The sequence below is a fragment of the Gigantopelta aegis genome, chromosome 3 (assembly GCF_016097555.1).
Source record: "Gigantopelta aegis isolate Gae_Host chromosome 3, Gae_host_genome, whole genome shotgun sequence".
Taxonomy (NCBI): domain Eukaryota; kingdom Metazoa; phylum Mollusca; class Gastropoda; order Neomphalida; family Peltospiridae; genus Gigantopelta; species Gigantopelta aegis.
Window position 1 is genome coordinate 53635465 of NC_054701.1, and position 144179 is coordinate 53779643.

Below are 144179 nucleotides of genomic sequence, written 5' to 3' on the forward strand. Positions count from 1 at the left end.
CAAGGCCAGCTTCCGGCATTGCATGCAGGGGGACACCACGGACCCCGGCAAGCTGATGGGGAAGTTCTTGAACCAGGCCTGGACTCCACTGCAGGATGGTACCCAGTTCGAGCTTCACCACCTCCGGACCAAGTATGGACATTCGGGACTCGTAGTGACCCACTGGCGCCGAGACTGCTATCGACAAGGGATCCTGTTACGCGAGATGGATAGCCAGACCATACGCAGGATCCTCAATGCTATCTTCGGCGCCGGCTACCACCAGGTCATCCCAGCTATCATGGACAGGAAGCACGAAATCCCGAACTTGACCGCCTCACCCCTCATCAGCTCGCCGTAGGCGCCAACCTCTCTTAGGACAGGTAACCTCCTTTTTGGGGCCTAGTTGGACTTTAAGCTTTTTGGCCGTGGTTCAAAATGTTTGTTTATTATTTTGTAAACAGTCCAACGCACTTTATTTTGGCGCTCATTCAATTGCTCAAATTACCTTAAAACCTTTTAGGCCGAGCAAACAAAACTATTTTTGGAGTTAATTTCTTAGTCCAGATATGAGTAGGATGCAGCAGGTTATTCTATTTAGGACTTTGGACCTACCGCTTAATTTACTATTCCAAATTCTGCCCACCTCAAACTTACGAAACAAACGAATTAAGGACCATGACAGAATAAAATTGGATTTTCTTCATTGCTTTATCCTATTAAACTCTGTATTTGATTATTCCTTTGTTAATCTGTTTAATATACTATTAAAAAAAAGTAGTGTTGGAAAAACAGAATAAAACAGATTTTCGTGGATTATTTCTTTCATAATAAACTGACAAGTAAATATTTTGTAAATATCTAATTTAGCATTTACTTGTTTGGGTTCTCATTGATGTACAAGGTGGTGTTTACTCTTGAAATTAAAAGAAATATGTCAGTAAACAGGTGATTTGTGACCTTTATTGGAACAGACTATAACAAATTTTGATCGATTTATATTGTGTGTTACTGTAATTTGTGGTAAAAATTTATGTTGATCGTCCCTTGCTTTAAATTGTATAGCCAATGTGTTGTACGTGCTAAGGTGTTGTTAGTTAAACATTAATTAATTAATTCATTTATTCAAATAATATTGGTCACTAATTACCTTCAATGTAACGGAAAGTGTGTCCAATATTTTGTTTTTAAAATAGACAACTGTAACAACAAATTAAAAAACGTTACACATGTTGAATAAAACCAGCATATTTAATGTTAAGTTTAGCACATATATACAAAGGCAGCCGCGAATATATAGCACTAGTAGTATGCAGTATATATACATAAACACATAACAATGTAGAGCAGGACACTTAGTTCGCATTAATCATATAAAAAGTTCATTTGCATACTTTTCGATATCATAGGAACGGTGTGGTAGACCTAAGTCTATTGTCTGTTTCTAGTATTAGCATCCGAAGTGTTGTGAGCTGGGATGTAGTGCACTCTGAGTATCTTGGTAGGTGAAACTACGCACACCAGCCACCGTGGTTTCCTGTCGGTAGTATGCTTCATTTATCACTAGGTCGTTCATTGGAGTGGCTGACGACATGTCGCTGGAAATGTTTAATATCACTTGTGGACTTCCAGGAGGTGATGTGTCTGAGCTTGTCACTGAAAGCGGCGAACTGCTGATGCTTGGATGGTGCGTTTTCAATGACTTTGGACCAGTACACGGGCAATCGGGCGACATAGAGTTACTTGGATAGTACTCGGGAACACACAAGGACTGCAACGTACAGTTTATCCCTGCAACTGTCGTGCTCTGTGAGCGAGGACACGAGCTTGCGGACAGTGGTTCACAAATCTGTCTGTTTACTGATGACGGGATTATCAGTGGAGTGGTCATTCCCTGGCCTGACAGTTCTACACCTCTCTGTGGCAATCCGCGTGATAGTGGCATCTCATCTGGCTGGTTGGTGGAAAGCAGGGGTGAAGAAAACATGGTGGACTGTGATAACTGGTATCTACAGCTAGCCAGTGGAAAGCTCGGTACGGCGTAAGGTCTATATGCTGGTGGCATGTAGTGCAAGCTTAAAAAACAAGAGTAAATTCTTAAGGTAATAATAATAATAATAATGTTTCGTCCATCCATAGCGTCGATCATCCAAAAAAAACAACCCACTGTTTACCAAAAGTATGTATTTTAAATGCACACCAACTCGACCAATGAATAGTTTCATTACCCTCCAGCAGACGGCATGGTTAAGTATTGCTTTTATATGTATATATTGACCAATATGATTACAAAAATAGAAAATTTGTTTTGTTTCGAAAACATTTTACCATTTGTTTTTTTACGTCAAGCCAAACTAGAATTACTGACCAAAACATCTGCATTTTTGTTGCTGATACGAGCTATGGTTTAATTTAATTTAATTTTCATAATTTTAAATCAGCAGTTACTCTTAAAATATTTGTTTTTAAAAACACCCACCTCAAGATTGCGAAATCAGATAATTAGTAAACAGAAATAGGATAACGAATATATTTTTAATCCATACAAAAAGTATGTAAAAATACGGACTCTTGTTTTTTACGTCTAGTTAGATGTAAGAAACCCTCACAAAGCAGTAACTCATACTAGTAATATTTACTTTGATGATGGTCGTCTGACGTTTGGTTCTGTCCAAGTGGTTTGAACTGAGGCGGAAAGCACGTGACCGTCCACTGGCTGCATGCCAGCTGGTTGGGTGTGCGGGCTTTGGTAGAGCTGATTCCTCATCCATGACACATAACCATCCTTGGACTGACGCTTGAACTTAGAGCGGCGGTTCTGGAACCAGATCTTTACAAACATAGGAAGGTCTGTGATAATGGCTTTTATAACAACAAATAATCCTAATAATAAGAGAGAGAGAGAGAGAGAGAGAGAGAGAGAGAGAGAGAGAGAGAGAGAGAGAGAGAGAGAGAGAGAGAGAGAGAGAGAGAGAGAGAGAGAGAGAGAGAGACAGACAGAGACAGACAGACAGACAGTGACAAAGAGAGAGGAAGACAAAGTGACCAAAATTGAGAATCAATGCCTGGGTGGGTCATTATCAGATAAAGTCCCAGATCTCTGTCGCCACAAGATTTTCATGGTTTGTAACTAAGTAGTAATTTACAATATAAATTCATTATGGAATGGAAAACCTGATAAAATTAAGCGTAATGAAATGTCACAAAATATGAAAGATGGTGGTATTAAAGTTACATTAATAGAAGAATTTATTAAAGACAAAAAATTGCTTGGGTTAGAAGATTAGTTAACACCGATTCATAATGGAAGGGATTGATTATTCATGGGTATACATTTTTAGGTAATATAATGGTTTTTGACTCTGAAGGAATAGAAAAACACTGTCAATATATTTATAATTATTTCTGGAAAGAAATATTAATGGCGTGGGGAACATATCTTTAAAAATGCAAGTCAGACTCAGTGTTTGAAGAGATATTGTCAGAATATATTTGGAATAATAATGACATAAAAATAAATGGAAATTCAATATTCTATAGAGATTGGTTCGAAGAAGGGATAAAATTTATTAATGATTTATTTCACGATAGAGGTAAATTTTTAATTTATCATGAATTTAAGTTGGTTTTTAATATCAATGCTAATGTTTTAACTTTTCAAGGTGTAATTAATGCGGTAAAACAATATTTCAAATTGTGTAAAGTTGAACTGAAAAATAAGCTCCCGTCTCCTATATTGCCATATGTTAAATACAACAGTTAGAGGAAGTAAACATTCGGAACTTAAAATGGGAAAACATTTTTAACTACCTTTTCAGATTCTGATTGGAAAAATATAAATATAATTCCTTTATGCTGTACTGATAGTAGTGAATTGTGCTGGTTTCAGTTTAAAATAATACCTATTTATATAAAATTGGTTATATTTCTTGTTCGAAGTGTAATTTTTGTAATTTAGAACTTGGTACAATTATCCATTTATTTTGGGAATGCACTTTAGTCAACTCAATTTGGACTGATATTCAGAAATGGATTCATGTAAAAACGGGCAGCAACATTAAATGTAACAAAGAAAATGTAATTTTTGGTTTTAAAACCAGAAATAATGATCCCATTAATGCCATTGTACTTGTTACAAAACACTTAATATTTAAAAGTCATTTTAATGCGCATGTACCCAGTTTGAAATGGATCCAAAAAGATTTGACTGAATACTATTATGTGACTAAAGCAACAACTTTTTCCGCGTGCAATTATAAATTCACCAATTTTTTGTCAATTTGTCACAATTTATTTAAAACTTAGATTGTATTTCTTCTCTTCCTTTTGATACTTAGTATGTTCACGGTCTCCTTTTGACTTCCCCTGCGCGTGCTGTAACCTCACCGTGGTGCAGGGGTGTAACATTCTCTTTGAGAATGGCCAATACAGCACAAATAAATTTAGAGTAAAAGTCAGTATCTATCTGTGATATTTGTGTTTTTGCACGGTTCTTTACACTGTGTTTTTGTTTACATCTTGAATTTTTATATTGATGTTGATCATCACTTTATTTGCATTGGGGTGTCGTTAAACATTCATTCATTCATTCATTCATTATTTGCATTACCATAGTTTGACACCCAATAGCCGATGTATTTTTCGTGCTGGGGTGTCGTTAAACATTCATTCATTCATTCATTCCTTTTGACTTTTTCATACATGTATGTTGGATTATTAGTCACATATATTTGATTTTCTAGCTAAATATCTCTTTAACTACTTTATTTTTCATGTAGTTAAATATCTCTTTGTCATATTCAGTGGATATCATGTCAGTAAAAAAGGGAATATTAAAAACATATATATAAATTAATTATTCTAACCAAGACATTGTTTCGCTGATCATGATTTGTTTTTTTACTAATGCTATCACGTGTTAGCAAATTCACCATGTTGCCATGATATATCGTCAAGGCTATTATCGATATAAATGGCTAATTGTCAAATGAATCAGTTACTGGTATTATCAAAAGTGTTGTTTTTTCATATTACAGCATGTAAACACCAATTTCATTTACTAAAAATATTTGGGAGACAAATGCTACTCTCTTGCCAAGTTTCATTGTTTAACCATGATGGCAAAGCAACTTCATATTCACGGAGATGCTTAACTCTCGGAATAAAATCGTTAACATTTCGACAAACAGAATAACAAATATTGAAACTTTACTGTTTTGTTTCTTCGAATACTATGTTTTGATGTTTTTAAAGCACTTCAATCAACTTTCTTATGACAAGCAAATTATCTTTGTGCATTCGAGATAAAGAGAAAGTGGGGCGGTAAAATACAGCAGTTACATGTGACATATTGCCATAAATACAGAAAAAGAGTGAATATTTGCCTTCACTTCTGGCCACTTTTACGGCGAATTTTACTAATTCACCAAACTCTGATAACACTCTGCCGACTCATACGTACTTTGTATATGGTCCTACTTGAACCCAAACCACGCATTTGAGGTTATGATTATCGTTCAGCATTTTACAGCTCTGTTCCCACCAACGTCTTAAAACGTTTCAGAATCGTTTTGGACACGTTTCAACAACTTGCAATGTTCGGTCGTTCCTATTACAGTGCTGTTACAACGTTGTTGAAATGTTTCAACCAAACAGCGTCCGAAAGGTATTGAATGTGAACGCCATATTATGTTGTAAATAAGGCGTTTGCACCTTGAAATCAACTATGACGTAATACTTAAAACGTATTGAGTGTCAATACTGAAACGCTTTCAAAGGGATATAAAAAGGCTAGTGGAAACAGCTAGTCGATATTGATTAAAACATTTTATGAAATAGTTTGGAGACGTTTCAGAAGTGTTTTTTCAGTGGGAGCACATCTTAACATATGATACATTCAAGCAGATTGTTATTGTTGACGAGAAGTCAATTCTGGTTAATGAAATGTATTGAATCGGTGATAATCGATTTTCTTCTCTCTTTGTTTTGTGGCCAACACGCAAGACTTCATTAATAATTTAAGTGCATATAATTACCGCTTTGGCATCGACTGAATGGATAAATAGGATCTCAGTAAGTGTGAGCTGCTCAAAGTGACCATTACATTGTGGTGTTAGACCTATAAAAAAAACTTTCCTTTGATATCTATGAAAAAAAATGAAAATGTTTGGAGTTTTTATCGACACCACTAGAGCACATTGATTTATTAATCATCGGCTATTGGATGTTAAACATTTGGTAATTTTGACTTAGAGAGGAAACCCGCTACATGTTTCCATTAATAACAAGGGATCTTTTATATGCACTATCCCACAGACAGGATAGCACATACCAGTCTTTGCACGTGGTGCACTGGCTGGAACGAATGATAGCCCGACGGGGATCGATCCCAAACCGACCGCTCATCAAGCGAGCGTTTTACCACTGAGCGTTTCGCCGCCCTTGATATCTATGAAGCATAAAAGTAAATCTACATTAACTTAGTCAGTTTTGAAGGAGGGAAGGAATGCTTTATTTAACGACGCACTCAGTACATTTTAAATACGGTTATATGGCATCGGGCATATATATATATATATATATATATATATATATATATATATATATATATATATATTTTAAAAAACAATTTAAAGAAATAATGATCCTTTTACATGTTTCAATGTTATCTTCAGAAAGGATCTGCTAAATAACTGCTAAATATGACGTCATACATATTATGACGTTACTGTAGTAGAGGGGGATTGATTTAATTACGTCATTGTTGCTTTTATCTAACGAAGAGCATTAAGAAGTGGACAAAACTTTCTAATAAAATACATTTCCTTTGTCTTTCTTTTCATTTCATCATTGGTATCTATGTGATAAAATGGGAAAATGGTGAATTTAATATCTTTTTGTGCCGCACATGTATTTAAATGTGAACTCAAGGGTATGCATCTTGTTTCAGGTTGTTTTATTTGCTGTTTGTGTACGCGTACTCTGGCTCTCAGCTGATTGGTATGACCAATGTATTGTTCTTTGCAACCTTGGCATGTAATTACATAAATAACATTGTATACCATATAACCTAGCACGGCGTATCTGTATGATTGTGTCAAATATACAAACACGTGACCAACGTCTCCGGGAACTCAACATGTATCTTAAAACGCGAGGTTATCCAAAACAGCTAATATCAGATAGTATCGAAAAGGCGGTAGTATTAGATAGAAAATATCTTTTAAAACCAAAACAAATCGTTTCAGCGAAAAGGCCGCTGGCATTTGTATCCACCCATAACCCGCAGAACCCCGATATATATAAAAAGATCTCGTCAGAATTGCACATTTTAAAACAAAATGAAAACATGTCATCCATACTAGACTCTATTTCAATTATAAATAGTAAGAGACAAAGCAAAAACTTGAAACAGATACTGACAAAAGCACGATTTGAATCTACAACAGTAGAACATAAATGCAGTGTCAAAAAGTGTAACCGAAGTAACTGTGGTACATGCCAACATATTTTAGAAGGCACACATATAGAATTCAACCACAAAGGTTTATTTTGGGTACACAGGGATATGGATTGTTCCGTTAACAATGTTATTTATGTAATTACATGCCAAGGTTGCAAAGAACAATACATTGGTCTCTCTCTCTCTCTCTCTCTCTCTCTCTCTCTCTCTCTCTCTCTCTCTCTCTCTCTCTCTCTCTCTCTCTCTCGCAACCACACAGAAAACAAGAGAGGAAGGGTTACATTTTCCGATTAGCAGCAAGAGATCTTTTATGAATGAATGAATGAATGAATGAATTAATTAATTAATGTTTAAGGACAACCGAGCATCAAGTCAACCAATACTTTAAACAAAAATAGTGACCGTTTATTTTTAAAAGTAAAAGCATGAATTTGGGACATCATCTGATAATAACCCGGGTTTGGGTTGAGCGTATATTTTGCTTATGAAATATTTGTAGGTGGGGGTATTTTGCTTATGAATATTTGTAGGTGGGGGTTTTCTATTCTTTTCGTGCTTGGTCTTTGATTTTTTACGTTTTGGTTAATTTCGTTATAAACACACGCTCTTACCGCAAGTCGTTCGCCGTTGATATCGAGTGTCTTGGTTAACTCCTCCATTGTGTACGTATCTGGGTACTGGGTGTGGCAAAACACCTTCTCCAAACAGGCCAGCTGAAGATATAGATGAATTAAAGCACATTTACAAAGTGAAAATATAAGTAGGCCCTACTAGATACTATACATGTCGCTCTCAAACGGGAGGTCTTTTCGTCTTCAGGGCCGTACCCTCCGGGGGGGCAGGGGGGGGGGAAGCTGCCCCCCCCCGAGAATCTTGTCCTTTTTTTTTTTTTTTTTATATATCTCCAGTAATAGCATAGAAATGTCAAGATTTAATCTTTATAGTATGTTAAAAATTATTTATAAAATTTAGTGCCCCCCCATGGATTTTGGTCAGGGTACGGCCCTGGTCTTTTAATCTACTTTTCTAAACCTTGCAGTTCGGCACCCACAATTCTTCTCTGTGATTTCTGCATCTGTGGAAGGTTCTGACTGGGGATTCGGAGAGTACAAACTTTACACTGGCTGGAACGATGAATAGCCCAATTGGCCCACCGACAAGACAAGACTTTATTTACACTCGGGCCGTTGCACAACGGCATAAAAGGAATATATACATAAACAGTTTGTTATATATACTAGACAAGATGGTTGACGGTAAATACAGTAATTACCATACATACACACATACGCATATAATCACCCATATCAATATATTATGTAATAATACAGATATTTAATACAGATATGCGGGCATCCAAGTACTTATAAACGAATAGATTGGTAATATTTTATTAAATATATTTGGTTTTGATGGTGTTTGTAGTCAAGGGCGCTTGAATTCATTAATTATTATATTTATGAAACATGCTCATTTCTTTAGGGTACTAATTCGTTTATTCTCCAATAGTTCTCTAAATGTGTAAGTACTTGGTCGCGTATAATAATATGGGTGTAGAAACTGACTCTTGAAAAATGGCAAATGAAAAGATAATGGAACATAATGTACGTATTCTATCTTCTAAACCAAACAACTTTCGGTTGGGTCAAAGTTCGAGGTGCACCCAACTTTTGATAGAGAAGTGAACATCACAAGTCCTGTGATTGGTGATAAATGTGAGTGTGTTGGATGTAAAAAGAAATAGTTTCATCTGGGCAAATAATGTATGCAATTTTATTTCATCTAGTACCACTGTGTCAAGTAGCCTTGTGCTTGAGACATGTATGGGGTACCTGTACAACAAAGTACTTGAATTTTGTGCGGAACTAGGGTGGTAATAGACGGTACCCGTTATCTCAGAAATGAGCAGCGTGACCCCATTTTTTCTGATCCACTTTAAGGGTGAGGAGTGGTTTGTTTATATTCGTGGCGTTTATGTCGGTTGATACACTGCAGAGTTTTAGCTACATGTCACTATTGTCGTCTGTGGGATTTGATTTGGTAGTATACACCCTATAGCACATAATAAAAAATATTATGATTTTGTCATTTTATTTAATTAAACTATACTGGTTGATTAATTAGCAGCCACTCGACCATGCAAGTTCACAATGACCGAGACAATAATCACTGTACATGGCTCTGAATGGAGTTTGAATCAAAGTTAGCACTGAGGAAAAGTTGGTTTTGGCCTATAATTCATACTGTAAAGATTTCAAGAATTTCTTTTTACATGGTATTTGAATTGACATATACAACTGCTCTTAAATATGGTATTATATATAGGCAACCTGAACTAAGATTTTAATGTGCCGATAGTGGGTTAATGTCTTTAGTTTCTATTAACATAAAAAAATAACTATTATTTTTTTATGTATGAAATTCAAAAAATTCAAATTTGTAAAAAGAACTTGATTTTTATTGTCATTTTGACATATTAATAGGGTGTTAAGTTATATTTCAGACAGATTTGAAGAAAAACTTTACCAAAAACATAATTAAATTTGTTGTCACTATTGTGCCTTCTGTTCTTATTTATACATAACAATAAGCTTGTTAAACATATATTTAGATCTTTAGATCAATTTTTTTTAAATAATCACTTAGTTTGCTCTCATGAAGATTATTTTAAGTTTATACTAGATTCAGAACCATTTTTTTCAGATTTGATTATCTCCCTTGGAGTAAGTTGATAATTTATTGTTAAAGCTGTATTACCCAATGTTACTAGCTAAATAAAATGCTGGATTACAGATTGTAGGAATACATCCAATACACATATTGTATTCATCTGGATTAGAAAATATTGCAAGAAAATAGATGTTCGAGTAATTATGTCATTTAAAAATAGTGTTTGTTTTCAATAATTAATCAAAAATAAATGTGTGAAAGCTGGATGATAATTCCAGATATCACAAATATTAAAACTTCCAACTACAGTAGGCCAAAAATAAAATATAGTCAGAAATATTGGTGGCTGCCAATGGTTTTGATGGTTCATTATGAAAATCAGCATGGCTGATGGATTTGAAATGCCCACACCTGGTAACTTCAAACACACCAAGCATACAGGATTGCCTTCCAACACTAATGTTCAAGATATTAAGTGATTACTTCATACAGGTACAGTCATGTTGGCGTTTCCTTCATCAGATAGTGTATTTGTTTTAATACTGATATTTCTTTGATGTGCCGTTAAGGTCTTCATAATCTTGGGGTCAGTCAAGTGCATGTGTTCTTTGTGCTAATTCAAGGTTCAGGTTTAGTACTAACCTGTACATCAGTGTACTTGATTCTGTTTCTCATCACCTTCTTTGTCCGTAGCTTGGGCGTCTTTTGTGACACAGAATTTGATTTCACTTTCATTGTGTATCCCTTGAAATAAACAAACAAATTAGATATAAATATGATTACAAGTGTGTGACAGTTTCAAACATAAATAGGATTGTCCCGATCGGCTTGGGATATTAATTGATTTTGGGGCGGCTATAGCTATGCAGACACACAAAGAGTTATTTGGTTTCAGTCTTAAATTTGTAGAGAGAGAGAGAGAGAGAGAGAGAGAGAGAGAGAGAGAGAGAGAGAGAGAGAGAGAGAGAGAGAGCACAATGTTGCCTACATACATGTATGATTTACCTGCATGAATCCCAGTTTATCACATGACATGACTAAAAACAAAATCCAAAGAAACAAATGCATATTATTAGGCCTATTACAGAATTATTTACAGTAATAAAGCAGGACGGTTATCCCACAGTACCCTGTGATCTTAATAAAACAGGGACGTATTTCCTTTGTGTCTAGACACCTTAACTGGTGAACATCCAAAATATACACCTGTCAATTAGGAATCACAGGTACAGGCCACAGAAAGAAAATACCAATTAACTAGGAAAACACTCCGATTATCATTTCAGTACGTGGGTTGACATATGGACAAAACAGACCGGCCTCGGTGTGGTCGTGGTTAAGCCATCTGACTACAGGCTGGTAGGTACATGGTTCACAGCCCGGTACCTACTCCAACCCAGAGCGAGTTCATGAGGGCTTAATGGGTAGGTGTATTACCATTACACCCTCTCTCTCAATAACCACTAACCAACTAATAACTAAACCACTGTCCTGGACAGACAGCCCAGATAGCTGATGCCTGTACCCAGGAGAGCGTGCTTGAACCGTAATTGATATAAGCACGAAAATAAAGTTAAAATAAAAGGATAAAACATAATACAGTTATTTCGACACTTTGACAATGGTGGTTTATTTTGTATTGACAAATAATATATACTTATTACTGGCTTATTGGGATGGATATTATGACAGACCATTGCAATGCATCCGCAAAAATCAGGTACGTTTTGTTTCTTCAGTTCTAAGACTAATTCCTGACGTGACGCGTTAAGCATACGTAACCACCGGCTCGCCAGAGGGCGTATTCACTGGGATGGTAGAAAATGGCTGCGCCAGTTATATATAATAGCCGTCACATTTAACCGTTTTATTAATTAACTATACGATTATACTTGTTGATATTAAACAATAATGTGCATTATATATCGTTGAATATGCATACCAGTCCAAAAGCCTTGCTTATGCATTCCTTTAAAGATATTTCAAATCTCATATACTCAATCTCATATGTTTCTACGAGGCAGACATCGGTTCTATGGCTACGGTGGTTTAAAACCTGAATATATAACCGTAGATTTTGCGATCGTACAAAAGAAAAGGATCCACAATTCTCTTCATATGCTTTTACATGTAACATTTATGTGACCCATTCATGACATTAATATACCTACCGATGTCGTTTTAATCAAGTATAAACAATGTAGACAAACTATTCTTAGTTTTCGCTGCGAATTGTTTCTTTACACTGGCACCCCAAAAGTGCTTCTCTAATAGTAATGTAAGTGTAATGCAGAACGGTAGCCGGTCTTAATGTGGGTATCAGCTAACGTCCGCGAACTATTTGATTTGTTCCCAACGTAGCCATTTGGTTTACCGTGAAGCGCTCGGTCTGGTTGAACGCAGTCCAGACGTTTCCTTCCCGATTCAGTTCATCACAAATCAGTTCGACCCAACCGACGAAATAGTGCAAATGTGGCAATGTACCTAAATAAAAATAACATTGGTCTCTAGTTTGTCACTTTATTACTAACCTGCACTATCTGCTAATAAAGTGGGGGTTTTAGGGGTTTTTTGTTGATGATTTTTGGTGTGTGTGTGTGTGTGTGTGTGTGTGTGGTGTGTGTGTGGTGTGTGTGTGTGTTGTGTGTGTGTGTGTGGTGTGTGTGTGTTGTGTGGTGTGTGTGTGTGTGTGTGTGTGTGTGTTGTGTGTGTGTGTGTGTGTGGTGTGTGTGTGTGTGTGGGGGTAATGCTGTTTACATATTTTGTGCATTTTTCCAAAAAGGTTTTACTTTTCTTCTTACGTCAAACAAAAATTATATGAAATTATTTACACAAAAAAACCCTACATTTTTATAGGATGGCAGGCCCGTAGCCAGCATTTCGAGTGGTGGGAGGGTTCGACTAGGTATTTGCCGGGGCCTTTTGGATATGAAGTTGCTTGGGAGCGTGAAGCGCCCGAACTTTGTATGGGGTTCCAGGGGACTGCCTTCCCGGAAAAGTTTAAATCTCCGAAAGCCTAAAACGCGTTTTTCTGGCATCTGGTACTTAAAAATTTATATTTTAAAACAACGATTTTTGACTATTTTGTAGATTGTATTTTTGTTATTAATGTTATTTAAAAAAAAAAAAAATCCAAGATAATGAAATTATAGCACACAACAGGAGGTACTGACCTGGGGTACTGACCCGAGGTATATGTTAAATATTTTATGCAATTGCTTATCATAACCTTAGTAACAGAAAATATACGTGTACCTCAGAAAAAGATAATTAGACCGCCCTACGATGGATTATTCACAGATGCCACCCTGATTAACACTGTTGTTCTTTTTGTCTTACTCTATGCAGACGACACAGTGCTTTTTGCAGATAATTTTGAAGATATGCAAACATTACTAAATACTATTAATTCATATTGTACAGAATGGAAACTAACTGTCAATTGTAAAAAGACAAAAGTTTTAATTTTTAGTGGCAACAAGAAGGACTACAACAAAGTGTTTTATTTGGGAAAGTCTAGACTTGACAAAGTAGATACTTATAAATACCTTGGTGTTGTATTCCATAAATTAAATAAATTTACTAATGCAAGAAAAATGTTGTACGAACAAGCAAATAAAGCTATGTACTTCGTTCTGAAACAAGTAAAACGCTGTAATACATCTATTCACTGTCAGCTAAAGTTATTTGATTGCATGGTTATACCAGTCCTTTTATATGGATGCGAAACATGGGGTTTCGAAAGTTTAGCTTCATAGATAAACTGTATAATACATTTTTAAACTACTGTTACCAGTGAGGAATTCTGCACCGCTGTACATGTTGTATGGAGAACTTGGACGTTTCCCGGTAACTATAACTGTAAAGCTAAGGATGATTACCTTTTGGTTCAGACTAATTACAGGGAAGCAGTCCAAGTTATCATTATTTGTTTATAGATTGTTGTTGAATGACTACAATAATAATATTTACAAACATAAATGGATAGATTTTGTATGAACCAATATTGGATAACATTGGTTGTACATATATATGGATGTCACAATGGAATAAAATTGCAAGTGCTACACTTTTTAAAGAATTTATTTCTTTAAGATTTACAGATCAATTCCTACAAACATGGTACAGTCATATCGATAATTCTGGAAAAGCTTCAAATTATAAACTGTATTACATTACTGTAATATGAGACATATTTAACATCCCCTGAGAAAAAAACATTGGTGTCCATTATTACGTTTTAGACTCTCAAACCATAATCTCCTCCATTGAAACAGGTAGATGGACACGAATACCACTACATGATAGAATATGTCCCCTCTGCAACAGTGACGACATCGGAGGCGAGTTCCACTATATACTGAAATGCCCCCTTTTTTTTAAAAGAATCCAGAACTATTTACTTACCACAATACTTTCAATCAAAACCTAATACATTTAAAGTTTATAATATTTTCAACAGCAAGAAAACCTGTGTCTTTCGTAAATTGTCAATTTTCTGTAAATTTATAATGAATACTAAAGTCCCCCGGCTAAAATACCTATATGAATATGTATGTATGTATGTATGTATGTATGTATATTTTTATTATTAATATTATTATTATTAATTATTATTATTTATGTGAAATACTTATATATTTGCCACCATGTCAAAATATATGTATAATTGTATTATGTACCTCATATGCCGTGGTTTACGGCCTGAGAGTAACTAAAGTTCAGTTCAGTTCTGTCAATCTATTTCTATGGACGTCCGAATGAGTCCCCTGTCCTTATTTTACATGCACAGCATATATGATTATATTCGGTCAGGATTAAACGACGTTCAAGTGCATATTACATCTCTAAAATAATATCTATTGAATATGAAATGTGTAGTGGACATTGTTTTGAATAATAGTAATAATAATCAACAAAGAAAACACCTCGAAATGTTATCAAATTTACCCCACCCTATCAATGTACAAACAATGACTATGTTTGCTATAATATGGTCTACATGTGACAAAAGGGTTAAAATGTATTTTAATGGTGTTATGTTTTTTACGTGTATTATTAATATGGAATTTGTGGACGACCACACAACGTTTCCAGTTATTTTTCTTCAATATTGATCATGCAGAAGTTATCTGGATGTTCCGCTTCAAAATATATACACATCAAAAAGGTTTGAGTATTACAGTATACTCAAGTAAACTAAAATTAAAACTAAAAATCTCACTATATATTGAATTTAATGTTTATATTTTAATGATATATAATATATACATACACACATATACATTAGGTCAATAATAACAAGAAAAACATCGTTATTTTTACACTACGCGAGATGGTTGCTTATCCACGCCAAAACCCATACTGCGAGGATATGTGATCTGAAAATTATCACGCTACTTCGATTGCATTGGAGATCTACAGAAACCATAAAAGTGATATTCGGTGAAAAGTTATATTTTCACTGTATTTTAGCTACTGTGAAACTATAGAAATCGTATATACCTTTTGTGGGGTAAAAGTTAATGAGTAAATTATCTGTCGTATTTACGTTTCATGATTACCAATGCATCTGATCATATTTGAAAAATAAAAATGAGTGCACGACTGTGTATTAACAATTAAATATTAACTAACGGCGTCTAGTGGGTCTGGAGTATATTAATGCGACTCTTAGTCTAGTGAATGTCAAAAGAGACCCGCAGCCACCACATAGGCTATTCGTATGGATTACCAATTAGTAAGGGATTATTAACAGATGTGTTATCGACGGGCGTGCGTGTCCTGGTTGAAGTTCATGGGTGTTTATTTATTTTTAAAATTATTATTAAAAAAAAATTCTAAATATTTATTCCAGTGCCTCATTTACATGACAGAAAACTCATGCTAAGGACAAAACATGAGTCGTGGACAGCACCAGTACATGAAAGTAAAGTTTGTTTTATTTAACGACGCCACTAGAGCACATTGATTTTTTTATCTTATCATCGGCTATTGGACGTCAAACATATGGTCATTCTGACACTGGTTTTTTTAGAGGAAACTCGCTGTCGCCACATAAGCTACTCGTTTACGACAGGCAGCAATGGATCTTTTATTTGCGCTTCCCACAGGCAGGATAGCACAAACCATGGCCTTTGTTGAACCAGTTATGGATCACTGGTCGGTGCAGTGGTTTACCACTGAGCCTCACTCGGGGTTTGGAGTCGGTATCTGGATTAAAAATTCCATGCCTCAACTGGGATCCGAACCCAGTACCTACCAGCCTAACCACGACGCCACCGAGGCCGGTGCACCAGTACATGACATAATTATTATATTTTAAGTAAACATATGTAAACTATATATATAGATAGATAGATAGATAGATAGATAGATAGATATAGCCTCGGCCAGCTCTTCTGTCCAGGACAGGATTCACAGAAGAGGGTGGGAAGCTAAAATACTGAGGGCCAGTTTTCCGTCTGCAGCAGAATGGGATACAGTAATTAATTTATTATCACACATTTACATACTCGTACATACAGTAAACACAGATTTTAACTTACCGATATATGATCCAAAAACTCTTGTAAACTGCACTAATCGTAACTGATGTTGTTTTCCTCGCAACTTACCATTAACAATAAAACCCCAAAACAACGTCGTGGCTTATTTAAAAGGTAACCATAAAAAACCCGGTACTTACATGAAGGTAATCAGTGCTGTGATTGATGTCCGAAAACATGTTTGGCTACCAATTAAAATAGTTGTTAAACAAGCTATCTACAGGCATGGTTGTGAGAGGGCCTCTGGTCGTCCACCCGGTCTTAATCTACATATCAATTAGTTATAACTACACTCGCGACTTCAAAGTCGTTATTTCTTAAATGGACATTCCCGAGTTTGCTGCATTGTAAGATGTTTCTGACTAATAAAATATTTCTACGATTTTACTTACATATTAAATATATATTCTTGTTTAGAATATCGGTGTCTGCATATTCAATGTGTTTCTGGTCGTCTTAATATTTGCAAGAACCCCAAACTGGATTTTGCCTTCAAATAATTTCGTACGTACGAAAAAAAAAATTATTTTAGGAAATAAAATGAAATTTAACCTAGTACAAATATTAGAACGATCAGAAATACGTTTAATAATACAGCCAGTAATATTTTATACAGAAAAATTTGTTTTGTAATTACAATCGTTAAAAAGTCTCTGTTAGTCGATAACATCTTAAAATTTACAGCAAAATCAGGAATGTCCGTTTAAACAATGATTTTTGTTTTCTTTTGTATGAAAATTGTAGAGCCAACCCCCCCCCCCCCCAAAAGCAACAAAAACAACAACATACACATAAAAATGGTTTTGTTTAACGACACCACATTTTAATAGAACACATTGCATGTCAAACATTTGGTAATTTTTACATATAGTCTTACAGAGGAAGCCCGCTACATTTGGTAATTTTTACATATAGTCTTACAGAGGAATCCCGCTACATTTTTCCATTAGTTGCAAGGGATCTTTTATATGCAGCATCCCACAGAGAGGATAGCACATACCATGGCTTTGATATACCAGTCGTGGTGCACTGGCTGGAACGATATATAGCCCAATAGGCCCACCAATAGGGATCGATCCGAGACCGACCGCACATCAAGCGAACACTTTACCACTGGGCTACGTCCTGCCCCACATTTAATTTCATTTCAACTTATTTTTTAGGGGGTGGAACGTAGCTCAGTGGTACAGCGCGATCGATCTAGGATCGATTTCAGTCGGTGGACCCACTGGCCAATTTCTCGTTCCAGCCAGTGCTCCACAAATGGTGTAAGAAATGCCATGTAATGTACCATCCTGTCTGTGGGATGGTGCATATAAAAGAAACTTTGTTGCTAATCGAAAAGTGTAGCCCATGAAGTGGCGACAGCGGGTTTCCGTTCTCAATGTCCGACGCCGTATAACCGTAAATAAAATGTGTTGAGTGTGTTGTTAAATAAAACGTTTCCTTCTTTCCTTCCTTCAACTGATTTTCGTGCTTATATCCACTTAAGGTTCAAGCACACTGTCCTGGACACACATCTCAGCTGTCTGAAGGTTTTGTGGTATTACACATATCCATTGAGTCGTTAAAACTCTCGCAGGGTGGGAGCCGGTACCGGTCTGCGAACCAGTACTTACCAGCCGATGGCTTAACCATGACACCACTGAGGCCGGTACCTGCCCCACATACACATACTAATTTCCCGTAAAAACAAGAACGTGAGTCATTTGTGGTCATTTGTTCATACTTTTAAAACTAAAATGTGTTGCATATTTGTCAGATAACCGTTACCAAATCTCTTTGCCGATTCACAGTTTGCATATGATTTTTTTATTATTATTATTATTTTTTTTTTGTTCATACCCAGAGGAACGTAAAAGAAATAACAGACAATCCTATATATATATATATATATATATATATATATATATATATAATAATAATAATAAAATAAATAAAATAAAATAAAATAAAATAAATAGTTTTCTTTAATATCCAATAAGGAACTCGATAAAAGGAAAATATTTAGTGCGCGCGAATAAAATTAGAGATCAGTTACTGCAGGGATTGCCAGGGAAATAGTTATCTTAGAAACAACTTGCATGTCTTTAAATGTAAATGGTTATATTTTTGTACATATTTTATATTTATATATATATGTTGTATTAAGTTATGTATTAAGATGATGAGTTGTAAAACTTACGCAAAAAACAACAACAAAATAACAACAACAAAAAACAGAACAAAACATACACACCCTAAAAAAAACCCAACCCAAAACCAAACGTAAATTAAAAAAACAAAAAACATTTTATAAAAATAATAAAATGGTCAATGTCGCCCTCTATAGACTCGTCAACTGCTTGGTCTCAATGTTAGATCAGTGCTTTGATGTGGATAACTGTCAGTAGATTAAGTTGTGTATGTACCTGGCTAGTAACCAATATAAATAGAAGAATGGGAGAACGGGGTAAAATATAAAAAGTATTTACAAGTATCATGGAAAGGCCTATTAATACAAGTATTTTATTCCATCAGCACAGCGCTAGCCTTTATCCGTTATCGGTCTAGGATCGATTCCCATTGGTTGGCCGATTGGACTATTTTCTGTTCCAGGCAGGGAGGTCCTTAACCATATGTCAAACGCCTTCTAACAGTAAATAAAAAGTGTGCCATTTATTCTGGGGGTTTTAAAACAATAAAATGTGTTGTAATCAGGTATGTTTGTACCCTCGGAATATAAGCACGTCAATATATACCAAACAAAGAAGGAAACGTTAGTTTAATGATGTGAAGGTAAGGCCAATCTGAATGAAATCAGCTCTACTGGTTTAGTGGAGCTGATTTTAATCAAATTGGTTTAAACAATATTTATTTGACAAAAACATATTGGGATTGATCAACAGGTTTAGGCTATATTAAAACCTCTCCCTGCATTTTACCAACCAACGAACCAAAACTTTGCTAACGTGCCTATATCCACTGAAGGTTCAGGCACGTGCATCCCGATCGCTACCTCCAACAAATGTCGGTTGTATCGATCGGGGCAGAAAGGGGGTTGTTTGAATATTGGGGGCAATTTAGATTGCTGTACATTTTAAATGGGGGAAGGTAGATTATTTAATATGTTTGCGTCTGTCCAAAAAAACCCAAACCAACAACATTAGTTAATTATTGATGCGTTTTAGAGCGGGCATTTGGTCCAAAAGGAAAACTATTTTTTTAACTTAATTTGATTATTTACAATTAAACTTCACTATTAACTATACCCTTTAGGTTTTTAAGGTCAGCAAACGATTGAAAATAACCGCAATCCAAGGTCCAGAGGTTAAAAGTAACAAAGGTATGTTGTTAAGACATCCGCCGCTGACCCCGCAAGTTTGTAAACGCTTTAGTGTTTAAGAATCCAGAAACGACTGGAGTAGAAGAAACGTCCAGCCAGCCGCCATGAGCATTGCTAGTCAGAAGACTAGGTAGCTTGATTAAAACCTAATAGTAAAAATATGCATATAATACATTAGTTAAAATATAAACATGCCTGTATTTATGTTAAAATAGCTTAGTAAAATAAATTAAACAAGCAACTAAGACACAAATACAGGACCCCTGCCAGAGAGTATAATTTTGTATCGTCGGGCATGCTATTATACATAATTAGTCTAAGTAGTATTAGGGCCTGCCGGGTGCCATGACCTACTTTCCCGTGACCACGTGACCTTGATAGGAGATAATGGCCTTGGTGCAGGTGTGCGACCTTGGTAGGAGACAGTGGCCTTGGTGCAGGTGTGCGACCTTGGTAGGAGACAGTGGCCTTGGTGCAGGTGTGCGACTTGGTAGGTGACAATGGCCTTGGTGCAGGTGTGTGACCTTGGTAGGAGACAATGGCCATGGAAAGGCCTTAGTCTACTTGGACTGGTCCCAATGTCCTTGAACTGACATTGGGATGCCTCCCTCGTGTATGAAAAGGGTGCTTTTTGGCTTCATTGTATAACACCTATTGTGTTGTTGTTTTTGTGTTTACAGTGGACACACACGTGGGTGTTTTTTCACAGTGCCTTTTTTTTTTTTTTTTTATTCTAGTTGACCTCAACACCAAAACTATTTCTCGTAAAAAAAATTGTAAGTAGCCGAAAACGCTACAGATGTTTGCAGATGGTACGGCCACCTTGTGTGTGTGCGTGTGTGCGTGTGTTATTGTTGTATCTTAAAAAATGTCCTTCACTGGTGAATTTGAAAGGATAGTCTGGCAACCTCGAGCCGTATCACTACTTTTTATACTGTGCCGAGCCTGGTGATCATATACAAATCATGAAAAGAACATACTCTGGAGAAAGTCACAGGACGTTGTAGGTGGAAGAATTAAATTAAATAGTTTTTAAAACTCGTCGTTTGAGGTGGGAAAAGTCAGCTCAGTGTGGATCGATGTCTAGAACTCTACGATGCCACGTGGTAAAAAGAAAAAGACGAACAGAACAAGCCCCCGGCACTCAATGTGGTCATGGTCTCCCCCACACAACAGGTGGTAGAGCAAGCCAAGGTCGATCTAAAACGAAAACATCAAGAACAACCAATTTGTACGGGTTGGAAAGGCCCGAAACGGCAGAAGCATTTCTAAAAAGACTATAAAAGGGGGCGTGACAGTTTCAACATCGTCCGCCTGTTACCGGCTACGGCCGGACTGGTGGTGCTCCCTTGCACCTGCCAGGACAGGCGCCACCCCCCCCCCCCCCCTCCTACCTTCCCCTATTCTCCTGTCCTGGACGGAGGCAAGCACCTGTTCCCAGGACAGGCGTGCGCTACAACAGCTTGCTCTGAACGTGCACGTTAAACATTTTATTCTATTATATTCAACATCGCCAGTTCACTTCAAGCACTTCAAGCACTTCAACAGTCAACATTATGAATCAGAATTGATGTATTCCTGAACATGTCATGAACAGAAGATCGTGTCTCGTATGTCCAACGACTTTCAAAACCATCAAACATGCTACGTCATTGGAAAAACTTCCATTCAACTCAACTCCAGGCTCCTATGGCTCCAGCTCCTAGGGATCCTATAGCTCCGGCTCCTATGGCTCCTACAGCGCCGGCTCCTATGGCTCCTATAGCTCCGGCTCCTGCTTTGGCTCCTATGACTCCTGCTATGGCTCCTATGGCTCCTGCTTTCCTAATCCATCCCTTCACCATGATCGTGTCGGGACCCACGTCATGTGGAAATACTTATTTGGTGTACACGTTGTTGAGGGACGGTAAATTCCACCCGCCGCCTCAACGCATCATCTGGCTCTATAAACGATGGCAACCCCTCTACGACATCATTGGGGCAACCGTTCGAGTGAAATTTGTTCAAGACATACCTGAGAATTTGGAAAAGGCTCGTTATTTGGATCCCAGAGTCAGACATCTCACTATGTCGGATGACCTGACGTGTATGGTCAATAAAGACCAAAGGATTACCGACCTGTTCACGGAAGGCAGTTACCACAGAAACCTATCCGTCATCGCCATCAACCAGAACCTCTATTACAATAAGGACCCGACACAGAGAAGAAACTGCCATTACCTGGCGCTGTTCAACAACCCCATCGACAAGCAGCAAGTTCTGACGTTGGTACGGCAGATGTATCCGGAAAACACTCGTCATATGATGCAAAGGTTTGAGGAAGCTATCCATAGGCCCTACGGACATCTCTTGGTGGACTTGAAACCGACCACGCCCGAACATTGGAGCCTTCGACCCAGTGGTTTAGAAACAGGCGTGACTGAACAGTATACAAGTACGAACGCAACGGCGAATGTCTTTACGTAATCATTTGTAGAAACCCTTTTTAACCCTTTGTATAAACACTTTTTTAAGTTCCTTGTAAATAAAGTTTATTTAACCATTAATTAGTATTTTTTATTTAATCATTTGTATAAACTTTTTTAACTTTAATTTTTTTTTTTTTTTTTTACATTTTTATTAACACTCTCCCCACCTATCTCGTTTTGAGCACAGTTTCTATCCCTAGTCAGAAATCGTGCTCGCAACGAGCGTGCTTGAACATTAAATTTATATAAGCACGTTAATTCCCGACATCTGACCTGACAGTCATTTGTGGGCATACATACACACATACGGTGAATGTTTCAGAAGAGTTGCAACTACCGTCGGAGAAAGAGCTCTTCGTGCAAATCATGCAAAGGGACGCATTCTTGAGAAAACTACCAGGCATACCCGCCTACGAAAGTGACTGCTGTTTTTATTTAACGACGCACTCAACACATTTTATTTACGGTTATATGGCGTCAGACATATGGTTAAGGACCACACAGATATTGAGAGAGGAAACCCGCTGTCGCCACTTCATGGGCTACTCTGTTCGATTAGCAGCAAGGGATCTTTTATATGCACCATCCCACAAACAAGATAGTACCTACCACAGCCTTTGTTACACCAGTTGTGGAGCACTGGCTGGAACGAGAAATAGCATAATGGGTCCACTGACGGGGATCGATCCTAGACCGACCGCGCATCAAGCGAACGCTTTACCACTGGGCTACGTCCTTCCTTCCTTCCTTCCTTCTTATCTGGAAAACGAAGGCGTACGTCTTATGGTGGAACGTCAATTCGACATCAATCGTGACTATTTCGAAAGCAAGAGGAAACGCTACGAAGAAAAAAAACATGTCCCAAGATGCCATCGAAAGAAACATGAAGACTTTACAATGGAAGTTATTTAAAGACACGTACTCTCGCTTCCTCACGTATATGCATTACTTTGACAAAGGTCCAAACACAAGGGAAATTCTAGTCGGTGGATCGTAACAGAAATATGAGACCACAGATTCGTTCTAAATTAAATCAGTATCGTTCCTGAATCAGCGAATATTTGGACGAAGTAGATGACGACGATACAGATGATGATGAGGACGAAGATGACGAAGAGAAATGAACACTAATACTATTCACATGTCGCCCTTAAGGCCTCTCGATGTAACCCAATGTCTGTCCATTATATATATATATATATATATATATATATATATATATATATATATATATATATATATATGTATGTATGTGTGTGTGTGTGTGTGTGTGTGTGTGTGTGTGTGTGTGTGTAGTTGTCTATAGTGATTGTAATTTAGAAATAAATGAAAAACAAAACCAAAATTTCGCTGGTCCACACAAGCCCTGCTCGAAACGATGGACGAATGGATGTAGGCACTGTGTTTTGTTTTCACTGCAATATACTGTCAATGATTTGAAAGTTTCAAATTTCGCTAAGGATATTGGGGAAAACATGCAAATGCATTGATTGCATATCAGTCATGCATAATTGTGGGGATGTACATAGTCTCATAGTTGCATAAATTTAGGATTTTAGATGTGCAAAAATTGCTGACACATATTTGGTATATATAAAGGTTGAGTAGTATATAACCCGCCCTGCAGGTTATATAGACTGCTTGTACAATGGTAAAAGGAGGCTGCTTGAAAAAAATCGTAATGATGATGATATCTGACCTTTTAGGCCTATACTCTTTCGTTTTGTGGTTTTCCATCCCGTACCACTCTGTCGTTGTTGTTGTATCTGAGCAAACTCGGAGGCTTCGAGTGCATGTTTAGAATCCTCCAATAAGAGTCTTCCAAAGTTAAACTATAAATGTGTCTATCCAAAAGACTGTCTACATACCAAATAAATTAGCTGTACACGATTTTAAAATTGTCCATTCGCGATACGTTTCTTTGTCTTTATTTTGCTTAAATACCTTTATGTGCGCTGGGTTTTATTTGGGAATTCATCCCACAGACAGAATAGCACATACCACAGCCTTTGATATACCAGTCATACTGCACAAGTTGGATATAGCCTAATGCGCCACCGGTGGGGACCGACCGCGCATCCGCTTTACAACTCTTCCATTTTAGGGGGTATGGGGCAATTAAAAAAATTTGTTGTTGAAAGTAGTTCTTTAAAATGTATTCCATCAGAAAAGCAAAAAATCGTTATAATTCTTGTCAGTGTCCGCGCAATCTGATTAAAATTAGCTCTACTGGGCCCGAGCTTATAAAACTTAATGTCTAGACTTTAATAAAGTCCAGACTTTAACGTAATGCTACTTGAATGGCGTTGCCATGACGTTAAAGTCTGGACTTTATTAAAGTCTAGACTTTAAGGTTTATAAGCACGGGACCTGGTCCGCGAGTGCGAGTGCGAATATTTTTTACATGCTCTCATATACCACTAGAGTTTCGAGCATGTCCGTCCCGGGGCCTGTCTCTGGATAGCCAGGGGCTTGTCCCGGGACAGAAAACAATTTATGGGGACATTTTTGAAATTTACATCTAAAAATTAAATAGTGGGCCTTTAAAATTTTGATGCGCATCTCTAATTAATATAATTAATAAAGAAAATTCTACTTATTAAATTTGGTCGCTAGATTAAATCGGGCGGTCAAAAAGAAATTAGATAAGATCGGTGGCCTGACTCGGGATGGAGAGAGGGGGGTAGAGTTGAAAATGGGCAGAATTTTGAATATAGCAATTAGTAAAAAAGTTATTAGAATTTTTTTAAAAAGCAGAAAAAAAAAGCTACAAACCAAAAAGTTAAATTAATTGACTGCTCGGTCGAAAATTTATATAATTTGGAGTATTTTAGGGCAGCCCAAAAATAAATAAGAGAAAGAAGAGAGGATCGGACTATTTAATAATATTTTTTTTAAAAGAAGTAATTTCGACATAAAATTTTGAACGAAGGTCTAAAAGTTTAAAGTCCGATCTATATGGTCCAGGCCAGGGGGGAGGGCAAGCTGGAGGTGGGCGGAATTTGGAATACGAATTTAGTAGTTAGGTCAAAGACCGAAAACCAAAATAGCTACAAAAATTTAAGTCCAAACAATAAAATTAGAGTGCTCGACCGAAAAGGTTTTAAGGTGATTTGAGTAATTTAGACGGCTGCCAAAATAGGCTGCGCCGGACTGTTTATCAAAAACACAAACATAAAATTTTGAATGCCGGCCATAACTTTTAACGTCCGACTAAGCCCTTGGAACGGTTGGCGCCTACGGAGAGGCGATGAGGGGCGTGGTTGACAAGTTCGGGATCTCGTCCTTCCGTTGCACGAGTGCAGGGATGACTTGACCATAGACGGCACCGACGACTGACTTGCAGATCCTATGGATGGTCTGGCTATCCATTTCCCGCAGCAGGATCGCTTGGCGGTAGAGGTCGTTGCGTCGTAAGGTCAAGATGAGTCCAGAATGTCCAGAATCCGTTCTGATGGTGTGGAGTTCGAAGTGACTTCCATCAGTCAACTGTTGCCAGGCCTGGTTGAAAAATTTCCCCATCAGCTTTTTCGGGTCCTGAGTGTCCCCCTGCACGCAGTGCCGAAAGGCTGGCTTGATCTTCCTAACTTGGAGACACCATTCAGCTTCCTGATGGACTGGAGGAGGAGGGGGGGGGGGGGGTACGAGCACGGACTGGCGGCTTCACCTTGTCTGGCTAGCTGGCTGGCTTGTGTTGTTGCCTTCCGCTTCGCAGTCAGCAACACAAGCCAGCCAGCCAGCCAGCCAGCCAGACAAGGTGAAGCCGCCAGTCCGTGCTCGTACCCTCCCCCCCCCCCCCCCCACCTCCTCCGGTCGGCCGTGACCCAGTGTACGTGACTCCTTCAAAACCCCGTAACTGGCTAAAAGGCCTACCCCAGGTGTGTGTGTGTGGGGGGGGGGGGGGGGCGGGCAGCTCGAGAGCGCAGACAGACACGTCTTTCCTCATAGCTCAAGTAACTCTGAGTGGTCCGTTGTTCCTACCATAACATGTCTTGTACAAATAGAGTTATTTCCCTTACATCATTTGAAGACTTAATTTTTATCGAGACTATCCTGTGTACAATGGCGGATGATTCAGACGAAAGTGTATTATTTGAAGTATGTTATTCGACTATTGTCAGATTAAGCTGATTTTCGTAAAATTAGTTTGTGTAATCATGCTTGCATTCCTTCTGTGAGTACTATAGCTACCCTTTATCTGGTTTAGAGGGGATCCGGTGTTGAGTGGTTGATTGGTAGGTAGTAAATTCATACCGGTCCGACTCCATCATTAGCATAGAGCAAGCATTTTTTTTAATACTTTTTTAAAAACTTTTTTTTATGTAAACTGAAGCAAATAGACCTAATTAGAAGGAAAATAAACAAAAAGTTTTAATTTTTCATAGAAAAACCTCTTTTTTTATAGTCGGAAAAATGACGATTTCACAGGTATTGCATAGGCTAATTTCAAGGTTTTGGCAAAAACGCGTCTTCACCTTATCACACTAAAACGAAGCAGTATAACAAAAACAAAAAAATATGATAATTTTATTTGTTATCTCATCAAACTATCCTCACAATTTCAATATGTTTAGTCACTCCCTGTATTTTTAGCTCCCTGTCAAACATGTGACCCGTCTGCCAAAATTGTGTATGTGAAATGTCGAAAAGTTAAAACTTCTTATAGTGTTGCTACATATTAATAATCAAATTATATATATTATTTCTACTAAGGATATATAAATAATTGGTGATAAAATTTACTAATACTCATACAAATTTACTAAACTGTTTATTTATTGGTATATATGTCTACGTAATGTGAAACCATACTATGGGACAAATCAAACATTTATGTATGTATTTATTGAGCTGAAAGACTTTCGCATCACCAACAGTACATGCATTTGCAATTCGGTTGCACACAGTAATTTATATATAGCTATTCACACACACACACACACACACACACACACACAAAACATGCATTAAACAAGACCGAATATGACAAATGTTTTGAAAGGTCACTAGCCACAGGGCTAGTGGGTTTGCAAAAACCACTAGCCCACCAGGAGAAAGCATTAGCCCAAATTCCTAATCAATTATAACTGGAATTTTTATATAATTTGTAACATTACAAATTTACAAATATAACAGTAAAATGAAACAAACAATTAAATCATGTTGTAACTTTCATTTTAGGCCAGACAAGCAAGAGCATAAAACACACAAGAATATAAACCATGTCATCAAATTTATCCAAAGGTCAAAAATAATTAATCAAGTTCCAACAACTCTTCCACATGGCCACCACAGGAATTCACAGTAGGAAGACTGTGTCCATTTACATGGTGTATACATTTTGCACACTCAATCTAGTGTTGAATACTTTCTTCTGGATCAAAACTTTCTATTTCAGGGCCAAGAAGCATAATGCACAGCAGAGACTGAAGAGTTTTCTGAGACATTCTATTTCTTTGCTTTGTTTTTAGCTGGTTCAGTTTGCTGAAAGACCGTTTACAAGCAGCAGTTGATTGTGAAAGCATCATGTTACAAGATTATGAATCGAGTTTTGATATCAGAATTATTTTAAAGTCGTAGTTATTATGACTTAAGACAACATTACAGGATGAACAAATAAAAATGGTTTCAAAGTTTAAAGTTTGTTTTGGTTAACGACACCACAAGAGCACACTGATTTATTAATCATCGGCTATTAGATTTCAGACGTGGTAATTTTGACATATAGTCTTAGAGAGGAAACCTGCTACATGTGTTTCCATTAGCAACAAGGGATCTTTTATATGCACTTTCCAACAGACAGGATAGCACATACACAGCCTTTAATATACCAGTTGTGGTGCACTGGCTGGAACGAGGAAATAGTTTCAATACCTAAATAAAACAAGCATGTTTTTAGTAGTAAACAGAAATGAAACAAGAATCACAGTTTTGCTAGTTGTATGTATGAACAATTGTTTTGTCATTTTAAATAATATGTTAAACTTTTTGTCTTGAACATTAAATATGATGATTATATTCCTGATGTTCGTATCTTAAATAGTTTGTTTGAAAAGCACCAATTTATATTTTGCAAAATACATACAAGTGCAGGTATAACAATGACAAACAAAATAATACAAGCTAATCATGAATATAGAAGTATGTTGTTTAATTATTAGTTGCTTGAGAAATTTGCAGTGAATCCCTCATGATCAATATCAAAATGTTCATATCAGTCTGTTACCAAAAATCATACGAGTATCTCACGATCAAGGAGTACGGTATGATAAAAGACATACATTTGGCCATGTTGGTGTATTACATATCAATTTCTGAAACACTATGCAACATGTTTTTGCCACACAGTGACCGTCACTCAATAATTTGTTAGTGTATGTATACAAATGCAATTTTTTTTACTAATATTGAAATTTTTGGCCAATTACTATATTGGATTTTAATTTATGTAAAAAAATCTACAATTTCTTTTGTTCACACTCGGTGTTCCAAAGACCCCCCCCCCCCCCCCCCCCCCCCCCCCCCCCCCCCCCCAAAAAAAACCAAAAACAAAAAATGGGCGAAAGAGAGAGAGAGAAAAAAAAAGGAGTACATTTTGAACCAAAGTGTGCAATTGTGTTCTACAACTGTATCACTGAAAACGTTTGGCTAATGGCTGTATATTATATTATTTTTATTTCTGTTGAACATTATACAAAAAAGTTTTGGTCCTCATTGGCTCAATATTTTTTCAATGTGATTTATTCTTCAAAAACAAACTAATTTGGTATTAATTAAACTTATAAAAGCTTTATTGAACGTCTCCCACGTTATTTATATATCATTTACGGAAGTATACAGCTATTATCAAGAAACACAACTACCATTAGTGGCGTGTACGTCCAGATAAGTTATGTCCCTTGCAAGGTATTCCAGAGAAGTTATGTCCCTTGCAAGGTATTTTTCCGGTCACCATAACTACTCGGTACCAACGTTTTATAAATAAACAAACTATGAATACGGTTGTTTTAAAATATGTCACTGGTGAATATCATTTGTTAAAAGTATTTCCCATCATATTATAAACATATGAAATTGCGTCTGGAAGTTTAAATGCCTTTAAAGTGTTTATCAATATTTGTAAAAAAAAAATCGTCAATATCTACTTCACACTAAAATGGCAGAGTCACGTGATTTAATACATTCATCACCCTAGTTTACATATTCGGCACACTTCCCATGATTACCCCAGTCGTTAATGTACGTAAGGCTGGAGAAAAATGCATGTAATCTGAGACGCGATTTTGTCAAAACGGAAAAATGCGTTTAGAGTAGCGGCCCTTTGCTTGCTCGTCGCTACCATCATCCAGGACCATGATCATCCATGGACGGCATGGTCATTGCTAGCCCGAGTACTCTGTCTGTAAGAGAGCTAGACGGACATTTGGACATAAATACGCTCTCATTACAGTCGGAGACCAAGCTATGTATTTTTTTTCCTGACAACCAAAAAATTGGCAAAGATTTCCGCTCTAATATCACAACAATCCTATGTTTGACTTTAAATACCTTTACATCGATCATTTTCGAGTTGATTGAATAAAAAAAATCCACATATTAATCACTAATACACATAGTACACACCCACATTCAGCTACGCTTCGTGACACTCCGTCACAAGAATTACAAAGCTCGGTGACCTATTTCATGACGTAGATCACGTGATCCCCTACGCCACGATATAGGTCGGCGAACTTAGAATTCTGCTGTCCAGAGTTTGCCGAAGCTTAGCTGAATGTGGGTGCTGTCAGATTTCTTTATGTAGTGTGTGTATTAGTGATTAATATATGGATTTTTTTTGTATCAATTAACTCAAAAATGATCGATGTAAAAGTATTTAAGGCATGAGTTCCTTATTTTCCCCATAACGATTTTAAAGAAATATTTGTTAGAATTAGTTTAGGGTTAGGGTTAGCGATAGTTATATAAAATATCTTTTAAAACAATTTGTTCTATAAAACCAACATAATGTTTGAGTTCAAATCCAGGCCTAGCACTACGTTGTTTGTAGTAGTGGGGAAAATACGGAACTCTTTTCGTATTTAATATCAAACATAGGATTGTTGTGATATTAGAGTGGAAATCTTTGCCAACTTTTTGGTTGTCAGGAATTGCCAAAAAAATACATAGCTTGGTCTCTGACTGTAATGAGAGCGTATATATGTCCAAATGTCCGTCTAGCTCTCTTACAGTCAGAGTACTCAGGCTAGGTCATTGCTAGCCCGAGTACTCTAACTGTCATCTTCATAAATCGGCTAATATTCGCTCCTTGTATTCAGCCTTGATACATGTCAAGAAATCGTGCCACAAAATGCTTATATTTCATTGGATGCGATGAGATCTGATTGCAACGAATCGCAAGGCTCCTTATAGATTCCCTTGTTATTGTAAACAAAGATGTCAGCGTCTGGCGGTTAATTTTTGATATTGCTTTCAAGATTGTCACATGTTACCGATGCTGTGATTGGTCAGCGATGTCATCGTGTAAGGGACATAATCGGTGTTACAAATTTTCTTCCAATAGAGGGCGCTAGTAGTGGATATGAGTAATCTTGACTACATGTATCAAGGCTGAATACGAGGAACGAATAGTAGCCTTGATTTATGAAGATGTCTAACTGTAAGAGAGCTAGACTGTCAGAATGACCATATGTTTGATGTCCAATAGCCGATGATAAGATAAAAAATCAATGTGCTCTAGTGGCGTCATTGAATAAAACAAACTTTACTTTACTTTACTTCTTGTTATTATATACAGAGACATATAACCTAATGTATATATATCATTAAAATATAAACATTAAATTCAGTATATAGTGAGATTTTTAGTTTTAGCTTACATGTAATATTCTAACCTTTTTATCTCCCTTAACTTGAATTTCCCATTTAGAGCCAGGTTTTATTTATGTATTAAAACGAGATCATTGTCGAGTCACTGTGTGTCTTTACTTGTCTGTTTTATACTCAAACGTTAATTATTTTAAATGTCAACGACTTATATATATGTGTTATGCTGTGCTCCAAATGTCTCGTGATAACGGATCCCTCGATAACGACGTCTCCAGTCGTAAATGTCGTTTCAATCAGGTCGGAAGTGTTTTTCACCAGTGCAGGATGAAAACATGTTTCTATTTTCATGTCTCGACTTTAGACGGCTTTAAAGACACAACTATTTACAAAACAGTATTTTTGGATTTACAAGGCAGTATATGTGACAAAAATGAATATTATTTAAACCAAAAGTAAGGTAGCCGATTGATAACTACTGGTATCACATTGAAGCCTAGCTGGTAAATATTATTGCAGTTAACGCAATTTAAATGCATATCTTAGCAGTGCCATTAAAATAGTAATTCACTTAATTTCGTTTAATAGAATTATTGGGTACGGAATTTGATAATGATAGTTAATAGTTCACTGTTTTAGTGGAACCAGATACAAACAGTAACTTGTAATGACTATTTAACAAGTAGGAATTACCCCTTCATGAGTTCATTCAAATGCAGTCCTAATAACAATTAACTACAAGTAAATCGTTTAATCCTGACCCAATATAATCGTATGCAGTGCATATATAAAATAATGACAGGGCACTCATTCGGACATCCATAAAAATAGATTGACGTAGAGGTGATCTAATTGCCTTGTGTTTATTTCAATAGTAGCAGATGACAATGTTTCGTGCAGCAGGTAAGTAAAGTGCCTTATGGAAAATAGTACTTTAAATTACATGGCATTTTTAATTGTTTATACTTACCGCAAACTGGCAAATTGAAAACATTGCATTATTCTTATCAATAAAAAATACTTCCATCAACACAAATTTCTGCATTTGACGTCATAGCTTCTCTTTGATGACGCACAATTGCTATCTAAAGATAGCGCAACAAAATACATATCACGTCATAATACATACCAAGACGATACTAACACATATAGGCCATGGGGAAGCCATGTGTCACACAGCATGCACGTGCATCTGGTAGGCAGAAGTCGATAATGACCAGTAGTAACAAACAGGGGTTTCCCCAGGGCCGTTAGGCATCGTGGCCCGACACGACTGGTCTGTAAAGTAAAATGGGTGGTATCTCAAATGCATGCAAAGACATGCAATTTGTGCAAACTGAAACAAACGAAACCCTTTAATCACGTATTTGAAACAGGTTGAATATATAACATTATTCAAAGTTGTTTTGTGTTGTTTTACATTTCAGGTTTATATTTTCAACTCTTGCATATTTATAGCAAACCAAAGGACACCGATTTATATTAGCACAGTGCAAAGTGACACTATTCACAATAGTTCCATTGTATATTTAAATCACATAATCTGATTTTCAGACATCTGCACACATATTTTCGAACAAGTGGTTGTGTAATATATTTTGTTTATTACCGTACCTTAAAAACAATTACATATGTGTATCTGCTAGATCTTTTCTCTTTAGAGTTATAACTCGCAGCAGAATAAATGTAGTATCAAAAGCTACTTTAACACATATTTAATAAGGTATACATGTTTGGTTGTAACATTTATAGCAGGGCAATTCCACGAAAAATGATCCCTTAATTAGGAGTGAAAAACTAAATTCCTGTTATGCCTATATTTTTCACATAGAATTATTTGTTAATAATCAATAAACCATAAAATACTCAGGTTTTGTATCAAAACTGTGTCATGTGAGCTGGCGGCCATCTTTAATTTGTGCTATTTGCTCCCAAGAAAAGGACCCTTATTAATAAAAAATGTCATTAAATTGGATGAATATTATAAACCTAAGTATTGCATTTTGTTTCTAAGATCTTAATGGTAATTTCCATAAAAACACAAATTAATAAATTTGGAATAGATTTTTATTAATAAAAACTTAAACTTATAGCATGACCTTATTGCGTTACCTTTTGAAGCATATTTTTAATATTGCCCTCCTACAGTTCTACCACACATAATATTTTTTTATATTCTCTTAGTTGTGTCATGGGTACACCATATGGACAACATAATAATCTAAGTAGGCACACCAATAATTAAAATTTGTTGGTAACTGATGTAACACCCCCAGTTAGTAACCGACGTATTATTAGCACATACATCATTTTTCATTGTAACATTTCGTTGAGGCATAATGTAAGATTGTGAAATGTGTTAATCTCCAAACTCGAGAGTACTATAACAAATTTAACAATACGTTTCATAATTTCATTGACTTTTGCACTATTTAGAATTTCTTTATTAATATATTATTGCCTCTGTGTAAAAGTATAGAAAATAAATGTTTTCATGAACTGCAAATACATTCAAGGCTTAGAAGTTACTGAGTCTAAAGATATCTATTTCACTAAAATTAAATAACCCTGACTCGACGTAACACTATTTCTGGACAGATATATGTACGCAAATGATAGCATTTCACATTGAATCACAAGCATCAATACAGACAGACATGTATATATATATATAAACTCTTTTGTCTTGGCGAAATCAGGTTTATACACATGTTGAAACTAATCTAGTGATCAATTGTTTTTCCTGCAGCCTCATTGAAGTGCTTGTTATAAAACAGAAAATATATTTAAAAAAACCCCACAAATGTAGAAAGTAACATATTTTGTTTCTAATTATAAATAATTCTCAATACAATTTCACTAAACTTATGTCATAATAACAATAATTATATTTAAATAGCTATAACTACTAACGAAAAGTAATTTTTAAATGTTCATTGTCATTCAATTTGACTTGTTCTGGTCAATTTAAATTTTGTTATTGGCATTTAGGAATCGTGTTAGCAACTTTGAAAAAATTAAGTTTTTCTGACCTTTTTCAGGTCAGAACTTCGAAAATGTTTATGATAACCATAGATCTTCTGAATCATCTGTACTTTTTCTGCAGAAACACTGGGGAAAAAATAAATCATTAAGTCAGTGCGTTCGAGAGAACTGTTGCTGAATCGTATTTTTTGAAAAGTTAACAATGTCAGCATTTTTGCCCATATGCTGCTACATGTATTAAAAAAAATATAGCCCCCCCAATCCCCCCCCCCCCCGCGCTCTGTGCAGCTTGTAAATTTTTATATTGATGTTGATCATCAATCCATTGTTTGACACCTAATAGCCAATACACACATATTTTCATGGTAGCATGTCCTTAACATTCATTTATTCATTCTTTCTTTCTGTGCCTCTGTCGATCTCCAGTTGATTTAATACTGTGATTGCAGTTTTGTGTTCAAGTTGTCTACATATCCGTTGATATGCGTGTGAGTCATTGTGACATTTTAGATAAACTGAAGTATTCAAAAGATAAAATATTCCTTTTTATTTATCTTGAGAAATTTAAATATTTACTACATGAATATTTCCTTTTCCAGAATTCTCCCCTCCATGATTTTCTAAAATCCATAGGACATGAAGATGATGCAGTTGAAGCTTTGCAAAAACGATCTCCAGATGCCATAGATTCCATGAATCAAACTGAGAGGGAAGATGTAGGTTGTTTGTGTGTTTCATATGGTACATGTAAACCTTTGATGGAAACTCAATTTCTTTCAGTAAAATTCCAGAATCGACCAAAAGAATATTTTAATTTAAAAAAATATAATAAATGTTTTAGTGTTAACTCAAATTTATTAATGATATTAAAAACAAATTATTTAATAATTTTATATTAAACAAATCAGTATTAACAAGCAGATTTATTACAAACTTGTATATGTGTATGTATGTATGTATCAGTGTTCGAGATTAAAATTTTTGGGCGGTATCCCAGTTGGATACGAACATTTCAAAATCTGGTATCCCGCCTGAGAATTTAGTATTATATGGTATTCCGGTGGGATACTGGGTTCTTGAAGTCTGGTATCCAAAATTAAATTCTGGTATCCCTGGGATATCGGGATACCGTTAATCTCGAACGCTGATGTATGTATGTATTGATGTATGAATATCTATATATTGTATATATGTCGAGGTTGACTGTTACATATATAGATATTAACGCACTGGCGCAGGGGATAATTAACTCCTTTCTGGCCTCACAAATTGTCCCATGCCGTTGCTGGGACTCGAACTTGTGGCACCGAATCAGCCGCAAATTGCAAGACATGTATATGTGTGTGTATGTATATATGTATGTAGATATAGATAGATAGATAGATATAGATATATATAAAGAATAATAAACGAGTTACCAGTTATTAACAAATTTATGTCCTGAGTGAATAATTTCATGAGGGACATAAATTTGATAATAACTAGTACCAAGTTTGTTATTCTATTTATTACCCCAGCTACTTGCGGTTTTTTTTTTAAGCCTACATCGGCTACACATCCATGTATATAGAAACGACGTAAACAACTTTACTCGTCTGGGTATTGCTTTATCTTTGTATTTTATTCACGGTTCACAGATAATTTTCAAAACCCAATGTTCTATATATTCTGTTAAAAAAAATATCTATAATGAATTGCATTAAACTACCATTTTATTACAAGTTAAACACTGAAACCAGAAAGACGTAAATGCAAACTAGTACCGACAAGGTGATTGGTTTGTTGGTGTCAAATCGTCCAATAGTACATGTATGTAGTGTACGTTAAACCAATGAATTATGATTTTTATTTTCCCCGTTATGATTGCCTGCTGAGGTAATAAATATATGTATGTATGTATGTATGTATTGATGTATGAATATCTATATATTGTATGTATGTCGAGGTTGACTATTACATACATAGATATTAACGCACTGGCTCAGGGGATAATTAAATCCTTTCTGGCCTCACAAATTGTCCCATGCCGTTGCTGGGACTCGAACCTATGGCACCGATTCGCCCGCAAATTGCAAGACTAACCACGATACGCTCTGAGCTATCGAAGCTTCCATATATGTATGTATGTATGTATACATACATACATATAGGTGCAGATACATAGTTATTTTTACTATAAAAAATATTAAGAGCAAAATTTATGTTTTACTTAAAGAGAAATATAAGACTTATGTGTTGGAAAGATGTATACCCGGACCACAAACACAACCTGATGGTTCACAATATGTAAGCTACTACAGTTTCCTGTGGATTTGTACGGTTTTGTGTGGTCCATTATGGTTGTGGTTAGGATTTACTTCTAGTACCTATGACTGATAGTTTACACAGTTATATATATAGTCACATCATGTGTATTTTATGACTTATTTCTGCTACGACCGGCCTCGGTGGCATCGTGGTTAGGCCATCGGTCTTTAGGCTGGTAGGTACTGGGTTCGGATCCCAGTTGAGGCATGGGATTTTTAATCCAGATACTGACTCCAAACCCTGAGTGAGTGCACCGCAAGGCTCAATGCATGGGTAGGTGTAAACCGCTTGCAACGACCAGTGATCCATAACTGGTTCAACGAAGGCCATGGTTTGTGCTATCCTGCCTGTGGGAAGTGCAAATAAAAGATCCCTTGCTGCCTGTCGTAAAAGAGTAGCCTATGTGGCGACAGCGGGTTTCCTCTAAAACACAGTGTCAGAATGACCATATGTTTGACCTCCAATAGCCGATGATAAGATAAAAAATCAATGTGCTCTAGTGGCGTCGTTAAATAAAACAAACTTGACTCTTTTTTTTTTTCTTTTTTTTCTGGTACCTATGATAATGCTAGTCAGGATTGTTGAATATTTAACCTTAATTAAGATGAGATAACTGTCAACAAAGACACGAAGAATACATATTCACGCCATTTGGGCCATATCATTTACGTGTATATGTAAAAATGCTGATAAAATTGTCAAAGCACATGCGCAATATGGAGTTAAGATGTCAACGTTTACAAAGTATCTCTTTTATAATGATTTTACATGTAAGTGTAGGTGTGCTGTTTCATGCGGTTGAACATAGTGTACAGTCACAATAGTTTCTTCTTGTATGGAAAAACTACATGTATGCTCTTACAGATCGATTAAATGGGACATTTTTAAAACATAAATTAATTAAAAAAGAAATAATTTATCAAAGTAGGACCATGTCACTGCATTGACACATGTATGTAACATAAAAAAAATGGTGTGTTTGCATTTTGTCTTCAGCAGTGCACTATTAATCAGGAACTTGTCCTTGGATCTATGTATATTGGTCAGTTGTAGAGCTCTTGAATCAAGAGTAAGTTCGGCCAATCGTTTTCGCTAACTTTGCTAGAATGGTTTTTATTGTACAAATGACCAAACCAAACCAAATTACCACTTTGGGAACCAGTCAAACTGAACAACTAGTATATAAAATGCTTTGGTATGTGAAGTTGGTGAAAAACTGCATATAATAGTCTTTGCTGGTATTTTTAGCTCACTACAAATATAATTTACGGCAATCTGGCATGGATGGTTTTTGAGTGATCCCCCCAACACCCTGCTTTAAATTTAAAAATGATTTTGATTATTGAGGTTGTATTCCTGAAGAACAAAACAGAAAGGGAGAGAGAAACAGACTGACAGACATTCGTTAATTTTTATCCTATAACTTACCCATGATATCCATGTCATAAACCCATGTGATAATTTAGTGTATTAACACATGTAATAATAGTATGCAAATTTAAAGGTATATAATATGCACATTTGCAAGGTCTCTCGCCAATAATGTGTTGCTGGAAATGGGTTATTTGTTTACAAGCCATCAAGACCTGTATATCTGAGCATAACGTTTTCATAAGATTTAATTACAATGTCAAACTAATAGTAGGGTCATATCTCTGGAGTCCGTGACAATTTTTTCTCCTACCTTTTTTTTCATGATTGAGTTGACTCCCTGAATCATTTTAGAAAAAAAATTAGCTCCTATTTACCTCCAGAATGTGACGACTAACTCGGCCAGAGCCCAAAATTCAAAATGGCCGCCGTCTGCCATCTTGAAAAACATAAAATGCTACATTTCTGCACCCAGATGAGCTACATGTACAAATGAGAGGTCTTTTCAGACTATTTATGGTGAGCCCAACCCATTCAAAACTAGAGCAGAATTAGAGAAGTTTGTCACAAGTATGATATTCGGCATGAAGTTGACACCCCTGTCGCCAATCACTTCAATCTACCTGACCATTCGTTACATGAAAATTTTGAAATAATTCCAATTGAACAACCCCTGATACTTGGTTCAGAAGACGAAACAGACCTCTTGAGACTTGAACGAGAGGACTTCTGGATTCATACATTACAGACAAAACAGCCGTTTGGAATCAACGTTGAATCTGGTAAAGCCGTAAAAAGATAAAATAATTTTTCCAATAATTTACAGTCGACGTAGCGTTGATATTGGTAAACTTATGAAGGAGGAGTTTTTAAATCTGCAAACTGTTATGAAAAACCCTATTACAGCACATCCGGTTATTGCATACAGAAAAAATCCAAATCTCAAGGATATCTTAGTCTCCACCCGACTACCAGCCGCCTAAGCCTCTAAACCAGTTCACTTTTCAGCGGTTGGTTTGTTGTTATCCCTTTCCTAATAATTTAAAAAACAAACAAATACATCGTATTTGGCTGATAAACAAAACATAGTACTAGCCAAATAAATTTAAAACAAGACTGACCGAAAAACAGTTTTATTTTGTATATCACAACGGTCAATTTAAAATCAATTTCGAATCCCTGGGGTAAAATTAGAATTTAAAAAAAAAAAAAAAAAATGTAAATTCTTAAATACATACATACAAACATACATACATACATACATACATACATACATACATACATACATTCCAAATGAACTAATTCAGATATGGCAAAGTATTTACCACATATACATGTACCTACTTATAGCCCTATACATTTTAGGAAAAAACCTAGTATATTTTAATAAAATATTTTCCTGCCATGAAAATATATCAAACAGTTATATTGCTTTGAAATTACATACGGATCTTTCTCTCCAATTTCAGCAATAAACTCATAATGCTGGTTAATAATAAGTATCTGAAGTGTACTTGCTTATCTTGTAAAATACGCATGTCCCGGACTAGAGAATGGAACTCCCCATTGTATGGTCTAGTTCTGTTAAGTGGGTGAATATACCACTCCGAAGAAAATGTATGAGCAAGACGTCATCCATCTTGAAAGTACCAAACGCAAATAGGCGATCGCATGCACTTGAAAAGTATAAATGCCTCTCCGATATTTATCGTAAGAATCGTGGCTATTCGCAAACCTAACGGTTCAACGGAAGTATGAACTAGTCCTTTGAATATGATATATATCGGGTGAAATTCATACGATCACAGATCGTACTGAAGTATAAACCAGCCTTAAGCCGTAGTGATGACTTGAACTCAGCCCAATTTCTGGTTCTTTTTGCATGGATATTTTGGGTAAGAACCTCTACCATCTCCATGAAGCCGCAGACCACGTACCCCACGCTTGAAATGTTTTCCACGAAGTACTTGATCAACAGACCCGTCCGCAATGACACCTGCTGCCACCAACATAGATACCGGACCCTTAAACCTCTTATAGATGGCGTAGATGAATGACATTTGGATATGGAAGGGTCCCATGAATGACACGATTTTGCTGAACTCCAGCATCAGCACATAGACAGGATGATCACCAACGATGATTGCAAAGAGCATCTTTTTTTCTTCGATTGCCCCTTGCAAGTTTACACGTCACATCATACAGAATCGTCTTACTTGGCGGATCGGGATAGGTCATGTGGTATATAGCTCGACTCTTCTTGTCTGGTTTGGACATGTTTGCATTAAACCCGAGATGGCAGCCATGTTGGATTTTCGGCTCAGAATGACCTTTAAACTAAAAAATAACCATTCCAATGGATGTCAAACTTAGTCTGAAAAGACCCTCCATTTGTACATGTAACTCATCTGGGTGCAGAAATATAGCATTTTATGTTTTTCAAGATGGCAGATGGTAGCCATCTAGGATTTGAGCTCAGAATGACCTTTAAACTAAAAAATAACATTTCCAATGGATTTGTCGTGTCAAAATTAGTCTAAAAAGACCCCTCATTTGTACATGTAGCTCATCTGGGTACAGAAATATAGCATTTTATGTTTTTCAAGATGGCAGATGGTGGCCATTTTGAAGATTGTCTATTGCATAAACATTTTCTGAAGACCTTGGCATATAAAACAGTAAAATTTAAGTTAACTCTTTAAAAGAGTCATGTATGCTAACTATACTCCCCAGAGCCTATACTACGAGGGTTGGATGAAAAGTTTTGAGCCCAACTATACTGCACTTTTGAAATGAGTTTCTTTACTAGTTATTTTTCAACGTAGTCCCCTTGCCGGTCCACACATTTGTGCCAGCGATGCTGCAGTGCCTGGATTCCTGCTTTATAAAAGGTTTCCTCTTATTCCTCAAAAAAGGTCTTAAACGGCAGTTTTGACTGCATCATCAGCATGAAAATGCTTGCCAGCTGTTTCTTCATGTTTGGAAAGAAATGGAAGTCCAAGGATGCCAGCTCAGGGAAGTCACAGTTATTGACAGTAGCTATTGCAATGACAGACATGTGAGAAGGGGTGTTGTCCTGTTGGAACATGACACCTTTTGTCAACTTCCCCGGTCGTTTCTTCTTGATAGCTTCACGCAGCTGCTTTAGCAAGTTGGCATAGTACTTCCCATTGATAATCTGGCCCTTTGAAAGGTAGTTTACAAACACAACCCCCTTGGCCATCACTTTTCCAGCAAATGAAATGACCTTTGACTTCTTTGCAGGAGGTAACGCTGTGTGTTTCCACTGCATGGACTGTTTCTTGGTCTCTGGCTCGAAGTGATGGATCCAGCACTCATCCTTAGTCAAATAACGTTCAATGAAATCAGCTGGATCTGCTTCAAAAAGCGCTAAGTTTTTCATAGACATGGTCAGTCTGGTGCGCTTTTGATCAGGGTTCAAAAGGCGTGGTACCCATCGAACAGAAACCTTTGACATTCCAAGTACTTTGGTTAGAAGGTTCTCGACTCACTCATGGGAGATGCCAATGGCAGTAGCTATAGAGCGAATAGTCAATCGTCTATCATCCATCACCATTTGTTGTACATGATTAATGTTTTTCTGTGTGAATGCAGTTGAAGGCCTGCCGGACCTTAGTTCATTTTCAATGCATTTTCTCCCCCTCCACAGTGGCAAATGAGGGAGCACTATCTCCTAATGTACAGACCATATCGGCATGGATTTGCGTAGGAGTTAGCTCTTTCAAATTCATATACAGTAGAATCTCATTGGCTCGAAAACTGTTGGTACATCAAAGTCTGTTCAACCCATTGGGTAGTTCGAACCATGCATTTGGCCGTTGTCGGGTGCTACTGTAACACAAAAACCAATCGGAACACCTCGCATATTTCCGTAAAACTGGCTTGGGCAAGATGGTCCGATTGACTCATGAGTAACAAAGTCACCATCAAATGTCGGATGAGATACATATTTGTAACTATTATTTATCACCGTTAAATAAACAAATAACAAACCCACTGGTAGTCTGTATTTATAAATATTTATTAATTTAAAAAATCGTTCTTTATTTTGATGTTGTAGAATCTTTTGCGACATATTGACAACGTTGAGAAAAAATGAAAGTGCACGTAGCACATGCGAAGGCCCTTTACCTATTATTGTTGCAATCACTACATTACATTGATCTCTCCTGTATTTCAAGTTAAAAACAAAATATGCTGACGCTCATGCGTAGAGTAGCGATTAAACCAACGAGGCCTGCCTAGGCTCACCAACTGATTGGTGTTACTTTCGATTATCGTAGTACAGTTGTCTGTACTAGAAAGATAATTACCGATAGGTGCTAAATAAACAACATGATAAGCCGGCATATGATCTAGGATTAATTCATTTCACTTCCTTATTTATAATAACTTACTTTGTGACTGACGTGAAAGGGTCGATGAAAAAAATGTACATACGGTAAATGATTTTTTTGATTTTTTCGGATAGACTTAGTCGTTCGAGCTGAATATGTTTAATTTTACTGTTCAGACCAATAAACTGGTTTGAGAAAAAGCTTCTGTTTGACCCCAGGGTATTCGACCAATCAGCACTAAAATAAAAGGGTTTAATAGAGAAAAAAATCGGGACATTGTTCTTGGTTCAAGAATACCGGTAGGTTTGGGCATTCGAGTCGGTGAGATCCTACTGTACTTGATATTTTCTCAATTTTTATGAAAAGTTGATACCTCTGAACTTCAAAGTCCTGCTGTAGTCACCAAAGATGTTGTGAACTTCAAACAAAATAGCTAGTTAGTTATCAGTAAAGCTGAATTATATGCTTACTAAGTTTCATCGCTTTAGCAGCACTCCATCATAGTTAGGCTCAAAACATTTCATCCCACCCTGGTATAATGCATCTGATCAAATTTAAGAAAATAAAAAGTAATTGAAATAATTTTACCTATCACAATTGGATATGCAGTGCAAGAATGGTAAAATATTTAAAGATGATCATGTGTGAAGCTAAATAGTCCTGTCATTGTCTTTAAGTTTATTCAATTCATGTTTTGTTTGTTTCTTATAAATTATTTGAAGGATCGTTTTGTCAGGTACGTTTTCACAGTGGTATTTCTAAATAATTATTAATTTAACACATTAAATAAAGGCTAATTGTGATTGGAATTTCTTTTATAAGAGTCCATGGTAATGTAAATTTCATTCTTCATTCCAGCATTTTCTTTTTATTCAGTTGAATTTTGTTTTGCTAGAATAAATTAAACTGGCTTCACATTGCTAACAGTATGTGCTTTTTTAAACTGAATATGATTGAAAGTACAGGTGCATGGTCAGTCAAGTACTGTTGTATCAATATTTTGTGGACCACATTAAACGATTGAGTTATACATATATCAACTCAAACATTTGAGTCAGATACGTAAAAAGAGTACAAACAAAAAATGTCCCTATTTGAAAACCATATATACTGACATCCACAAGAAATTTTACATAATAAAATTTGAATAATTTACAAACACTTTCTTTTAAGTTCAATAAAACTATTTAAGACTGTGTTTATTGTTTTAGTTAACTTCATTTGTTCATTCTCATTCCAAACAGTGCACAACAACTGGTCAAAAGTTGTAGTACATTGTATGTGCTTTCCTGTTTGTGGGAAAGTGCATATAAAAGATCCCTTGCTGCTAATAAAAAAATGTAGCGGTTTTCCTCTGATGACTGAGTCAGAATTACCAAATATTTGACATCCGATAGCCGATGATTAATTAATCAATGTGCTCTAGTGGTGCCGTTACACAAAGGAAACCTTAAACAAAACAGACTTTTCATTTGTTCATCTTACATGTGAACTGCATGTTACAGTAACTACATGTACATGTACAAATAATATCTGTTTAGAGTCAAATGTCTTTGTTATGTGCTCACAATACCGGTATGGCTTTGATCTTACATTGCACAATTCATGTCTACCTTTTAAAAAAATTAAAAAAAAAAAAAAAAAATGTCTAAGTTTGGATCCCAAAATATATTGACACAAACGTACATGTAATACAGACTAATTTTATTGACTCAACCAAGTAAAAAACATGATAGTTGGCTGGGACCGGCCAGTAATATCGACGCAAACGATATATCAACCCAAACAAGATCGACACAACAGTGCTCAACTGTATGTACTAGGTGAATGATAGTGTTACCTGTACATGTATGTTCTGTTTGTGTTTTTTTTAGAAAGCTTGGATACAGTTTGGAGGAATCTGCATGAAGTCCTTTCATCTAGTTCTGTCGCTTTTACCTTTCAAGTCAAATTATATTAACAAGTTGGTGAGTGGGATGCTTATATACACATTATATGTATATGGTAAAGGTACATGTATATATTAAATGTGTTTTGTTGTTGAACTGTACAGGTAGCTAATGCTATTTAGTTTGCATACTCCCATACATGTACACTCATGCACACACACACACACACACACACACATGCCATCATAAAATGTTAGCTCACTTAAATTTTAACCATGCCAAACTTGTTGACCTATTGGTGTCATAAATTGTTGGTGAGGTTGTTATCAAATATTAAATTGACATGAAAATCTTCTGAATTTATTCTGATTTCCAGATTTTTAATGCATCTTTGAGAGAGAGTAAGAGTGGAGGATGGGTGGGGTTGGATGGGGCATGTGACTACACGTATGTCAGTATTTGGGTCAAATTAAAGTTTGGTTAAAGTTCATATGTGACCACTTCTTCTTTTGGGGGAGGGATCTAGCTCAGTCAATATAATGGCCTTCGGGAACTCAAACTTTGAATAATCGATAAATTCAATTTTTCAACCTAATTCTTTGATCCCGCCATAAAGATTTAATAGATTATGCACCTCTAAAACGTGAAGTGTGTGGATTAATCAAACTGTCGATGCCGATAGTATTTTAAAGACGAATGAATTATCAGTCTGATCAATCAGACGAAGTGCGCCTGTTTTTGGGTCTGGGCTGTCAAGAATTACAGAATGATAGATCGCTGACTAAGCGGAATGAACTGATCCTGTGTTTGGTTGTCGGTGTTCGCACATGGCTGAGAGCCTTGCTACGTAATACATAATTACAGACTGTCTGGTTCACTTCAAGAGCGCTTGTAATAATTATTAGCACTGTTTCTTTTTTCATAAATGTTACATGTGTAGTTCCTGATTTGCATTAGTGCTTTTTAATGATTTTTCCTATTTAAAATAATTCAAATAATTGAAATAATTGACCGAGGCCAACAGAGTCAATATCAATTTCTTCGGTCCATAAAACATGATATTGCCATTTCCCGCATTGCATTAAAACTGATGGGATTTAGTGACGTCACATAATCCTATGATGTCGTATGACAAGTAGAGGAGTGCTGAAATAAACAGTTGAAACATTACCAAGACAAAAGTTAAATTAGAGACACTTTGACCAGCAAGAGTGTCAAAATCATATTAATAGCAAAATCAAACACAAAATGTGATCAATCTGAACATACATTTATACTGAACAGTTACCGAATACCTCCAAATGCATTTTTTATTTGTAACATAAAATCCTTAAAGTGCCGATTCCATCTGCATTTTGATTTATCATGAATGTTTCTAAATTTGCAAGATATTCCTTACACAATTTGACAATTACTGACCTTGTCTTTGTCATATTTGTGTAATGAAACTCAGTATGAATAAAGATGTTATCTTTTTGTTGAAGGACAGCAAGGCATTTTGTGACAAGTTTGTGGTTGTTTACTTTAGAATTAGCAGTTGACATTGCATTACGTTACCTACTCGTTAATTCGATAGAATTTTATCTCATTTTTATTTCATTGGTTAAATCTCCCAGAGCAACATCACATTTAATTGGACCGGTGAGACCGTCTTAGGGTAATATCACTATTTACAGAAGATCATGTGACTAGTTTTTGACCAATAAGAATACAGATATATTTTCATTATGTAATAATTTAAAATAATTTTGTGAAAAACAAATGTACTGAATGTTATTTGACGTTCAGTGTTTCATTAGTACTGTAGTTACGTTCCGCCATGTTTTGACATCTGCAAAACACATCAATAAAAGTTGTAGAAGCATCACAAGGGGTTTATGGATTTTATAACCTCTGTATCCGAAGGCTCGGGGTACAAGAAGGTATAAAAATCCATAAACCTCATGTGATGCTTCTACAACAAATTTATCTTGCCAACTTGTTTATTTACAAAATTTTCTTCAAACACATCCAAGTGCATTAATAATGTTAAAAAAAATAAAAAATAAGTAACAACGTCATGTACCCAGTTTAGTGTTATTGTAAGGAGATGTAAAGTAAAGTCATTGGAATACTGACGTCATTCAAATCCCGAATTAGCTGTATTAATATTACAATGCTTTGCCACATTAAAATGCTCGCTTTTCTTCAATTTCATTTTCCGAGTGGTTCGCAAATCGTTTGACAGCCATGTTTTATTTACATTTGTAACAAATTTTGCATTGTGCATTAATACAATAACAACAGTCCGATGTTACAGGTGTACGAGGTATAAGATTTGACTCCGCCCACGTGGGTTATAAGGGTTTTGTCCAAGGCTAAATAACCAATGAAATTCTAGTATTTGAAGGCAAGATAATGTTCATTATATCATTTGCTTCCTGTTTCAGATTTGAACTCTTATATATTAATTTTGAAAACTCGAACTCCCTGAAACTCAAACTATTTCCTTTTCCCCTTCAAGATCGAGTTATTGAAGTTTGACTGTATTTCATTTCTACTAAAAAGGTTGTATTTGTTTGAAAACAAAAGCTATGGTTATGCTTTTAGAGCTAAGATAACCAAGTAAACAACATATTATGGATAAAATATTTAACACTTTTGAACCATGTCAAAATTGCCGTTTTTGAAAAAAACCCACCCCAATTTCTCCAGTTTTTAATAAAATTTGACATTACTTCAACAAGTTTGTTTGACAAGATTAACCATATCTTTTTGGTTTCATTAATAATATAGATCATTTTAAACAAATGACTAAAATTTTGGCTCAGTATATCGCCACAAACAGCATCCACAATTAATCACTGAACAAGTTAAATATTATAGTGGTATATTGTTACACTCCTGACATAATACATGTATATTAAGTTAAAATTCTTATGCCCACTTAATTGTTTTGTGGTTAAATTATGATATGATATACCTTTAGTCAAACTAGTTAAATATAACCCATGAAAAACCATTAGTCTTAATCTACATTCTGCAAAAACTATGTTGACTGTAAATAATTTATTAAGTAAACAATCTACCAAGAGATCCTTGTACCACTTTAGTCATGAATGGTATAATAGCAAGCTGTTACACAATTTTCCGATAAGAGCATAGGGTCTACATTGTTTCTAACACCAGCAAACCCTCTGGTGATGCATCAATTTTCTTGTAATTGGCTTTAGTACCATACCTCCAATGTTTTTACCCCGGTAGATGAACCACCAAACTGAAAATATCAGCTGCTATACATGTACATTGTATGTTTGTATAGGTAGAAGATTCTAGCACTCACAGAATTATTTGCTTGATGATACCATCTCTATGAATTTAGCATATCATCAATGCATGCATAAACTGCACAAGGTATCATCGGTCTTGCTATCATGTATACCAGATACTTAGTTTGCCTTCATCTGCTCAATGTCTGCACTTTCCTAATTCTACTCTACTCCCCAGTTTGCTATTTAATAAAACAGTAATAAGATCTAAACAAATTAAGGCAAAAACTTAACCAGCAGATCAGCTAATTTTGCTCTCTGCCTATTCAAACTGGTCCCTGTTGTCTAAAGTTTGTCTAACCTAGAACAGTTGTGACATACATGTATCTAATGAGGGTTTGAGGTTAACTCGCTATAGGGAGAGGTCAATTGGATGAGACTGTCCAACGATTCTCATGTACGTGATTATGCACATGTTAATGAAAATTGTAGTTTCAGGGCTTCTAGATTATGGTAGCCCCACTCCCATGGCTAGTGATATTCATTGTTGGGCTAGTAAATAACTACTATTGCCATGCCCGACGGCTAGTGAAAAAAGGTCAAATGTTGCAATTAAGTCTATTTTGTATATATGAATATCCTACCCCTACCCCAAACCCCAATGTTAGTCTTTTTAAGCTCTATCGCCCTCTTTGGATGACATACGATTTTTACTATTATTTTGTAAAATTGTATTAACTTCAAGTAAAGTAGGGCTAGTAAATTTGTAATCATGGCTAGTAATTTTTTTAAATCACTGATCCCATGGCTAGTGGATTTTATAAAAAATTCTGGAAGCCCTAAGTTTTAAAATTGCTTTTCCTAATGATAACATTTGTGAGTTGTATAAATAGTTGATGGTATCATGCATAACAAAAAGAGTAGTGATGTCCCAAACAAAAATGCATGCTTGCAGCTAGGTTGTTGCAAGGTAGTTACAAGGTTGTTACAAGGTAGTACAAGCAATGCAAGCTATTTGCAAGCTAACATTTAGCTCGCATAAGGTAGTCAGTATTTCTGCAAGCTTGCCGCATGCATGTTTTCATTTGTGAAAGCATGCGCAAGCTTGCTGCATGCATATCTTCAACTGTGCAAGCTTCCCGCAAGCATGTTTTCATTTTTGCTAGCTTGCTGCAAGCATATCTTCAACTGTGCAAGCTTCCCGCAAGCATGTTTTCATTTTGCAAGCTTGCTGCATGCATATCTTCAACTGTGCAAGCTTCCCGCAAGCATGTTTTCATTTTTGTAAGCTTGCTGCATGTATATCTTCAACTGTGAAAGTATGTCTACACTTGTGGAGAAAAAACTAAGTCCAAATCATTTTCATGGTTATTTTTTTTTAATTCATAACTTCTCATATGATTTATCAAATTCAGTGGGAACAGTGGCTAAACAACCAAACATACATGTTACAGATTTAGATTGTATTTACAATAATAATTAAAACAAAATTAAAATTAATACATACGAATGATAATACAATATGGTTAAAACAGAATCATCTTGTAATAATTGGATTTTCAATTGGCCCCAAAAATAACAACATATGCATGGCCATGAGAGGATGACATGGGCCATGTTTGGTTGAAATTAGCCTGGTGGAATTTGAGAAGATGTTGAAAATGTCTGAGCCAATCAGAGGCCAGGGTGGCCATCTTGGACTTTGAATCGGCCACAAAAATAACAACACTAAGTAAGTCATGAGAGAATCATTTGGACTAAGTTTGATTGAAACCTGCCTGGTGGACCTTGAAAAGAAGCAAAAAAATGTCTCTGTCAATCAGAGGCCAGGGCAGCGATCTTGATTTTAAATCTGCCCGAAAAATAACAAACTTGGTCAGGCTAGGGCCATGAGAGGATCATTAGGAATACATATATGGTTTAAATTTGCATGGTGGAACTTGAGTAAAAGTTAAAAACCAAGGTTGTAAAAAGGTTCCAAATACTAGCTTAAACTGAACAAGCTTGCGGGAAGCTCGTCGCAAGCTTGCGGCAAGGTTGCAACAAGCTTCCCGCAAGCTCGTCGCAAGCTTGCGGCAAGGTTGTAAAAAGGTTCCAAATACTAGCTTAAACTGAATAAGCTTGCGGGAAGCTCGTCGCAAGGTTGCAACAAGCTTGCGGGAAGCTCGTCGCAAGCTTGCGGCAAGGTTGTAAAAAGGTTCCAAATACTAGCTTAAACTGAATAAGCTTGCAGGAAGCTCGTCGCAAGCATGCAACAAGCTTGCGGCAAGGTTGCAAGAAGCTCGTCGCAAGCTTGCGGCAAGGTTGTAAAAAGGTTCCAAATACTAGCTCGAAACGCGGTAGTTACTACCTTGCCGCAAGGTTGTTACCAGCTATTTATTAAGCTTGCAATTTTACGTGGCTAGCAACATTTTTGCTTTGCGAGTAAATAAAAAAAAAAGATAAGGTACAAAAATGAGTGTAGATTAGTGTGTTTGTTATGGTGTTCTAATGTTTTACTACGTCACTTTTTCACTTTGTTCATATTCATTTGTAGGTAAGAAATATAAGGAAGGTAAAACCTGGTTTGGGCTACTACAAACATTAAGATGACAACAATTAAACACCTTGTTTATATACAGACATTAATAGTCTAAACAAGAAAATGTCTTTAATATGTAATTTTGGTCGTCGAAAAGGCTGTGTTAGTCGTAAACATGTTACAATTGCAGCAAACTCGAGATAGTCCCTTTAATGAATGGCTTTCGTATTTGATACATGTTTGTTCACCAGGACCCCCATTCCAAAAAGTGATTTTAGCCCTAAAATCACCCTAAGTGTATAACAATATTAAGGTGATTTTGGCACTAAGATCGCTTTCTGGAACGGGGGCCCTGAGTCTTTCAGCAGCATAACTGTAATGTCAAGGTTATTTGAAAGTTTGTTAAATGTACCGTATATCTTCGCCTGTAAGTCGATCTCGGCTATAAGTCGAGTCCCTAATTTCAAGCCCTGAAAACGTATTTTTTTATTGACCCGTTTATAAGTCGACCCATGAAAAACTACTTATAAATATTGAAATATTTCTTATTTTCAGCACATGAGAACAATAATATTTGAACAAAAGAAAATTATTTTACAAACTTCGGTTTTCACGTTTTGTACATCGCAATATAATCAGACTATTCCAATCAAACTATCATTATTACATAGCATCAAAACGAAATATTCCCTTAGTAGAGAGTGAAAGCTGTTTGACTGTTACTGTATAGTACTGTACTGATGGTTTTGTGCACAGACAACAACTTTATTTATAAACACTGACAACAGATCACTACGATAAAACTGAAAGTATCACGTTTTGCCGCCATATTAATACATGTAAGGAGGATAACTCTGGAAAGTACACTGGTTTTTGTACCAAATGATGTGTGTCCCTATTGCTCTAGATAGTGAACTGCAGAGATCAGTCTATTTTAAGGGAAAGCTCAGTAATATTCATGAAGTTAATCACCGCCAAAACATTGTTTGAACAACCATTAATGCCAGTGACCAGATTTCAAAATAAACTCAGGCAACAGGTAGTTAGTATTGTTTACATTTTTACTATTAGTGATGATTGTTAATTTAACTAAGTGGACTGTTGTCTTGGCATGTGAGTGAGATCGTACGCCTTTTCGCATAACCAAAACCGTTCTAATGCCAAAAAAAAAAGGTTATAAAAAATAAATGTGTCAAATTAACATATTTGAGTATAAATACATGGCATACTTCAACAATAAAACTTGTAAAATAATCCACAAAACAGTAATATTTTTTGTTGAATTTTTTTTACCCTCTTATAAGTCGACCCCCCAAGTTATAAAATAATTTTTGGGTGAAAAAAATTCGACTTATAGGCGAAGATATACGGTATGTCCAATTGCTTTTTAGCTTGTGATTCTTTTTAAGGATGGCTTTCAGATTTAGTAAAAATGTTCAGTAAGTGACATTTTCAAACACACACCTCTCAGGACCCATGCATCTGACTCCAATGTAATGTCAAGGGCATTTTGAACTTTGTTAAGTTTATAATTGCTTATACATGTAACTTTGGTAATATTTGGTATACATTTTTACCAAGTCATATTCACACATCTCTTTATAAATGTGATATCAAAACAGAGCAAATTTGCAAACTTAAGTTGACATTTATTAACAAATATAAAGAAAAATTGTTTGAAACACCTTTAAGCTACTAAGAAAAATATAATAATTGTAATTATGTAATATACCATGTATATCTTGGTTATGGAATGTATTACAAAATGTTAAAAGAATCTTGTGGTGTCTTGTTTTTTTAAAAAGGTCTTGCAGTAACGTGTGGATTGATTTATGATTTCACTATTCAGCATATTTAACATATGGGAGTGATCATGACTTTGCCATTCTAGTTTATAACTACAAGAACATTGATGTTTATATTTTATAATTTTGTTATATTTCTTCTCTTTGTATTGTTAAATTATTGCAGAACATATATCACCAACAAAAAATCTATCAAAAACTGGTTACCTCCAATGTTCTGCTTGAAATGGATGCAGATTTCCTGTGTGAATTGGACAAAACAGATTTTCTGCCCTGTAAATCTGTTTCAAATATATCATGGATAAATGCTGGGTAAGTGCTTGTTAATACAAAGTAAATATATTAGAAACTTATATGTACAATGTAGTTTATTGATATTTAAAATATTTTAACCCTATTATGGATTTGTGTACTTATACAAATAATAATGGACACTACCACCAACCAGGGGTGGGGAAAAATAAAATTGTCAGTCGGTCCCATGTGATGTCATCACTACCAGAGGGGGTTGGGAAGAGGGAAAAAGAAGAAAGGAATACAACTAAAAATTATAAAATCATTTAAAAGGTGATATTTGCCAAATAGTGTTTTAAAAAACAAAATCATAGTGGCATTTGTATATTTTTATCTTGAATCATGAACGCAAAATGATAAACATCAAAACATGAAAGAAAAACAAAATGTTTGATCACACATAGCGAAAAAAACAAATTGTATATTCTGTCAAAAAAGAAACGCATAGGTGATAGAGAAAGAAGAAAAGTGTTTGATTTTACAAAATATCTTTTTTTTTTGTACAGTGTTATTGAATGACCATGTTTGTTATGTTCCTAGAATGGGACAGCATGCCCAAATGCACCCTAAAACAAATTTAACGCATGTTGTGCGACAATTGCAGGAAATTGGCATGAAATGGTCAGATTTTGGCGAATGCACGTGAAACTCGGGGGAAAGATTGGGGTAGTGATGGGTATTTAAAGCTGCAATGGTCGCAATGATACCTCATTTTCATTTCGACGTAGATGAGTTACAAGATTCCAAGACTAAACCTGCTGAATCGAAACATTGCAATAGGCCGCCTCCAGTTAGGTGAATCGCAGTCAGTAGTTGCATGCCACATGAATGTCCATCAGAGCACCATTTCACATCTCTAGGACAGGTACCAGTAGTTTCAATCAGCTGAAGACCGGCCCAGAAGTGGAAGACCTCGCATAAGAACTGCAGCACAAGATCGCTACATCCGGGTTCTGCACTTGCGTCACCGAACTGCCACAGCAACGAATACTGCTTGACGCATACCTGGTTTGAGAAGGGTGTCTGCACAAACCATTCGGAACCGACTTCAAGAAGCTGGTTTACGGGCTAGGAGACCGTCTGTTGGCCCCGTCCTGCGACGTCAACATTGACATTTATGTGTTCGCTGGTGTACATATGTACAGGGGTGGAACTTGGGAAACTGGCGGCGAGTATGGTTCAGCGACGAGTCACGTTTCCTTTTACAGCGACGTGATGGACGACAACATGTTTACAGACGCCGCAATGAACATTTTGCCAACAACTGCATCACCCAAGTTGACAGATTCGGTGGAGAGAGTGTTATGATGTGGGGTTCCATCTCATACACCGGCAGAAGTGAACTTGTGTTTGTACAAGGCAACCTGACAGCTGTACACTACCGAGATGAAATTCTTTGTCATCACATGCTTCCTATTTTGGATCGACAGAGAGAACTCTTTCAGCAGGACAATGCCAGGATGCATATGGCATGTGTAACAATGGACTTCCTACAGAATGAGAACATTCATGTGCTGCTATGGCCATCAAGTTCGCCAGATTTCAACTCCATTGAACATCTACATGTATGGGACGAACTGGACAGACGTGTAGGCCAGCATGACCCGAAGTCTCGGACGCTTCCGCAACTGTCACATGCACTGCAGGAAGAATGGGCTAGGATTCCACGTGCCCGGATTCAGAGACTTATTCCAAGGAGATGTTGCGCAGTGATTGCTGCTGCTTTTGGCCACACATGGTACTGATTTCAGCGCCCTTGTGCAATGCTGTTTGGTGACGAAAATGCCTCCACTGCCGTCAGTCCATAGCAAGAACATTGTCACATACTCATGTCAAATTTGACTTTGATACGATCATAAATAATGAAATTATGCCACTTTGTATTAAAGAGATAATTCCATGAATATTTCGCCTATGCGTTTCTTTTTTGACAGAGTATATATATTTTACTTAGTGGAATAAATAATATAAAAAAGGAATAAAAGTTATGCATTTTAACTCCTATATATGTATAAAAAGTACGAGTATTCAGTACTGTGTCCTGAAAATTAATAAACAATAACACTGTTGGAGCGTTTGACAACTTGAGCTAGCACACGTTTAAACAAAACAATTAATAACGTTGTCGCCGATTGGATGACATTTGACTGCTACTGGCTCTAGAGATAGATGGTTTAGCTATTCCAGCTCACTCCCACTTGTAACAAAAAAGGTAGAAACGTCTTTTTAATTTTAAAATCCTTTATAATTATTTGATACACTACATTGAACAGTCAACAAGAAATACATTTATATATTATTTCAGTGTATTTTATGCTATTTCAAGCAGTTTGTATTTCACAAAAGCCTCTTGCCTCGGAATTAGACACTCGACCCGACACAGCTCCATACACAGGCTTTGACAGGTGTTGATTGTGACCAGTTGCAAACTCTGGGTCCTTTGTTTTAATTGGAGTGTAATACCTTGGTAGCTTTCTCACCAAGAATTGTGTTATTGTTAACGTCTGTTTAATCTCGTGACCAGCTCAGAGGCTTTGACAAATGTCTAGCCTATAGTGGCAGTGGATTGATACTATTGTAGATCCGACTTATGGCAGACTTTAAAATCACAGACGTCTGAAACACCAGTCAGTTTGACCACTATTTATTTATTATTATTTTAAATCATGCACAAGATACCGATGTCTGGGCAGGCCTTTCCAATTTATGAATAGGAATTTGTTCCACTAATAGAAATGGACAAGTGCTTCGGACTGACAAGAATGACAAAAGTGGGACTGGCAAACACACGTTTAAAAAAAAAAAATTCGGTCTCAGAGATCGACAATCGGTCCCAGATGGAAAAAAAGGGCTTTTGCCCACCCCTGACACCAAACAAATAGCTTCATATGTACTTGTACAGCACCCTCCTTGGCTATAAATGTGACATATGGGCAAGATATAATTTTGGTAATGAACAGAAAGGAACTTTATTGTTTGAAAACAGTTTTGAGGCATGTGGTCACCACTATTGATGATAATTTGTGACAATACAAACATAAAGCCAAGCACTGACTAAATTATTAACAGTAGGTGCTATATACTACCTGACATGACGAGAACAGCCTTTGTGACATGATTTTAAAAGCAAATAAAATTGATACTTCGCCACCTGCAACTTTAATTATCCAGCCTCCTTGACACATGGAGTAATGGAGGGGAGGCAGCTCTCATTAAAAATATGTAGCAGGCAGTGTAAACAATGGTCTTGCCTCTAGATAAGCAGATATACACAGACCTCTGAAAATTGTGAGAATGATCGTTTCATTCTCACGTTGCTTTGCACAAATCTAATTTTGTGTAACCTATTTTTGTTCACACAAAGGAGTAGGTACGATAATGTGTTTGCGGCCCCCAATAAATCGAGGAAACAAAATTCACAATTTGGCTTTTAAAAGTAGGTGTTGGAAATAAATAAAGGTTTTAATGTTTTAGTGTTACACATTTTTTTGTGTGTTATGTGTCGAAAGTATGATAAATCTGGTGGCAAAGTGTTCAATTTTAGTCTCAATTCATGTTTTAGCCATTTGTACCACTTTCAAAGCATCAAAAATGTATCAGCGCAGTCGTGTTCAGTCTTCAATTTTTAAACACAACACGATATTAAGATAATATAACTACTGTGTAAAAATAAAGATTGAACACGAATGCACTCATAATGAAAACAAAATAAAATGATTGGTTTTGTATAGTTTTTAACAACAAAGGGATGTAACTACATGTACGTCATGTTGTGAATCTACAGCTCGATCCAGATTGCACCTGTCAATGTGTCCTGTCATTAATTATTAACAATGATTTTACACATCAAGTTGAAGATTTGGTGATTCATCCAAGATTAAAGAAATTGGTAAGTATTTTAAATTATTGAGAACCCTACATTTCCTAAAATTTAGTTTTATACGATATTGTCAATTTTAGGTAAAATACTGTGAGTACTCTTTCGATCTATCAATCGGTTTTCAATGTCAGTGACAGATATTGGGGCAGGTTATGGATTTACAATGTAACCTACAGTTAAGAACTAGAAAATCGACTTCTTGGCCTAACCAATCTTCCTTTGATGAATACTATTCTTTTTTCATTTATTATATTCCATTTTTATGGGTGGTTTTTATTTTTAAAAATGGTTTATCATCTGCTAAAAACATGTCAAACGAAAGCGTTTATTGAATGAAACAATTACATATATTATTTTATCAGCATAATTATTATTATTATTTTTTTTTTTCCATTAATGCATTTAAAATTAATGGTAATAAAAGGAATTTTATGGATTTAATAACATCGTTTGTTATTATTGCTTCATTTATATATTTCAATATACAGATAGCACAAATGTTTTATTTAAATTGGGGTTTTTCTTTTTAAATGTAGGGCAAACATGCTTGAAATGTTTTGCAATTACGTATATATAAATGTTGTATAATCTGAAATAGATATTTTGTTATATAACTGACCATGATCCTAATTTTGCTGAAATGCTTATAATTATGTAATGTTTTCTCCTCCAGGACACATTATGCCAAAGCAGATTATTTGCTGCCTCTGAAGAGGTGTAAACAAGCAGCAAGAAGACACGTTGTGAATAGTGGCCTCAAGAACTACCTTGAGAAAAGCCTCTTAAGAGAAGTGGACAACAAAGAGACTATCTGCAATGCTTGTTATGCCAAGTACCGATGACAGTCTTCTACAACAGTATGGCATATTGATGAAGAATTACCACAAGCCAATCTTCTGAGCCCAAAGACCATACAGCTCAAAATTCCATCAACCCCAAGGAGCCACAAATACTGCATTGTATGTAAGAAGACCGGAAATCAGCGAAACCACTTTCATAGAAAAGGGTGTATTCATTGACTCTAGAAACAGATGCTATCTTAAACATAAATTGAAACAACCTATTTTTCTAAATCAGCACTCGGTGATTTCTGTGACAAAACAGTGTGATATTTTTTCTAGGATGGACATTGTTTCCTTGCTTGAAAATATACGTCATATGATCAAAAAACAAAGTCACATCAACTTAACATTTCATCAATGGTGATGGACGATGACTGCTGCTGTTTAACTGGTTTAACCAAAGAGTAGTTTGTAGATTTAACAAGCTATCTACAGCTGTGCGGTCATTGCCTACATGCCTATGTGTGTTCAAAAACAATGATGCCTCCATAACAAAACATGCCTTCTCACACAATTTAGAAAACATAAATGAGTGGATCCAAGAGAACCATGTTTGTATTTTAGACAGAGGATTCCGGGATGCTGTGGAGTTTCTTCATCAAGAACGATGACTTGATGTGAAAATGTAATCCTATTTACCAAAAGTCCAACAACAACACACCACTGATGAAGCTAACTCAAGCAGACTAATAACAAACATTAGATGAGTAGTAGAAAGTGTAAATGGCAAACTCAAGCATTTTAAATATTTAGATAAAGTTGCACCTAATACAATGATCCTTTACATTGGTGATTTTTTGCAAGTTATTAGGGCAATCTGTAACAAATACGGAAAAACCTCTAGTGACATCCGACAATCCATTAGCAAATATTATAGCAAGAAAAGGCAGAGGAAGGCAACCATCTTCAGAAGTACTTAGAGGATAAAGATTTGCTGAAGAAGAAATCTGTATTTTAAAAATCTGGATGATGCAACTGTGGGGCTGCAAAACTTCCCTAAGTTGAACATGGATCAGCTAAGAGATATCACCATTGGAGTATATCACCTGAAACAAGCCTCATCATACTTCAGGAACATATTTTGATGACAATGGGGAGTATCCTTTGATGGTGTGTAAGGAAAGCCCAACATTAATCAAAGTAAAAATCCAGTCTAGTCATACAAATAGTGCTGCACATACGCTTTGGATTGAGTATAGGAACACTCCCTATAAACCTGTTATAGGATGGTACTATACCTGTAAAGTAGGTGCTCGGGTTGTAGGTTGCTGCGCACATGTAGCTAGTGTGTTGTGGTATTTAAGGACTATGGATAAATCAAGTCAAAAATATCACAGAAACCAAGTATTCCCTTTTGGATACACGTGACATGCCAGCAAAGGACAGCTCACTAGAGAGTGACAGGTATCAAGAAGAATAATTATATCATATATTGGTGTACATTGAACCTCAGCATGTGTAATACAGTTTCTGATCTCAGGAAATGAAACGAACGTGTTTCCTATTGTAAAGTATTCCATTTATATTGAAGTTAACAATGTTATTATCAGCCCCATGAAAGAGCACTATATAAAAGAAATGCATGCTTATAGCATTCAAAGATATTCTGCTGTATGAAACTATGTTTAATTTACATACCAGTAATACAAACTTGGGTAGTAAAAGCTATAAATCTATTCATACTGCACCTGTGATAACATATTCTTGTTAATTAATTAAACAATATAACTGAGTAATACATGACTAAAATTAACATTGTTACTAGATATTTAGACAAGATATAGACTTAATTGTTTCAGACATGTAATGATTTGATAGGTTAGCCTGTTACATTATGCGAAGGTGAAGGCACTGTATAGCGTTATTTAATGCAAATGTAACTGACTAAACTTATCACTTTTAAAAATGATTTTAAGAAATATTTTGGAAAGATTTGGTGTGATATGATTGGCTGAAGTAAGTGACTTGTAAACCATAAGAGGCTTTTGCTGCATCTCAGCAAAACACCGGCCTTGGTGGCGTCTTGGTTAGGCCATCGATCTACAGGCTGGTAGGTACTGGGTTCGGAATCCCAGTCGAGGCATGGGATTTTTAATCCAGATACCGACTCCAAACCCTGAGTGAGTGCTCCGCAAGGCTCAGTGGGTAGGTGTAAACCACTTGCACCGACCAGTGATCCATAACTGGTTCAACAAAGGCCCGGTTTGTGCTGTCCTGCCTGTGGGAAGTGCAAATGAAAGATCCCTTGCTGCTAATTGGAAAGAGTAGCTCATGTAGTGGCGATAGTGGGTTTCTTCTCAAAATCTGTGTGGTCCTTAACCATATGTCTGATGCCATATAACCGTAAATAAAATGTGTTGAGTGCATCGTTAAATAAAACATTTCTTTCTTTCTCAGCAAAACAGATCTATGGTGAGACATTGGCATGTGTGACCCTGAACATCCAAGTGCCATGGAAATAGAGTTTTTAACATATCAATAAAATGAATATACATTTTTAATGTACTAGTTGGATTGGCCATTTGTTCTATAATACATGCTAGTATCAGGGTTGAAAATGAACATGAAAACCATGGTCGCCAGCAGGGCCAGTTGAAGAAAAATCTTACTGGCCCTTCTCAAATTCAACTAGCCCTCCGATTATCACATTGAAATTTAACTGCAAAGCCAAAATTAAAACTAGAATGTTCTTTGTTGAATAATAACCATGTGCTCACCATATATAGTCTGTTTGCTTCCAAGAAACCCCGATGAATTGGCATGTAACTTCATAATGAAGTTTAACCCCATACCAACTTAAATAAAAAAATTTGAAAAAAGAAATCTAGTATAAATAAAAATGTTTCTTTAGAAATTACCATTAAATTATATAGATTAAATGTCATTTTTAATCCAGGCGTGAAGACAAAATGCTATAACAGCCAAGTAATGCAGCTTGACTTGCATTGCCTCTGAAGTAAAAAAAATTATGCACTACAACAAGAATAAAAGTAGAACTGTGCGTGCTGTAGTATATAAACTAGCATGGGGTGACAGTCTTCTTTATGGTGATGCAAGAGGGATGAAATACACTTTGTGGCAATGCAAGGGTAAAATCTGGGTGGGGGGTATCTGAGTAGTTAATAGTCTAAAACTCCTTAAATGGTTAAGAACAGAATTTTCTTTAAGTTTCTATAATTTTTTCCAGATTTTTTCTTCCCCCCCCCACCCCCCCTTACTAGCTATGGCCCTGATATATCTATATTTCTGTTAATAATATTATAACAGACCTGTATGATTGGATACACACACACCCTGATAACGTAAATGACCTCTATTGACTTTCATGTCAGTACAGGGGACAATATTTCGAAATCTGAGGTACGCGGAAGTCGGTTCACGTGGTTTTTACCTAGGTAATCAATTGTTCGGTTACGTGAATTATATTTGCGTAACCCATGGGTTATCTGATCGGTTACCTCAAAATTACGTTGAAATTATATTTTAAATACATAGTTTTTAGTTGAAAGATAAAGTTAAAACAAATACAAAAGAAAACATTTAAAAAAGAAAAGAAAAAAAAAGTCTTTAATGTTTGCTAAAGTTAACAATATTATAAAAGAACTGAATATTAGCTCCAGTACTGAAACAAAATACAGGGGCGTAGCCAGAAATATTCTTAGCATTACACACGCGATAGGCGTGCCCGAGCGGGGGATTCGGCCACACACACCGTCACCGTGAAAATTTTAAAAGTCAGGACGACTGCAGATGCATTTTTTAAAATCTTTTTTCGAGTCAATTTTAAGAGGTCTATTATATAGAACAATTACAGACAGCCTCGACCTATTCCCGGATTTTGTTTTTGCAATACGCACGTGCGTAATGGGCGCTACGCCTTTGAAATAGATAAATACTCATTTGTAGGGATTCCTTTTTGCGATTTGCGGTGGCTATGCTACTTTCACTTCATCAATGGTACTTATATACTACAGTGACGTTCCAAATGTTTGGGGTTTTTTAAAGCTCATTATGCGATGTTAGTATTTTAAAAATTTTGTGACACTTTTGGATTCCTGTTTACGTTAAAACTGTTTTTAACATATGTAAAATTATAGCCAATCCAATACTATGTCTACATATATTCCTTTAGAGATAAAATAGCAGCAGAAAATTTAGCCGTCCGAGCACATTTCTTTAAAACTGTTTTAAAACTGTAGACTGGTCGTAAGTTACAACTGTTGCAATATAAGACTTTCAAGTATCTAAAAATCAGTCTAAAACATTTGTCGGAATACCAGTAGTATGTCTGCATGAATAAACTTCCTGTAATCGTGAAGTTTGCAAGTTTTAATTTCTGAATGTTTACAGGTCATGACGTAACCGATTTGCGGTTTTTGTAAATTTAATTTTGCGTAACCGACACGCGAACAGAACGGCGGTTCGCGTGAAATATTGTGCCTTGCTGTATATTAATTTTTTCGATCGTTACTATTGAAAAAGCATTGGAATGTTGAGAGTAATTTGGAATAGGAAATAATATTTAAAAATACATTATTGCAATCTGATTAAAATTAGCTCTACTGGGTCTAGCCAGTAGATCTAACAGCATTGCATGGACTGCCATGTCCAGGTGACATTTCATCTATAAATAACAATTTAAATATCGACCATTTACACTTCGCCTTTTATAGCGTTATTCGGGAGCATACAAATTTTAAAAATATCGGGCGAGACTATTTATGCAATAGGTGAACTTGTTGGTCTATTTCAACATTGCAAAAACAGGGTAATAAACTTTGGATTGTATACTACATGTAGTATAAATAAATTATATGGCTATACCATCACAGGTTTTTTTTTCGTCTTGAAATGAATTTTATATCAAATTTTATATTGCAATTAGTTTCTGGCATACTTCGTAATTCACCCGAATCATTTCGTTATACCCTCGGCATAATCCCAAATTTTTTCAAATTCTTTTCAAATCACTGGCATGATTTTGGGAGTAAGGTTTTGATTGGTCAAATGAAAGGTCAACTGGACATGAGCTCCAACGGGCTGCTGTTAGATCCACATGTAGGCCTAATAATGGAGCTAATTTTAATTAGATTGCATTTATTGCAATTTGACACTTTTATTGCGAAATGACACTGGTCTAATTATTTTGACAAGATGGAAATGCTTTCTTTGCCTTTTGGGGATACCAAGCTAGTCCATTTATTATGGACTGATAACAAAGGGCTCGATGTCCTGGGTAAACATAATGTTTCATGAATATGCGAAGAGACAGGTTGAAAAGGGCAAAAGCAGAAGCTGACCATCTTATTTTAGTCTATAGCACTAAATTAAACCCCAAACCCCATAGATGACAATAGCAAATGTGGCTAAAGTTGCTACATGCAATCTTTAAATCAGAAAAATATGAGGTTATAATGCTAATTTGAGATATACTAGAAAGCACCCATTACTACTCCATTCCATACAAAGATTGTGGCACTCTGCACATGTTTCAAATGCAGTAGTACCTGGCACGTACACTGAATTAATTCAAATTAATATAGCAAATATATTTAGTGGCCATATGAAAAAAATAACACTTATGACAACATGTTCTTTCAAATATCTCGCCAGGCGTGACCATATTTATTAAGCTCTTAAAGTTCAAACTTTGATCAGATGAGATGTTATTTCTCATTTTATTACCTACATCGTTATTAAGGAGACAATAAGTCTAGAAGCATTTTCAATATTTGCTAACGTTTTTCTCACAGGCCTTAATAGAGTGCATTTTTTTTATACTAAAGGCATATTTATTCGTTCCATTTATTTTAACTTGATTTTCGTGCATGTATCCAATTACGGTTCAAACACGGGTATTCAGGCTGTCTCTAAATGACAGTGGATGAATATTAATTGTTGGTGACAAGTCGGTGTAGTGGCCTTACACCCCCTTCTGGGCTTTTAAAACACTGGGGTGCGAACTCTGTACCTACCAGCCTTTAGACCGATGACTCAACCATTACATCATTAAATCCAGTACTGTAAGGCATATTGCACGTGAAATATTGTAATAGATATTGTCAATGAAATGGAAATCACAGCAAGTAGGAAGTAGAATGCATGACATATTTTTGCTAAGACACTACATATTAAAACGGTTTACAATATCATTGAATTTTGCAACACTTTTGAAGTGTTAGCTAGCTGTTAAACTTATTCTCATAATGTTTAATTGAGTTACCAGCTGAATGCAGAAGCAAAAAACTAAAATGTTAGTGTCCCCTAACTTATTTTAACAAGTATATTTTCAGTGTTGAATTTAAAATTGTTCCACAAATTATCTTGTTCTACATTTTTGAGATGTTATTTTATACTACACACAGAATTGAATATAGTTGAAATAAAAACTTTTGCAATTTGTGATGGGTCTTTTACTATTTTGCCTGGACTAATGTCAGAGTAGGTTGGAATCGGATTGAAAAAAAAAAATTGTATTGCAATTCAGCACTTTATTGGAAAGCAGGCAGGCACAGATGGACAGGACGGACGGACAGGACAGACAAACAGACAGGACGGAGATGAAACCTATAGCCCCTCTGGTTGGACTGGTAGGGGACTAATAAAAAAGGTGGTATTCTTTTTTGTAGAACTTAATTTGCTGCCTAATACTTAATTATGTAATATGCATGCATTATTTAGTTATTCCCAAGACTGAATAAAGTTGATGTATTGATCAGTTGTTTCTATTAATACTGTTGGCCATGAATTGTAGTGACTCAATATACTCTTATACATATATCCATATATTCTTGTGCTATTGAATGTTAACATTTGTGGGGGTTTTTCAGACTGTCATCCGTTTTACTTCCTTGCCTGCTAGCCTACCTTGTGGCCCGGTGCATGCAGAATGAAGCTGTACATTCGATATCTCACCCCGTTCTGGATATCTTGACGCTTGTTACCACAGTGGTTGCAATCACATCACTAGCCAAAGATGCTCGTATCTGCATGTGGCAGAAATACTGGGATGGGTTGGCTCAGTCTTATGAACATTTTGTGCTGACCAGTGAGCAGCTATCCATAGTTGTCAAGAAGTCACTTCAACTTGTACAAGAGAGGGAACTGATTGCCAGAGGATTTTCTTTGTAGGTACTTAATTAATAGACATGCTAAACAGCTTCATATATACTTGTATAACACCACTCCTTGCCTATAAATGTGACATCCAATATTCCATAATCATACTATCAATTCTGTTGAGACACCAACATAATAAAATAAAGAAAAGTGGTACTCTTTTCTGGGGGTTTTATAGAGCTAAATTAGGTATAATTTTCTGATGAACAGAAAGGCATTTCCTTGTTTGAAACAGTTTTGAGGCATGTGGTTGAGCATGTAATATTTAATTATGTAGTATGCTCTATAGAACATGGGTTTATGGAATGTATTATAAAAAGGTTTAACATTTACATGATACAGGTATATGATTTATCTTTTCACTTCTGACTCTGTTCATAACATGTATGTGAACCATCTTGGCTGTGACAGTTTAGTGTGTGTTTTTTTCTAGAGTTCCTCCTGGGTGTGCAGCTTCTCAGCTGGTACAGAAAGTGTCCTCCACATCACTGAGGCAGTGTCCAGAGCTGAGGAAACAGATCTTCTTAAGTGTCCGTGCTTGTATGCTCACCTGCAGGAAGGCAACATTGCACATAATTAGTATGTATCCTTTGCTATTGATCAGCATTTTGTTAGAGAATTAAAAGTTAATTCCATTTGTCACAAAGGTTTATGTACTCTTTGGTTTTCATGCTATTCAGCCCAATCCATTTACCACAGACAAGTTTAATTCAGGCATCAGTCATGCAAGCGTAGTTTTGTGAAACCCATTTGGGACATCAATTATGTGGTCATGGCAACGTACACAGACACAAATTGGGTTACCTCAATTTGTTTTCGTGTAACCAATTGAGAGAGGCCTGTTACAGATTCATCGTCAAATATTACCTTTATGTTAGCACCTTTATGCACAGTGGATGCATTCGATTGCTTTGATTTGCATTTGATCTATATGCTAACATAAAGGTAAAATTAATGTCAGTGTTACTCAAAATAGAAATGACTAACATGGGAACTTTATACAAAAAGGATGCATATGGACAGGGTTTCTACCAGAGGGTAAAACGGGTATGGCGCCATACCCAAATGTTTTTGCAGATTTAGTTAACCTTTTGACAAAATTAATGACCATTATCATTACTGTCTGATTTTCTTAACCCTAACCCTAAACTTAACCCATTTTCTTTCTGGGGGAGGCCCCCCATAGCCCCTTGTTGATCGTGGTTGCATTCAATTCCATAGCGCCATATCCCAAAACAATTACTGGCAGAAACACTTATAGATTGATTTTTGTTAAAGTCCTTGATCAAATGATAAATGTTATTTAGTCCTGCAGCAGAGTCTGAAAAAGAGCCATGGCTAAAATTAATCACTAGGGTGTGGAGTTCATGAAAATATAAGATGACATGTTCTCAAATTGATGCAAACAAGATGGTGTCTGTTTTTGAAAATGGATGCCAGTTCATCATCAAAACTGTATCTTCAGAACTACAGCACTTGACATTTCTATCTTGGTGTCAAAACTGATATTTATGGGCTCAACGAGTTCATTGACACTGTAATGCTGTCAGATATTGGGTTGACAAACATTCAAAATGGCTGACTGAAAAGGGTGGCAATTTTGGAATGAAAATCTAAAAATATTTGTAATAAGACTAATTTTATGTTAGATGTTAGGTTTAGATTGTTGATAAGTTTAGTTATCATGTTTTCAAAATTACTAAAATAAGATATAATTGCAAATTGTAAATAATTGTATCAAATAATAAATCAAGATACCAGATATATGTCATCAAATGGTTTCTCGGGTAAGAATGTGTTGTTGTCATTATACAACTATTAGCATTCACAAACACCTAACTAAGACCTGAATAAATACACAAATGGATAAAGTAGTGAGTGAACGAGTGAGTGTCTGTATGTATGAATGTGTGTCTGTATGTATGAATCAATCAATCAATCAATCAATCATGAATTAATGAAAGAATGTTTAGAAAATTCCAGCACATGGTTAAAAATTAAGTTGAAAACCATGGTTACCAGCAAGGCCAGTTGGAAGAAAAATCTTACTGGTCCATCTCAAAATTCAGCTAGGCCTACTATTATCACATTGAAATTTAACTGCACAGCCAAAATCAAAACTATCTAATATTCTCTGTTGAATAATATCCATGTGCTCACCAATGCAGTTTGGTGGTAATTTGTAAAGAATTTTTTTAATTTATTTACCCTGAAGATTTTTCACCAGAAAAAGAAGTTATTTAAGATATTATGGGTTTAAAACTAAAATTAATAAATTAATATTTTTTTATATGAATTTTATCTTTATGCATTATGAATTTACTTTTCAATTCATGGGTTCCCTTTTGACGCACACGGACAATAGCCTAAAAATTGGTCAAATGTAATAACTTGTGTGTTTGTACACGCACACGTGTGCGTTTAATTTGGATATTGTAAATATTAGTAGGCTACTAATAAAATAAATATCAAAAGCAAAATAAATCTGTTTATTACAGTAATATTTGGACAGTTGTGTCATCATGTATATCTGATCTCTTCTTAGTTTATTCAAATTGCTTAAACTTAAAACAATACCGACAATGACAATTAATTAGCTGACCTTTGGAATAAGCAGTGTAGTAATGAAAAATGTCATTGTTATTTTTATATGTGTGCATGCGCTCACATTAGTGAGTTAAAACTACAAGATAGATTTTGATTTTGTCCCAGAATAATATAAACTAATTAAATGTGATTGCTTTTTACCATAACATTGAATAACAATTGTCAAAATGTAGGTCTACTAGATAATTACGGCATATTCAGTCCATTCCAATAAGCCAACAACTTTCAGATTAAAAAAACATACTTTATGTCTGCAATACATTTTGATCTCTATTTTGAGAAAGATCCAGACCTAAACCACAGGAGCTGAGTCTGGCACTGTCAAAATATAGAGCATGTTCCATGTCTTCTGCTGCTGTAGTTTGTGCCAGCAGACGTGTGTTTTGTCACATTCGATTCAGTTTCAGTGCGTTTAATTTTTAATTGATACCATACTCGCCAGACCCTAATATCAATGGTCGCCCAACGGACTACCTTTGTAAATTCTTAGTCACTTTTGTTTCCACTAACTATCGTTTGATATTTTGTCCTCTGTTGCAGATATAATAGGTTGAAACTGTTGATTTTTACTTTCTGTTATTCTGTTTATTAAGCAGATCTTTATAAAATATTGTAAACTTTTGATTTTGAGGGGATATGAACGCTTATAAAAACAACGGAAGTGGTAGTGTTTATCATTAAAATCATTTATCTTGAGTGCCAAATAATATATACACCGCCTTTACAAAAACGAAACTACTTTTTATCAGCTGGCGATATTTTATCACAGCGATCGATTCGTTCGATGAAGATGGAAATAACAAAAATGTATCTGACATTAGGAGATCACTTTACAAACATCTTTATTGTTTTTCGTATATCTTGAAATCTTTATTAAAAATAATAATATTAAAACTTTGATCGGTCCAGCAAAACCGGAACTGCCCGTGAATGTCAGACCTATATCATTCAGTTAAAAGTTTTTTTTATAAACCCCTTTGCACTTTTTTGTAGGCAAAATAAGGAGTATGTCTTTTCTCAAAGTCTACCAACACACAACAATATGATAACCAAACTACTCCCCCCCCCCCCCCCCCCCCCCCTTTTTGTTTTGTTTTTTGCTCTACGTTTTTTTTTTTTGAAGGGTGTGGTGCCGACCGGCCGCCCTCCTTTAATTTTCACCCAGCGAGAACACTGCCAGGATGTTCAGCCATATTGGATCAATTAAAGCAAACAAAATCTGTTTTTAGTTCGGGTAAACCATACCTATCAAGCAGTTTCTCGAAATCACACTTGGTGGGATCCTTATGCATGGGCATGGTGGTTTATTGCTATCTGAACAGATAAAGGCATCGGTGCAGTCTTATTAGTGATATGCGTTTAACCGTGGAATCAGTTCAGTTTCAGTTATAGAAGAAAAACTGTGGACATAGAATAACACTGTACTGACAGATTTCCAAACAATTTCTATGTTTTATCTACCTTAGTGGTGACCATCGTGAATTTAAATGATGTGGCAATGTGTATTGATTAGCTGGTGATAGTTCAAAATTAATTCCTTGACTCGTAAAACACCATCATAAACATCAACAGTTTTGCCAAAGCTAATACATTATCTGAGATATTACCAGTTCTGTGGTTTAGCAGCCATCTTGGATGCCATATATTGTATATTTAAAAATTCTCAAGGGTGCCAAGTTTGCAACCCATGAATCCTCAATCTAAATCTTCCAAAGATGTAATTACCAGAGAGAAAAATTGTGGGTACCAACCTGCAAGGTTAAGTACTCTGGCAAAAGGACTATAATCACAAAATGAATGTGGTTCCTTCATAGTCGACTGGCCAAGACTCTAAAAAAAAATTTGCTAGCATTGTTTTGTTAAAAGTGAGTATAAACCATTAAGGTCTCCACGAGTACTCTGGCATGGGTCGATTCACAGGACTCTAGTTACCGTACAAGGTAGAATACAATGATGAACTATAATACAATGCACAATGTAGGACAATAACTTCAGCAGTAGATAATCAACAATATAATTTACACAATAATTATATGATTATACGCTAGTTTCTCAAGTACTGAATCCCAATATTTTGGACTCGTGTAGGCCCTAATAACCATGCTATATGGTTTCATAATGGTCTAAGCTTTCAGAAAAACCTGGTTACCACTGCAGCATTTGACTTTCGAGGTCAAATGTTGAGGTTAAAAGATCACGTAAGTTCAAATATCAATTTTCATCTGAAATCATCTATGGACTCTTTTTCTCTCAGAATCTGCAGCATTTAACTTCATTTGTTGTGACTTTAAAGAGATATGATCGAGGCATGTCAAATGTGAAATAACATACAAGTGCGATTTTCTCCTTAATGGAGTAATTTTAAAAATTGGCAAATGTAAATGTAGTCATGAACTTTTTAATGTTAGAAGCAGACATGTTTCATCAAGACTTCTAACTAAACTTATAGCTGATGTATTTTTCATGCTGGGGTGTTGTTAAACATTCATTCAAATTGAACTAATTATCAACAATTATCTTACTTTTTATTTGAATTATTATTCTAATTAATTTTTTGATTATTAAAATGATCAAATGTTTCAAATAAACATTTACACAATGCAACAGCATAATACACTTATAATATTCACAGACTATCAGTGAATTTTCAATTGTGTAGATAATCATAATGTAAATAAATATTTCTATATATGGTCATCAAGACAGTTCATATAATAATAGTTATTATATAAATTACCATACAACTTTCAGCATTTTCGTCATCCTGAGAATATGTATTAATGTCCAAATTTGATGGTTAGACATGCTGTTAATATTACTTAATGCTGTTCAGTCATTCTGACTGAATTCAAGCAACCATCTGAATTTTACACATCCATATCACACTTTTGCTTGGAAATTTGTATGAGACAAACGTAGATTCATGGCATCAGTTGTTGGGGAAAGCATCTTCAAAGCTTTTGTACCTTTCTGAAAGAGGTCATGTTTTGCTTGGTCAGTTCCAGTTGTGACAAACTGCTGCTTGGTACCAACGACATGCAGACTGTTCGACATGCAGACTGTTCGGTATCAGGAAGTAGACTATCTCGTCCTACACCCTGAAGCAACTCTGGATATTTTACATAAAATGTCCAACATGTTTTCCTGCCATTACCAGCAAATGTCACACCCAGTCAGAGAATGAAAACGATTTTGTTGTTCGTCTGTCGGTTATGCAAAACTAATATTAACATAAACGATGGATCGTTCATGCAAAAGCTGAAATCCTTCATTAGAAAATCTAAAACAACGTGTTGCCTAATTTTATGAATTGATGACACTGATAAAAGCATTTGGGATTTCCTATGATTTAATTATTTCACATTTCATTTGGCAGTTGGAAGAAAAATAAATTTATACATGCGAAATTATTGAAGACAAAAAATCTATATTTATCTACTACGAAACTTTAGGATGACAAGAAATTTATTTGATTTACAGATACTCATAATATTATTCTAAACAAGGAAATGTAAGTAAATTAGATTTTTAATAATTATGATAGATTCACATAATTTCGATACTTTCAGTTCAGACCCGGAAACATTAATTAAGCTCAGTGCTTCCGGGAAATCCCTGTCTATTATCTTTTCATTCAGACTATTGTTTGCTACCAACAAGTACTCCCTTGTAAAAGAACAGATAGGGTATGGTGCTGAAATGTAAATAGCAGCATTCAAGTTGGTCCTAGCATACAATTTACATCTACATATAAATAAAAAAATTGTATTTATGATAGGAAATTTGATGGGGAAAAGCTATGAACATCGTTCATGTTAGATTCTCGTTTGATGACCATGGCCATAAATATTTTCATTTTTATTTGAAGTACTGAAGAAAATCTTTAGTATAAACATTGAAACAATACGAATGACATATCGGTAGTCTGATAAATTCAAATGTTATGTCTTTTTAGTACATATAGTGCTTTTGAAATGTAATGGACTGGCAAACATTTTGTTTCCATAGCTTCCACCAACCATCCACACTTCAACCCTGTCTCTAAATAAAGTGAATCAGTAATAGGACATCAGTATCTCTACACCTTAGTATGATACTCTTGTATCCAAATGTGATTGCTGCCATAGCATGTAATACCAATCTGGTGACTGCCTAAAAACCCATGGTTGGCATCTAGAAGGCAGAAGAAATCCATGTGTTGAAAAAATGGCTTTTGAAGAATTCCACCAGTCACAATTTCCCACACTGCATTTGTTTCACTAAGCCTCTAATTAAGGAACATTACATGTAGCAGTGCCTTCCTTATTTTCAGCCAGTAAAATGAAACTACTCCATTTACTTCTGGCAGTTCCAAAGGTTGATAAACATCTCATACGGAGGCTTATAGTTCATCAACATTAACCTCGAATGCAAGTGAAAGCACAAGCCAAGTGCTTGCATTTGCATTCGAGGTTAATGTTATTCAAAGGCTATTCAATACATCAAGAGCTGGAAGAAATGTAAACATGGAGGGAAATTGTGACTGGTGAAACCCTTCAAAAGCCATTTTCGTTAACATAGTATTCTTCTGCATCTAGATGCCAACCACGAGGGACAAATTCCAACAATAGGAATTAAGACAATAATGGATTAAATTCATAGATATTTTGTTGATCTTTGAATGAAATCATAAGACATGTTTGTGAAGGAGCATAAAAAGGCCTTAAAAAAGACATTCATATCTTAATCAAAATACCTACCATAACCAAAGCCCCAACCCAAACTACAGTATCTCAACTAAATTTACAAAACAAAGCTTAGAAAACCTCATAGAGTATATTATGTGTACAATAGTTACTTATATATAAAAGCTGCCAACTAATCATTAAGTGCTTAATTTGTTATTTGCTAATCTTACCCAGTAACATGTAACAGTCGTCATCTTCTTCTTTTCAGTCTTTCTTGTAATGATATCACAGGGAGATGTTTGCTGCCAGATGCTTCTAATGACTAAGCCGAGCATGTGCATATTACACTAGTTTAGTTCCCAGTCAGATAATTTGGCTTAAGACTGAAGTAAAAGCATGTATACATGTACCAAGCAATTAGTGACACCATAATGATTGATATTTGTCTCGATCATCCAGTTTTAAGAGGTACAATTTAAACTAAACAAACACTTTGGGACTGAATTATTCATCCGGTATTCAGTTTAAAGAGGTTTCTGATTTAGAGAGGTAAACTTGGGTGTTAAAATCATGGGATTCACTGTGGAAAACCGATGTATTTTTCATGCTGGGGTGTCGTTAAGCATTCATTCATTCATTCATTCACTGTGGAAAACTTCTGGTTTCAAGAGAATTCCGGTTTTATAGAAAGGATCCTGTCTTGAGGGATTTCACTCTGTGTGTGTGTGTGTGTGTTGTCCATGTATGCTATATGTCGCGCAAGTCATTCACTTAGCAACATTAACTTAATTTGCTTGTTTATTCTGTTTATTTAATACATATGGAGTTGCCTTTTTTATTGTTAAATCAATGTGCTCTAGTGGCATCGTTAAATAAAACAAACTTTACTCTTTTTTTATTGTTACAACTTAATTTGTAAAAGATACCCACTGGCACCAGTCATTGACTCTTGCTCCAATTATGCAGCCACTATTAGTCTTGAGGACTATGGGCCATGTGTTCAGATGAGCAGCAGTGAGGACATCCAGACACTAAGTCAGCTTACAGATGGTTTTTCTGTAAGTGCATTAAAGGTAAGTCTATGGATCCTACAGAAACTTGTGATCAAATATGGCACATATTTCTCAATGTACACATAATATGTGATACATTTTATCATTTTCACGAAGCTAAATATTGTTATTTCACAATCCAACTGTGCTACTCTTCATGAACTGGAAACAAATTAGTTTTAGCCAATTTTCAGATATATGTAGTATTTGTTTGGAAATGATTAAGAAGTGGCCAATTTAAACAACATTTTAGTAGCGAGATACTAAATGCTGTAGCCTCTAAATGAGCAATTGGCAATTGATAAAAATAATTGTGCTTCTACCTTAACCGGGAGTTAAAGTATATGAAAAATGCATTAAAATGGTGGTCATTTTGAATTTCAAGTTGGTTGCCACGATTGGATGACTATAAAATTTATGTTTCTATGTTAACCGGGAGTTGAGATATATTAAAAAATATATTAAAATTGTGGCCGTTTTGAATTTCAAGATGGCTGCCTAGGTCAGACAATAATTTTCTTTTTTACAAATTCATTCACTGAGCTCCTAAATGTAAACAGATACCTATATTGTTGTGGGTCAACTGAGAGTAACGGTATACAAATATTTTAATGGTGGCCAGTTTGAATTTCAAGATGGCTGTCATGCCTAAATAACTAAACAAACGGTTATCAGTGAGTTCATTTACCTAAAAATATAGGTCAAAATATCCTAAAATGATGGCAATATTGAATTTCAAGATGGCTGCCATATGATCAAATGACTGAAACAAATGCTACCAAAACTGCCGAACTTATAGCTGTGTTCACACTTACACTGCAAATTAAACAGGTTCAACTAAACTGGTTAAGCTTAAACATTTTTGGTTGGAAATGACAAGCATCTACACATGCATTAAGCTATACTGGTATAAGGCGGAAGTGTAGTTAACCGCATTTGTGCAAGACATCAATGTTAGGCCATTGCTAACGTACTCACTGCTTGTTCTGACTGTGACGTCACTGTTACTTCCACCTTATACTGGTTAACTAAAACAGTTTGCATTCACACTTGCATTTAAATTGTTTTAGTTATACCAGGTTAGTTAAACTAGTTTAAAGTGTAATTTTAAGTCTGAATGCAGCTATTGTAACAATGTTATTTATGTGTCACAAAAATATCAATGTTGGTGAAAATATTAAACTCTAGCTGACATGTAGTGGCTGCAGGCAGCAGCTATATAGTGCCTATTGTGAAAATAATTAAGAACATGGGTGACTAGTTGATTTCTAAAACTCTGTATTAAACCATGCATACAGCAGTTCTTTATGCAACATATTTATACATTAATAACAAACATCTTCACTTTGTACTCTTTATTTGGATCTTGAGATGTTATTTCTACCTTTAGTTCACTAATATTAGTGTTAAAGGAAAAGTTAAATATTTGAATATCAGTATATAGATTTCTTCAACAAACTTTAAAATATACACAAAGAAAAAAGTTAAGCACCTCCTGTATTTTTCACAATGACTTGTCTTACGAGGTTTGGCGTTGAAAGCCTGATAACATAACCTCGGAAAAACAAATGACCACAGATGACATTCATGACATAAATCATCAATAGCGGGTAAACCCGCCACGCGCCTGGATGACAGCTTCCACCCTTCGTCTCATCCCACCAGTAAGTCGTCTGATCTGCTGCATGGGCTACTGTTGCCATTCTCGGTGAAGAGCTGCCTCAAATTGTGCCAGAGTCTGTACAGGTTGGGGTCAGTGCCTGTACTCAACGCCCCAAGATGTCCCAAACATGCTCTAGCAGGTTTAGGTCAGGACTCATGGCTGGCCAGGGCAGGGTTGTCACAGCTTCAGTTTGGAGTAAAGCTGTTAGTGCTCGGGAATGATGTGGCCTAGCATTGTCATCCATGTACAGAGGTCTGGTGGCGAGTGGATGGTTGTCAAAATGTGGCACAACAAATGGTTGCAGGACGTTACGAATGTACCGATCACCACTGAGGTTGCCTTGGATGGTGACAAGATCCAGCTTACAATCATGTGACAGGCAACCCCAAACCATTACTGAACCTCCACCATATGGGGTCATAGGTCGTATGTTCCTGAGTGTGTAGGCCACATTTGTATGCCTCCAAACTCTCAATCGGCCATCTGTGACATGGAGCAGGAACCAGCTTTTGTCGGATCAATGGACTCTTCGCCAGGACCTCAGATTCCAACCTCTCCGGGCCAAACACCACGCTAAACGGCGTCTATCATGATGATCAGCAAAAAAGGGATGCTTGATTACCCGTGTGGCCTTCAATTTCCTTCGATTTCTCACTGTTCTGGCCGACATCCATCTATTGGGTAACCATTGGCTTTTCAGAACAGGAGACGTAGCAAAGGGTTGGCGACGTATGAGCCAAAGCAGGGCCCTGTCCTCGCACTGTGACCTCATGCGAGGTCTCCCTAACCGTGGGAGATCCTTTACAGCATTGGTATACCTGTGTTTTCATATTAGTCTGCTGATTACGGTGTAATGATACCCCACTTGATGTCCTATACTTTTGAAGGTCATGCCGGTCACATGCATACCAATAATACGTCATCTTTGGGCCTCTGATAACCGTTGACGTGCCATATTCAATTATTAAACTTCAACAATGCAAGACAGTGACGTTAAATGTCCACAATTGCAGTGTATTGATACTGCATTTTGAGCAAAGCATGTCGTTTTGTTGTGGGACGTCACAGTTGTCATTGTATTCTCCTATCATTTTGATGGAACACCATTCTTGACATATTCGTCACGTAATTTGCAGTTTTTACGAATGGGGCTATTTCAGTACTAATTATATCTAGGAGTGCTCAACTTTTTTCTGTGTATATGTGTGTTCCATAATGTCAAGACACAGAACAGTATAACTTGTAAATCAAGCTAATATTACTCATACTTGTGTAATTAAAATGTTTTGTATTTTTTCCTTGAATAGTGAACTTCCAAGTTTGCCATTTTAAACTAAGAGGGACAAGTGCTATCACATGAATTTGCAAACCTAGCTGTGGTTATATTGAGTTAACATGAAGCTATTTTCACTAAATCATGTTATTACCTATTTGAAACATTAAACTGTCAGTTCTTTTCATAATACTGTCATATTATAGTACTGATATTATGAAACAGTCATGTTTTTCAACAGTTTTCAAATATGAATGTTCCATTCAAATTTTTTAGAATCCAAAATATTTTTGTAGGCAATGAACCAGCTTTTTTCCCTTCACCTGTCACAATTTGTAAGAAGACTAGCCCAATGTTTTTCCTTAGCAAGCACAGACAAAGGTTAGTTTATCAATCACATTGTTTATTTTGTTACTGTTTATTCTGATAATAACACAATTCAGGATCAGATGTTCACATGGTGTTGTGAAGGAACTTGGTCTTGCGTCGACTCGCCTCCCTATAAATGTCTGTTTTGGCATTATAGTTTCAGAGCCGATTTCAAATTTCTAGTTTCAGAACACTGACAAAAAATAAGGTTAACACTGGTTTACAAAACAGTGTTGTACACTTGATTTAAACCTTAATTACTCTTCTTTGGCTAGTGGACTGAAACAATTTACTCACCAAGCTTGAAATGTTACTAGCCATGTACATTTATATCAGTGTTATACATAATAACATCAATTCACCTATAAAAACTATTGATTCAGCAGTTATATAAAACATTTTTTCTGCTGCTAAGGGAAATTCACATGTTCATGACTAAATCTGGGTCATGATTCCAAGTCTGAAGTCAGAATTTAGCCATGCTGCATTAAGAATCACCTCGGGGCAGGATTTAGCTCAGTTGGTTGAGTGCTACCTTGGATCCATTCAGCTGATTGGTTTTTTTCTTGTTCCAACCAGCTAGTGCACCACAACTGTTCAAAGGTGTGCTTTCTTGTCTGTGGGAAAAGTGCATATAAAAGATCCCTTTCTGCATTAGGAAAAATGTAGTGGGTTTCCTCTGATATGACTACAAGTCAGAATTACCAAATGTTTGACATCCAATAGCGGATGATTAATGAATCAATGTGCTCTGTTGATGTCGTCAAACAAAACAAACTACATGTAAGTATATTGCCTCAAAAGTTAAAATACTATTGTGAATTCTTAAATACAGGAAGAAACCCATCAGAAAGTATTTATTTAACCAGAATAGTATTTAAATGGGGTACCGTCAGGTTTCTTCCTGTAGTGTTAATATGTGAAAATATTTTATCAGGGAAATCGAAAATGATCGATGTAAAGGTATTTAACGTCAAACATAGAGCGGAATTCTTTGGCTTCCATTGGATGGCAGAGATTTCGCAATATTGATATAGACTGTTCTACGTGAAGTTCAATCAGCCAGTAGAAAGGTGCTAGAAAAACCATCTTAGCACACGTCCCCAAGACGGTAATCTGCCCTTTTCATTGGTTACATGAACTTGTCATTTAGGAGATCGACAGACATTGCTGGCACGAGTCCTTTTATAGATTTTTTTATTATCCATATGGTTCAACATAACTGAGTTAATAATAATCATATGAAGCACATGTGTAATAACAAGTGTAATGACGTAATTTTGGGAAGCTTCCCCAGTCGTTGTTTCCCCAGTCTTAGCTCAGACTGTTCATGTGAAACATGATGTCATTTCATCGTCTCCTCCATGTTGTCATTTCATCGTCTCCTCCATGTTGTGGTTGAAACATTTTGAGACAGTCCTTGTTTTCATAAAAAAAACTACAATAATAATATAGATAATAAAGAAATTATTACACTCATTTCATAAAATCAGTACGACACACATGCTCGTGTAATAATTAATCTCTGTTTCTGACACTCATCTCAAGAAAATCATTACGTCATTTCATAATCAAAGGTAGCATGTGACATCAAGTAATATGTGACACTGCATGCATTCCTTCTAGTGATGTAATATATATCAACTGTGAGCAGGGTTGTGACGTCTTGGTACAAAAATAATATGTAGTGAATTTTATAATACATGTAATTATTGTAGAGTAATCAAAAGTCGCGCACATCACACTTTTTCTAAAGCTCAAGAGCCTACGTGAACAAATGACGTCACATTTACCAATAAATGAAAAGCAAACACTTCCTGGGCCCTGTTCTACGAAACGATCTTAGGAGTATTATCGTTGTAAATACCTACCATCGTGACCTTAACTTTTTGCTACGATCGTCAGCCTGTTCCACAATGCGGGCATGGCTTACTATCGTTGTAAATTACAGTGACAATTTATAATTGGTATGAGGCAGTTGTAAGCCACTAATGTAGCCGTCAAATGGCTGTTACTAGTGTTAGATGATGATTTGATCATTTTCTAAGAACGATACAAACTTTTTGTGTAAAAATGGATCTATAATATATACCAAATACCTTTTTCGAAACTCGGTGTTTGATAAAAAACATTCTAGGCCTAATGACCTTCACACGAAAATACGGGAAATGAGTCTCATGAGTTATGCATTCGGCAATTATCGCCTAGCAAATAAACTGACAAAGTTACTTTGTGGATGTCTGATACCAATGAATACATCCAAGATCTTCCTGAAAGTCGGTAGTCAATTTATTATTTAACTAATTCGCACTTCTTCACAAAGAAAATTTCAATCATTAAAGTGGCACTTATGACTACCGTAAGGTTGCTCTGTGGAATGGCTGTAAAGTTTACGGTGCCAGTTGTAAAGCTCATCTTAAGTCACTACAATTAACCGTAGCTACAATTCTTTCATCATTCATGGAACATTGCCCATGCAGGTCCAATATCAGAATATGCACCATTTGTTTTTTTCATCAGTGAAAAGTAGGTTTTCTCTAATACTAAATACAAGAATCCCAAGACGGAAATTGCCGAACATGTAAATAGAATGGAGTGCACGACTATTCGTTTATGTAGTACGCCAAAAGTGGGTTCTATTTAAAAACTTTGGCAAATGAATTCAGCAATTATAGAATATTCTTTTTTCTACTTTTTCTTACTTAGAAAATTTGTTATCTCTAAGCATTGTTCCTATTGTTACACTAACATGTGATGGTCTCAATATAGCCATTTCTTTCATTCTATTTTGTCTTCTTTCAGATCCTTTTGTAACATTAAATTCAGTACAAAAACTTTGTGATTCTCTGTTGTTGGAGAAACAAAAGTTGCAGCAATCATTGGACTTCCATCAATGTGGCTATCCACCAAGGATAGATAGGAATAAAACATCTAGAAACACAATGTTTAGCAAAGTAGAACATTTTCATTCTTCTGTTCACAACCTTGAATTACGTTTGCAATCTGCATTAATGAGGTAGGTTATTTTTGTGTGTGTAAGTTCTTTTGTGTGTGTGTGTGTGTGTGTGTGTGTGTGTGTGTGTTTGCACACATGCATAGTGTGCGTGTGTGGTTTGTTTGTTTGTGCACACAGTACCCTAGTACTCAAAAAGTTTTAATGTTACAAACCCATATGTTTATGTTTACAATTGAACATGTACAGTGCATAATTTATATAGTTACAAAAGTATATATGCAGGATACATGTAGTGTAGTCGAGTTGTGACATACATATGATACAGTAGTATAATAGTGCAAAATGTGATACTAACATGCCATTATGCATGCAGTTAGGATATGTGTAGAGTAAAACTTGATATAGGACCAACCTGGCAGTGTCCTCTTAGGGCCCCATTGGCCAGATGTATTTCTCACTCTATTTGTATCACATTTAGAAATGTCCTCTTAGGGCCCTATTGGCCAGATGTATTTCTCACTCTATTTGTATCACATTTAGAAGTGTCCTCTTAGGGCCCTATTGGCCAGATGTATTTCTCACTCTATTTGTATCACATTTAGAAGTGTCCTCTTAGGGCCCTATTGGCCAGATGTATTTCTCACTCTATTTGTATCACATTTAGAAGTGTAAGCTTTAACATGTTTGCTCCAATGACACAGTATTATTAATTTTGATCTGCTGTTGTTATATATTAATCATTATTTTGAAAAATATGAATTTACTGACAAAAAAACTAAATAAATGAATCTAATCACAAATACCCTGTGTTAGCCTAGTGGTCAAGGCCCAAATATCAATGAAACATGGTACAGATGGTGTGTCATAGTAGGGTAAATTTAAAATCAGGACATAAAACATTTAATATCCCCCTAGTGGCTGCTATTTTGCATTTTGAAATAGCCGCCATTAGCCACAATTTGTATTAAAGTGAGGATTTTAAGGCACATAAAACCATGATACCAAAATCTATACTCATGTTTGAAGGAACTACATGTACATGTATGGATCTAATGGTGCATATAGAAAGTAGGTAATATATGTTCACCATATTCGTCCCAAAATTTAGATTTCCACTGTATTTGTTTTTATAAAGTGGTATCAGTGCATAGTATTCATCCTAGGAAACAAAATCATCAATTTCTACTTTTCATGATATTCCTAAAAAAAAACATATCCACGTTAAGCCATTTGTATTGTTGTTCCATCTACTGTACATTGTAGCATGGCTTCAGCATTGTAGAGCCCACTAGTGTTCACCTAACCACTAAAGTATCGGTGAACACCATTGGTGGCTGTATTAACTGCATTTAAATATAACAATAGGAACTTCATAACGGCAACACTTATGTTACTTGTTAGCAAAACTTACACAAAAACTTAGTGATTGCAAATGCACTGGCAAAATGAAAAGAACATAAACGTTCAACTATGTACAATGTCAACTACTAGCAGATCTTAGCTTATTTTCACATCTAGGCAAGTGAAAAATCGCACATCTCAAAATTGATAGACATGTAAAAAGCAAGACCTTTAATTTATGAAGTAAATTGGTAAATGTAGTTATATTTGTTGCAAAAATTAATCCTATAACCAATAAATTGTTATTTTTCTAATTTTGTGTTCATACCTGTATTAATTTCATTGGTGTAATCCGACTTCTCTTCCTTTTCAGGAATGGCTAAGCAATTTTATGGAAATATAATTGAAGAAATATAAAATTAACCCACATATACTTAAAGTATGACATACTCTAAATATTTTTATCACTCAGTATTATAGGATAAACAAACTTGACATTTGTCTTCAATGTCTTTATCACAGTGGTAGGACAATTTGATGAACACATTAAAGTTGCCACAATGAGCATGATTAGGATAGTTTGATGGACATACATGTAGTTACACATTTATACCATTAACACACTATATAGTATATATCTGGATCATATTCAGTGTCATCCTCATCAGAAGATGATTGTGAAGAGATATTACATCAGCTTCTTCTGTTTCTCATAGTAGCTAATAGCCCTGAAGAAGCATCATCACCAGAACTGACTGTATTAGGCTCGCCACTGTCATGTCATTTCTTTTAAAGCACTTATTCAAGTTAAAATTTTCTCTGCTGCTTCATGCCAGTGCAATATCAATGATTTCATCTAGTTTATTATCAGTCCATGACAAATCATTGATCTTCAGCAGAAGATCTTCCATCGTGTCTGGTCGTGAACACAGTTCTCGATCTAAAAGCATTACTATCAGTTGACTAAAGCCCATTTCAACAGTGCTGTTGCTTACACCAAGACAGAATGATTTCAGCCAGAAGACAGATGTTTGGGAATTATTTTGAAGTGACTAAAACATAACAGACAGATGTTGTAGAAAATCTGTTTCATCAATCCTCATATGGACAGAAAAGTGTAGTCTTTCTGTTTCTTTAAAATGAGTGTTTCACATATTTTGAGTTTCCAAGACATTTCCATTAAATGAACAAGCACTATCCAGTTTCGTAGAAGATGTTCCAATTCATGACGGATGTTATTTACAACTCTGGTACTTTTAGCATGTTGTATATTTGAGCATCAGCCGATTTGCCAAATTGTGATGTTTTAACAAGTAAAATAGTTTACATAAAGTCAGTGAACTCCTTGTGCTATGAGCAATGAATCCCTCAGAGCCACATTCCAATCAATGAGCTGCATAATGAATTAATTGGTACCAACCACGGTTTATTATCATTTTCATAAGTGTCAGCAACCCATTATATACTCGTGTTTACTGAAGTCCCATCAGCTGTCTATGATACTAGTTTTGGTATATGCCTCTGGTGCAATTTTCACTACCGGTATTCATCTTGCAAACCTTCCCCCACTTCAAACCAAATCCATCAACACCAGCTCTTTCTCTTGCCCAGTCTTTCTTGCTTGTGATCCATCACTTACGGTAATATGGCCACAAAATGTGAACTGAATATCAGTGAACCAATTTCTCTCTTATTGCATTGACATTTGATTGTACAAATTCTCTGGCTATAAGTCTCTCTACCCACAGTGTGCATGACATCATCAATCAGTGCTTGGTTAAGCAGAATCTGTTGATGAGGATACTTACTTTCCTTTATTATTATATTCTTTAAAGAATTTTCCACCTTATCTTGTGGGGCTTAGATGAGAGATGGCAAGTAACTATATAATCGGCAGACAAACTTGGTGTCTTTAACACATTTTTCAATTTCTTTTAACCCCTGTGTTTTGATGTTTTTGACATCACTTGTGACAGTGTCCATAACGAGTAAATTTGAGCAGATTATGGAAATACATACATAGATACATAGATACATAGATATATATACATATATATATATATACATACATAGATACATAGATATATATACATATATATATAAAACGTTTAATATTCCTTTGAAAATTATAATCAACTATAACAACAGAGACCATGCAGTAGAGATTAAACATACATGTAGCTCGGTACTTCTACATTGTGCACAATAATTGTCCATTTTATTTTGTTGGTGTGATTAGGGACATGTTTAGTATCATTAAAACTTGTTTGGACCCCATTAGATCTTCATCTTTTGTTCAAAATAACAAACTCCTATTTTTATATTTTTTATCAACTAAATGTCCAAAGGATAGATGTCTGTGTCACTGGACAATATTAAGCCAGAAAACAATTGTTATTTGAGACCTCAAAACAATTTAAACTGCAGCTATTCAGATAGACTACTATTGAGTAGCAGCAATGACTTTCATATGCACTTTCCCTCCGACTGCACATACATGTACCACAAGCTTTGTTATTCCTTTGTGGGGGATTGGTTGGAATATGAAAACCAAATGTACCAAATTTCCCAATTAGCCCAATCAATTAGCATAATTGTTGGTATTCAAAATATTACACTACTGGTTAATATAAAAAAAAAAATTATTGACAAGTTGACCGTTAGTTTAACATTGCAAATTGTCACACTAATTAATGGTCAACACTGAACTATAGCTCATCTTTACAAATAAACATTAGTGGCAGTGTTCGAGATTAAAAGTTTTGTTCCAGTCTAGCATTAGACTGAGTACTAGTTGGGGGAAATATTGTTACGGTGTAACATTGGTCTGGGTATGAGCTTCAAAATTACTGTTAATTAACTTTGCTGGTAAATGACAACTTTCATTGTTTCAACAAAAAATTAAAACTTAGGAATAGAAAAAACAACAACATTATATGGTATTAAATGAGAGACTGGGTTCTTGAAGTCTTGTATCCAAAATTAAAATCTGGTATCCCCGGGATATCGCGATACCGTTAATCTCGAACACTGAGTGGGCTGCAGTACACACAGAATGCTGAATCTATTTTCAGAGTGCAACAGTTGTCTTCCCAACTTGAATCAGTTATGAAAGATGACAACACAAAGTCTGTCACAGAATCAGTGGATGATGACATGCTACTGCAAAACAAATGGCTGCCGTTAATGATTTATGTCAAATCTGAACTCCAGGCATGTCAAGAATGTTGGGAAGATGGAATGAACAAAATCAAAAAGCCAAAACCCGGTACACTAATTATTTCACATTACTCTATTGCCATTTCTTTTCATATTCATAGTTTCTCTAGTTGTGTGTCAGTGATGAACTATAAGAAATACAAAGGGAAAGAAAATAATAAATAAAAAAACATGAGTCCATGTGTCATCCTATTAATAGAAAAATGCAATTCTCTCTAACCTAATACTTTCTCCTTTCCTCATCAGTATCAACACTTAGGGTTATAGCAGCACATTGTATCAGCCCTTGTGGTCCAGAATGATAATTTTTTAAACATATTTTCTTGAAAGTCTCAAACAATGGGTCCTGTGTTCCTATCATTCATAGTCAAGGAGCCAGGTCTATTTATTTATGTCGGAGAGTCAGGAAGGTTTGAACATTGATTCTTATGTTAAAATATGTGTAGATTTCAGATCTGCAACTCTTACTTGTCTAAACATATAAGTTAATTGGGAATTTGCATATTTTTAATGGTATGTCAAAGTCAATTTGTGTTAGATCTGCTGCTACCCAAAAACAACAAATTTCAATTATAGCCCCGTGCTTATAAACCTTAAAGTCTAGACTTTAATGAAGTCCAGACTTTAACGTCATGGCAACACCATTCAAATAGCATTACCTTAGTCTGGACTTTAGTAATGTCTAGACTTTAAGTTTTATAAGCACAGGCCCTGGAGGAGATTAAACTCTCTAAAAATGTTTGTTTTTGTGTGTGTGTGATGTTTAATATTTAAAACTTTCCATTTTGATTGGCTGTATTTTCATACTTGGTCAATTTGACCTACATTTTCAAGGTCAAATGAAGGTCATTGTTTCTGAATATATAATATGCTGTAAATGACACAAATAATTTGTTTCTTTTAATTCTTTCCAATAATATTGATCAATAATGTTCATATTATTACTTTGGTTTATAGATATATCCATTACACATCTAGTAGGGGTGCTTCCTGATTGAAATTTCAGGGGCAGATCCATAATTTAACGAAAGTTGGAGATGTTTAGGAAACGGTTACGTCCACAATTTGGAGTATGGTTTGTTTGAAATGGGTACCAATGCTTACTGAGGTCTGTACAGGGTATGGTTTATGGTGAGGGTGGGTACCCATGCAAAAATTACCTTTAAAGGTCATTTTGGGGGTCATTTAAGGTTATTTAGGGTCAAATGAGAGAAAATTAAGTTTTTAAATTTTTCACAACTTTGAGGGTAGGGATTTTTACAAATAACTACATACGGTTCACTCTTCATAGGTATGATTACATTAGATCATTGCAGTGTACAAGCAAACTATATGCATGCGGATATCTCGAAACAATGTGTTTAAATTAACAACTGTCTAAAACATATCTTTTAAAAGTTAATGGTACTCATACTTATTGAGATCTGTGCAGGATAGGGTTTATGGTAAAGGTAGGTACTCATGCCATTTTAACCTTCAGGGTGTCATTAAAAGCTAGTTGGGGTAAAAATTGAAATTTAAAAAAAAAAAAAAATTAAAATGTCTGTAAGTCTTTGCAGAAAGTGCTATTAAAGGTTTACTTTTGATTATTAAATGTATCTAATTGGTCAGTATTATTAAATGTATCTAATTGGTCAGTATAATTTGCATGTTAACTGGGACATCTGGAACCAAAAAATTCATTTATTTTACAATATTATTTTTGTGCGATATATTATTTTTGATACTTGGAAATCTGGAACAAAAAACACATACTAATTTCGTTGTGATACTAGATACTGTATGTAGATAACTGGCTCTACAATGCATTCAAACTGACAGGCTGTTATAATTTGCATTGATATAGCAGTTATAAAAAATAAACCTGTACGTTAGCTGGGAATGTGCTTGTTTTTAATGGTACAATGTATATCAAAATTGTTTCCTCTGTCAGCCACTACCCAAAGACAAAGAAGTACTCTCTAAATTGACTGTTTCTCATCCTGAATAAAGTCAAATGATATTTTTAAGTTAACTAATTGTTCAAAAGATGTTTATAAATAAAAATATGAAATATAAATTTATATATGTTTTATTTAATCTTTGGTTTTGGTGTAGAATGAAATGAAATATGCTTCCTATAATTTTTATTGGGAATTTAAATAGATCCCATCTTTCTTTCTAAACGACTAGTCAAACACAATTTCAGGCATGTTTTGTTAGAAATGGGGACACATACATGTATGCTTAATGCTATATAGGGTAAGGTTTACAAAGAGGGTAGGTAGGCCCTACCCTGTCATGTTAAGATTATTTAAAGTCACAAATTAAGGACAATTATTAATGTTTTAATATTTTTTTTTTTTTTTTTTTTTGGGGGGGGGGGGGGGTAGTGGTTGAATATTATCAATATTTAAGATAATGTTATTATCTAATTAAAGACAATATCATTGTTATTATAGCGACAATTAAAATGGTATGTCTGAATTGGTTTCCATGATTAAACTTATCATTCAACATGAACAATTGCCATATAACTAACCAGTTTCATATTATGATTGATAGATAGCAGCACTGGATTGCAGTACATGTGTATTCTGGAATACATATCTGCCTTGTTTTGCTACATTCAAATTATTTTTCCAATTTCCTGAAGCAGGAGGTAGACTATACTGTCAAATTATGGAATGCTTTGAAAGTATGTTTAGAAATGAGCTCTTTTCAAATGTAGCTGAGGCATTCTTAATAGGTGGAAACATCTCCAGAGCCTTCTCTCCTTCCTGGCTTTATGAATGACTCTGTATATCACCATACACATTATCAACTGGTTCAGGAAATCCACAATATCCACTGCGATCAGTGACATCAGTGTGTTTCAAGTGGAGTTTATCCTGCCCATGTACTCTGATCCTGCATGATAAACTGGCCTATTTGTGGCAAGGGAATGTTATGTAGCGTGATAATTTGTAGACTGACATTTTTTCTTATCTTACATGTTTGATGGTTATGCTCTGATCTATGCATTAAACAAACCAATTAAAAACACATTTGTCAACATAGTTTTGGGGAAAGATTGATAGTTCTACCAGAAAAGATATTATCTTTTTAACTTATATTGACAAACAATACACAAAGCCACCAACAAAAATCTAAGGAGTAGGAAAGCGAAAGGTAAATTTGGCAAAATTATAGATGTCATATTCATTTGACACAAGTGTATTTCCAATGTTTCATTAATTATTAATGAAACCAACAGTGTCCTTGCAATTCTTAAAGAGTGGAACTGTTGTGGACCTCCTGAACTGAGGTACATGTATATGCATGTTGTGTGTATACATGGAGCTACTAAATCGGATGTTGGGATTGATACTCGGGTTAAGGATATTAAAAAAACCCAAACACAAGTTCTGAAATACTGAAATAATGAGTTATATGTGGGAAGACCCATATCCAACCATACATATTGGTACATGAAAAGATTCTACCAATTGATAGTGGGTTAAAACCTGCATTAAGATTTTGGGGGAAGGGTGTGTCACACGAAATGAATATTCCAGATTCCCCTTATAGTTTACATGGAAATTGCAATATATACTGATCAATTAGTCATAATCAAGCGTCAACCTTAAACAACACTTTTTAAAAAAGACTTTCTCTCATAGATATTAAAACAGTGTCACCAAAATATTGATTTTGACTTCGACCGACATCTAAAATGACCCCTAAAATGACCTTTAAATGTCACAATGGTGTGAGAACCTACCTTCACCATAAACCTTGCCTTAAACAGATCGCAATACAGGTAAATTATGTGTGGGTACCTACCCTCACCATAAACCTTAACTGTATGAACATCAATAAGCACAAGTACCCATTTCTAACAAAGCTACCATTAATTATTTTTAAACATATATTTTAGACAGTAAACACATAATTTAAAGATCAGTTGATTTTTATATCATGTTTCCCTATAGTTTGCATGCACATTTTAATATGTAATGATTCATTATAATCATATTTATGAAAAGCAAACTTTAAGTAGCATATTTGTAAAAAGCCCTACTTGCAAAGATAAGAAAAATGTAAAAAAAACCACTTAATTTTTCCTAATATGACCCTAAATTACCTCTTTTTTTTACTTAAGGGTCAATTTCACATGGGTACCTCCCCTCATCATAAACTGTATCTACACTCACCATGTAAAAACCTCACTAAGCATTGGTACTCATTGCTAACAAACTATGCACAAAATGTTGACAACCCATTCAGAAATTATCCTCTTTGATTAAAGTAAAGTTTGTTTTATTTAACGCCGCCGCTAGAGCACATTGATTTTTTATCTTATCATCGGCTATTGGACGTCAAACATATAGTCATTCTGACACTGTTTTTAGAGGAAACCCGCTGTCGCCACATAGGCTACTCTTTTTACGACAGGCAGCAAGGGATCTTTTATTTGCGCTTCCCACAGGCAGGATAGCACAAACCATGGCCTTTGTTGAACCAGTTATGGATCACTGATCGGTGCAAGTGGTTTACACCTACCCATTGAGCCTTGCTCACTCACTCAGGGTTTGGAGTCGGTATCTCGATTAAAAATCCCATGCCTCGATTGGGATCCGAACCCAGTACCTACCAGCCTGTAGACCGATGGCCTGCCACGACGCCACCGAGGCCGGTTCCTCTTTGATTAAATTCTGGATCTGCCCCAGAAAGACATAATTTTGAGATCAGTTGATTTTGATATCAAGTTTCCCTATACTTTTCATTCAAATTGTAATATATAATGATCAGTTATAATCATATTTATAAAAAGCGAACTTTAAGTAGCATACATGTATTTGTAAATAGCCTTTATACCCACAAAGATAAGAAAAATGTGAAAAAAACTTAACTTCCACTAATTTGACCTTAAATGCCCCCCAAAATTACCTTTAAATGTCACCTTTGTGTGGGAACCTACCATCACCATAAATTGCACTTACCCTCACGTACCATAAACCATACCCTATAAGCATTGATACCCATTTCTAACAAACAATGCCCCAAAATGTGGATGTAATATTTTCCTAGACATCTCCCTTTCGTTAAATTGTGGATCTGCCCCTGAATTTTCAATCAAGAAGCGCCCCTACTAGATGTGCACTGGATATATCTATAAACCAAAGTAATAATATGACCATTATTGATCAATATTATTGGAAAGAATTAAAAGAAACCAGTGGTTTGTGTCATTTACAGCATATTAAATATTCAGAAACAATGACCTTCATTTGACCTTGAAAATGTAGGTCAAATTGACCAATTATGAAAATCCAGCAAATAAAATGGAAAGTTCAGATATTAAGTGTCACAAAAAACATTTTTAAAGTGTTCTCCCCGATAATTGAAATTTGGTGTCTGTCCTGTGGACTGTTGTTTTGGGGTAGCAGTAGATCGAACACAAATTGACCTTGACATACCATTAAAAGTATGCAAATTTCCAATTAACGTACATATTTAGGCAAGTAAGAGTTGCAAATCTGAAATTGACACATATATTTACATAAGAATCAATGTACAAACCTTCCTGACTCTCCAACATATGGTACGGGAGCCAGGTCGATTTATCTATCATGTTTACGATATTTGATGAATTTTCATGACTGAACCATTCCAGAGTATGATTTCTGAACAGGCATTAGTATGGTCATGGATAAAAAAATTAACGTTATTTAAATATGTGCATCAGTGTAATAGATACATGTGTATTGACTCTTATTGAATGTCATTCCTTTTCTGTTTTCAAGTTCCAAAGTTGGATCATATATCAAAGAACAGGGACCAGGATGTACCAGCTGTACTGTTTTCCGAGACTGACGAATACGTCATTGAGGACCAGGTCAGACATCAGTTGTTTTTATGCTGCCATTAGATTATTCAAATACAGCATTTATTCAGATAAAATATATTTATTTATATGCATGTACATAATACTAAATAACTTAGGATATTCCTACTTTGCTTCCCTTTCTTTTAAAGCAGTGAAATGTATAAATTGTGAAATCACTAATAAGAACGAAATAGAAGAACGAAGAGTTGATATGTCGCATACATTTTAACTGATGGACAGATATTATGTACCATATATCGCTGTGTATTAGCTGACTCCAAGCCTGGAAATAAGTGGTTGGCCATGGTCGTTGTCCATTACAAATTTATAATTTGTCAAGCTTTGACAGTCACAAACTTAATATTAGCAGTCATTCTGTCCGACACAAAATGAAGTATTTCTGTATTGAAATACGTTTGATACAGTATGTTTTAAAATATATATTTAAAATAATGTTTTGACCATATGCAGAATGCACATGCTTATGAAACTGGTGCCAGAATGCCTTCATGTTTGCCCCTAAATGGCATTTCCCATGTCTCTTAATAGACCTGAGCATGCAAGCCCGATAATGCAATGTGTTCCAAATGGCTCAATCTGTGCATATTTGAACATGAAAATTTACCCGTCTAAACTGAATAGTGGACAAATAATCTAGTGCCATTGTATTTATTAAATATAAGTTGTACCTCTGAAACTGCACTGTCCTGCAGGTAGCAGTCATTATTTACATCATGTTCTGGGTTAGCTGTTAGTCTATATTTTTTATTAACAGTACCTTAGCTTGTGTTGTGGTTCTGACAAATGTCAATTAAGCAATCGAAGGTTAAACGGAAACATACAATATTTATTTTAAAATAAGTACAATTATTCAATATGATTATCAGGTGCTTTGTTATTATAAATATATTTCGGTTTTGAACATGATTGAAATTGTTGACATCTCTTAATTAGGCCTCATTGCTGTGTCTGGGCAGTCATGAATTTTATTTTCTGTTGTAATTGTTTTTGATTGAATTGTGCACTTTTAGTTAAAAGCATGAAATTTGGCACATATATACTTTGACCCATTACAAACATTTTGGACCCAAGTTAGGAGCACCCCTTGGTAGCCATGGAGGATCTACAAATGTCCCTCACCCTCTTTTAGTGGGGCAGCTTACAAAAAACTTGTGCACTTCTCGCTAAAAGAGAGGAACTTGACCTATTACAAACATTTTCAGATTTATTAACAGGGTTTATTAATTTATTTTTTTTAATTTATTTTTTTGCAAACTGTTGTCCAATTCCAACAAAAAATGTCTAAAATAATACTAAATTTGCGGAAATTAATAATTAATAAACTGGTCCTTTGTTTTCATTTGGCCACCCCATTCGCAGAGAGTGTAACATTTAATAATAATTATTTAAAAAATATAATTATAAATAATCGCGTTTGACATCTGGTTCCAAACTATATCCTTTACGGTAATTATAAGAGGTCGACTGCCATTGATCAGCTGTCAAAATATACACAGTAAGAAGGCGTGGACACAAATGAACACAACTTGTGATTGGTTTTATAAATGATGTAGCTTATTTGTGAATTTGAAACTACTGTCAAAGATAAATAATTTAGTAGATAGCTGTAACAAGCACCTTCCAACAAAACATGTACATATACTCCTACGGCTTCTATCTGCTACTGTATGCTCCTGTGCAGCGAGACTCATGCAAAAGTTGAGAACTTGTAGTTGACACATTCTTTTGATCTCCAATAAAGTCTCAGATGACTCAGTACACATGCCATTTGGATTGGTTAACATATTAACATGCCTATATCCAATGAAGGTTCAAGCATGTCTCTCCCGGGCACAGTCTCTGACTTCGCCGGTGACTGGGTCCGGGACAAGGGTCGGGGTTCAAGCATGTCTCTCCCGGGCACAATCTCTGACTTCGCCAGTGACTGGGTCCGGGACAAGGGTGGGGGGTAGAGTTGAAAATGGGTCGAATTTTGAAAATAGCAATTAGTAAAAAAAATTAATAGAATTGAAAAATAATAACAAGAAGAAGTTACAAGCCAAAAATAAAAAGAATTAACTGCTCGGCTGAATATTTATATAATTTGGAGCATTTTAGAAGGAATGAAGGAAATGGTTTATTTAACGATGCACTCAACACATTTTATTTATGATTATATGGCGTCGGACATATGGTTAAGAATCACACAGATATTGAGGGAGGAAACCTGCTGTCACCACTTCATGGGCTACTCTTTTCGATTAGCAGCAAGGGATCTTTTATATGCACCATCCCATAAACAGGATAGCAAATACCACGACCTTTGATGTACCAGTCGTGGTGCACTGGCTGGAACAAAAAATAGCCCAATGGGCCCACTGACAGGGATCGATCCCAAACCGACCGTGCATCAAGCGAGTGCTTTACCACTGGGCTATATCTTGCCCCAAGCATTTTAGAATGACTGTCCAAAAAGAAATTTTCTAAGAGAAAGAAGAGAGGATCAGACTATTGAATAATATTAAAAAAAGAAAGTAATTTCGACATAAAATTTTGAACAAAGGTCTAAAGACCGATCTATATGTCCACAAGAGTGGTCTGGTAGAATATACATTTATAATAAAACATCCATTTTTGATATGGCTGGTAATCAACTGTTTGCCAGTAGTCTGGTATTGAAGTAGATTATAAATAAAAAGAATCTACCAGTATTATACAATAAATTATTAAAACAATAATGAAATTGTGTGATAACGCAAATTAGACTCATAAAGGTATATTGTAATACTATTTTAAAGTTGATATACCAGTCCACATCTGAGGTATGCATTTGCACTAGCGTGCCGAAGCACATCTTAAATTTAGCTCAAATGCAGGTTTTCTAAAAATATAGCATCTGCCACCCCAGCTAGTCTCAATGTTTCCGTCATTGTTCAATATGTGCAAACTAATCAAGATTTTCCTTATGAAATGCAAGTCACTCACCTGGAGGTTATGAGGAGATTGATTTATCACTCACTTGATATTGTCAAATGTCAAGGACTGATATACCAATTATTTTGGCCTGCTATTTAAAAAAAAATTAATGGCAGGCCATATTTTACTTTATATTTTGAGCCCCAATATAATTCTAGTAGGTTTTGATTATAACTTGAATTTTGTCATGGATTTGCAGATATTTAGTCAGCATAATGAAGCTTTTAAGTTGTACTGTTTGGTTAAAGTTGTTCAGATTTCCTTAATTTTTATATTGTTAATGGATGACTTTTATATTTGCTATGGGTGTTCTGCAAATGCATTTGGTGCCACTACTAGTACTATTACCATATGATTTTTTTTTAAAGATTTTGTATATCTTCCTATTGTTACATTACTTGGTGTATATGAGTATATGAATAAGTGTGTAGCATTTTAGTACTATGTAGGTTTATTCTAAAGTGTTTCTTGACAAAATATACCAAAGACGGTAACAGAATTACAAACCTATGGTGACAGAATTACAGACCTATGGTGACAGAATTACATATGTTTACAGCTATAATTTTACTAATAATGCATGAATTTGATAATGTCTTTATTAAAGTGGATTATAGAATATAGTACTTTGTTAGTGGTAAAACAAAAACAGTAATAAAAAGAATATTACCTTCAATTACATGGCTGCTGTACACAAATTCATAGTGTGTATTACGGAAGTGTCATATTTTTAGTGTAACTATCCTCATAAAATAGCTAAGGTCAAACACATTCATTTATTTTATAATATTTTACTTATCAGATTTGGATTCTCCAGACAAATTTACATTAAAAACAATCTTAATATATAAGGAATAACATGATTTGATTTTTTTCATTTCATGTCCACTTTAGCGTGGAATTGCCTCTTAATATTAAAAAGTGAAACTGTCATCCACCTTGTACCTGTTCAGTAACCCTATTAGAATGATATTAATGTGGAAAACTGCTTTTAACATGTAAATGCCATCAACAAATTGTTTTGGCATGTTGGCTGCTCCACTATTAGTCGACATGCATGCAATAATGATGAAATCATTGCACTAGCTGGCTTCTTTTTGTCCAACTTGCAATAAAAGTTATTATGGTTAATTAAGGATTGTCTGTTATTTCTTTTACGTTCATCGGGATATGAACAAAAAAAATCATCCGCAAACTGTGAAAATCGGCGAAGACGTTCTCACATAAGTTTGCAGATAAAAAAAAAAAAATTCATACCCAGATGAATGTAAAAGAAATAACAGACAATACTTATAATTAAATTTCTATCATACAGGCTAATAACAACACTAAAACTTCATACTTTATTTTGAATTATTTTTTATCCATAAACAGTAACGCCCATATAAAATGACATCATCAGATATGACATTCCCTGATGACGTAATTTTTACGTTCATCATGAACAAACTCCCATTGCTACGTCTGGACCAATGGGATGACATTATATTGTAATGAATGTAACTGAAATTTATTTATATAGTTACAGGTATACATGTATTTTGGACTTTTTATTTTTATATATCTTATTTTTACAGTCTTGTTCATTGTTAATTTTATTAAACATTTTGTGTATAATAATTTGCACAAAGCATTTATTCATTATGAAATATTTGTTAAAATATAGTACTTACCATAAATCTATATTTTTCCTAACACCTTTTTTATTTATGACATGACTAGATTTAGCAGCTAGTATATTAAAATATTTGATTAATCTATTTTGTAATATTTTAGGTGTTTGAGGCATACTCTGATCCTGGTGAGACTTTGTCTACAGGCTGGGACTGGGATCTGGACTTCTCTGACAAACAGAAAGTATGAACATAATATATATGTCCATCATCGTTATAGGCGTGCAGATTGAGGCGGACTTTGTGGGTCAAGTGGCAACTACTGTACTACCAGCTAAATTTGGTATTTCTTTATAATAGTATACATGTATGTCCTGACTATCTCTCGGGTGAAAATTACCCAGAATTCCTGTCATCAAAATGGCAACCGTATTTAGTATGTTTTTCAAGCAGTCCAATAAAATGATGTCTATGTAGACGTTCCAGATAAAAGCATCAAATTCCGTCCACAAGTTGCCCATTGCCATAATTTTCAACTTTTAATATAAACCACTTGCCAAAATTAGATTATGTTGGCTAAATTGGTTTTCAAGGTGGCCGGCGGCCATATAAAAACCTATTAGTACTAATATCTCAAGCACATATGCCACCCAGGATCACAATCTTTTGGTCTAACCTAACAATGTAACATTTTTAGGGGCAGGGAATGAAATTGTATAATTACAAATATTACTAGCTAGATTTTTATAAAAGGAACGAATTATAGAGAAATATTATTGAGGGAAAACAAACGTCCATTACCAGCTTCTCGCTTTAATGTCGTTATAGTCTTTAAGAAAAAAATGTATAGAGAAAGAAAGAAAGGTTTTACTTAATGACGCACAAAACGTGGCGTTGAAAATATGGTTAAGGACCACAGAGATAATTAAAGAGGAAACCTGATGTAGGCTCTCCATGGGATACCCTTTTTGATATGCAATCAATGTATATAAAATTATTAGAAAATATCACATTTTAATGAACATTTTAGTGAATAATTCTTGAGGAACAGTTTGAAAGTTTGAATGTCGTTGTGTGATTAGTGTCAATGTTATCCGAGTTACTAATATGAGTTAATACAGTACCAGAATACACCTTGTGTAACATTATTATCAATCAGTCTCAATACATTTTAAACAAAAGTAAAACAAAATAGAGTAATCTCACTTAAAGCAATAAATTAGTTAATATAATTGAACACTTAACCTATTTTAGTATTATTACCCACAGACTCACATGGATAGAAGCTTGGTCGTGTAATTTTAAACAAATCATTTTATTAAACACCCAAACATCCCAAGTAAAGATTGTTCCCGAATTATTGTCGCAGGTAATGCTATGTTATTATCTTTTAGACCAATTGCATTCGAGACGTAGACGTAATGGGATGACAATTACTTAACTTACTGCAAGTCTTTGAGGCTACAGATGGAAAAGCTGTCTTTATCAAAAGTCCATCCCCACCTTTCTAGATTGGGTGCATTTTGTTAACTGTTCATTGGTGAGCCATAATTCAGCTTGGTAGGCAACCTGTTTTAAGTCCTGGTGCAAATGAAGTGGTTTCTATTATCTTCCCCTTGTTTCGTTGAACATATGATAACTGTAAAGCATTTCAGTAGCTGGATATGTAGATCATCTGTATCTTCTTTGGTGTAAGGGTTGAGTGCCATTTTCGTAAAGATGCTGGTCACATAAGGAAAATAAAGTAGTGTAACATCCTCTGAAGATGTTTGAATACATTGAACTTTGCTTTTCTCCTGTGAATTCTTTCATTGCTGTTCATGATGTATGTGTCCTATGCCAGCACAAGGAGGTCGGCATCAGGTGCAATTATAAGTTTCTCCCGAATGTGTGACCCCATATCGCTGGGTCAGTGCAAAAATGTAGTATCTACAAAATGTTGATAAATAAGGTCTTAATTTTCACAATGTAATGGACCCTATATGTTCCAGAGCAAAAATGTTGTATGTTCATATAATAGGTCTGGTTGCTTAATTTGAAGTCAGCTAAACTGTTGTAAATGCATATATTGTAGTTGACTTGGAGCGAAAGTGTTGTAAGTGTTATATCAGTGTATGCTGCTTCAGATTTTGGAGGAAACTACCAAAAGAAGAATACAAAAAGTCATGGCTTCCGCGACTTGTAAAAACAAATTGGTTACTCTTGAAACTGTTTTAGCAACACTTTCAGGTTGGTACAGTTTTTACTTTTATTCTTGCTGAAAAATATTTACTGCAAAGTGCAGATACTGTACATCACTAAGCTGTTGGGGCAAAATTGTTGTATGTGTTTTAATGTTAATTTTTGGCATCTAATAAATGTCAGTACAAATCACTAATACTTTTTTCTGTAATGTCCTTCCATCATTTAATCACAATACGGCATAACATATATACGGAATAGAAATGACGATTTATGTTTTACATATTATTTTTTAATGCTCGTTTTCTCAAAATGGGAATTTTGTATATACAACATTCTTGCACTCACCAGCGATATGGGAAATGATTTCTCAAAAAATACTGTTGGATCCGTGTATCCTGTACTCTGGTGATACCGAGATAGCTCATCTGACAGAGAACACGGGACACGGCCCTGTCAATAGTGCCATACCGACATAGTGCATTGTACTGTGGTTTCACCATTCATCTTAAAAATTATCATCAACAATATAATTATGTTCATGTCAAAACAACGAGACGTGGCCAGTATACTTATGAAATGTCAGGTTATTGGTAAAAACAAGGTTCTATGAAACTGCATTGACATTTTACGTGATCCAACCAACAAAGAGGAACTTTTTGTATTCAAAATCACCAAGACTGCCACCGTAGACTGCCATGAAGACAAGGAAATAACCATTACCTTTGGTGTCACAGTATATTCTTCAATCAAATGTTCATTCAATGCCACCATGTGACTATGAGGAATCAGACACCACACTTTTAATTCATGTGCAGGACGTTATTATGAACGGCTGTATACCAGCTCTTTTGTGCGCACTGTTGACACAAATGTTTACGTCCTCCCAATTGCCAAGTTCCATCATTTATTTACCTTGCGTAAAACAAATGTGAGAATATGGGATACCTGTAGTACAGGTAAATACTTTACATATCAATGACGTCCTGGGTAAAGAGACATACCTTTCCCTGCTTCTTTTCCAGCGGTTAACAAGATGCAATACTACCTTTGAAAAAAGGGAAAAGGACCACACGGGTTGCATGGAACTGCTACCCTGATGTCACCAGTGCCTATACCTATCACCCATGTCTTTGCATTACACCAAAGTATGGGCGGGATTTAGCTCAGTCGGTTCAGTGCTCGCTTTAGGTACTTGCATCGCAGGATTGAACCACCTCAGTGGAAATTACATTTATGGTTACATTTATGACATTTGCAAATAACATCAACACTGTAATTACATGTACGCCGGTCAGCAAACACAGCCTATGATGTATAATGATAAACTAAGACATACTACATGATTCCTTCCAAATAGAGGAAACCACAATATTCAACATAGCTAATCAATAATAATGAGATGAAAATTTTAGTTTTTGTTCAATTTTATCAACACCATAATATTGTGACCATATGATTTTGTTCAAGTGTCTAAATAGCCACATGTTCAACATGAAATAGCTTTAAAATGTACTGAGGTGTCGCTAAAAAAATATGCCTTTGCACTCCGAATTGTTTTGGCCATTTAATTGTGTGAACATATAATAATTGCATCCAACATTCTATTTTTGTGGTAATTGGAAGCTTCCTCAGTGTTTGTTGTTAAACCAAATTAAATATGTTCATGCTATTTTGCTCTTTGGTGGACTACTAAAAATATGAATCAGTAAATGTTCATCAGGTATAAAATATTTATCTTTTTTTATTAAAAGAAAACAAAGTATTTCAACACCGTAACATGGCAGCCATTGCTGTTAGACCCAGTCCCGGAAAAAATTTGATAATAATAATAAAATCCTATGTAAAGATCGCTGCTTTAATTTGAAATACATTCACCTGACCCAGGAGTTAAGACATGACCATAAAACATATTTTAAAAACATTATTTTTACAAAGGTAGACATGCACTACTATGAAAAGTGACGCCTTCTGGGAGAATGGTATATAATATATATATAATGAAACTTTTCTAAACCGTACATGCATGGGACCAAGAATTTTGGTGTCCAGTTTTCAGGGGTTTGCATTGATACAAAACCTTTTGTTGTGCTCTGTCGTTTGTTTCTGCTGGTCTCACATTCAGCTATATATATATATATATATATATTTATATTGAACTTCAGATGAATCCAACCGTTAATAATCCAATAAAGAACACTTAACTTAAGATATTTTAACGTTTGCTTATACATGTATATTTAAATTTCTTTTAATGATTTTAAGTTTATCATCGAGTGATAGTTCAATATGGTGAAGTTTATCTGGTTCAGTATCGTGAAGTTTAGCTGGATGTGCATATTGAAAACTGATATGGCTACTGACATCTTTTCAACACAAAAAAGGCAACATTACTTTTACCTACTCTTCAGTTTGCTAAATAACCGTTTTAAAACAAATTCGAATTCAAACAATAGAAAGATAGTGGATTAAATTAATTGTTTTGAACTAAACTATAAATATGTTTGTTATGGATATCAAAGCTGTCACTTAATCTTTAATTGTTATTTACCATATATGTAATGGTGATTACACATCTAATGGCTAACCTGAGTACGGTATGTGTAAATGTGAGGTAATATGGCCAATAATTGCGAAGTGACAATAAAAAATAGTAAAGTTTGTTTTATTTAACGATGCCACTAGAGCACATTGATTTTTTTTATCTTATCATCGGCTATTGGACATTCTGACACTGTTTTTTAGAGGAAACCTGCTTCGTCACAACTCTTTTACGACAGGCAGCAAGGGATCTTTTATTTGCGCTTCTCACAGGCAGGATAGCACAAACCATGGCCTTTGTTGAACCAGTTATGGATCACTGGTCGGTGCAAGTGGTTTACACCTACCCATTGAGCTTTGTGGATGGGTCCCCACATCATGACACTCCCTCCACTGAATCTGTCAACTTGGACGACGCAGTTGTTGGCAAAACGTTCATTGCGGCGTCTGTAAACACATTGTCTACCACGTCGCTGTAGAAGGTAATGTGACTCGTCGCTGAACCATACTCGCCACCAGTTTCCCAACTTCCACCCCTGTACATTCGTGCATCAGCAAACATGTAAATGTCGATGTTGACGTCTTGAAGTCGGTTCCGAATGGTTTGTGCAGCAGTGTTCGTTGCTGTAGCAGTTCGGTGACGCAAGTGCAGAACCGGATGTAGCGATCTTGTGCTGCAGCTGTTATGCGAGGTCTTCCACTTCTGAGCCGGTCTTTAGCTGATTGAAACTGCTGGTACCTGTCCCAGAGACGTAAAATAGGTACTCTGATGTGCGACTGCTGACTGCAATTAACCTAACTGGAGGCGGCCTATTGCAATGTTTCGATTCGGCAGGCTTTGTCTTGGCATCTTGTAACTTTTCTACGTCAAAATGGAAATGAGGCATCATTGCGAGCATTGCAGCTTTAAATACCCATCACTACCCCAATCTTTTCCCTGAGTTTTAGGTGCATTCGCCAAAATCTGATCATTTCATGCCGATTTCCTGCTATTGTCGCACAACGTGCGTTAAATTTGTTTTAGGGTGTATTTGGGCATGCTGTCCCATTCCAGGAACATTAACAAACATGGTCATTCAGCAACATTGTACAAAAAAACTATATTTTGTCAAATCAAACACTTTTCTTCTTTCACTATCATGTGTTTCTTTTTTGACAGAGTATATATATATATACATGTATGTATATATATATATATATATATATATATATATATATATATATATATGAAAAAAAACCCTGTTACATAAATGTTGTATTTACCCCAAACTATCATTATTGCCTGGATCATAACAATCCCTTGAAAACTGTTATAGCCCATTACTGACATCACGAGTCGACTTTGCATCTGCAAGCTATATATAATACATATATATGTATATGTATATATATATATATATATATATATACTGAACAAAAAAAGAAACTTCCGATTTGTACATATAGTATTTGTTGTGTTAAAGAATTCATTGTGTAATGAAATTATATAGGTAGTATTAGCCTTGAGCTGTATGATCAGGATTCATGAATTTTATCGATTATTTTTGCACTGTTAATCGTTGACAACATGAAATTCAGTTTGTACGTGCATGCATGGTTCGACATGTCCGGTGTAGTAGTCGGTCAATTTGTTTTACTTGTCTTACTGACATTGTTGTCAAATGAACGAAAACGCTTCAAAATTTGTAAAAAAAATTAACGTTTTTTACATTGTAGTATTTTTAGTATGCCAAGAATACCCAATAATTTACGCGAACGGGCGATTGGCATGCTTGATGCTGGCATGTCGACAGAAGACGTTGCAAGGCATGTTGGGAGTTCTAGTCGAGCGATACGAAATCTTCGCATACGGTTTCGAACGACAGGAAGCACCAACGACTTGCAACGTCGTGGACGTCCGCGAGTTACAACGCGTGGTCAAGACCGCTATATCATGAACATGCATTTGCGCAATCGATTCCAAACTGCCACTGCTACTGCTGCTAACACATCTGGGCTTCATAATAACCGAATCAGTGGGCAAACTGTTCGTAATCGTCTGCGGGAAAATGGTTTACATGCACGACGTCCTTACGTCGGATGCGTTTTAATGCAACGTCATCGTCTAAATCGTCTTAATTGGGCACATGTACACACTCGTTGGATACGGCGACGCTGGAATACCGTTCTTTTTTCGGATGAATCCAGATTTTCTTTACAATGTGGTGATGGCAGGGTGCGCGTCTACCATAGGAGAAATGAATGCTATGCTGACTGTTGTGTTCTTGAACAAGATCGTTTCGGGGGTGGGGGTTCTGTCATGGTCTGGGCAGCCATTGCCCATGGTTATCGTTCACCACTAGTCGTCATTGATGGCAATTTAAATGCTGAACGTTACCGCGATGACATTCTCACTCATCACGTCATTCCTCTGTTCCATAACAACGCCAACATCTTGATTTTTCAGCATGATAATGCCACCTCTCATACAGCTAGAGACACTGTAAATTTTCTTAGCACAAATAACATTGATTTCATTGATGACTGGCCTGCTAAAAGTCCTGATCTCAACCCTATCAAGCATGTCTGGGATAGTCTGGACAGACGATTGAGGCGGCGTCCCAGCCCACCCACTAATGTCAACGAACTTCGTCAAGCGCTCATTCAGGAATGGAAGAATATTCCACAGGCAGAAATCAACACTTTAGTCAATTCTATGCGCCCGCGATGCACTGCAGTGGTCAATTCAAGAGGTGGTCATACCCGTTATTAAGTGGGTGGGTTTTTGTTTTAACCCCTACCACACTTTTTTCATCAAGTTATGTTCAAGCAAAGTTAGCGGAAGTTTCTTATTTTGTTCAGTATATATATGTCCATATCCATGTATATGTATATGTATATGTGTGTATATCTATATATCTATCTATATATATATATATATATATATATATACACACATACACACACACACACACACACACACATATACATATACAAGCCAAGGACTGCATATATAAATTTAATCAAAATGTTTTATAATTATTATTTAATCCCATTGCCACAGAAATGAATGAACATTCAGCCATACAGTGTCAAAATGACTATAATTATGTTAAATACCAGTAATTTAAAATGTAATACAGCCTCAAACATTCTTTTCATACAATCCAAAAAAATAATAAATGATATGGTGGTACACAAATTTGTTTCTTTACTTTTAAAGATATTGAATTTATATCTCGAAATCTGGACTAGTTTTGTCGAGTGCTTAACTTACTATCTTGAAATCTCAAGAACACATTACTAATTACATGTATCTCAAGTGTTCAACTTATATCGAGTGCTCAACTTATTATCTCAATTGTTTGACTTATTATTCTTAGTGCTCAACTTATTATCTTAAAATCTTGACTTATTATCTCGAGTGCTTGATTTGTTATCTAAAACTCTTGAGTGCTCATTTTATTTTGTAGATTGCTAGACTTTTTGGGGCTCGACTTATTATCTCAATCTCTTGACTTATTATCTCCCGCACTTCACTTATTATTTTGAGCACTCGACTTATTATTTTAAGCTATCGACTTCTGCATCAGTACTGTATACAGCCAAAAAGTGAATTGCAAAAGAAAAAGACATACATGTTGACAAGAGTTAATATGTTGAGCACTAAAATTGACATAATACATCGATAGCTTGAGATAATAAGTTGAGAGCTCAAGATAATAAGCCAAGAGCCTGACATAATAAGTCAAAGCTTGATATAGTAAGTCATGTGCTCAACAACTAGTTGAGAGCTCAAAATAATAATTTGAGAACTCGATCAAGATAATAAGTTGAGTGCTAATTAACATAAGTCGACATCTCGAAATAATAAGGCAACAGTTTGAGATCTGTGAAGGAAGAAAACAAATATGTGTGTGTCCTAGAACAGTACTTGATGATGTCAGGCACTCGGCTTATTATCTTGAGCTCTTAACTTGAAGATTGATTTAGTTCTTTAAGAAATAAATTAAACACCTGGAGTTATATTGAGCAGTCACCTAACCCAGCCTGTACGTACAGGTATTGGTATGGTTTGTGGTACGGCGGCCGCATAAATAGTCTTGCCCGATGTATTTAGAATTGGTCTGCTCCAAAATAACATTATAAAAGGCAAAGAGTGATTGGTCAATATCTAAATTATTATTTACAGATGAAATATCACCTGGACAAATAAGTTCACGCAATGCTGTCAGATCTACTGATAGACCAGTATCTAGAGTTGATTTCAATCAGATTGATATATATAAATAGTACAAGGAGCATTAAATTGAAACAATCAAGAGTTTCAAAAAAGCTTTATACAGACTGTTTTATTTACCAGTTAAATAGATTAGAGATATGCTCATCATTTTAAAACTATTAAAATAGCTAATTTGTGAAGACAGTCAAATATATAGCACTAGTTTCAAGCAACCTGAATTATTCCCATGCATCTTGCTTTTGTATCAGTTCGTATTGGCCCATGATGGTGTATAGTGTAGATTGATTTGGATTTGTTTGATTTATTTTATCATTGTTATTTATATATTGTTATAAATAATTATATGGGTAATAATAAAACAACTTACTTTTCTTTCAGGAAAAGAGAAAAAAAGAAAAAGAGGATGCTTTGAGATTAATGACTGAATTACGATGTGTGATTTCTGTACGAGCTGAAGAAATGAAGAGACGTGAACAGATAGCACTTGCCAAAGTGCAGGGTGTGTCTCATATTTGTGATCTGGAAATGAATAGCAGATCAAAGAAAGCTGATGCCACTCAGCAAGATGGCTCTGATAGTTTATCTTTGATGGACACAATCTTACAACTTGGTGAAGTACAAAGGAATTTAAGAATTGAATACACTGAACATACAGCAGCTGAGACAGATATTTGTAATACCCATGATTCAATGAGGACTTGTTCAGATTTGTCCTTCGAAAAAGAGATGGGTGTACAACTTGGTTCAAATCAACAGGACAGTAAATCCACAGCATCTGAAGGAACTGAACAAAGTGATGGATCATCTATTGAGGTTATTTCCAACTGGAGCAGTGATGATGCTCCAAATAGAGAAAGAGATAATTTGGGAGTCACGTTTGAAGAATCATTGATTGACCTTCAACTGCAGGGAGAGTTTGGAGGTGCTTGTGAAGATGTATGTGACACACTAAATGTATCGGACTCTAGTGAGAGTGAAGAGAGCTTCTCCAAGAGGCCAACCCATTTTGAGATTCACCCAGATTTAAGTAAAACTGGTTCTGTGGAAATCTTTGAATCGGTGACAAAATTTCAATGTGAGGATGAATGTGGTGGGGAGGAGGTTTCTTGTTTGTCTGGTTCAAGCATTGCTTTCACAGCCAGGGTGGCTGCTATGGTAGCTATTCAGTCCCAAAGTTTGAATTTGAATATTGAAACATTTGGAGATAGTGATAGTGATGATTGTGATTGTAATAGGAAGAAACATGATGAAGATCATGATGCCAATACTGAAGGTATAGCAGAACTTTTCACTAGTAGTGAAACTAAATACATTTAAAACTTGATACTTGGTCCAGTTTATTTCTCATTAAAACATGTTTATTTGTTTGGTTAGCAATTACAGCAATTAGATTAGATGAATTATGTAGTTCAGTTTCAATGAAATCATGTAGTACATTCATCAATACTGGTAACATAATTGTGCATTTCATGATAAAAGTATGGAATTTGATATATATAGTGCCACTGGGTTATTTATTACAAAAATAATATTAGTCGCTAGATATTCCCAAATGGTCACAATTTTTCATGATGGCCACCATTTATTTATACTGCTGATGTAACAATCTTGCATTTGAAGATCCAAACATGAAATTTGGCATACATAATGTTAGTAGGTCACTTGTTACAAAGATAATACTACTTTCAAGAAAGTTCCAAATGACCACCCATTTTAAAGATGGCCACCATTTTTCATACCTATTTTACATTAAATCAAAATGTCAATCTATTTTAGTGATATTAGTGTCAGTTTCTTAGTATTTGCTTTGCAAATGAAATAGTACTATAACATCTACATTTCAGTATTGTAATTGACATTAATGAATATATAATTACCAGTAATTAGCTAAACTTCAGTTATTTTCATGTCTACTAAACCAGTTATGATATGATTGATTTGAGAAAACATAATAAAATATTTGTAATAACTAAGATGGTTACAGCTAATTACTTATTAATTACAATTAATGACAGCACATTTTTAATTGTCCATAATAATACCAATGTTGGGTGGATTCGCGCCTCCTCCACTCATGCCAAAAAGGCCCATCGGGACTCCCCTTACCCCCAGGACCATATGTTGAGTGCAGCCAATACGGTTTGTATTGGCAGGCTTCTCCGGCAGGAGTGGGGGTGCACATCTGAACTGACATCTCGGGCAGTGTGTACAGGTACATTGATCTCGAGAAAGACCATTTGAATGAAGTCCGGAGCAATGTAGACATGGGTGAAGACTCGATATCCTCTGTGGTGTCTACACCATATTCAGTAAATAATTTTTTTTTTTTTTGAATATTCTACAAAAGAAGTGAGTGTTACACGTTCAGACTCCTCTACCCTATCAGCTGAACTCCTGTCCCCAAGGTCCCAGATCCCTTCACCGATGGTGATCCGGAGTCCGTCGCTCATTTTCAATCGTTCTAAAAAAAAAAAAGTGAAAGCAGTTTCAAAAGATTATATTCCTGGGTTGAGAAGGGTCTGCTTTGGGGACTTGAACCCTATCGCTTATGGCATGCTATTTTTACAGCATTCCATCACTGCCATGAAGGAAACCACACATTTGGCCTTAAAAAAACATAGTGTTTTCCTTCTCCCTTCTACTAGACGGACGAACGTCTATTAAAGCCCCTTCCGATACCTCTTTTGCCGCTCTTGGCGGGTTTTTCTGATTAGATCATTTCCTGGGAGCAGCGATGAGGTTGCAGTGGTATTGAAAAGATGTGTTAGTGAACCAGTTGCGGGTGAGAAACAAGACAGCCTAGGGTCCCTATACAAACATTTGGGACCGGCCCTAGCAAGGCCACTGAACTCTATAGTCGTCTGCACTGGCAGATCAGCGATCAGTCTTTCGGTGACCGAAGTCTCTGCCACGGAGGCCCACGGAGCTGAAACCAATCCTACTTCGGAGGTTCCCGGAAATGTTTCACTTGCAAATAAACCGGTAGCGGCCGAACTGGTGAAGGGTCCCTATGTCACAGCGATTGGCTTTTGACAAGACAATCTCTGTATCATTGAACCCCATAACGATTCTTTTGAGGACTTCACTACTGTAGTGGACAAAAAGATATAAACGCAAGAGTGCCTGCTCGTCGGGGCCAGGGTCAGGGTGTTCCCCCCCAAAAATCAGTTTTTATAATCATAGAAAAAATGTTGGTCCCCAAATCAAAACCTTCCAAAACAAACGTAATGTTAATTTGCCATCTACTAGACTCAACCGAAGTCTACCACTGTTTAAACTGGAGGTGGATATGAAAGTTGATCATTTTCCTCCCCTGTCTGTTGACCGAGGGTTGATTCAGGAGGGACCGCGCCCTTTTACAGACAGGTGAACCCAGCTAGAGATGGGGGGGGGGGGGGGTGGCAGATATGAAGAGCGTCCCCACTCCGCTATCCTCCCAACTCCCCACCCCACCCCACCCCCTTTCAAGTGGTCAATAGGAGGGTGGACTCCTACCCCCCCCCCCCCCCCCCCCCAATCTGTTTGCGGAGGACAGCAAAAAACAAACCTCACAGGGCAAATGGGTGTAGATATCCTGGGTAGGGTAAAGCATGCCAACCGCGACTTGGTCATTACCAATGTCACGATATAGAAGAATGGTTACCCGGATATCCTCCTGTCCCGCCCAACCGAAACAGATATAATTTTGATTAATGGCGTATGCCATAAGATGATAAATTATCAGGACAAACTGGTAAAATGCGCCATGTGCCAGAGGTGGAAGCACACGGTAAAAAAAACAACCGCAGAGCTACCAGGGAACACATATGCTTCCGGTGCTGTGCTAGTCTCCCAAAGAGATTCCCCGACAACCCATGCATGAGAATAGCCTCATGTGCTAATTGCCGGGGTTCCCATTGCACTCGTGCCAGGGAGTGCCTGGAGCATATTAAAGCGATACGTATTTTGGCCGAAAGAAATGCAACATCAGGACAGGATGGGATGGGTGTCAGGGCGGCTCCTGCTCCATCCGCCCCTGTACACTTGGCTCACCCTACTAGACAACTCCCCACCCCAAAGACGCCATACAGAGGCTACTCGTATAGGCAATAATGGGGGACCTAAACCTGTTTCTAATCCAACTCAACCCATTTCTGCTCTTGATTTGTTAAGAATAATTTGTGGACTATTTGGACGGAGCACTAAAGAAAATTCCCCACAAAAAGTATTCTTTAGCCAATATAGAGGAAGCCACAAGTGCGGCCTGTGAGGTACTGAATACACATCGGGTTATCAAGTTTACAGCCAAAGAGTAATATGGGCAATAACATATTACTGGATCAAGTGACCAGCATACGGCGTTCTGATTGGTTGAAATGGAGTCTTTTGTTAAAGGGACATACCCTAGTTTTTAAACACTAACGCATATTTTTTACTATTATAACCGTTTTTGATAACTTAAATCATACTTTACTTAGATTTTATTATTTAAATTATCAATTTCCGTACATTCGAAGTGTTTTTGGTCATCCTGGTGTTTTTAATATCACAAAATGCATTTCTCATATTTTTAAAAACGGACGTGCGTCTGAGAAGTAACATTTATGGAGACGAATTTTAGTCTGTTTTTTCGAGGTTATTTCACCATTTTAAAGTCACAGACTCATGTTTCACTCAATTGTAACTTTATCCAAATATGTTACAGGTTTGTAGATTAACTAAACTTAGTGTTAATTTTCACTGGTTGAAACTAGGGTCTGTTCCTTTAAAGATTTTGTTTGACCTTTTTGAATTGTGTAATAAAATTACGATTTCAGTGGATTTAGCATGTCACCTGATTTGCTTGTTTTCTTTCTTTTTCTTCTTTTTTCTTCTGTTTTTATTTATTTTTTCTTCTTCTGTTTTTTTCTGTTGTTTTTTCGGGGTAGAGGGTGGGATATGTGTTTTGTTCTGAGTTTATTCATGGTTCGTGAAACTGAATTTAATCAAAACTTGTTCAAAAGTGAAACAGTTGAATGTAAAACTAAACAATATTTAAACCGGTCAAATTGGCTTATTAACAGTATTATTGCAAATATCGTGTCTGATTTATAATAGAGCATGAAATGTATTTCTTGTTAAAGTCGCACGCCCTAGTTCCATCCAGCGAAAATAAATTATAATTTGGTTAATCTACAAACCTGTAACACACTTAGATCACGTATTTATCAAATGGAGTGAAAAAGCAGGTTTTATATCGATAAATACAATGGGAATCCCCATGTCCCAATTGCTTGAAATAATTTTGAAAGTTAGTATTCTGATGTCACCGGTAGATGTCGCTCGAAGCACAACAATGCCTACGTCACGACAAATTTCACAGAGTGCGCACAGACTTGGGGTGCGTTCCTTTCACTTCTGTACATGTTCCAACTGTTCTGTCCTGGTTGTATCCCCTCTCCAGATATCGTAAGACTTAGCAAAATTATTGGTTTTAAGGGTTTGTAACGTTTTGTATTGAGACACTTACTTGTCTGAACTTTATTGTTACTGAAAATGTTCACGAACTGTGAAGAAAAATCTCACAAATGAACAAGAAGCAAACGACAACAAATCGGATGTTGATTGCGCGAACCGTGCACGAGAAAACAAACCGAACCAAAATGATAACGGTCACGTGGTATACCAACGTCTGTGACGTTTACACAGGAAGAGTCCCTCTAAAAATAGATTGGTCCTAGCTTGCTTTTTAAGAAATACAAAAAATGCATTTAGTGGTTTTACAAACATCAGGATTACCAGGATTACCAAAAAGCACTTCAGGTGAATGGAAATGTGTATTCTAAATAATAAAATGTAAGTAAAGTGCAATTTTATTTGTGAAAAAATGGGTTTAATAGCGAAAAACAACGCCGTAATGCTTAACAACTAGCCGTAACTAAGGCGTGTCCCTTTAACAGATGGCGCTAGTTTGATCTATAAAATATGTTTTCCAGTTATTAAATAGACTTACAGAGGGAAAGACAGACAGACGGACGGACGGATGAGCGAGCGGTCTGACAGAAGTATGTATTGAGACTAGCTATATAAGCGCAACACAGAGAAATATCAGTCTCTCCCATCGATCAGCCATCACGACAGCTAGTTTTTAAAAATTATCACGAATTAATCGAACGCCATCCAGAGTGAAAACAAGACCATCTAGCATCATGCCAGGTAATAAGAAAAGGAAAGTGGCTGTTCAAGCAACTACCGGGAGAGCGAAGAGGAGGATCGCCCAGCCGGCGCGATATCGATCGACTTCGGAGCCGCAGCCGCGTGAAGCACGGATCGAAATTGAGGGACAAAGGAGGACAGAAAAAGATGACGGCGTGAGAGAGGAAGAACGGATCGAGGTGGATCGAAGAGCCCGGGGCGGGGAAACTTCCATCCAGTTTGAAACTGGCGCCGGCCGACATGGGACAACGGGTGAGTCTGGTTTTTTGCCCCATGTTGAGGTTCCTGCGATCGAGGTTGTCCCCCATGTAAGTGTATTTGACGGGATCGGGATACACATTCCCCAAAAATTAAGGGAAAAAATTTGGGAAGGGCAATATGTAGATTTGTGCTTGTTTAACAAGTCCACTCAGGAAATGGAAGCCAGTCAAGGGGGTGTAGGCGAGCTTGTTTTTGAGGGGGGGAAGCTGGTCATAAAGAACCAGGCTAAAACCGGGTCATTTACGTCCATAATTGCATGGATATCGGCATTCATGATTTTCATGAGTGTGCTGTTGGAACGGAGCTCCCAGGAGGCTCAACAGTTGTTGAAATACATGAGGGACGTAATGATGTTGGCTAATAGAAGTTCGTCTTGGCCGTGGTACGACGAACAATTTCGGATAAAAAAGGCTAGACACCCAGAAAATTCATGGGGGGTTATTGATAACGAGCTGTGGCTTCTATGCATGTCAGGTGTCGGGGGTGTTAGGCAAATGGGAGTGGGCCAGGCAAGCACCAGCGGGCAGTCCAACCAGCCCTTTCGGGCAACCCAAGGGACTAGCCCCGTCGGGAGTGGGGTCAAAACATGCTGGGGGTTCAACAAAGGAAAATGTTCCTTTGCCAGGTGCAAGTTCATGCACTTATGCGGAAAATGTGGTGGACGCCACCCAGCTATGCAGTGTAAGCTGTAAGGACCTTTACACCTTAGGAAAATCCCCGGAAAATCCCCGATTCACACACATAATTTGGCTCAGCAGTTACAAGATTATCCAGATAAGATAGCAGCACAGGAATTGATAGAAGGCTTTACAGAGGGTTTTACATTAAAATATCAGGGGCCAAGGGAGGCAACAGAGGCAAATAATTTAAAAAGTGTAACGCAGGCCCCTGACATACTTAGGGTAAAAATTGAAAAAGAGATTTCATTAGGTAGGGTGGCAGGACCATTTCCAGAGCGTCCAATAAAAACTTTGAGAATTTCACCTCTGGGGTTAGTTCCAAAAAATGGAGATTTTAGAGTTATCCACCACCTGTCATATCCCAATGCAGCATCAGTAAACGACTACATCGACCCTAAATTTTGTTCTGTGCATTATGCAAACATCGATGAGGCAGTGCAAAAAATTCAGATGCTAGGAAAGGGAGCCTTGCTAGGAAAATCTGATATAAAATCTGCATTTCGGCTACTACCAGTAAGTCCAGGAGATTTTGAGCTTCTTGGTTTTAAAATAGACGGCAGATATTACTTTGACAAATGTCTGCCTATGGGGGCGTCAATCAGCTGCGCAATATTTGAGAAATTTTCTACCTTTATTCAGTGGGAGGTTGAAAAGCAGTGTGTGCACAAGTCGCCAGTGGTTTTACATTACCTAGATGATTTTCTTTTTGCGGGCAGGAGGGGATCAAATGAATGTCACATGGTAATGAAAAGTTTTCAGAATGCATGTTCCAGGTTAGGTGTTCCAATCGCGGTAGAGAAAACTGAAGGCCCCAGTACACTCTTGGTTTTTTTGGGCATCGAAATAGACACACAAAATATGGTCTTACGACTACCAGAGAGAAAAATATGGGATTTGACACAACTCATAACTGCTATTTACAGAAAAAGAAAATCACATTTAAAAACATTACAGTCATTAATTGGGTCATTGAACTTTGCATGCCAAGTGGTAAAACCAGGTCGGGCTTTTATTAGGCGCATGATTGATGCAACAAGAGGGGTTACAAAACCACACCACAATATCCGGGTTACTCAAGGTATCAAGGCTGACTTGGACCTATGGTTAGGCTTCTTGAAATACTACAATGGGTCACTGTCATGCCTGATTTGTTCTGGACAAGTAGTGACTCGCTGAAATTTTTCACTGATAGTGCGGGAGGGAGAGAAAAGGGATTTGGTGTTTACTTCCGGGGTCATTGGGCATATGGATCTTGGCCTACGGAATGGTGGAAAATGGGGCTGCTTCGAAACATAACATTTTTGGAACTCTTCCCAGTGGTTGTAGCAGTAACAATTTGGGGCAACAGGCTGCAGAACAAAAAGTTGCTATTTCACATTGACAATGAGGCAGTAGTAGTTGTGATCAATAAGAAAACGTCTAAATGTGCCATGGTAATGACATTATTAAGGAAATTGGTCCTGATAACTTTGCAAAAGAACATTTTGTAAAAGCCGTACACATTGCGGGAAAAAAAAGAATGTAATAGCAGATGCTATTTCTCGTTGTCAGTGGGACAAGTTCCGGAAGCTGACACCAGAAGCCGACTGGATTCCCGCCAAGATACCTCCACAGGTTTGGCAACTTTGACAGCAGAGGCAGGTAGGCTTTTAAAAAATTCTATGGCAAGTCAGACATGGAACACCTACAAAACTGCAGAGAAGCGGCTAGAAAAGTTTCGACTGCAATTTAATTTGTCTCCATTATGGCCAGTACCTTTAGAACACTTAATCCACTTTATTGCTTATCTGTCTCTGGAACAATTATCACCATCTACCGTTCGAACCTACATTAGCGGATTAAGTAACTGGCATAGATTAAATGGGTGTGGGGACCCGACAAAGCACTTTGTAATTTCAAAGCTCCTGGAGGGATTTAGTAGGGGGAATACTAGACTGGATGTACGAAGCCCCATCACTTTGCCAGTCTTAGAGAAGATCGTGGCAGCATTATCACATATTTGTTCGTCTCAGTTCGAGACTGAGCTCTTTGCAACAGCTTTTAAGTTGGCCTTTTTCGCATTCCTACGTGTGGGGGAAAAATAACATCTGCTACACGAGGTGACAATTCAAACAGGGCTGTTGGGGTACATGATGTTAGTTTAATTTTCAGGCTGGGGGAACATCTGCCATATCGGGTAAAGCTTCTCATAAGAAAATCTAAGAATGACCAAAGGGGTAACGGCTATTTACTGTATCTGGAAAGATTCAAAAATGAGAACATCTGTCCAGTTCTTGGGGTATACAAATATTTGCAGTCAAGAAATAAGACCGGTTCTCCCCAGCTGCTGACCCATTACAATGGGGTATCTGTAACCAGATACCAGTTTAACTCCATTCTCAAACGGACATTACAGTTTATAAATAGCAACGGCCAATGTTACAAATCACATAGTTTTAGAATAGGAGCGGCAACGGAGGCGGCGGCAAGGGGTGTACCCGAGGAAACCATCAAAGCTGTGGGGCCGTTGGCGTTCAGGGGCTTACAAAAGGTATATTCGTTTTTCCACATTAAGTAATTTATCAATGTAAATTTATTGATTGTAGGTAGGCATGAAGTGTGGATTATAGGATCGTCAATTGTACATTGGGCGGGAATCCAGGCGCAAACCAGACCAGGTGGAGGTAACCTAGGGTTACAACAGGCGGGTATATGCATAAAATGGTATGGGAATAGGGGAATGCGGTGGTCGCAGTTGGATCAGTTTATCTTGGGCAAGTTGCAACATCAAACCCCACCTAATTCCATGATCTTGCAACTGGGGTCCAATGATATGGTTACGGTAAAAAACAGGGTCCTTATCCAGGAGATTACTTGTTCAGTTTTGAGACTGAGGTCACTACTTCCCTCTGTAAGGATCATTTGGTCGAATATGTTGCCGCGCCTCTACTGGCATGGAGCGGAACATCCAAAGCAGGTGGACAAAGCTCGGAAAAGGGTAAACGGTGCAGTAAAAGCACTGGTCCTTGCAGAGGGGGGGGCAGTGATTGGGCACCCCGCTGTGACCGTAAAAGAGTTGGAGTTGTTCAGGAATGATGGAGTGCATCTGTCGAGCAAAGGAAATGGGGTGTACCTGGATGGAATGCGGGGTGCCGTGAAAAGCGTTGCTCTTGGGAGGGGGAAAGGTTTTTCCATAACTGAGCTATTGCGGGTATGGGTGGAGTGGATATAGACTCACTCCTGTGGCGGGACCCTCGGGGGACAGCTACAGAGCTAAGGTTCATCTGGCCCAGGGTTAGGTCCTACCTACTGGACAGTAGGGGGACAGGTCAATATAAAGGATTCACTCGAGACTGCCTGAGGGATCCGCTCCACCTTCGGGGCCGAAGGGGAGTTTTTCAGCCCACCTACGATTGCCGAGGGGGCAGGTTAATTAGATACGCTCGACCTTTGGGGCCGAAGGCGAGTTTAGCCCACCTACGTTTGCCGAGGGGGCAGGTTAATTAGGGGGGGGCAGTTAACAGATTGGGAACCTTGGCTCGCTGACTTGCCACATACTCTCTAGTGAGGGCAGTCAGTATGTCCCCAGGGGGTTCTGTTATAGGTAATAGCTGCGGCCAGGGTTTATCCAAAACATTAAGGGGTTTGGGGGGGTGGTTTTCACCTGTACATAAAGTAAATATGAGGGCAAGTAATATGTAGTAGGTAACATGTATATAAAATTGAAGTCTGTAATAAATATGTAAGATGATTCCTTCGTGTTGTGTATTTTATCTCGACATTAATAGCGAAAAACAACGCCGTAATGCTTAACAACTAGCCGTAACTAAGGCGTGTCCCTTTAACAGATGGCGCTAGTTTGATCTATAAAATATGTTTTCCAGTTATTAAATAGACTTACAGAGGGAAAGACAGACAGACGGACGGACGGATGAGCGAGCGGTCTGACAGAAGTATGTATGTATGCCCACATAAGTCTGTCAAATCAAATGTCAGAATTTAACGTGCTTATATCAAATTAATGTTCAAACACGCTCACTGGGGGAACAGATTCAGAAAATGTGTCCCAAATGAGAAGGAATGAAATGATTTATTTAACGACGCACCCAACACAGAAAGACAGGCAGGGAAGGAAACAGAGAGACGGAGACAAAGACATTGAAAGAGGCTAAGAGAGACAGAAGTGTTTACCAAACCAAACAACCTATCAACATCGTCTTTCACTTATAGATAGCACTACTTGAGTCGGCACATATTTTCTATTTCAGTGTGTGTGTGTGTGTGTGTGTTTTACGTGTGTGTGTGTTACATGTGTTGTGTGTGTATGTGCGAGTCTCTCTCTCTCTCTTTCTCTCTCTCTCTCTCTCTCTCTCTCTCTCTCTCTCTCTCTCTCTCTCTCTCTCTCTCTCTCTCTCTCTCTCTCTCTCGTCCAATATTTTATGTGCATTGGCGTCCTACTTTTACTTATTGGCGCCCAGCTCCCAATGAGTGTGTGTGTGTGTGTGTGAGTGTGTGTACTATATGTATGTGTTACGGATGTTTGTCTGTATGTTTGTGTCTTTGGGTATGTATCTGTGTCTGTGTGTGTATCTGTGTCCACTGTGTTGCTGTGTTTGTGTGTGTGTTGATATATCCGTGTGAATGGGTATGCATTTGTGTACGCGCATAAGTATATGTGTATGTTTATATGTATATGTGGATGCGTATTTGTATGTGTCTGTGTGTGCATATGTACGTGAATATGTATACTCTGTCAAAAAAGAAACGCATAGATGATAGGGAAAGAAGAAAAGTGTTTGATTTTACAAAATATGGTGTGTTTTTTGTACAATGTTACTGAATAACCATGTTTGTTAATGTTCCTGTAATGGGACAGCATGCCCAAATGCACCCTAGGAAATCGGCGTGAAATGGTCAGATTTTGGTGAATGCACATGAAACTCGGGGGAAAAGATTGGGGTAGTGATGGGCATTTAAAGCTGCAATGCTCGTAATGATGCCTCATTTCCATTACGACGTAGACGAGTTACAAGATGCCAAGACTAAGCCTGCCGAATCGAAACACTGCAATAGGCCGCCTCCAATTAGGTTAATCGTAGTCAGCAGTCGCACGCCACATGAACATCCATCAGAGCACCTATTTTACGTCTGGGACAGGTACCAGCAATTTCAATCAGCTGAAGACCGGCTCAGAAGTGGAAGACCTCGCATAACAACTGCAGCACAAGATCGCTACATCCGAGTTCTGCACTTGCATCACCAAACTGCCACAGCAACGAACACTGCTGGACGCATACATGGTTTGAGAAGGGTGTCTGCACAAACCATTCGAAACCGACTTCGAGAAGCTGGTTTACGGGCTAGGAGACCGTATGTTGGCCCCGTCCTGCGACGTCAACATCGACATTTACGTGTTCGCTGGTGCACGAATGTACAGGGGTGGAACTTGGTTAACTGGCGGCGAGTATGGTTCAGCGACGAGCCACGTTTCCTTCTACAGTGACGTGGTGGACGACAACGTGTTTACAGACGCCGCAATGAACGTTTTGCCAACAACTGCGTCGCCCAAGTTGACAGATTCGGTGGAGAGAGTGTCATGATCTCGTACACCGGCAGAAGTGAACTTGTGTTCGTACAAGGCAACCTGACAGCTGTACCGGAATGAAATTCTTCGCCGTCACATGCTTCCCATTTTGGTTCGACAAAGAGAACTCTTTCAGCAGGACAATGCCAGGCCGCATACGGTACGTGTAACAATGGATTTCCTACAGAATGAGAACATTAATGTGCTGCCATGGCCAGATCTCAACCCCATTGAACATCTATGGGACGAACTGGACAGACGTGTACGCCAGCGTGACCCGGAGCCTCAGACGCTTCCGCAACTGTCATATGCACTGCAGGAAAAAAAATAGGCTAGGATTCCACGTGCCCGGAGTCGGAGACTCATTCAGTCTATGCTAAGGAGATGTCGCGCAGTGATTGCTGCTGCTGGTGGCCACACAAGGTACTGATTTCAGCGCTCTCGTGCGACGCTGTTTGGTGACGAAAACGCCTCCACTGCCGTCAGTCCATAGCAAGAACATTGTCACATACTCATGTCAAATGACTGTGATATGTATTAAAGAGATAATAACATGAATATTTCGCCTATGCGTTTATTTTTTGACAGAGTATATGTACGTTCCTGTGTACCTGTGCGCGTACATGTGTGCATCTGTGTTGTGTGTGTATGTGCGAGTCTTCGTGTGTCTATATCTGTCAGTAAGTTTATGTGTGTGAGTGTCTTTGTGTATTTGGATCTGTGTGTGTGAGTCTGTATATGTATTTGTATGTGTTGGGTGTGTATGCGTATGCGTGTATATGTGTGTGTTTTTCCTTGTGTGTATGTGCGTGTATTCATGTGTGTATCTCTGTGTATCTGCTTTCGCGTCTATGTCTGTGTATCTGCTTGTTTATATGTCTGTGTGTCTGCTTGTATGTCTGTGAGTCTCTGTACATGTGTGTATCTATATGTGTATCTCTATCTGTGTGTGTCAGTGTGTGTGTGTGTGTGTGTGTGTGTGTGTGTGTGCTTCTGGTTTTTATGTCGTGAGTGTTTAGGTGTGTCTCTATGTGTGTATGTCTATGTGTTTATCTATATGTGGGTATTTGCGTGTTTACCTGCGTGTGTTTCTGGGTGGCATGTCTCTCTCTCTCTCTCTCTCTCTCTCTCTCTCTCTCTCTCTCTCTCTCTCTCTCTCTCTCTCTCTCTCTCTCTCTCTCTCTGTGTGTGTGTGTGTGTGTGTGTGTGTGTGTGTGTGTGTGTGTGTGTTACCCGTGACCGTGCGTCAGTGTATTTGTGTGTGTCGGTGTCCCAGTGTATCTATGTGGGTGTGTATATATGTGTGGCTTTATGTTCGTGTGTGACCGTCCTCGGTGGCATCGTGGTAGGCCATCGGTCTACAGGCTGGTAGGTACTGGGTTCGGATCCCAGTCGAGGCATGGGATTTTTAATCCAAATACCGACTCCAAACCCTGAGTGAGTGCTCCGCAAGGCTCAATGGGTAGGTGTAAACCACTTGCACCGACCAGTGATCCATAACTGGTTCAACAAAGGCCATGGTTTGTGCTATCCTGCCTGTGGGAAGCGCAAATAAAAGATCCCTTGCTGCTAATCGGAAGAGTAGCCCATATAGTGGCGACAGCGGGTTTCCTCTCAAAATCTGTGTGGTCCTTAACCATACGTCTGACGCCATATAACCGTAAATAAAATGTGTTGAGTGCGTCGTTAAATAAAACATGTTTATTTATGTTTGTGTGTATGTTTGTGTGCTTGCCTGTGTGTGTGTGTGTGTGTGTGTGTGTGTGTGTGTGTGTGTGTGTGTGTGTGTGTGTGCACGTGCACCTCTGCATATTTCTGTCTGTATCTCTCCTTTTGTGTATGTCCCTTTTTGTATGGCTCTTTTTTTTCCTCGGTTTCTTTCAACCACTCTCCGTATCTGAGTATGTATATCTGTGTGTCTCCGTCTGTGTAAATCTCTGGCAGTATGTTTTCGTCTCTCCGTGTGTCTCTATGTGCGTGTGTTGGAGCTGTCTGTGTGTTTGTCTGCCCGTATGTTTCTATATGTATTTATATGTGTGCGTATGTTTTGTCTGTATATCTATCTATCTATCTGTGTGTAAATGTGTGCATGTCTGTGTGGGACAGTGCGAGCATCTACGTAATTGTCTGTGTTTGTATGTGTGGGCGTTTGTACGAACGTGTTTTTTGTGTCTTGGCGTGTGTGGGCATCTGTGTGTATGTGTATCTATGTTTGAGCGTATGTCTGTGGGTCTGTGCCTATTTGCCTCTCTTGGTTCTGGCTGTCCCTTTTTGTATGGCTATATCTGTTTTTCTCAATGACTGTCTCTGTATTTCAGTATGACTGTATTTATCTCTGTCCGTCTGTGTATTTATTCATGTTTTTGGCATTATGTCTGTCTCTGTATGTCACTCATTCGCTAACTATGTTTTCTCTCTCTTTCTCACCCTTTCTTTCTCTGCCCCCCCCCCCCCCCCCCCCCCCCCCCCCCCCCCCCCCCCCCCCCCCCCAGAGTACGAACGGAAGTGTACTTTGAGACCCGTCGGGGCATTTTGTTAAAGCATGACACGAGATGTGTAGGGTGGTCCGGGGGCATGCTCCCCCCTCCCAGATAAATTTTTTTTAAACTGGATGGCTTTAAACGCCTTTTCCTGGCATCTGAATCGCAAAATTATCATTAGTACCAAGGCCTACGGGGTGCCATGATCTACTTTTCTGTGATCACGTGACCTTGGTAGGAGACAATGTCCTTGGTGCAGGTGTGCGACTTTGGTAGGAGACAATGGCCTTGGTGCAGGTGTGAGACCTTGGTAGGAGACAATGGCCTTGGAAAGGCCTTGACCTACTTGGACTGGCCCCGATGTCCTTGGACTTACCTTGGGATGCCTCACTCGGGTATAAAAAGGGTGTTTTTTGGCTTCATTGTCATTCGCTCGCCGAAAAGTCTACAGACAAGATCTACGTCCAGTTTGTTTTAGAGGTTGACGATATTCACATTTTTGTAGCTTGTTGCTTTTTATTTTGAAAGAAGAAGATGGCATCGGGACATTCATCAAGCACTATTCAATGCCCTGAACAGGATAAAAAATCGCGATGCCAACTAGAAATTGGGCAAAATGTATACGTTATGGCTCAACCATGGAAGCAAAAACTTTTGATACATATCCGGAAATTCGACAGTGATAAGGGAAAAATATTCCCCACCAAACGAGGCATCGTTCTAAACCTAAAACAGTGGGTCGAACTGTCTTCATGTGCTCAACAATAGCTGTTTTAAAGGAAAGGAAAGAGAAGTTGTTCTCTCATCTAGGAGCCAACATGTATGTGAGTGTAGACAAAGACATTGCCGGGGTGGACATTCGTTATTGGTGGTGGTGTGTTGACGAGATCAAGCCTTCAAGGGAAGGGATTTTTCTTCACCTCAACCAATGGCAGAAGTTGAAAGAGTGTTTTGAAGTCATATGTGACTTTGTCCCAAAATTGAGAAAAGTTGTGTCAGTTGATATTCCAACCATACAGAAAGCAACACCACATAAAGACATAGATAACGTTTTTGAATTTTATTGTCATTAAAATTGTGACAAAAGGAAAAAACCCAGAGCATGTTCGGACTTGCTCAGACATTGTATTTAAAAGCCTGGATTGTGTACAGGGAATCATTCGCTCAACGACTGTGGTAGAGAGAAGACGTATGCTCCAGATATTCACACTATGGCTTTGGGGTATTCGAGCAGTGTTAGTAGCAACACCAGTAGTGACGAGGACGACGTGTTGATCTTGAAATGTTCAGAAAGACATACAATCAAATGTAAAAGTGTGACTACCAAACACGATGAGAAGAAGAGTACTCATTATATAGATCAAACGGATGCTACACGTGAAATTGGGGATAGAATTGAAGATGGTGAACTCGTTGATGAATCTACAGATCAGACGAATGTTGGTCGTGAATACGAAACAGATCCTGACTATGATGTTTCCTACGATGAAGACGAATGAGCATTATTATTATTACTAGTATTATATATTATATTATTTTTCTTATGCACCCGTTGGTGAGAACACCATGCGTTATTTTTTGTTACACATGGTTGTTTACAATTTCAAGACATACGACTGGCTGCTCCTAGGTGATGACCAGGTCACCAATGCCATACATCCATTGAAAAACTACACGATGTAAATCAATTAGACTGTGACGCGTAGTTAACCTGACATTCATGTGTCTGTGACGCGTAAGTCAGCTACAAGTGCAACGGCTGTAAATAACTTTTAGTCGAAAAAGATGTTAACATTTGCTTGAAACCTGGTTTATGAGGATATGTAAGAAAGAGAATAATACATTTATGTCTGTTAGATACCATTTATCTCACAACTTGTGTTTAAAAACGTATCAAACTCGCTTTTTTAGATATATTTTTAAACAACTCGTTGTGAGATAAATGGTATCTAACGGCCACTCATGTTTTATTCTCTATGTAATGCACTTTTAAAAAGCTTAGATAGGTTTTATGAGATACTATTGTAAAATAATCCTTTTCACTATATATTTATAAAGGGATGAACGGTTGACAGATGTATCCTTGAATTGGTGTAATATATCTGAAATAGCATGTTTACAACTGTATTTTTGTATAATTCTTAAAACATCACATTTATTATATATTTGCAAAAATATATTATACTTCTCTGGAACACTTTGTAACATTTTGGGCATTCGTTTTTGCTTAGTGTCTGTCGTTTTTTTTTAACAGAGAAAAAATAGGTGGGGAAAAAGGAGAGAAAAACCACAGTATGAAATGTTGTACGCAGCTTAGAAAAACAAACCTGGTTACCAGTGCTGAAGTTCTTGCTTCATGGTGAATTGTATGTTGCACTGATTGAGACATCTTGCAAAGATCTGAAATGAGACTTAACATTTGTTGTGTAGTATGAAAAAGCAAACATCAAAACATTAACAACCACAATAACCCATCCGAACTAGGACTCTTATAATTTTTTATATTTTTAAGACACGTTAATACTTCCGAGTGTATTATTTCCCCCTCTAATATTTCTGCATCTTCGTTTGTCGGGATATTAAAATTATAATTTGCAGGTGTTTCCATAATAGCATTATCAATAATATCAATATCATCATTTTGTCCAGGTGGAGTTGAGTAGAGGTTTTGGTAAAAAGCTTTAGTTTCTTTTAGGATTTCTTCCTAATCTTTAACTATTTTTTCATTTTCTAGTTTTATTTTTGAAATTAGTTTACTAAAGTAGTTTCTGCATTCTAAATTACAAAAATATTTTGTTGTTTTTTTCGCCCTCTTCGATCCATTTTGTTTTTAACTTTATATAACTTTAAGTTTTTGTTTTCTTAGTTCTTGTAATTCAAACGTTTTAGATTCAATCTGTTCTAAATCAATCATCTTTTCATTTTCTAATAATTTAATTTCATCACATAATTTTGTTTCCAGTTCATCACGATTTGTTTCTTCTTAAAAACTGAAAATGATATAGTTTTCCCTCTATTTCCATAAATAACGTTTCCAAGAAAAGAATCTAATTAAATTTTAAATCTAATTAAAATTAGCTCCACTGGTTAATTACTATTACCTGTGGATCTAACAGTACCCCGTTGGAGCTCATGTTCAGTTAACCTTTCATTCGACCAATCAAAACCTTACTTGCAAAATCATTCATGCCAGTGATTTGAGTGCGAGTGCGAATAATTTTTACATGCTCATATACCACTAGAGTTTCGAGCATGTCCGTCCCGGGGCCTGTCTCTGGATAGCCAGGGCCTTGTCCCGGGACAGAAAAAAAATTAAGCGGACAATTTTGAAATTTACATACAAAAATTAAATAGTGGGCCTTTAAAATTTTGATGCGCATCTCTAATTAATATAATTAATAAAGAAAATTCTACTCATTAAATTTGGTCGCTAGATTAGATCGGGTGGTCAAAAAGAAATTAGATCAGATCGGTGCCCTGACTCGGGATGGAGGGGTAGAGTTGAAAATGGGCAGAATTTTGAAAATAGCAATTAGTAAAAAAGTTAATAGAATTAAAAAAAAAGAAAAAAAGTTACAAGATAAAAATAAAAAGAATTGACTGCTCGGTCGAATATTTATATATATTTGGAGCATTTTAGAAGGACAGTCCCAAAAAAGAGAGGAAGAAGAAAGAAGAGAGGATCGGACTATTTAATAATATTAAAAAAGAAAGTAATTTCGACATAAACTTTTGAACGAAGGTCTAAAAGTTTAAAGTCCGATCTATATGGCCGTTAGGGTGCACAGCTTGTAGGGACGAGATGGGTTTCATCCCGTTAAGAAAACCCCTAGATTGACAGTCAATAGACGTTGAAGGTGTAGTGCTGTGCTGAAATACAGATCTTGAGAAGCCGGATCCGTCTGAACAGGAGAGAGAATCAGACTAGGGTATAGTCCAGTTGTCATGGGTTGGTATAGTAGTGCGGACGGGCCCAACTCCGGAGGATACGAGATGGTATCACAATAAAATAAAGTCTAGAAAAGAGTAGTAGGGGCCGACCCCACTTCCTATTTCTTCTTAGAGTGGGGCGGCCAATCTTCCAGTGCTGCTAGGACAGGCTCGGACATGTAGAGACTAAACGCGAACAACCGTGGCGTTCTGCAGAATGGCCGTCATACGAGTCACGAAAAAAAACAAGTCAACATAGTCAGACGGAGAAATGACGTGGAGGAAAGGAATCTCGCTAAAAAAGAATCCAACCTGGTGGTGCAGACTGTCTAAACGAGAAGCGTTCCAGCGTTCAATCAGTTCCAATGGCCGCATACATCCCAGTAAAAAACTTCACTTCGCTGACAAAAACAACAAAAGTGAAGGATTCCCAAGTCGAGCCGCGAAAGCACGTGCAGTGTGCACAAACACGTCTTACCGCGACGAGCTCCAGACTGGGAATCTGTAATGATTTGAAAACATTCGGGATTATGCCGAGGTATACGAAATGATTCGGGTGAATTACGAAGTATGCCGGAAACTAATTTCAATATAAAATTTTATATAAAATTCGTTTCAAGACGAAAAAAATAAACCGTGATGGTATATCCATAAAATCTGTTTATACTAGTATACAATCCAGAGTTTATTACTGTTTTTTAATGTTGAAATAGACCAACAAGTTCGCCTATTGCATAAATAGTCTCGCTCGATATTTTTAGAATGTGTATGCTCCCGGATAACGCTATAAAAGGCGAAGTGTAATTGGTCGATATTTCAACTGTTATTTATAGATGAAATGTCACGTGGACATGGGAAGGGAAACACCAGGACTCGCGGACCTTACCTCCCAGTCATACACAATTACAATATACATACACAATTGCGTCGAGTCTCCCCGGGTTGTCATGTCACGATCTGAACAGATCAGGCCCTTAAAAGGCTTAATCCTACGGGACATTCCAAATTCCATAGCACCATACCACCCTCGCCTGTTACCGACTATAGTCGGACTGCTGGTGCTCCCTTGCACCTGCCAGTGCAGGCGGTCCCTCCTCCACCCACCCCAACCCTTTCCTGTCCTGGACGGAGGAGCCGGTTGAGGCCGGCACTTGTGTCCAGGACAGGCGTGCGCTACAACAGCTTGCTCTGAATGTGCACGTTAAACAATTTTCCATTCCATTCCATTCCTGGACATGGGAGTTCACACAATGCTGTTAGATCTACTGGTAGACCAGTAAAGCTAATTTTAATCAGATTGATTCATTATTATACATATAACTTACACTACTTATGCATTACTATACCTACCATAACACTATCAATTAATTATTATACGTATAATATACACTCCCCATTCATTATTATACACATGCTATACACTACGTTCAATATTAGACAAATATTATATACTACCCATAAATTAGTACATATTAATGTACACTCCCCATTCACTGTTATACTTATAATCTACATCTTACATTTATTGATATACACATAAGCTGCACTCCACATTCATTATTATATGTATAATTTACACTCCCCATTCACTATTATACACATATTCTAGACAACACATTCCGTTTTATATGTATAGTAATGAATGTACCGTGTAGATCATATTATATAGTCATAATTGTGGAATGCAGAATACATTTATATACATTTAGGTTGTATGTATAATAAAAGAAAAGTGTGTAAAGCGTGTGTATAATAAAGCATGTGGAGTGGATTATATGTATAAAAATATATCTGAAGTGTATGGTAATCTTTTTTTGTTTCTTCTTCTTTCTTTTTTTTTTTTTTTTTTTTTTTTTTTTTTGGGGGGGGGGGGGGCAGTGACATGAGGTTGAATGCCAAGGGAACTTTGGGGGAGGTTTGGAGGGGGTCGTAAAAAAATAAAAATTAATACATAATAAAATTATAGCTATCGCAAAGTTTATGTGGGGCTCGGGCTTTACAAAAATAAGACCGGAAAAACTCATTTTAGTTTCGCCAAAATTCAAGCGCTATATCTCTGTCAAAAGTAGGTAAAGCTATGGAAAAAATTCAGCTGAATATGTTGAGGCATTGCAGAAAAAAACGAAAAAAAAAAACCCACACCCAAAAGAGTCCGAACAACAAATGTTCGCATCTCCTAAGTTCAAGTACAAAAACTCTTTCAAAAATGAGTAAATCGTTATGAAAGTCAAACTTGATCTGTAATAGTATATGATAAAGCTATATAGAAACTTTCAGCTCAGTATCTTGAGGCGTTGTAAAAACAAAGTCCGGAAAACAAATTTCCGTATCTCCTAAATGCAAAAGCCGCATGTCTATCAAAAATAGGTAAATCGTCAAGAAAGTCAAACTTGATCTGTAATGGTACACTATAAGGCTATACGCAAAACTTCAGCTCAGTACCTTGAGAGTAGTATAATTTGTACGTAGCGGGGACAACAATGGGAATACAATGGGTGCACCTCCAGTACAATGGATATGCACCTCCGATACAATGGGTCCCCACTCCAGTACAATGGATACGTCCCCTATTGTTCTCTCTTAGTACAATGGAGACATCTCCTATTGTTCTTTCTTAGTATAATGGTGACGTCTCTGATTGTTGACATTATTACAATAGATATGCACCTATTGTTCGGTGGTACAGTAGGTGGCACGCGTCTATTGTAACGTTGACCGAGTTCTGAGTATTGTTCGGAGGTACAATCGGCGACACGCGTCTGTTGTTAGGTTTGACCGAGTTCTGAGGCTTATTATAGACGCTACGAAATACGTAGGAAACCGGGTTACTTTTGTTGAAGCGTGTAACGAGGACAGTAGGTACAATGACCCCCTTTGAAAAGCGGGTGTTTTTGAAAGGTGTTATTTTAGAGATATATGTTGAAATACTCTTTTGACTAGCAAACCAGTTGAAACCAGTTTCATTTGTTAGCATTATCCAATAACAACTTGTCTTTTAATGAATGCATTTGAATATGTGTTATAAGATAAAGAAAAGTGTATTTTAATCATTATCTGTAACAACTGCGTTAGAAGATGAACACTAACGATAAGAAAAAAGCTGTCTACTTCAGTTGGAAATATGTTTTAAGATGCGAATACAGTTTTGATGAAACAATAGTAAGAAAATCTAACCACTGGTTTGAGAGTCGTACGGAATGCGTTATGGATGCTAAAAGTTCCTTCTGTGATTCGACTAACAGTACCAAGCGAATAATTACTAGGAAAATACGACCATCTCGTGTTCTCGTGGATGAAGTGGATGATTTTGAGAACAGAATACATTTAGAGAATTGGTTATCACTGAGTTATGCGATTGAGATATGTAAACTAATTCAGCGACTTTCTAAGGAAATGTGTATGGGATGCATGTTTGATGAGGAAAGAACTCATACTTGTAAAACATTGTCCCACGATGATATGATTAAACGCTACTTTCCGATAGCATTAACTGAACTGAACGAAATCGACGTCAGTGCCAGGTGGTTACGTCTTGTTTTTGATGATCCTGATGTTTCAGAAACCCCAGGTTTTATTTTGTGTCAGTACCAATGCAAAGACTATCTGGATATTAATATTAAAACTGTTGAATGGATGGAAATACTAAAATATCAAGTATTGAACATGCTGCATTTGGAAGATAGATTTGAAAAGTGAACATGTGCGTAGATATAAATTAACGTCACAGAATACATTAAGTCAGTTCAGTGATGTCGTTCAGAGTGAAACCTAACACTGAAAAGAATGAACGTGACAAGAACGAACTTGAAAAATATTATACAAAACCGAGAGACGCTGGAGCTTTCTATGGTCCGAAGAAGTTTCACGACGCTTTGAAAAGACGTGGTTTAGAAAACTATAAGTTGAGTACGGTAACACAATGGATGAATGACAACGATGCATACAGTTTGCACAAGCCGGTTACTCGATCATTCAAGCGTCTCCGTGTTCGTGTTAACAAAAAAGATGAGATGTTTGATATGGATTTGATGGATGTTAGTCGTCATTCAAAGGTTAATAATGGAGTTAGGTATCTGCTTATAGCTATTGACATTCTATCAAGATATGCGTGGGCCATACCACTAGTTAACAAAAGACCGGAGACAGTATTAGACGGTTTCAAAACTGTTTTAAAAGACGGTCGAATACCCAAGAAAGTTCGGGTGGACAAAGGTACCGAGTTCGCTGGAGTGTTCAAAGAGTTTCTGTCAAAAGAAAACATTAAACTGATTGTCACGCAGAATGAAGATATCAAAAGTAACTATGTTGAGAGGTACATAAGGACTTTACGTTCACTTGTCGCTCGGTATACGTCTTACAACAATACACAAAAATACATAGACGTTTTAGCAGATCTAGTGCATAATTATAACAATACAGTACACTCGTCTCTGGGACATTGGGCACCGGCTGATGTAAATAAAACGAATGAAATTAAAGTGTGGCGACATCTGTACGTCGAGCCCATGGTTAAGAAACTTAAAGTAAAGAAACCATTAGCAAAATTTGTATTTAAAGTGGGTGATTTAACGAGAATCAGCTATTTGCGTAAATCATTCACAAAGGAGCAGGATTTGAGGTGGACAGAAGAGTTGTTTAAAGTACATTCTAGAAGTAGACGACAGGGTATTCCAGTGTACAGACTGCGTGATTTTCATGACGAAGTGCTGAAAGGTATATTTTACACAGCCGAACTTCAGAAAGTTAATAAGAATCAAGACATTCTATGGAAAATCGAAAAAGTGTTAAAAAAGAAGAAGGAAAAGGGAAAAGTGTACTATTTGGTTCGGTGGTTAGGGTGGCCACCTAGTTTCGATTCGTACGTAGAAGAAGGAGAACTGAAAACTGCGTGAGACATGGAGAAGTACATTATATTGAAGAGTACTGACTCTAAATCAGTGTTTCCTGACAACAACCCCTATCATTTTCGAGTAAAGTTAAATCAGAGGTTAACGTTTGAAGGTGTATGGATTGTGTCTCTTGTGGATTTGAATTTTGGAGAAACTGATATTCAAAGTATGAACGATTTGCAAGTAGATGTGTTGTGTAATTTGTGCGGCAGCAGTCTAGTGGGGGATGCTTTGGTTTCACTGCTGAGACGTGTCGATTTACGCGACGGTCCTCGGTATGAGTTTAACACGCTGTGGAACATGCCTGTTGTAGTGAAGGACAGTGCGTATGTCAAAATACATATAAAAGCAGCATCAGGCGATCCAATTTCATTTATTAAAGAGACAACGAGTGTGACACTACTGTTGCGATGTTATCCATTTCTAGAGTAAATTACTATGGATCGAAAACTGTATGTGCCTGATGTGAATAAATGGTTACGGTATTTCGAAAAAGGAACAAAGAATGTTGTTCATTCGAATAAGCAAGTGGGATCTGGTGTTGGTAATTATAAGGATAAGTGGTTTTCTTACATGATTCCCATTGTACCGAACCATGTCAACAGTAACGATGACAAGAACAAAAACAAGTCTATAATAGAAGTGACGTCACAGACGCAAGATGTCGTAGAACGTGCTGAAGCTGAACAGAAACGTACAAAGGCTATAAAACGTAAATCTACAGATCGAATCGTCAGAACCAAAAAAGTCAGTCGCCTGACACATCATAAAAAAACCCAACGAGTTCCAGCATCGAAGTACAAATCAGCTGTTAGTGAAAAAGATATATTTGTATAAACAACTACAAACAGTATGTCGCTGCTCACAGACAAAGACTTTGTGGAAGGGTTACCAAGTGCCTTGGACCTGTTTACTATGCCCCCATACCAAACGAGTGTGTTTCAACATTACTACGTAGACTGCAGGCCCATCAGTCAAATTACAGATTCGTCCCCAGTAGAATTCCAAATTGCAAACAGTGGAAGCGACTACGTAGATTTGAAACGTAGTCGTTTGCATGTAAAGCTGAAAGTGAGCCACTCTGATGGGACAGTTCTGGATAAAGATGAACACGTGGGTCCGGTAAACCTATTCATGCAAGCTCTGTGGTCGCAAGTCGCTGTGTACTTACAAGGTCAGTTGGTGAGTTCAGCGAACAATCACTATCCCTACAAAGCAATTATTGAAACCTTACTGAATTATGGTGCAGACGCTAAACAGTCTTAACTTCAGTCACAGTTATTTTACAAAGACAAAGGGGAGGTACAAACAGACATTGAAAGCACATATCCCATTACCGGTGCTAATTCTGGATTACTCAACAGAGGTGCATTCATCGCAAACAGTAAAACAATTACCATGGAAGGTCCACTATGCGAAGATATTTTTAACATAGGTAGATATCTGGTGAATGGCGTGGATATTACTATAAAGCTATTTCGGAGTTCCGTTCCCTTTTGTCTGATGTCCGGCAAGACTGGTCAGGAATACATGATCGAGTTGCAAGATATCTATTTCAAGATATGTAAACTGAAAATGAACAGTGCCCTGATTCTGACTCACAACAAGCTGTTTGAAAAATCCAACGCCCTTTATCCATTCACTAAAACCGAAGTTAAAATGAGTAGTATTCCATTTTCTCAACAAAGTTACGTGTGGGACAACGTGTATCAGTCACATTGTCCGGGTAGACTAGTTGTTGGGTTTGTAAACGGTGATGGTGTGACTGGATCATATACAAAGAACCCTTTCAACTTCCAGAGTTCATTTGTGAAAACTGTGTCTTTGTATTTGGACGGTGTGAGCATACCAGGTAGACCAGTAGAAGCCGAAGACATAAGCGCCTACGTGAATTTATTCGAGGGAGTCAACAGATGGGGTCAAGACAGTGGAAATTACATTAAAAGATCCGAATTTGTTTTGGGTCATGGATTGTTTGTGTTCAGTCTAGAACCTGTGTTTGTGGACTCTGATTATTTAAGCTTAATTAAGAGTGGTAATTTACGGTTAGAAGTACAGTTTAAATCAGCACTGAAAAACACAGTCAGTTGCATTGTGTATGGGGAATTTCCTAGCTTGATTGAAATCGATCAGACCAGGAACGTGTTTGTTAAATAAAATCATGAATGGTATACAAATGCAATGTGCGATCAATTGTGACCCAGATCTACGTTCACGTATTGTCGGTGTTTACTCGAGCGATACACTACCACGCTTGAAGTGGGGGAGACCCTGGGGGTGTATTGTAAACACGGACCCATCTCACCTTCCCGGCAAACACTGGGTGGCGTTCTATTTTAACAAAGACAAAGCGGAGTTTTTCGATAGTTTCGGGAAACCACCCGAGCATTACAATATAATGTTTGTAGAATATTTAAGGAAACATTATACATCTTATGTTTACAATAGCAAATCCCTTCAAAGGATAAATAGCAGAATGTGTGGATTTTATTGTTTGTATTACCTGCTACAGAAATGTAAAACTGAACTGATAATGAACGAAATTGTGAATCAGTTCAGTGAAGATAAATTACAGAATGATGTATTTGTATGCAGTTTTATATGTAAATACTTTAGATACTGTACGCAATCGTGTATTCCATGTAACTCACTAAATATTGTAAACTATAAATAATACAGTATACTACAGCAAATATGTATTATGCTGTAAATTATTAATAAATTGATGTGAAAAATGTGTACGTTGTCATGTTATTATGTTTCTGTGTTGTGAGGCCTTACCATTATCAAGGGGTGTTTACTCCAGTTTTATTACAGTTGTTTACTCGAAAGCAGAGAAGTAATAATTCCAAAATAAACACTTTTCTGAATAGGTATCCGAACAAAACACCATCACAAGTCAGTATTCCAAACCACATTTCTGAACAGGTATCCTAAAACGCATTACTGAACAGATATCCTAAAACACATTACTGAATGGGTATTCCAAACCACATTACTGTACGCAATCGTGTATTCCATGCGACTCACTACATATTGATGCGAAAAATATGTACGTTGTCATGTTATTACTGTTTCTATGTTGTGAGACATTACCATTATCAAGGGGTGTTTACTCAGGTATTTTATTATAATTGTTTACTCGAAAGCAGAGAAGTAATAATTCCAAAATAAACACTTTTCTGAATAGGTATCCGAACAAAACACCATCACAAGTCAGTATTCCAAACCACATTTCTGAACAGGTATCCTAAAACACATTACTGAACAGATATCCCTAAAACACATTAGTGAAAGGGTATTCCAAAACACATTACTGAATGGGTATTCCAAAACACATTACTGAATTCCAAACACTTTGAATTTAGCTATCCAAAGCACATCATTTTTACATTCTACATTAATATGGGGTTTGTACCAAAAATATAATTTGTTTTGTTATTTATTTCCTCTTTTTAACAAATATACTGAACAGCACATTAAACGCACCAGTATTCTCATTGCTATAAAATAGTTTACTGATAAGTACAATACGTTAATTTCAAAATAGTTTACTGTTAAGTACAATACGTTAATTTCAAAATAACGTAGGTTGCACCACTGATGATTTCCCTTTGCTGTTCATTATATTTATGCAGTGAGCTTTTGTCTCAAAGTAACACATATATTTCCGTTCGTCTGTTTTAAGCTTTTTTTTTCTTTTTTTTTACACAAAAAACCAACCTCCTATATGATCGCCGTGCTTTGCTACTAACAGTTTGCCAGGAGATTCAAAATGCTTGCAATGTCATGGTGTGACCGCAGTGTAATCTCTACTCTGTACACATAGCAGAATGTTTACATTAACACCTAGCCTCCTTTATGATCGTCATACTGTGCTAATAAACAGTTTCGACAATTATTGCGGTGACATGGTGTGACCGCTACTGATTAAATATCCTATCAGGTAACACAAATATTCGGTCAGACATGACTGTTTGAAAGCGGTCAGTCGCTTACATTACAATTTTTGTTTTCATAGCCACAAGTGATTCGGTTAAGCAATTCATATTACGAAAATATACTTCTTATAGCTGGACTTTCTATTTGTTTGCCACATACAAGCATGAATACATAGCTCATTTGGGTTTATGTTCGCTTGAGGTGCTTGCGTTGCTCGGTGGATCCATTTAGCTGATTGCTGTTACTCCGTCCCAACCAGTAAATCACAACTGGTATATCAAAGGCTTTGACATACACGTGCTTTACTGTTTGTGAGAACCTACATCTAAAAGATCCAGTGTTGCTAATGAAAAACAATGGTTAATAATTAATAAACCAATGTTCTCTAGTTGTTAGAATATATATATATATATATATACATACACACACACACACACAAAATCGTAAGTCCACCACAACTTTGTTTCCCAGTTATCCTTTCTAAATGTACTTATTTCCATTACTCTTAGTATCTGTATTCAATGACAAAATAACAATTCATTCAATATCATGAACAAATGTACTTTATTGGATTAGTAGTACATACAATTTATTACATTTGTAAAATAAACAACAGCGAAAAATACATGTTACATCTAATCCTGTGCATTTACAAACGTTCACTTCGGTCATATGTTTTAAAGGAATTTCTTCCCGGGTGGACCAAGGTCTGCCTGTCTCTTCAGAAACAAAACAACTGGTTTCTTCTTTCCATTCTTTACCATTACCGAATTTGACTTGATTATGTGAATGAGTTTTGGTCGCTTCCTATTGACAACCATGCTGTTTTTAATGTCCGGACTGGCCAATGGTCTATGTAACTGTGAACATAAAAATGTATAGAATAAACTTAAGTATGCTATTCCGGTTCACTCATTTCAGAAAGATCTGAATGATTAGATTCCGACTCGCTTTCTTCTTCTTCTGTCAGATCTACATGTGGTATAATGTCTTTCATGATGGGTTTCAACAGTAGCTTGATCTTGTCCTTTATCACTGTGTGATCTGTGTTAGGATCTGTTTTGTTTAAACTATCGAATATAAATCGAAACAAAGGTGCTTTTGAAAAATACTTTGTAAATTCAATGATAACAATCAGTGTTTTGACTAATTCATGTTCCCACAGTCGCGCTAGTTTTCTCTCTATCCACTCTTGTGTCTTTCCTTGCTGTTGATATTTCTTACGTCTGAGTTTCATGTCTTCTAGATGGTTTTCACGAACACGACCCCACACACGTTGTAAGCTGACATTCTGCCATTCTATAGTCAGATCATGATCTCGTTTATCAAACATGTGTTTTCCGTCTCCTTTCTGCGAGTTAAAAATGTCATGACTGTTGGTGTCTTCATCATGGTATTTGGTGCGTTTTCGGGGTTGTACCAATTCGTTCTCAGGACACCACGTTTTAATATGGCGTTGTAAGTCAGTCATATTACCAAACAAAATGCCACAATCGGTACAAGCAGTAGCCATAATAAATGAACCTGTTTCGTCACTGGATTCGCCCAAGTCTTCGTCAGTATATTCCTCTTGTCCCAAATTGCTACCGGTTTCAGAAAATGATTTAACAGTGTCTACGGCTCGGGTATCTGAAGGAATCTGACTGTCGGGCGGCGAAGAAACGTCTTTTAAAGTATTACTGTAATGCTTAATTCCGTGGTCTGTGGGTTGAGTGGACTGCAGTTGTTGGATCCGTGCTGGAATGTCTAAAATATTGGGTTTAAGTCTGTTATTCTCGTGAGTTGATGGTCGCAAATTGATCGTGAGATTGCCGTAAGGTTTCTGAACAGCAGTCTCATAAACTGACATAAAACGATCACTATTACTGGGGTAAATTCTTCTCGCAAACAAGTTCACTTGCTGTCTGTCAATGGGTGAATTGAACAAAGTCACGTAGTGAGAGTTGAGAGCAATATCACGTGACTCCTTGCCTCTTGGAAACAAGTTTTGTAACAGAAGAAAATTAGTTACATTCTTGTGATGTGAAGTTCTTGTAAATAACTGAGAGATGCGTTTGTCATCCTTGGCCTCGGTCATATGATCATCCAGAATTAAAACATTGTTGTTGCGTGCATTAAAGAAATTGTCGTCCTGTAAGTTGTAGGGGATACCTTTCTCAAACTGCACTTGGGGCATTCTTTCACGAATAGTGTTGTAAAGCGGCTGCCACTCTGTGTAACACCATATGATGTTGTTAGGTGTCGGCTTGATGAGTCCTTTTTGCAGTATTTGATACATAAACATAGTTTTCCCACATCCACTTGGGCCCACAAAAACAGCATTAGACGGAATAGTAAATTTGAAAGGCTCTCCATATTGTTCAGCTGGTAATCCTGAAGTTGCTAACTGTGTCGCTGACAAAGACCTTTGAGGAGGAGGAGGAGGAGGAGGAGGAGGAGTATATGGAGGTAATTGAGGAGGAGGTGGAGGAGGGGTGTCTGGCCGGTGCATCTGTCTCCGGTGCCTTTGCATATTATCATGTCTGGAAAAACTGTTCCCACACTCAGGGCATGATGTTGATCCCATGATGAATTTTGTTCAACTGAAGCCTGAACATATTTAATCCACTTCCATCAACGCCTTGGATTGTGCGAGTGATGCGTGAATCAACAGAGCCCGTCTCGGTTTGATACATGCATCATTGAAAAGTTTCAAGTAACTCAAAATTTCATTAATTAAGTCTGTCATAATTCACAACGCAAGGAGATCTCCTTACTATGAAATAGTACGGGCCACCCCAGCAGTCTGGAATGTCGACACCACGTGCGACACGTTTGAGTGACTCAATAAGGTCAAGGTCAAGGTCAAAGGGTTTTACGTGCACGTTCAGAGCAAGCTGTTGTAGCGCACGCCTGTCGTGGGCACAGGTGCCGGCCTTGGCCGGCCTCTCTGTCCAAGACAGGAAAGGTGGGGGGGGGGAGGAGAAGGGACCGTCTGCACTGGCAGGTGCAAGGAAGCACCAGCAGTCCGATTGAATCGGTAGCAGGCGGATGGGTTTTGGGTGCTATGGAATTTTTGGAGCGATGTGCCAAAGAGAAAAAGGTGCGCAGTTTTGTTGAGTAATTTGGCGCAATTTTGAACGGTCGGTCGAAAGGTAAAAATTTGAGCTAGTATAGTTTTTGGAATTCGAGTGTAACTCGTTAGTGGTTCGAGAGTAGCTCGTTATTTATAGACCTTCATGATGCTGGTTGTCTCCCTAGGCTGTTCATGGGGTCCTTAGAAGGACCTGACCTATTCAGGTCGTGGCATGACAGCCCAGAGGAGACTCGTGCAATTGTGTAGACACTGGTAGGCAAGGCAGTTTGTTCCGGGGTGGTTGAAGCGCAGGTGTTGTTTTGGTTTTCAATTGCTCCTCAGTGACACCAAGTACATTCCAGCAGCGAGTATTTTGGTTATTGGGGTGGGGGCGGCCGATATTCTTTTGTTCGGCCTTCCCCGGGTGTTTGCAATTGTGTACTCGGAACCGGTTTCTTTTGTCCGGTTCCTTATTTGAGCACGTGCTGGGCCATTTAGTGTTGGGCGGATGCATTGTTATCATTAGTCAATGCATCCTGTGTGCTGTTTGCGGTGAGCATGCTGTCTGTGTGTAATCCTAGTTTGGTGTTTAGGTTGTACCTATTGTCTTGCGTCCCTATTCTAGTGTATCCAACGGTCATCATGACCACCCTTCCCCCCCCCCCCCTGCCTCTGTGTAGGTTGATTAACAGTGGCTGGGGGGGTGTTAGTCTATTCTATTTTATCTAATTTGAAGGGCACGCCCTTGTAGTGTGTGTATTGGTTAAAAAAGCCTAGTGCCTAGCATATTATTTAACATACAATGAAAGAGAAAAAGAAGAGAGAAGTTAGTTGGTTAGTAATGAATAGTCACATACATCACAGTCGTCCTTTTTGGCGTGCTAGGTAATAGTGGTTTGTTTTGATTTGGTTTCCCTCCCCCGCAATTTCAACAAGTGATTATCGCTATATATTGGTAACTGTATATTACTTCGTTTGTGGGCTAGCGCCTTTAACTATATTGATCTTACTTGGCCGGTCTTCTATATTCTGTTCTCTGGTTGTCTTTCGGTGCCCTAGGTGACTTACCGCGTCTGCTAGTGTTATTCATTACTAAGTGCATGGTGCAAAATACATAAATGTGCGTTATATATATAGTTGGGTTTTGTGGCTGGCTGGTTTGGACCCATGGGCGGCTGAAAAGAGAGAAGTTGATAATTAGTGGTCCTACCCTGATTGGTACATAGGCTTGAGATGGCTGGTTAATTCTTGTTCAGCTGTGTTACTGCGGTCACATACGGACTGGTATGCATGAGTTTGCCAAGTTGTTTTTGAAGAATAATTAGTAACCTGTTATATTGATATTATTATATTCGGAAGTTCGCTACCTCCCCACCTTTGGCCACTTATAGTAGAGTGCATCGTTTCCGAGTTCTAAGTGGTAGCAGCTCGTACATAAGGGCTTACAAGCGGGTGGTTTTGAACATTCTCTATGTATAGTTTAGTTAATAGTTTAATATAATGTTTTTGGTTTTTTTTTTTTTTTTTTTTTTTTTTTTTTTTTTTTTTTTTTTTTTTTACAACTCTTGTGTAGGGGTGTACAGGTGGGTAGTTTTGAAGTTTATTTTATTTATTTATAACTCTGGTTTGGTGGACTGGACGAATCGATAAACTGCTTTGAAAGTTTTATGCTTTAGGCATTTATCCGGGTTTAGTAAAAAGTTAGGCGTTATATGTTTATTATGGTTACCATCGGTGATTGATTTTAACATTAGTTGTCTCTGGGTGGTATGTAGCGTGCAATCCAGGAGATAGTGTTTCATATCTTCCCGGGTGCCACAATCACATTCTGGGTTTAATTTAGTAAAGGAGCAGCTGTTTAGTTTTGACGATTGTCCTAGGCGTAGTTTAGTGATTAGCTTATCCACATACGTGTTTTTGTGTTTAGGTCTTATAGAGTTAACTAGAGGCTTGATGTTATAGTGCCATGTGTTTTTAGTTAGATCCCAGCTAGCTTGCCATTGGTTTAGGTAGTGGTTTTTTTGCTTTTGACATGAGCTCTGTTATTCCTAAGGGTAGGTTGGTAATTGTGCTGGTAATTGCAAGTGCTGTTTTTGCTCCATAGTCGGCTACTTCGTTACCAATTATTCCTACGTGGGCTGGGACCCATTCGAAGACTACTGTTAATTTAAGTTGGTTTAGCTCGTTAAGTACTTTGTGGATGGCTGCTAAGATGTCAGGCCTAGTAGATTTATTAGTTTGTAGCGACTGGATTGAGCTAAGGCTATCAGAGAAAATGACGCTTTTAGGGTATTGTTTACTTTTAATCCAGATTAGTGCTTCGTAGATGGCTGTCAGTTCTGCTGTGTAGACTGATAAGTTGTCTGACAGCCTGGCGTATTTAACTATTTTAGAGTGTTTAGATATCTTTTCTTCTGCCACTGCAAAGCCAACCCTGCCATTGTCCGGGTTTTTTGATCCATCTGTGTAGACGTGGACGTGTTCTGGGTAATTTTCATTGGCTGCTGCTTCAAACAGGACTTTTTTGAATGGCGGAAACGGTGTTTCGTCTGTGGCTTTTTTAATAAGGTATGGAGTGTGGCATTCCATAGGTTGATTAATGTTATATAGAGCTACTGGTGTGTTATCAATTCCGACTTCTATTTCAAGTTTACTGGCCCTAGTGGCAAATGAGTCGTTAAGTTTTTTATTTTTATTAAATTCTAGCCCTGGTTTAGCAATTATAGGGGTAAGTTCTTGAACTGGGTGGTCTAATTTAAGCGAGTGGATTTTTAGGTGGTATTTTAGATGTTGTAGGTTACGGCGAAATTTAAGTGGCATGATGTTAAATTCTACCTCGAGACTTTGGCCGCTGGTATTACGTGGGACTTTGGCTATTGTTCGTAAGGCTTGATTTTGTATGATATCTAATTTTTGTAGCAGTTTGGGGTCGGCGCAGCTGTAGGCTTGGGCTCCGTAGTCTATCCTGGAGAGGATACATGCTTTGTAAACCAAAAGCATTGCTTCCGTTTGCGCTCCCCAACTGGTGCCTGAGATTGCCCGTAGTAAGTTTAGCGTGTTTTTTTTTAGACTGTTTGATTACGTTATTTATATGGTCGCTAAAGGTTAGTTTTGAGTCGAATGTTACTCCTAGGAATTTAAAGGTTTTGACCCTTGGGATTGGTTTGTTATTAGAGGTTATTTGGTGATTATCGGATGAGTTGACCTTATGGAATAGCATGCAGACTGTTTTAGTTTCTGATAGTTTTATGCCCCAGTCCTGGGCCCATTTATTGAGTTTATTCATGTCGTTCTGCATGAGGCTAAATAATTGTTTAGTTACTCTGCCTGTGCGCCAAATGGCGCAGTCGTCGGCGAAGAGGGCTGTGTTTAGGGGGGTGGTTGATTTAATTTTACTCTTGGCGTTGAGCGCTTTGGTTATATCATTAATAAAGATGTTGAACAAGGTTGGTGATAGGACTGAACCTTGTGGGATACCGTTTATTATTTCAGTTTTTTGGGAATAGTGTCCGTTTACTCTAACAGATATTGATCGGTTGTGAATGAAGTTATTTATGAAGTTAAACATATTGCCCTTAATGCCCTTATTTCTTAGTTTGCTGAGGAGTCCCTGTCGCCATACCATATCGAATGCTTTTTCAATATCTATAAAAATTGCTAGTACTTTATTGGATTTGCGGAAGGCGTCATTTATGCTATTTTGTAGTCGAACTATTTGGTCAATTGTTGAGTGTTTAGTTCTGAATCCGCTTTGTACGTTAGTGATTAGCTTATTCTCTAGGAGGTAGTTATTTAGTCGCTTATTGATGATGGTTTCTAAGGTTTTGCATAAGTGCGAAGTGAGTGTTATTGGCCTATAACTACCCGGGAGTGAGTGATCTTTGCCCGCCTTTGGGAGGCTAAAGCACTCCGCGTGCTTCCACGCTGCGGGCATGCGACCCTCCTCCCAGATCCTGTTATAGAGCGACAACACTACTTCAAGGGTTACATCTGGCATATGTTTTAGCAGCGTGTAGCTGATTTGGTCTGGCCCTGTGGCGGTGCTTTTTTTAGATTTAATGGCTGCTTTTAGTTCAACTAGTGTTAGTGGTTGATTAAATTCTAGTTTGTCGGTATTAGGCTGATTATCACTTTTAGTATTATTTGTTGGGAGGTTGTTATCTTTCTTAAGTTTATTAAAGAATATTTCGGGGAAGTTTTCGTTGCTGCTGTTTTTGCTAAATGTTTGACTGAGGAGGTCTGCCTTTTGTTTATTTGTGGTGGCTATTTTATTTTTTTGGAGGACTGTAGTGAACGTGCGTTGTCCTTGGATGGCATGAACCTTTTTCCACATTTCCCTGATAGAGGTTCTGGTGTTGATTTCCCCGCAGAATGTCTGCCAGCTGGCCTGTTTAGCTTCCGTGATTAGTTTACCTATTTCTTGTTTTGCTATTTTATATTTAGTATGGTATTCTGGTTTACCCGTTTTCTTAAAGAGTTTTCTCATCCTATTTCTGAAGCTACATTTTGCTTGAATTACATCTGTCCACCAAGTTACAGGTGAATTTTTAGTGGGTTGTTTAGTTTTAGGTATAATTTTTTCAGCTATTTGGATTATTTCATTGGTGATTTTAGTGGTTGCCTCATCAATATCTATGTTAGGTACTAGTTTAAGTTTGCTGCAGTCGCTTGTAAAGCCTGCCCAGTTGGCTTTACTAAATTTGAATTTAGGTAGGAATTTTTGTTGTTCGGTATACGCTATGTTACTTTTATAGGTAGTTAGTATGGGTAGGTGGTCGCTATTAAGAGCATCTAGTACCTCCCATTGGGCGTTTGCTCCTATGGTGTTAGAAGTTATGGTTAGGTCGATGGCAGAGGAGGCAGCTAGATGGTCGTGAAAGTAGGTGGGGCTGCCATCGTTGAGACATACTAGATTGTTTATATTAATGAAGTTTTCGAGTATGTCGCCCTGCGTGTCGGATTGCTGGCCTCCCCATAGTGGGCTATGGCTGTTGAAATCTCCTACTAGTATTAGGTTATTTTTTGGTGTAATAAGTTTGTTATAGTCGTTTATGGTTAGTTTTTTGAGGGCCGCTCCTGGTGGGCTATAGACATTGATGACATCTATAGGCATTTTTTTATTTAGTACTGTAAGTCCTAGGACTTCCAGATTGGTATTTAAGGTATCGGTTTTAATTTCGCTGTGTGGGATTGTATTTTTAATGAGCGTGGCTAGGCCACCTCTAGTGCTATTCTCTCGGTGTTTATAGTATGTTGTATAGCCCGGTATTTTAAATTGTTTAGTTGTTTTTTTGTTATTATTATTATTTTTTTTTTGGGGGGGGGGTCCAGTCCCTAACCAGGTTTCTTGGATACATATTATGTCTGGCTTGTTGTTATTGGTGCTAATTAGTTGGATGAGTTCGGCACCATGTCCCATTGAGTGGAGGCCTTTAGCGTTCCACTGGAGAACACTAAGGCCTTTATTGTTTGGTTTATCATTAATTTTTACGGTGTGTGGAGACTTGTCTCCCATTGTCTGTCCTGGAGTTGGGTTTAGTTTTTTAGGCAGAGTTTGGTTTTTAGTTGGTTGATCGGTTTAAGTTATTTTTTAGCTCCGCTACCTCTTGCGCTAGTTTTTCTAAAATTTTGGTTAGTTCACTAATTTGAGAGTTTTCTTTGTTTTTGACCATTTCGGCGTAAGAGATGGTTGTCGAAATTGGTTTGGATTTAAAGGTTGTTTGGTTTATCTGGTTTATTTGGTTGGATTGGGTTTTTTTTTAGTTATTGAGCTGCCGCATCGCTCTTTGGAAATGGTGGCAGCGGTTATCATGGGCCATGTGCCGGCTGAGGCAATTAGGACACTGGATGGGTCGTGTACATGGGGAGTTTAGGGAGCTTCTGGGGTGTCTTTGGCCGCATCTGTGGCATGTTGGCATCTCTCGGTGGTGTCGGCATTTGTTGGCTCCGTGTCCCCATTGTTGGCAGTGATGGCATTTAGATGGTTTTATTTCGTATTCTTGTAATTTATACCTGCGACCTGTGATAGAGATTGAGTTATCTGTGTTAACATCTGCCGTGATTAGTAGGTATCCGTTGGTCCAAATGGTGATGTTATCTATATTAAGTTGGGGGTTTCCAGCCTGGAGTGCCGTTTTAGTCGTATCCTGGGGGGGGGAGTGGGTGGAGTTTAATTAACCATTTGTTAATGGGTTTAGTTGGTTGGCTGTTTGGAGGGATGGCTCGGGTCGTGGGTGGTGGGATATCGGGTGACGATCGGGTAGGGGTAGGTGCATTGGGGGTTGGGGTGGGGTTTAGGTTACGGCTTGGGGTGGGGGTTAGGGATGGCAGGGTATCAGTACTGGTGGTATTTAGGGTTAGGCTAACGGTAGGGGTGGGTGTTGGTGGAGGGGAGGTGGTGGTTGGTTTAGTGTGGGGGGTGGGGACTGTGGTAGGGATGGGTGCTGGGGTGAAGGAGGGTGGGGTGGCTGTTGAGAAGGAGATTGAGAGTAGGGGGGGATAGGTTTGGAGGTAGTGGTAATCTCTTTGGTATGGGCTTTACTGGTTATCCTTTTTCCGTTTTTGGTGGTCTTATCACTATGTTGGGTGGGTATTATTTTTTTGTTTTTTAGGAAGTTTATACTTTTGGCCGGGGTTCGTTTTGCGTTCCTGTCGTTTGTGGCCTTGGTTGGTGGGTATCGTTGATGTGCTCTGGTGGTTTGGGTGGTTCTCATTTGGGGTCGGCTACCTGCAGTGGTTTTGTTTGTTGTTATACAGTCTTTTTTTGTTTTTGCGTTTGCGAGAGTGGCGGACGCGGTTGCTTCGATGGGGTCCGCTCTCGTTGTTGGGTTGATCGTTTGAGAACTAGAGAAATCTATTTTTTTTGGACAAGTTTTGGGGGGGTTTCCTACCGTTAGGTGTTTTTGGATTATTGTATGCAGTTTTTTACTTTCGGTGCTACTTTGGCTGGTCTCCAGGGTGGGTGTTGTCACTTTACGTTGGGTTATTTCCTTGCCTACTGTTTTTAGTTCTATATTATCTTTGTTCCCGGTTTGTGGATCCATTTTTAGTCTGATTAGTGGCCCCAGTGCTTCTAACGTTGTCTCTTCTCCTTTGATGTAGGTCGTCCCGTTTGTCAGTTGGGTGTGGTAGAAAGCTTGGAGGGGATTGGTTGTATTTTTGTTTAGTGAGTGTTGCCAGTACACGTATTGGTATGGACTTGGGTTAGCTCCGTTTATGAGGACTTGCCTTATTCCTGTGATGTTATCAGTTTGTTTTGTTATTCTAGCTTTTTTATGGCTTCTGCCAGGGGTGGCCAGGGCATCGAATTTGTTACAAGTGGTTACATCTGGGTGGATATCATGGCTGTCCATCTCTTCTTCTTGGTCGTCCTGGTCGCTGTCTGAGCATAGGTTGGCCTCTTGGCTAAGATTGAGGGATCCTAACCGTTTTACTGCGCTCCTAGGAGTCGCGGGGGTGGGGCGACAGGTGGATTTTTGGGCCAGATTGCGCGCCAGCTCGTTTGATTTATGGTTTGGGTTAAGGCTAACAAATTCAGTGTCTGGGTTTATTTCCTTGTCGATTATGTTTTTTCTGGTTTTCTTGGAGGTGGCGGGTTTATTGGGCTTACTGGGTTTGGGGGGTGGGGTAGGAGATTTCGGGGAGGTGGTTGGCTTACTGGGTTTAGGAGGTGGTTTAGGCGATGTTGGGGGGGGGGGGGGATGGTTCCTTGTCGTCCTGTGTTGACACGTGGATTTCTTCTTCTGTTATCTCGGTCGTGGCTCCACTGCTCTGTTTTGGGTCTACCATTATCGATTGTGGTTTGTTGTGGGAGTGGGAACTATTTTCTCGTGCCCCTATCCACAGAGGTTCAGGCACGCCCACTACGGATTTAGCCTCTGACTTCGCCAGTGACTAACTCCGGAGCAGGAGGGGGGGGGGGGGGGGGGGGGGGTAAGTTTGAAGTGGGCGGAATTTGGAAGAAAGCCATTTAGTACGGTCAGCGCGAGCGCGGACCAAATAGCAGACACTTCATAAAGCTTGAAGTACACCGAGTGGGAGCCGTGCTCTGATTGGCTGAATTTCGATTCCTCGGTGAAGCCTGTTTTTTACCTAAGTCTATGAAGAGTAACTGCATACCAAAACATGTCTGGACTCTAAAATTTAACCCAAAGTAGGTAAGACTGCTCAGCCAAAAGGTTTTAAGGTGATTTTGAGCAATTGAACGGGCGCCAAAGTAAAATGCGTTAGACTGCTTATAAAAAAAATAAACATAAGAATTTTGAACTGCTTCCAAAACGTTTAAAGTCTAACTAGCCCCAAAAAAAGTTGGTACTCACGGAGGTGAAGGAGGTTGGCAAAGGGGAGCACGTCACGGTGTTCCGATGAAGTTAACAGCGTCGAAATGCGGGATGACCGACCGATATGGGGATGCTGCTAGCGCCTTGGCTGTTGAGCGGTACTTTTTCCCCGGCTGTGATCTTGATCATTCGATGTATGTCGGGTTGTCCATTTCTGGGAGTAGCAGTCCTTGGTTGTAAATTCCTTTTCGGCGTACTGTAAAACAGAGACCTCGGCCATCCCGCATTGTGACGTGGTGGAAACAGTAGTCTCCCTCTGTCGGGCTCGTTGGTAACGGTTGAAATGCCTCGTGCTTAGGTTGCGTGAAGAGGAAGTTGACGTCCTCGATGTTGGTTTTGGAGAGCTGAGCGTGGCGTGCTGTTAGTTTGCCGGCCTTCAGTGACCAAGGCTCGTCCCCCATCCATGTCCGGCTTCGGTGGTTGACTCGGAGGGCCTGGCTTGTCTGGTTGGCCACTCGGGGGAGTGGTTGCCTTCCGCTTCACCATGGCAATCTTTCGGGCCGGCGCCTCAACGGGTGCTGCCTGTATAATCGGCGGCACAACCGGAGGCGCTGAAGTCCTGGCCTGTGGAGTGGGTCTAGTCAGACCTTTGGTTGAAGTCGGGACGTCCGGGGCTGGTGCCTCTTCCGATCCTGTCTTCTTCCGGGGTACGGCGGTTGGCGGCGCAACAGAAGGAGTCGCTGCCGGCGGTTTAGCCGCCGGTTTTGGCTCCCCCTGTGCCTTCCCTGTCGCACGTCTCCTCCTCCTCCATCTTCCAGTCTTCGGTGGTACCGGGTCCCCGTACACCAAGGTCACGGAAGCCCGTGACCCGGTATACGTGACCCGGTACTCCAGTAACGCTCCATAGCTGGCTATCAATCCCCCCAGGTGGGGGGGTAACTCGAGAGAGCAGGCGCACACGTCTTGTCTCATCGTAAGCCGTAGTAGAAGTGACGACTGAAAAAATGACTGAAAATAGACTGAAAATAGTGGTTTGTTGTTGATTTGGTTTTTAACTTTGCCTGAATCCTTTCTGTGCGGACCTGAACGGAGCCCGCAATATCGTTAGTTGGAATGTTTGGACTAGTTGTTGTAGTTTATCAGCGTTTTGTTAATTTTTCTTTCTAAGTTGTTAAGTACCTAAGTTTAACAAGCGAGATGAACTAACAATATTATACTACAGAAAAGGGGAGATGAATGTGTTAATTCATAATCAATAATTCCTAAAAAAATAATTTACACAATTTACACAATGTTACTGAAAAAAAATATATATACTACAAGGATACAATAGAAAGGAAAAAAAGAGTGTGGAACGTGTTAATACATAATTAACCAATTCCTGAAAAAAAAAATATAAGTACACAAAGGTTGGTGAGTCCTAACGGACTCTGAGAATAGGCTTGAGTTTTGTCTAAGAAAATATACTTACCTTAATCTTTAGTCCCAGTAACGTATATCTCTTAGGTTTTTAACCATCCTATTTTCTATGTGTTTGTTTCGCTCTCGGTGATTATCGATGACTCAATAGCTTCAGACTTGCTTTTATACCACTGCGAACCCTCCGATAACACTCGCTCCGATTCACCACGGGGGTACGCCACAATGATCCAAGAGTACTGTTTGCTCATCTCAAATGCATTTACACAAATGAAGATTATTATCTGCAACAGGCAGCTTTATACTAGCTGCTGGGTGTAAATACATCCGCCCAGTACCTCGCCTATCTATATAATCCTATCTGCTCTGGTTTAAAAACTCTTTTTTTTTTGTAAACTATTATGAACACACACACACACACACACACACACACACACACACACACACATATATATATATATATATATATATATATATATATATATTAAAGGGTAGGCTATGAAATGGCGACAGTAGGTTTCTGTGGTCCTTCACCAAATGTGTTAAATAAAACATTTTATCCATTGTAATGTACTTTCTGTACGGTATTGTATATAAATTTGATTTAATGGTACTTGGTGTGTTTTTTGTCTCACATACAATACAGCATGTAAAAACATATTTTACATGATTAAAAAATCGCAGTAGACAGCTTGTTTCCATTTATAAAAAAGAAATCACACACACACACGGACCCTAGATTATCGCCATTGCATTGTACGTTCTGACATGGCCAGACAAATCAAGCAGTACACGCACACTGTGTTCACATCAAATGTTTGCTTTATAGCCACCAAAGTAAACGTTCACGTATCATATACCCCATTCACTGATGTTCGTGGATCGCTCACCGACTTTTCAACAAACTGTTTATTGAAACAAATATTGCTTTAACAACTTTATCACATGGTCGTAGTATATCTTGACTGTTCATTTCTTAAACGACACAAAACAATTAAAAAAGACACACGTTCTTACAGCTAAACAATATTTACTTACGTTCTGCTAACGTAATGATGCGCTCTAAAGTAAATTGCACA

At 37.1% G+C, this 144179-nt stretch overlaps 4 protein-coding genes across 7 annotated transcripts; 3 read left to right on the plus strand and 1 right to left on the minus strand.

Moving 5' to 3' along the window:
• Positions 1-1227: 1227 nt before the first annotated feature.
• LOC121368725 (paired box protein Pax-6-like) lies at positions 1228-11146 on the minus strand. The gene is made up of 5 exons (XM_041493474.1): positions 11117-11146; positions 10754-10855; positions 8053-8154; positions 2619-2809; positions 1228-2054 (listed from the first exon to the last, which is right to left on the minus strand). The coding sequence occupies exons 1-5, from the start codon at positions 11144-11146 to the stop codon at positions 1430-1432; spliced, it is 1050 nt and encodes a 349-aa protein (XP_041349408.1). The 3' UTR covers positions 1228-1429.
• A 15364-nt stretch (positions 11147-26510) lies between these two features.
• LOC121368239 (vezatin-like) lies at positions 26511-104398 on the plus strand. 4 transcript variants are annotated; one of them, XM_041492880.1, is made up of 14 exons: positions 26511-26550; positions 34863-34979; positions 44174-44266; positions 51929-52074; positions 63609-63905; positions 64331-64480; positions 72094-72244; positions 75456-75540; positions 78331-78544; positions 82900-83093; positions 88813-88904; positions 93648-93728; positions 95611-95713; positions 102807-103003. In XM_041492880.1, exons 1-14 carry the CDS (start codon positions 26515-26517, stop codon positions 102851-102853), a joined length of 1806 nt encoding a protein of 601 aa, XP_041348814.1. In that variant the 5' UTR covers positions 26511-26514; the 3' UTR covers positions 102854-103003. The 4 variants fall into 4 exon arrangements, with proteins under 4 accessions (XP_041348814.1, XP_041348815.1, XP_041348812.1 ...); XM_041492881.1 differs by having other exon boundaries at positions 95559-95713; positions 102807-102939; XM_041492878.1 differs by lacking the exon at positions 95611-95713 and having other exon boundaries at positions 102807-104398.
• Positions 104399-108414: 4016 nt separating this feature from the next.
• LOC121368727 lies at positions 108415-119085 on the plus strand. Its single transcript, XM_041493475.1, has 4 exons — positions 108415-108854; positions 111095-111157; positions 112129-112707; positions 118739-119085. The coding sequence occupies exons 1-4, from the start codon at positions 108596-108598 to the stop codon at positions 119083-119085; spliced, it is 1248 nt and encodes a 415-aa protein (XP_041349409.1). The 5' UTR covers positions 108415-108595.
• An 8718-nt stretch (positions 119086-127803) lies between these two features.
• Positions 127804-128562, plus strand: LOC121368728 (uncharacterized protein F54H12.2-like). The gene has a single exon (XM_041493476.1). The coding sequence runs from the start codon at positions 127804-127806 to the stop codon at positions 128560-128562; it is 759 nt and encodes a 252-aa protein (XP_041349410.1).
• Positions 128563-144179: the final 15617 nt, after the last annotated feature.

Bases quoted from the DNA above. Each gene is read 5' to 3' on its own strand.
- LOC121368725 (XM_041493474.1), bottom strand. From the start codon at position 11,146: ATGTCATGTGATAAACTGGGATTCATGCAG. The intron at 8,155-10,753 runs GTTAGTACTAAA...CTATATCTTCAG, and splicing joins TCAAGTACACTGATGTACAG to CTGGCCTGTTTGGAGAAGGT. The intron at 2,055-2,618 runs GTAAATATTACT...TTGTTTTTTAAG, and splicing joins GTCAGACGACCATCATCAAA to CTTGCACTACATGCCACCAG.
- LOC121368239 (XM_041492878.1), top strand. From the start codon at position 26,515: ATGGCGGATGATTCAGACGAAAGTGTATTATTTGAA. The intron at 64,481-72,093 runs GTATCCTTTGCT...AATTTGTAAAAG, and splicing joins ACATTGCACATAATTAGTAT to ATACCCACTGGCACCAGTCA. The intron at 93,729-102,806 runs GTATGAACATAA...CTTTTCTTTCAG, and splicing joins ACTTCTCTGACAAACAGAAA to GAAAAGAGAAAAAAAGAAAA.
- LOC121368727 (XM_041493475.1), top strand. From the start codon at position 108,596: ATGCCAGGTAATAAGAAAAGGAAAGTGGCTGTTCAAGCAACTACCGGG. The intron at 108,855-111,094 runs GTGAGTCTGGTT...TCTCGTTGTCAG, and splicing joins CGGCCGACATGGGACAACGG to TGGGACAAGTTCCGGAAGCT. The intron at 112,708-118,738 runs GTTTTTCCATAA...GATTGTGTACAG, and splicing joins TGCTCTTGGGAGGGGGAAAG to GGAATCATTCGCTCAACGAC.
- LOC121368728 (XM_041493476.1), top strand. From the start codon at position 127,804: ATGGAAGGTCCACTATGCGAAGATATTTTTAACATAGGTAGATATCTG.